The 115,505-nt window shown below is 41.5% G+C and overlaps 2 protein-coding genes and 1 pseudogene across 3 annotated transcripts; 2 read left to right on the top strand and 1 right to left on the bottom strand.

Moving 5' to 3' along the window:
* Positions 1-2,997: 2,997 nt before the first annotated feature.
* On the bottom strand, positions 2,998-10,887 carry LOC117080796 (filamin-binding LIM protein 1-like). The gene is made up of 2 exons (XM_033206091.1): positions 9,713-10,887; positions 2,998-3,132 (listed from the first exon to the last, which is right to left on the bottom strand). The coding sequence occupies exon 1, from the start codon at positions 10,867-10,869 to the stop codon at positions 10,417-10,419; it is 453 nt and encodes a 150-aa protein (XP_033061982.1). The 5' UTR covers positions 10,870-10,887; the 3' UTR covers positions 2,998-3,132; positions 9,713-10,416.
* A 46-nt stretch (positions 10,888-10,933) lies between these two features.
* On the top strand, positions 10,934-93,650 carry CCDC83 (coiled-coil domain containing 83). 2 transcript variants are annotated; one of them, XM_033206088.1, is made up of 11 exons: positions 10,934-11,051; positions 15,740-15,862; positions 23,730-23,814; positions 38,533-38,695; positions 42,198-42,365; positions 49,828-49,919; positions 53,490-53,558; positions 80,049-80,170; positions 84,162-84,241; positions 84,771-84,976; positions 92,985-93,650. In XM_033206088.1, exons 2-11 carry the CDS (start codon positions 15,768-15,770, stop codon positions 93,144-93,146), a joined length of 1,242 nt encoding a protein of 413 aa, XP_033061979.1. In that variant the 5' UTR covers positions 10,934-11,051; positions 15,740-15,767; the 3' UTR covers positions 93,147-93,650. The 2 variants fall into 2 exon arrangements, with proteins under 2 accessions (XP_033061979.1, XP_033061980.1); XM_033206089.1 differs by having other exon boundaries at positions 84,774-84,976.
* An 8,034-nt stretch (positions 93,651-101,684) lies between these two features.
* LOC117079933 lies at positions 101,685-102,754 on the top strand (annotated as a pseudogene).
* The last annotated feature ends 12,751 nt before the right edge of the window (positions 102,755-115,505 follow it).

A 115,505-nucleotide genomic window follows, 5' to 3' on the forward strand; every position in this document is an offset into this window, starting at 1 on the left:
ACATAGAGGGGAACACCACACACTGGGGCCTATCAGAGGATGGAGGGTGGAAGGAGGGAGAGGATGAGGAAAAATAACTAATGGGTATTAGGCTTGGTACCTGGGTGACGGAATAATCTGTACAACAAATCCCCATGACACAAGTTTACCTATATAACAAACCTGCACGTGTACCCCCAAACTTAAAATAAAAGTTAACTTTTTAAAAATCAGTGATTTATGTGAATTCAGATGTCACAATAACATAGAGGTATTATCATGCATGTGTAACTTATTTGTCAGGTACTACTTTCTGGCATTCTCACAGTATGGCATGCCTGGTTTACTTTCTGGAAAGAATAACCATTCATTTATCTAAACATTTGCTAAATATCTCTGAGCGCGTTTTACCTGGCTCTGTGCTAGGCACTGGTGGTATAATGGTGAAGCAGAGAGACATGGTCTACACCCTTACAGAGCTAAGAGATTAGCTTGAAAGATTGACACTGAATGAGTTCATTTCAAGGGCAAAGAGAGCTACAAGGGGGAGGTCAAGTGCATTCTGAAAGCTGTGGTCACTCTAGTGGCTGCCCATATCCCCGCAGCATTCAGCAGGCAAACTAAGGGCTTCCTCCTGCAAGCACCTCAACACTCAGTCCTGAGTGAGTACTTCTCTGACCCGCAGTGGGTAGGGCCATGGTTAGCCCCTGCAGGCTACTGGGACTGGGGAATCAATGCCCTCAGGAGCGTCCTCAACTGACGATAAATGAGAGTTAACCACCCAGCTTCCTCACCCTCTGGGTGGGACAATTCTGAGCATATTCTCTGCTTTCTCTGCTGTCTCCCAGGGTTTCCAGTGAAACCAAGCCCCTGTTACCCATCTCCCAATAACTTGTTTGCTAACATATCCTGAATTGGCTTTTCTTCCTCCCTCATGTCCCCATTTTCCTACCGTAGCTTTCCAAGACTACTTCCCTAATAAACTACTTGCACTCAAACCCCCATATAAAGGTGTTTCTGGGGGAACCCAACTGGAGCATATAACAAGGGGACCTGACCTAGACCTGGGTGGGCCTGGATCTTGGAGGGCCTTATCAGCCATGTCAGAAACCCTTTCCTAAGAGATCTGTGGAAAGCCATTTATGGTCTTAAGGGAATGGGTCTGTGGAAGAACGTGAAGAAAGGACTGAATTCAGGATGGCTAGATAGGAAGCTATTTCATCAGTCAACTCAGGAAAGATTGGGACCTGTACTAGGGAGGAGGTAGTGAAGAGAAAGCCTGACATAGTGCCTAGCTCATAGTAGCTGCCCAACAAATATAATCCAAAATACTTTTGGATGAAAATTAATGACTGGGTTAAATCTACTGTAGAATGTGTTCAATTCCAGCTGTGGCCAGTGGAATCTGTCAATAGACTATTGAAACTTGAAGCTTGATTAGATCTGGAGGTAAGGAAAATTAAAGAGTCTAAAATGGGCCAGGCATGGTGGCTCGTGCCTATAATCCCAGCATTTTGGGAGGCCAAGGCGGGCAGATCACTTGAGGTCTGGAGTTCAAGACCAGCCTGGCCAACATGGTGAAACCCTGTCTATAATAAAAATACAAATTGGGTGTGGTGACACACTCTTGAAATCCCAGTTACTTAGGAGGCTGAGGCAGAAGGATTACTTGAACCCGGGAGGCAGAGCTTGCAGTGAGCCAAGATCATGCCACTGCACTCCAGCCTGGGTGACAGAGCAAGACTCCATCTCAAAAAATGAAATGAAATGAAATGAAATGAAAAAATAAAATAAAATAAAATAAAGTAAATAAAATAAAATAAAAGTCTAGAATGACTCCTAATCTTCAGGCTTGAAAAGCTAAGTGGAGGCTGGTGTCATTTTCTAAATATGAAACATAGCCTCAAGGAGAAGAGGCAAATTGGAGGGGGTGCAAGAAATGAGTCTGGGGCAGGGTGTGACTGTGAGCCATCTAACTGATGCTGAGTGTGTGTGTAGTCTTGGAGCTGGGTCTGAGATGCATATTTGGGTCCCATCAAATTTAGACACTAACTAGGTGGAGAAAGCCCTCTCTGGCTACATGGAAAATATGACACAGAAAAGTTTCACATTCTCCTACTTTCCAGCATTCTCACATAACAGTTAAAAGGCTGCAAGGAAGAATTAACATTTATTGAGGACCTACAGTGTGCCAGGAATTGTACCCAGCAATCTTCAGAGCAGCCCTGAGAAGTATGTAATATTATGTCCATTTTCTAGATCAGGAAACTGAGATACAGAAAGGTAGAGTAACTCGTCCAAGGTCACACAACTAGTAAGCAGTTTCAGAACCCTGAACTGACTCCAAATTTCACGTTCTTAAACAAAATAAGCATCAACAAAGTGTGGTTATGGGAATTATATCTCTCAGTCTCACCAGATGCGTCAGTGGGTACTTCCCAAAGTCAGGGGCATTTGATAGAAGAAGGATTTTTCAATTTCAGGGTCAAAGACTATTCTCTGCAATAACTCTTTCAACTGCTCATGGCTTCACTTGGACAGCTTCCTCTCCAAGCAGTCCCCCTGCTGGTGACTCTATCGTGTAAGCCCTAACTGAAGCCTCTCAATTTCTGTCTCAGTAAATTTGCCTTTTCTAGACATTTCATTTACATAGAATAAGAAAGTGGTCTTCTGGCAATAGATTTTCTTAGCTAGTGTGCTGTATAAAGGGTAAAATAGTATGTCCTCAAAACCATATGAAGTGTGTAGGGAGTAATTCACAAACTTCTTACTCCCTTATTTAAAAATGGAGCACACTACCTTGGGTTTGCTAATATTGGTAGATAGTCCTGAAAATGTCAGTTTATTTTCCTTTCCATAAACAAATACAGTTCTTAAAATTGGAAGTTAGAGTGTATACTGCCTCATTCTCCAGATGTGAGGTAGTGTTACTCTATCTATTCTCTGGTGGTGTGGTGATAGTAGTTTCATAGACTACTTCCCGGTGTGGAGGTGGGCATCTCACCTGAGCCACAGAAGATTCCAGAGATTAGGCAAGCTGACAACTTGAGCCAAAGAGATGAGGTCATTCTTTTTGCCAGTCACTGCAATCTTGCAAAGGGCAGAGCCTGAGACAAGCTCCTTGGACCAGAAACTAGAACCAAGGGAGTGACCCTTAGGCAAAAGAAAGATTGAAACTGTGGTCAGTGGAACTCATTCTAGAACCTGACCCTGTCCTGCCTGTTCCCACCCTCCTCCACACTTGCCAGAGTGAACTTCTATCATCATCACAGAGCCTGTAATCTTCTGTATGGCTCAGAGGACCCACCATGATCTGTCCCTACTTGCTTCTCCAGCCTCCTGTCTCACTTCTCTCCTATCCCTGGGAACCTATTATCCAACCATGGTAATCTCTTCTGCTCCATTAGACACTCATCATTTTCATTTTTACCTCTAGGACTTTGTATTTGCAATGCCCTCTGTCCCAGGCCCTCCCACTCCATGCTCCAAACTTCCTGCTCATTGTCAAGTTCCTGCTTATTGTCAAGTCTTAATTTATATCTCAATTCCTCTGGAAAATTTTCCCTGACTCGCAAGACTGGATTATGTTTTCCATAGCACCTTGCTTTTACCCCTTTTCTGGAAAGTATCCAGCTGTTTTATAATTGCAGAATAACTTGATTGCTCCTCACTTCCCCTAGAATGAGAACTCCTTCAGGCAGAGACAGAATCTGTCCAACATCTGACCTCATGAGTTACAACAAGCTACAACTGCCCAGTGAAGTTGCTCCCGAATTCCTGATCCATAGAAACTGTGGGATAATAAATGATTATTATTGTCTTGAATTGCTACATTTTGGAGGAATTTGTTGTGCAATAATAGACAACAAATACACTAACAAAACTAATTAGTTTAAAACAACCTGGGCTGGGTGCCGTGGCTCACGCCTGTAATCCCAGCACTTTGGGAGACTGAGGCAGGAGGATCACTTGAGCCCAGGAGTTCAAGATGAACCTGGGCAACACAGTGAGACCTGGTCTCTACAAAAAAATTTAAAAATAAATAAAATAAAACAATCACCACTTTATTACAGCTCACAGATCCTGTAGGTTAGTAACTGGTGATCTCTCGCTCCTGTGGTTTCAACTGAGATTAACTCAGCAATACTTAGCTGATGGATGGGCCAGCTGGGACAGTCCAAGATTACTTTGTTCACATGTCTGGCACTTTGTGGGTTATAAGATGGGGTCAGCTAGAATGGTGGACCACAGTACCTATACTTGGCCTCTCCAGCATGGTTGTCTCACAGGAGATGGACTTCTTACATTGCAGCTGGCTTCCTCTAGAGCAAGTATCCCAAAAGAACCAGGAGGAAGCTGCATGACTTTTTAAAAATCTAGCCTCAGAAGGAACACAGAGTTATTTCCATACTCTCTTGCTTACAGTAGTCATAAGACTACTCAGATTCAAGGAGAGGGAACAGAGATGCCACCTCTTGAAGAGAGGAGTGTTAAAGAATATTGTTGGCCGGGCACGGTGGCTCAAGCCTGTAATCCCAGCACTTTGGGAGGCCGAGGCAGGCGGATCACGAGGTCAGGAGATCGAGACCATCCTGGCTAACATGGTGAAACCCCGTCTCTACTAAAAAAATACAAAAAACTAGCCGGGTGAGGTGGCGGGCGCCTGTAGTCCCAGCTACTCGGGAGGCTGAGGCAGGAGAATGGCATAAACCCGGGAGGTGGTGCTTGCAGTGAGCTGAGATCCAGCCACTGCACTCCAGCCTGGGCGACAGAGCGAGACTCCATCTCAAAAAAAAAAAAAAAAAAAAGAATATTGTTGCGGGAAGTCAGGGACCCTGAACGGAGGGACTATCTGAAGCCATGGCAGAAGAATATAAATTGTGAAGATTTCATGGACATTTGTTAGTTCCCCAAATTAATACTTTTATAATTTCTTACGCTTGTCTTTACTGCAGTCTCTGAACATAAATTGTGAAGATTTCATGGACACTTATCACTTCCCCAATCAATACCCTTGTGATTTCCCATGCCTGTCTTCACTTTAATCTCTTAATCCCATCATCTTCGTAAGCTGAGGAGGATGTATGTCACCTCAGGACCCTGTGATGATTGCGTTAACTGCACAAATTGTAGAGCATGTGTGTTTGAACAATATGAAATCTGGGCACCTTGAAAAAAGAACAGGATAACAGCAATGTTCAGGGAAAAGAGAGATAACCTTAAACTCTGACTGCCAGTGAGCTGAGCGGAACACAGTCCTATTTCTCTTCTTTCAAAAGCAAATAGGAGAAATATCACTGAATTCTTTTTCTCAGCAGGAACATCCCTGAGAAAGAGAATGTGCCCCTGAGGGTAGGCCTATGAATGGCCCCCTTGGGGGTGGCTGTCTTTTACAGTCGAAGCCGAAGGGATGAAATAAGTCCCCGTCTCCTGTAGAGCTCCCAGGCTTATTAGGATGAAGAAATCCACGCCTAATAAATTTTGGTCAGACAGGTTGTCTGCTCTCAAACCCTGTCTCCTGATAGGAAGTTATCAATGACAATGCATACCCAAAACTTCATTAGCAATTTTAATTTTGCCCCATCCTGTAAGTCCTGTGATCTCGCCCTGCCTCCATTTACTTTGAGATATTTTATTACCTTGTGAAGCATGTGATCTCTGTGACCCACACTCTATTCGTGCACTCCCTCCTCTTTTGAAAATTGCTAATAAAAACTTGCTGGTTTTACAGCTCAGGGGCATCACAGAACCTGCTGACATGTGATGTCTCTCCCGGACACCCAGCTTTGAAATTTCTCTCTTTTGTACTCTTTCCCTTTATTTCTCAAACCAGCCAACACTTAGGGAAATAGAAAAGAACCCATGTTAACTATTGGGGCGGGTTCCCCCAGTAGAATATGAAACATTTATTTATTTGCTGTTGTTGTTGTTTTGTTATTTTTTTTAGATGGAGTTTTTGCTCTTGTTGCCCAGGCTGGAATACAATGGTGCAATTTCAGCTCACTCTACCCTCTGCCTCCAGGTGCAAGTGATTCTCCTGCCTCAGTCTCCCAAGCAGCTGGAATTACAGGCATGCACCAGCACACCCCGCTAATTTTGAATTTTTAGTAGAGATGGGGCTTCACCATGTTGGTCAGGCTGCTCTCAAACTCCTGACCTCAGGTGATTTACCCGCCTCAGCCTCCCAAAGTGCTGGGATTACAGAGGTGAATCACCACACCCACGCCCAAGCTGAAACCATTTTTTTTTTTTTTGAGACAGAGTCTCACTCTGTCACCCAGGCTGGAGCGTGTAGTGGCGCGATCTCACCTCACTGCAACCTCCGCCTCTCAGGTTCAAGCGATTCTCCTGCCTCAGCCTCCCGAGTAGCTCGGATTACAGGCATGCACCACCACACCCAGCTAATTTTGTATTTTTAGTAGAGACGGGGTGTCACTATGTTAGTCAGGCTGGTCTCGAACTCCTGACCTCAGGTGATCCACCTGCCTCAGCCTCCAAAAGTGCTGGGATTACAGGCGTGAGCCACTATGCCCAGCCTGAAACCACTTTTAAAAAATTAAATTGTTAAAGTACAATTAAATTTTTAAAATTAAATTGTTAGAAACATTGTTAAAGTACAATTCATATACAATAAAATGTACCCATTTTAAATATATAGTTCAATGGGCTTTAACAAATCTGTACATCTTTGTAACCACCACCATAATCAAGATATAGAGCACTTCCTTTATTCCAGAAGTACTCTCCTGCCCCCTTGCAGTCAATCCCACACCCCAGCCCCTCAGCTCAAGGCCACCACTGATCTGCTTCCAGGCTTTTCTAGAATTTCATGATACAGCATATAGTTTTTCACACTTGGCTTCTTCACTTAGCTCAATTCTTTTGAGACCCATCCAGGTTGCTGCATGTATCAATAGCTCATTCCCCACACCCCCGTTTTTTTTCCCATTCATAAGTGCTGGCAACATTCCTTTTTTTTATTAAGTAGTATTATAAATAAAGTGGCTATGAACATTCATTTTCATTTCTCTTTGATAAATAAGAGTGGGGTTGCTGGGTCATACAGTATATGTTTAACCTTATAAGAGACTGCTAAACTGTTTTCCAAAATGGTTGCACCATTTTGTTTTTCCATCAGAAACATATGAAAGTTCCAGTTACTCCACAGCCTTGGCAACACATGGTATTGTCAGTCTGTTAGGGTTAGCCATTCTAGTGGGTATGTAGTAGTTATCTCACTGTAGTTTCAATTTGCATTTGTCTGATAACTAATGATATTGAGCATCTTTTCATGTGCTAACTGGCCATGAATATATCTACTTTTTGGAGTGTCTATTCAAATCTTTTGGCATTTGTAATTAGTTGGTCTTTTTCTTATTATTGAGTTTGAGGAATTATTTATAAATTCTAGATCACAGTCTTATGGCAGGTACATGTATTGCAAATGTTTTCTTCCAGACCATGGCTTGCCTTTTCATCTTCTTAAAACTAAAGATCAGGCTGGGCATGGTGGCTCACGCCTACGATCCCAGCAATTTGGGAGGCCAAGGCGGAAGAATCACCTCAGGCTGGGAGTTTGAAACCAGCCTAGGCAACATGACAAGACCCCCATCTCTACAAAAAATAAAATAAAATACTAAAAAATCAGTTGAGCATGGTGGCACGTGCCTGTGGTCCCAATTACTTGGTAGGCTGAGGCAGGAGGATCACATAAGCTTGAGAGTTCGAGGCTGCAGTGAGCCATTTCCATACTGCTGCATTCCAGCCTGCGTGACAGAGCAAGACCCTGACTCAAATAACAAACCAAAAGAAGAAAAAAAGAAAAAAAAAAAAACCCTCAAAAGCAGATGTTTTAAATTTAAATTTGATGAAGTTCAAGTTCTTTTTTTCTTTTTTGAATCATGCTTTTTGTGTCCTATGTAAGACTTGGCTGATGCAAAGTCAAAAAGATTTTTTGTCTTATTCTAGAAGTTTTATAGTTTTCACCTTTATGATTCATTTTGAGTTAATTTTTTGTATGGTTTTTGGTCAGAGTGAAGCTTCACTTTTTTTTTTTCTCAGCTAGATATCCAATAGTTACAGTAGCATTTGTTCAAAAGATTATGCTTTGCTTATTGAGTTACTTTTACACTTTTGTCTGAAGCAACTGATCATATATGTACAAGTGTATTTCTTGATTTTTTGTTATAGTCTATTGGTCTATATGTTTGTCCTTTTGTGTTCATATTTTAAAACTACAGCAAGCATGCAGCAATTCATTGTTGCTAAATGCTGTTGTGATGTCACATGCTAAAACTCTCAGGCACAATTCAAATAATATAGCCCAGGTTCCTGGGATAAGAAACCCTGGCTCCAGCTTACTGTCCTGAGCTCCTCTTATACCTGAGAAAACAGAGAGATCATAAGAGTAATTTCAAAAATTAATTAGGCAGAGGAAGTAAGAAGGAAAAAAAAGAGATGTGATATCTTTTTGCCGGAATTCTGGTTATTTAAGTTAAACTTGGTTTGGAGAGATAAAGAAAAAAAAGTGAACTGCAGGTATATGCCTCTGGCTTCAAGTGAAAAAATATGACCCTTATAAATAGTGAGACACCATCCCATTTTATAATATAATATTGCAACGTGACAATGGATGTTGGGTTAAAACGATCTCCTTCTTAAAGGTAGCATATACATTTTTCATCTTAAGAGAATATTTTAGTTCATGATTATTTATTTTTGCAAAGCATCTATTTAATTGTTTCAAATTTGTGAGGAACAAAGTTATTGGACAGGAAGTTGTAGCACAGCTTTTCTATTTCTCAAAAGTAACTACTGTAGGTAAAATGTCTGATTTACCAAAAGTTTGAACTGGTTCGCAAAGGCAGTAAGTTCATTTCTAGTTCAGGTCTTTAGAAACTATTGTGAGATTTAATAATAATAAGACCCTGCAGTTGTTTTTGTTTAGCAATTGCTCATATCAAACAGGTTCTTTGCAGTTTAGCCAAAACAGACAGCCTATTTGGCTTTTTCTACCATAGATACTTTCCTACGTCTATTTCTACATCATTCAGTGTGGCAAGGCTAACAGAAAATCAAGGTCAAATGAGGAAACTCGGCAAATGGTTTTTATCTGGCTTCACACTGATCACCAACTGGTAAACACCATAAGAAAAACTGTGCAGGATACAAATGATAGGTAAAAGTACAGTTTTTCACTATAGGCCCAGGCTCTCATAAAAGAAGCAGGCCTAAGATTTATAGGAAATGATGTGGGAATGAATTCAAAGTGCTGAAGAATCACAAATTGCTTTTATATTTGACTAAAAAACTCCATGCTTTAAAAATTTTCCACTGGTAGCTTTTTCTCCTGAGTTTGCATTCTTAATAATTTTATCCTATAATCCCATCTGATGATGTTATTTTAGGGAAAACCAGGTTAACAGAAGAACCTTTATATCAGATGTGTAGATCATAGCAAATTCCTGGCACTTAATAAATACAACACTGATAGACTAAAGGGAGGTTTAAATGAGGTGGAACACATAAATTATCTCTAATAATGGTTAATTTTTGGATATTTTACTGATGAGAAAAACTCCCTTAACCAAAAGTTGCTTAATATTTTCATTAACTGCTTCATTTCCCTTCCTTTAAGTTCTTAATACGTTATTAATATAACACAGCATGAATCAAAAATATTATAATCCATTTTTAAAAAAACAAATTCAAGAATGCCAAACACGTGACTTACGAAGGGAGCAGGGAAGCCTAAAGGAGCCTCATTTCTGTCTTCCTGGGACAAAAGGATAAGTAATTGAACTGTAACTACCTGTAACTACCAGGATATAGACGCTCCTAGGATGTAAAAGAAAATCGTCCATTTAGAGTCAGTGTCAAAGTACAAAAAAAGAAAATTATCTTGAGGCAGATAATGAGAAATAATGCAAGAGAGGAAGGAGAAACTTTAAGGGCTGTTACGTGTAGGATTTTCTTTTTCTCTCTCGGAGGAGAGAACAGCAAAAAGCGAAGAGTGGGAAATACTGGACTTAAATTCCTTTCTCAAGGTTTAGGAACAAAAAAGGAAAGCGAAAAGGAAAACAGAATCAAGGACTTGTACAGCAGGAAGTTGTCCTATAAGCATTTAGTCCAGGGATCTGCCATTCTTATTAAGAGCTAAAACCAAACAATGAGTGCACAAAAGTGGAAAGAAGAGAAGCCGCCACGGTGGAAGAAGCGGAGCGGGGTAGAGGCGCGCAGAACCCTCACAGACCACCCGGCCCGGGCCCGTCCCCGTCCCGGTCCGCGTCCCCCGAACTGTGCGGAAACCACCACCGAGTCCAGGCGTCTCATTTTACAGCGGAACACACAGACTCTGAGACCCAAATGACCTGCTCACGGTAACAGCACAAAGTCCGTGGGTCCTGTGTCTACAGTCACCAACTTCCGGGCTTGCGACTAAAGGGAGCCAAGCAGCTCGTGAGCGTTTGAGACCAGCTGGGTCAGCGGAAAAAGGCTGGAGAGAGCGACGGCAGCTACCACGGCGGCGGTGCAGGCCCTCGGCCGGGACTCTTCCCTGCACCGCCACCAGATGGCGCGCTTGGCCCGCCGTTCGCGGCTAAGCTTGGGCGGGTGGAGAGGGAGTGGGAGGGAGGACGTCGGTTGCCTTGGAAACGCAGGGCGCGGCACCGGCTGCGGTGGAGCCGGTGGGCCTGGTCCGCGGGCTGAACTGTAGTGCGAACTATCGGCCCACGGCGGGGTATCCACCGCTGGAGGCTGTGGAGGGGATGTCAGGAGACTGGCTGGCCTCTTTTCTTGGTCCCCGACTCCTTCCAGTGTGACACTGAAGACTTTATAAGCATCCCCGGCCCACCCTCCACAGACCCCCCCTCCACGGGCCCCCCTGTCCATGGGCCCCCCTGTCCACGGGCCTGGGCTTGCGCCGCTTCGAGATCAGCCTGGGGGTCGCGCCCTCCTGGTCTTGTCCCGAAGCGCCGTTCTTGGGCCGTTAGGAGCTGCTGGGAAGGGCTCTGATAGGCCTACCCCTCTTCTCCATCCAGGAGATGAGAAGGAAGGCAGTCCTTTTTAATCTGGTAAGAATGTCAACCCATCTCTCCACCTTGCGGTAGAATCCCTGGATACATTATTTGCCCTCTCGAAAGGCAGGCTCTGAATTTGGTTCAGGTTTATAACCTTCACGGTGCCCTCACACAGCCCCTAGCACACAGCAGATGCAGAGTAGACTAAGAATGCCTTCCCTTCTTGCGAGGCTTTATCACTTGACAGTTTTCCCAAAGTGTCTGGAGCCTCATAATAGCCCGGACAGCAGCTAGGACAGATGGAGGAGGAAACAGGTCAGAGGTTCAGAGCCTTGGCCGAGGTTATACAACTCCGTGCAGGAACGGGGACCAAGCTCAGTCTTGTTCTCTTAGTGCCCCTCTCACCAAATTCTGAGTCTAGTGAATGCTTTCTAAGTAAGAACCTCACATATTCTTGCATCCTTCTCAATATCAGTGCAATGATCTTCCCCTGTAGGTACTTCATACGTGCTAAGTGTGTTATTGATGTCTTTTACCCTCATATCCCAATTCATAGATTGGTTTCAACTTCTTGCTCTGGATACCACAACATTCTTCTAAAGAGAACTTGGCTTCTTTTATGAATTTGTCACATTTGTACAGTACCGTGTTTGTTTCCTCACTCCCTTATCCCATAATTTTCTGCTGGGCAAGAGAGAGAGTTGAGGAAGTGATTAAGAGATGGGAAAAGGTGCCCTATGTAAGCGACCCCCCCCCAAAAAAAAAGGAAAAGAAAGATTCATGTGATGACAGAGGAGAAAAATAATGACTGGATATTTATCAGTCTGTGTGATAATTGCTCATGGATTGCCTTACAGCCACCTCCAGAAGATCCTCTTTAGACTCACTACTGCTATTTGAAGGTAGAAAGAAACCCTTTTTGTTCTCTACCATCATTATTGCATATATTTCCCTTATCCTAATAATAATATTCTCATAGTTATTTTTCTTTTCTTTGTTGATAATTCTAAAACTGAAGAACAATAAGAATTGGAAAAAATGTAGTTCTGGTTACTAGAGAAGTTAGTGTAATAGACTGCATTTCAAACTATTTGATATTAGCAACTCTGGATCAGAAGACAGAATAATTTTAAAGCTAAGACTCCAATATAATTTGGGTACTGCAGTAGAAAAATGTGCCATGACTAAAGGATTTGCATTGGTGAAGAAAATACATGCTAATGTAATGTACATCATCAATCATCCAAGTGAAACTTGAAAATGTCACTCATCTAGATATTTTTAAATACCTTGATTTTAATATATGATTTTAACATATTTCCAAACAAGACAAATTTTACATTTTAACACTAATGATTTTGGGCCCTATCATATATACATAATCAATACAAAAAGATGTCTCAATTTTTAAAATTAATGCTTAGGTGGTACTATTACCACTGAATGGCTTTAAATTAATTCAGGATTTTTAAAAACATTTACTGGAGACCAATTCTAATGGAGTTAAAAATGTGTTCTGTGCAATCTCATTTGCAGTAGCCACAAAATGAATAAAATACCTAGGAACCCCCGTCCGGTGTCATATCCCCAGTGCCTGTCCCCAGATCGAGGCCTGGGCCCCTTCAGCCGTGTCTATCACAAGCACCACCAGCAGGTCTGACAAACTGCCCTACAAAGTCGCGGACATTGGCCTGGCCTCCTGGGGATGCAAAGCCCTGGATATCGTGGAGAACCAGGTGCCAGGCCTGATGTGCATGTGGGAGCTGTACTTGACCCTCCAAGCCCCTGAAGGGCACCCACATTGCCAGCTGCCTACATGTGACCCATGGATATGGCCATCCTCATTGAGACCTTCATTACCCTGGGTGCCAAGCTGCAGTGGTCCAGCTGCAACATCACCCAGGACCATGTGGCAGCTGCCATTGCCAAGGCTGGCATTCCAGTTGTACGCCTAGAAGGGCGAAACAGAGGAGAAGGAGTACCTGTGGTGCACCAAGCAGACATTACACTTCAAAGACGGGATCCTCAACATGATTCTGGATGTCGCTGGGGCCCCCACCAACCTCATCCACACAAAATACCCACAGCTCTTGTAGGGCATTTTTTTTAAAGTTCTGCTGCAGTGTGCTTCTTTCTTCCTATCTGTCTCAGTAGCATCTTGCCTCATCTATACTTTGTAACTGGGGGCTAGTTAAAGCACCATGCAGAGCAGGCATTGAATAGATGTTTGTAGTTACTGACAGATTCGACGTCTGTTTGTCAGATATTCTAAGTGTAACCTTCCTGGAAGATAACTGCATTTACTTTGTGAATATTTTTCTAGGATTCTCACCCTTTACTGAGAGAAATCTTCTGGGTGGTCAGGAACTGTGAATCCTTGTAAATGTTTATGAAAGGCCCCATGGTTTATAGCACATTATCAAATGCAAAAATAGATGTTGAGGTACTATCATTAGCCCAATGCAAAAATGCAGCTATTAAGCAGGCAGTCCAATTGGCTTACCAATTTTCTTGAAGTGTGTGAAACAGTGAATCTTAATAGAGTTTATGTATAAAGCATTTGTGCTTTAATGGGTCCACATTTTCACTCATATTTTATTAAAATCCTTTGCCATAAGCTGCAGTTAGGTAAGTAATTATACATTAGTCAGAAAATTAAAAACATAAAAGCCAGGTAACTGAGGTAATTGAGCAGGATGAGGTCATTTTTCCTCCAGCACCAGATGGGTACCACAGGTAAAAACCATAACACTTGGTCTCTTCCATATGACTTAGAAAGAGGTAAATGTTGACATTTGTTTTAACTTTTAAATAAAATATTTTATGGTAAAAATTATTACTAAATAGTAAGTTATTGTTTTAAAATGAAACATTTGTCAGTATGCTTTTTGTGCAACAGTAAAGTTTAAAATTCTAATTCTAAAATGGAAAATAATATAAAAATTCAACTCTGCATCTGAAACAAAAGAGTAATCTTTTCTTAACTGATAATTTCTGTGAATTGTGGTGGTATCATGATGACACCTTTTGGTGTGGAGCCTATTAAATTATTATCAACACTTTCATATTTCAGAAGACACTAATGTACTAATGTATTAAATCTTTTTGTTGTGTCATCTGTGTGCTTTTCAGTTGGAAAGTATTGTGGTATATTTGCATTCATGTATATGCTCAAATTAGTTAGCATACACAGTAGTGCAAACCTGGTTTGAAAAGTCGCAGACATTAAGACAGACTTACTGGAAGTCTGAGTGTGCAGGCAGCATGTCTACAGAGAAAAAGCATGTTTTCATTTTAACAAGTTTTTCCACTTTGGAGCTGAATGGTCTACAAAGATTTACATGGATTGCCAATTCAGTGATCCAAATCAATGACGGCTGACAATAGCAAGCCTCATGGGTTAGTCTTCCCACACATCATTGTACTTGCAGCAGGCAGACATTCTATGCTTTAGTTACCCAGAACCTGAAGAAGCTTAACCTGGAGAAACAACTGAAGGGAAAGAGGAAGGGGCACTATACAGAGATAGAGCTAGAGATATATACCTTTCTCTATATCTCAGACACTATGCTAGGTGCTTTAAATATTAGCTTATTTAATCCTTAAAATAGCTCTTAGCGTAGAATTGTTATCCTTCTCCCTTGACAGATGATGAAACTGAAGTTCTTCAAAAAGATTAAGTAACCTATGCAAGGTCACACAGATAATAGTGATGGATCTAGGATTAAAGCCCATGTCTGCCTGATTCGTTCATGCATCCACTCATGTGTTCATTTGACAAGCATTTATTGTGTGTCTATTGTGCTTGGTGAGGAAATACAATAGTGCACAAGAATTACATCATTCCTACTCTCATGAGAGTTTCCAGCCATTTAAACAAATAATTACAAAGATTATATTATATGCTTTCCGCCATACCTAACTACTGATACATTTATTTAAGGCTAGGTACTTATTCTTTTAAGATTAGTGGAAATTAAAAGATATAAATATGTTAAGGAAGACCATAATCTGAAAAGTCTACGTTAGTACCCAAACCAAACCTATGAAAGTACTCCTGCTTACTATAAACATCTGTGAACAGTGGGTCTTGATTTTCCCTTTTAAAATGTATTTTTGATTTATTATCATTAGGTATGAAACCAATTAATAGCTGATGAGCAGTTATTATTAATACATTATTATTTGCATTTGCAAAGATCAACCATTTTAAAAGTACTTCAATGTGTGCTTTTATTTGCTCTTTATATCAACCCTGCCCAAACCTAATTTTTTTTGGATCCTGATTCTAATTCTTAAGTCTTTTGGATCCTAGCTTCTTCGTGCTCATAGAAAATTGTGGTTTTGTTTTCATTTTCTTTGAAAACTTAATAGACATTTAATTAATCTCTCTCTGCCAAACACTGTGGGGAAATAAAATGATTGAAAAAGCTCAGTTCTTTGCTCTCAAAAGAGCTAGATAGGGGCAACAGATATAGATGAATAACATAAGAGAAGGAGTATCTTAGAAAGTTTTGGGTGGAGGGAATGCTACACCTGGGATAAACATGGAATTCACCAGAATCAAGAATCCAATCACTTCATGATGTTCCACCATTGTGGTGAATGTTAGATCTGGGGTCATGGAAGCAATCAGGATAGAAAGCCAGTATTAAGTCCCAGAGGTACCTTATCTAGAGTAAACAAAAGTAGGGAGGCAAAGATGGAATTTTTCACTTTTCCTATGTCTCTTTTCTAAACAGGTATATTTCTTAATAGCTAACCAGCACAATGGAAAACTCAGGGAAAGCAAATAAAAAGGATCCACATGATGGGCCACCAAAAGAAGTTAAATTGCCTACAAGTGAAGCACTTCTAGACTATCAGTAAGTTTTTATTCTGAAATCCAAAAGTTGCCATAGATAAAGGGCAGTCATTGTTAAGGCTCATATAACTCTAATGCAAACAATGCATGCAGCAACTGCCAAAAGAATAGAGGTGGATTTGGAGGCCTAATCGCACTCTTGTGCTATGCACATATTTTTAAAGGTTTTTGAAACCTTGAATATAACATAGTCCAAGTAGTAGCTACAACTACTTGGACTATGTTATGAAATGAAATGAGAGCTGCTATGAAACAGCTTTCATTAATGTAGTATTGGCTCCCTCAGTTGTTTATTGGTTACTCTCACCTATGCATACAACAGCTTGCTAGCTTACCTCTTAAAATACAACACAGAATGGTTAGTTTACATTTATAGAGAGTAGAAGAGGCCGGGCGTGGTGGCTCACACCTGTAATCCCAGCACTTTGGGAGGCCAAAGTGGGTGGATCACCTGAGGTTGGGAGTTCAAGACCAGCCTGACCAACATGGTGAAACCAGGTCTCCACTAAAAATCCAAAAATTAGTCAGGCATTGTGGTGCATGCCTGTAATCCTAGCTACTCGGGAGACTGAGGCAGAAGAATTGCTCAAACCCAGGAGGCAGAGGTTGCAGTGAGCCAAGATCATGCCACTGCACTCTAGCCTGGGCAACAGAGCAAGATTCCATTGAGACTCCATCTCAAAAAAAAAAAAAAGAGAGAGAGAATAGAAGAGAAAATTTCCCTTTATGTGACCTTTTATTTCTTAGACATTCTGACTTACATTATTCCTAAATGGCTACATATCAAATTCAAATGATTTACAGAAAATTCTTTTTAATAATAATAAAATTTTATAATGTCTCCATCCTAGGAGCTGGAGACAAAACCATAGGTAACATTTATTCTATGTTTATGTTTTATTCCAACAAATAGCTCCTTGAGGGTCTTTGAACCTTAGCTTTTGGCACGAGGTAGGCGTTTTAATGTGTAATTCTTAGAGAATTAATAGATAAGTGTTAGTCTTTTCTCACATAAGGCTGAAATGTACTTCATTCATGTACTCATTCAATAAGTGCTTGAGTGTTTACCAAGTGCAAGTCAAGTGCCGGGTACTGGAGTGTAGCAGCAAACAGGACTACATGGTCCCTGCCTTGATGAAGCATGGGAGACAGACAATAAACCACGAATTTGAGCTTTTAAAAAAGTGACAGGATGGTGTGGTGGCTCATGCCTGTAATCCCAGCCCTTTGAGAGGCGAAGTCGGGTGGATGAGCCCAGGAGTTTGAGATCAGCCTGAGTAACATGATGAAAACCCATCTCTACAAAATAAAAATTAGTCCCTGCTATTTAGGAGGTGGAGATAGGAGGATTGCCTGAGCCAAGGCAGGTCAAGGTTACAGTGAGCCATGACTGTGTCACTGCACTCCAGCCTTGGTGACAGAGAGGGGCCCTGTCTCAAAACAAACAAACAAACAAAAAACCCATGGCTATAACAAAGGTACTATGAAAGAAAACTGTAGGTTGCTGTTTAACAGCATAACTAAAGGACTTGACCTAGTCAGAGGAGTTAGGGAAAGCTTGTTTGAGAAAGCTTTGAGCTGATTTCTGGAAAAGGAACAGGCATTATGGAGACACAGAGCAGTGGAGAGCATGACTTATGGAAGACAGGAGGGGGGGAAAGAGATTATCAGACCGGGAACTGAGAGAAGGGAGGCTGAGGGAGGCAGGGCAAGAGCAGACACTGGTGATTTAGGCAAGGGTCAGATCAAGAAGAACACTTAGGTTTTTATTAGAGGAGTATAAGGTTGAAAATGGAGAGCCCATGATGCTAGTGACTAGGTCTTTGTTTAAGAGAGTTGTCATTGTTGTTTAAAGACAGAGTCTCAGTCTCTCACCCAGGCTGGAGTGTAGTAGCCTGATTATAGCTCATTGCAGTATCAAACTCCTGGGCTCAAGTGTTCCTCCTGCCTCAGATTCCTGAGTAGCTGGGATGACAGGCATATACCACCATGCCCAGCTAATTTTTAAATTTTGGGTAGAGCTGGGTCTCAAACTCCTGGCCTCAAGCAATCCACTGCCTCAGCTTCCCAAAGTGCTGGGATTTCAGGCATGAGCCACCTCACCTGGCCAAGAAAGATTTTAGATTTTAAAATCTAAAGGAAGGATTTATTTTAAAATGTACCATAAAAAATGTATGGTGTTCTTAACAGCATTCAGGGAAAATCTATCTCCTTCGGAGACCCCAATATATTCGTGTGTACTTTTTAGGATGCAGTGAGTGAAGGGATCAGAACACCAAGAGAGAAGAGGCTTTCATCTGTTTCCTTTTACTTTCTGCTTGAAGTAACATTAATAACTAGATACTATTCATACTCATTTCTCAACATAACTGAAAACTTCCTTCATCTCATCTTAGGAGAGGTGGACAAAACCTGGTCTCTAATTTGCTCCCATGGTGTAACTGGTGACATCCAGTTAACAGCTGTTTCTCTCTCTTTTGGGTCAACCAGAAACCAGTCTTTCCCCTCTTTAACAAAGGTTTACAAAGAGGCATACATTTAAAAATTCTCATGATCTAGTGCAAGATAGAAACCGAACATCTCATACCCTTGTTCTTTTGTATTTGTTAAAACTAAATAAATAATCTCATGGACTGGAACAGCCACGGTCTTCTGTACCATGCTCTACTGATGACAGTTTATGCATTCCATGTGTTCCTCGGTGACAGAACTGTTGTCACATGACAAATAGCCAACACACTCCCTTTCACCATCAGAGGCAGGATTGTCCAGGAGTTCCCTGGCAGCCTCTTATATCTCTCTCAGCTCCTAACAAAGCAATGAGCACGCAGTAGTTAGTTAATTCATGGTTTTTGAGCAACTGAACTTTTTTCAAATTTATCCCAAGAAAAGAAAGTCATGAACTTCTATGGTTGTTTGTGAAGAGCTGATACTACCAATGTTCAGTCTATAAAATTATCGTCTCTGAATAATGATGGTTTTTATTTTCTCCTTTATACTTGTCTTGCCCCCAGTTTTCTACAATAAGTATGAATATAGATATAGAAATAGGTGACAATATGGTCGTGAGTGAAAAAATGGAGATTATGATATAGATTTTTTGAAAGTCAAGTTTATTTGGATCAGTGATTTGTTTGTTTTTGAGACAAGAGTCTCGCTCTGTCACCCAGGCTGGAGTGCAGCAGCATGATCACGGCTCACTACAACCCCCGCCTCCTGGTTTCAAGCAATTCTCCCACCTCAGCCTCCTCAGTAGCTGGATTACAGGCATGCACCACCACACCCAGCTAATTTTTTGTATTTTTAGTAGAGATGGGGTTTGCCATGTTGGCCAGGCTGGTCTTGAACTCCTGATCTCAGGAAATCCTCCTGCCTCGGCCTCCCAAAGTGCTGGGATTACAGGTGTTAGCCATGTTTGTTTATTTTTATAGAGACAGAGTCTCCCTATGTTGACTAGGCTGGTCTCAAACTTCTGGGGTCAGGTGCTCAGCCCACCTCAACCTCCCAAAATGCTAGGATTACAGGTGTGAGCCACTGTGCCCAGCCCAGATTTGTGTTTTTATATGGATAAGGCAGTTAGAATATTTGAAGTGAAGGAAAAAATATGGTGGGTCATTTGTGTTTGGCTCTCCCTCAACAAACTGTGAGCTCCTTGAAGACTATTCTTTACTCATCTCTGTACCTCTAGTATCTAGCACAGCCTTATAGTATGAGCTCAGAGATTCTTTGTTGAGTAAATGTTGTTGAATCTTGTCTGAAAGCAAAATCACACTCATGAAAACAAATACAATGTTATTTTTGCCAGTAGATACAGGAAACAAATTTTTTAACGTACTAACACTCAGTGATGAAATGTCCACCAATAAACAAGCTCTTTCTTACCCACTCTTGAGTATAAATTGTTCAAATGTTCTGAAAACATCTGTAACAAAGCAATCCTGCCCTTTTATCAGGTAATTTCAGGGATATAGGAAGTCTTTCCCAGAACATAAAGTCATGAACTTCTATGGTTGTTTGTGAAGAACTGATACTGTCAATACTAAATCTATAAAGTGATCATCTCTAAGTAACAGTAGTTTTTATTTTCTCCTTTATACTTGTTGTCTCCCAGTATTCTACAATGAATATGGATAGATATATAAAAACATGTGAGTATGGTTATGGGTTTAAAGAACAAAACACAAAAATATAGGTTTTTTGGAATTCAAATGTATTTATTTTCCTTCCCAGAATTTTCAATGAAATTGCATGGGTGGGGGGAACATTGACACATTACTAACATTTTAACAATATAGAGAGTGGGAGAAAGATGACATATTGTCTTACTAACAATTTAATATCACTGTGCTTTAGAATTGTGCCATATCCTTTTCAAACTGCTTTAATGTATATTGGTTTATTATCACCCCACTTGCTTCAGCACCTAGTGTGACATGTCAGATTCTAGGGTACTGAGTAGATGGGAGAGATATTAAAAAGGAAAAAGTGTATAAGGAATAATGATGCTTGAAGTCCCCATAAAGTGTTGAGTTCTGAAGTTAAGCTTCATCTGCTTCCTGGTAAAACATACCTCTTCGTGAAGCCAGCGAAGGCTGAAGTAGATTTCAAAGAGAGGCTCAGCTAAATTAGACCCACAGCTACCATGAGCTCCACAAGAGGGCCAGTGAAGCTGCCAAAACATTTAGGGCATCTCAGAATTCCCCACTGAGGCCTGCTGCTGCCACTCACATCATCCTGAACTGTTCACTCCACAAATGGACAAGAGACAGAGCCCGAGGCCGTTTGCTCCTAAATGCTCTGAGGGAGGGGTGGTGGGCTTAAGTGTGGGGTTGCCAGATGTAGCAAATAGAAATAAAGCATGCCCAATTAAATATGAGTTTCAGATAAATAGCACATAATTTTTTAGTATAAATATTACCCATGCAATGGGGTTGGGGCTGCGCGTGGTCTCCAGCCCAATCATTGCGTGCCCAGTCATCACCAAGGAAAGCTCTCAGCTGCACCCAGGGAATTGGTCTATTAAAGAGCCCATCTGTAGACTCAGTTTAACCAACGAAGACCACATCTTGAGATTCATTTGCCTGCTCTACCCATGTAAAGAAATAGTATTACTATATTTATAATTGCAGAAATTATATGAGTAATTTAGACATTTGCATAGGTTCTTTTCCGATAATTTTCATTTATAATACTTTTTTTTAATCTCCGGAAAAACGGGAGGTAGAGAAGGCACTCCTTCAAAATTTCTGAACAAATATAAGCTTTAGGTAAGAAGTCAAAGATGAGCCAAGTGTGGTGGTGCACATCTCTAACCCCATCTACTTGGGAGGCTGAGGCTGGAGGATTCCTTGAACCCAGGAGTTCAAGCCCAGCCTGGGCAGGATAGAGCCTTATTTTCTTATTATTTTGTCGAGCCTGCCCTATCTGCTATAGTAGTCCCCTCCATTTATGGTCCTTCTTATATCCTGCTATTTTTCCCCATGGTATTTATCATAATGTGTAAACAATGTGTTTCAATATGTTTATGTGTTTACTTATTATCCAATAAAAGGTACTCCTTGAAGGCAAGGATCATGAAGGATTGTTCAAAATTATCTCTGTAGGCCAGGCACAGTGGCTCACACCTGTAATCCTAGCACTTTGGGAGGCTGAGGCAGGTGGCTCACTTGAGGCCAGGAGTTCAAGACCAGCCTGGCCAACATGGTGAAACCTCATCTCTGCAAAAAATTCAAAAATTAGCTGGGTGTGGTGGCGTGTGCCTGTAATCCCAGTTACTGGGGAGGCTGAGGTGGGACAATCACTTGAACCTAGGAGGGGGAGGTTGCAATGAGCTGAGATCAAGCCACTGCACTCCAGCCTAGGTGACAGAGCGAGACTCCGTCTCAAAAACAAAAACAAAAACAAAAAAAAACTGTCTCTATAATGCCCAAAACAATGCTGAACACCTTTCAGCTCTTTAAATCTACATTGTATGTATGACTGTTTGAAAGGGAATATTGGTCCATTTAAATTGCAGAATTTTGTAACTGAAAAGGAAGCATAGAGTTCATCTCCATCAATCCTCTTATTTCTGGAGGTTAAATATCCTTAGAGAACTGGAAAATCAGCTCTAAAATTCAAGTTTCATAGTATCCAAAGAGAGCGGTTTTTGACCAGTAAAGGATTTTTTTTTTAATGTTGCATTTTCTCATTATTGGGAAAGAAAGAGCCTAGTTTGTCTCTCTACTGAGTATACAATGTTACAAATACAATTGATGTTTGGGGGAAAGGGCTAAGGATATAAGGTTTAATTCAACTGAAATGTGCTAAGCATTTACTTTATGCTAGAAACATTCACATATGATTTCTTATTTTAATCCTTATGATAATATGCAGAGCTAGGTATTGTTATCCCATTTGACAGCTTGGACATTTAGGCCCAGGGAACTGACTTGCCTGAGATCATGTAGACAAGAAGTGGTAAGGGCAAGATTTAAAACCAGAGTTTCTCATTCTTTAACTACTCTTTGCTCTACTACAGAGGTACTATATTTCTGTTTTTGTTTTATTTTGTTTTTAATTGAGCCAAAGGTTTTAGGTAACACATTTCTGTTGCCTTATTTTGGTCTCAGATTTAAAGTTATAAGATTTATTAGATCACAGTGATACAAGATATACTATAAATTTTTTTAAATTATTTTATTTATTTACTTTGAGACTGGATCTCACTCTGTCGCGCAGGCTGGAGTGCAGTGGCATGATCTTGGTTCACTGCAACCTCTGCCTCCTGGGTTCAAGCGATTCTCATGCCTCAGCCTCCTGAGTAGCTGTGACTACAGGCATTCACCTCCACACCTGGCTCATTTTTGTATTTTTAGTAGAGACAGGGTTTTGCCATGTTGGCCAGCCTGGTCTGGAACTCCTGTCCTCAAGAGATCCACCTGCTGGCCAGGTACGGTGGCCCACACCTGTAACCCCAGCACTTTGAGAGCCCAAGGCGGGTAGATCACTCTATTTCTCTACGAAAAATAGAAAAATTAGCCGGGCATGGTGGTGCGCACCTACAATCCCAGTTACTCGGGAGGCTGAGGCAGGAGAATCACTTGAGCCCAGGAGGCAGAGGTTGCAGTGAGCCGAAATCATGGAACTGCACTCCAGTCTGGGCAACAGAGTGAGACTCTGTCTCAAAAACAAACAGACAAACAAAACCAGATCCACCTGCCTCAGCCTCCCAGAGTGCTGGGATTACAGGTCTGAGCTACCATGCCCAGCCCATTTTTAAAGAGATATACTATACTTAACACCTCAAATAGCTATCAAATAGCCTATAAGAAAGTCTTTCTGCACTATTCTATCTCTTTCATACCTTACAGCCACTCAGCAAATACTTGTTGAGTGTTAAAGAAATGTATTTATGCCAGGAAAGAAGTTTTTATTATTTGTAGAAGAGATAGCACACTAATGAACTTGAACCAATAGGCATGCCTAGTTTACCTTAGTATTTCAAGAAGGTGAGCTTTCCCTTATAAATTCTTAGCTTTGTTTGTCATTTTTGTCTGAATGTTTTTAGAATTCTAGAAAGCATGTTTTCTGTTTGCCCTCTCCTAGTTTTCCTTTAGGCTAAATTATTTATAAACAATTAGAAAGTATAAAATTACAAATATAAAACATGAACAGAGATTTTTTTCAAAAAAAAAAAAAAACCTTGAAGTTATCTCTACAATATATATTTTAGTGAGTTAAATAGCTTCAGAACCATTTAGGAGAGGTTTTTATCCCTAAATGTGTTTTCATAATACATTTAATAATTCACTTCAAATACTTTTAAAATTTTTTCTTATTTCCTAAAATAAATGATTCTAACACGTTTTATCTTTGTTGATTCTCAGATGTCAAATAAAGGAAAATGCAGTGGAGCAATTTATGTTTCAAATAAAGACACTTAGGGAAAAAAACCAAAAATACCATGAAAGAGTGAGTATAAAATTTAGAACCTCTATGTAGTCGTTAAACATTTACACTCAGACTTAAAAACTTGTGGATTATGGTGAAATATACTCTAGGAAAGTATCTTCTTCAAAGCTTGGAATTGATTGATTTAAGTTTCTTTGTACAGGTGAGGCAGGTGGGTACTGCTGTTGCCATTATATTAGTTATAATGTCAGTGGAAATTGGGTTGAATTATGTTATTTAGACCCTGAAGACACTGAATCTTACATTCGAAATTTTAAAGCTTTGAAACCACATTTGTCTTTTGACTTTTTATTTAACCAAACTATAAAACATTGGTTCTCCATTTTAAATCTCTTTGTCTTTTTTCTTTTAGATTTTCAGAGAGTAAGCATATGTAAATACCATTTGAAAAGCACAATCTCAGTTGTTAAAATTATTAATTGCATATTTAAGATGATATATTGTTTTTAGAAAATCAGATTAAAATCAATATCAAAAAGGTGCTATATATGACTATCGGGACTAAAGATCAATAGAAATAAAGTTTGGAAGCAATCAATGATAATTAACACAATTTATCCCTCAAGGTATCTTATGAATGAAGAAGTACTGAGGGTGCCCCCTTTTAACACATTTATTTTATATGGGCCCTGAAACTTCCACAGTTAACTGTTTTATTTTGGCTTCTGTCTTAAAAGAATATATCTACAAATTTTAATAGAGTCTGGAGTCAGAGACCTGAGTTTGCAACCTGACTGTACAGCTTACTGCTGATGTCATTTTGGCCAGATTTGGTATGAGCCTCAATCTCACTCTTGTAAAATAGGGATTCCTGTCTCCCCCACAGGGCTAATTAGTTTGTTCATTCAGTAAATATTTAGTGGACAAGACAAGCCAATAATATAACTGTGACTCCGACACTGTCACAATTCTCAAGGTTCATTCACTTGTAATAAGGACTAAAACAGAAGCTCAGTTTGGCCTGGTGCCTGAATGCAGGCTCCACATGAGATCCAGAGCACTAAAAAGAAGTGAGTCCCATCAAGGCACCCATGCACATCCTCCAGTGATCAGCACGGGGACTTGGTGATCAGGACTCGGTTGTGGAAAGTACAACAAATCAGGACTGAGCAATCATTTTCCCCTTAGCCCATCATTTGGAGCCAGAAATAGTTAAAGTTCTTGTTTCCATGAGGATTGTCTCAAGAATGCAGATTAGTGGACCCAGCAGTGAGGAGCAAGGAGAGGCAGATTCTAACTATAACTCTGTATCTGAACATCATCCATTTCTTTCCTTTTATGTTGTTATTGCTGTAATTTAAACCACCATTTCTTACTCATCCTTCCCTCATCCCTTTTGAATATTGTAAACCAGATCCATTCTTTCATTCCTACTATTCCACCACAACTGCTCTAGCAAAAGTTATTAATGACCAATTTATCAGGCCCAATAGACTCTTTTTAGTCCTTACTTTACCTCTCATCTCTTAACATCCTTCAGTGGCTTCCTATTGCACAGAGAATAATACCTATCATCTTTACTAAAGTCTTCAGGGCCCTTCAAAATCTGACCCCTGTTCACCTCTCAAACCTTGTCTCCAGCTGCTGGTGGAGGATTTTTTGCTCCTTAGCTCAGCTAGGTCTGGGTTCTTGACTCACAGCCAGGAAGAAGTAGGCATGCAGAAAGGCAGGAAGTTTTATTGAGTGATGAAACAGCTTTTAGCAGGGAGGGGATGCGGGGTGGTCCCCCTACCCAAAGGCAGGAGGGTTCCCAAGATGGCTGAGCCCAGGGCTTTTTATGGGTTCAGGGTAGAGAGTGTGTGCTTGGTTTCTGAGTATACAAAAAGGTTAAGGTGGGCACAATAGTGTAGAAAACCAATTAGGAAAAGTTAGGTATATGTAAAATAGGTGAAGGATGAAGACCAATCAGAGGAAAGCACGCCAAACAGGAAGGTGTGTTCTCAATCTGGTTGGAGGATTTACCCATGTTTCCAGCTTGAAGGTTGGATTTCACAGGGGACGCGCCCCATCTGCCTAGGCATTTGTCTGCCTCCTGCCTGTATCACTTCTCCACCTTTTGTTTACCACCTCTTACTTGAAATCTTGAAAAACCAATCTATTTACTTATGCCTTTACTCGTGCTGTTTCCTCTTCCTGGAAGGCTTTTTTCTTGGCTAGCTCCTTTTCATTCCACCAACCTAAGTTGGAATATTGTGTAAAATTATATCTCCATTATTAAATTGCAAGCTTTTTAGGCAGCAGCAATTCAGTCTTCTTTGTTTCTCCGGAAGAGTCCAGCTTGAGTAGGTGTTCAATAAATATTTGTTGAGTTAATTCATGCTAACACTAGTGGAAGGAAAAATGTTTTGAGGTCATAGATATTTAACATGACTCATGTTTTCTCTTCATTTATTTCAAAATCAGAAACGCCCCTCTTCTTTTCCACACATCATCTTTTCCTACGTATATTTAGTTCAGTTTGGATTATCACCTCATTTATTATCTTTCTTTCTCTCAGTATGCATTCATTGCTCCACCTACCTCATTAGCTGTTCCATAGTTCACTCTGTCTACTTCCATACTCTCCATTCATTCTTTCATTCCTACTATTCCACCACAACTGCTCTAGCAGAAGTTATTAATGACCAATTTGCCAGATCCAATAGACTCTTTTTAGTCCTTACTTTACCTCTCATCTCTTCAGCAGCCACTCCCTTTATCTTAAAACCCTTTTCTCCTTTGGGTTCCAGGACCTCACTCTACCTTAACTTTTCCCCTACCTCTCTGAACATTTCTTCTCATTTTTGATTTACTGCTCTTTGCCTAGACACATCCCTTAATTATCACATTTACCAGAGTTCTGATCTCAACCCTTTTCTCTCACTCTAATTCCTTTTTGGGGTCATCTCACTTAACACTATGGCTTCAAATAACCATCTATTTGTTAATAATTTTCATATCTATATGTCTCTACAAAAAATTGTAAAAAGTAGTCAGGTGCAGTGGTGTGCACCTGTAGTCCCACCTACTCAGGGGGCTGAGGCAGGAAGATGCTTGAGCCCAGGAGTTTGAGGTTACAGTGAGCTATGACCATGCCACTGCACTCCAGCTTGGGTAACAGACTAAGATCCTGTCTCTAAAAAGGTAAAAATTAAACAAAAACTTTTTTTAATTTTGTAAATGAAAAACATCACATGCTTCAAAAGAATAGTCATTGTGTTAAATATTTGATCTAGGAGAACTGAATTTATTTTAAGAAGTATTGTGCCAAGTATGGAAAGAAAAGCAAAATGTCTTTGTACACTATATACATTTATTTGTCACTTGTGTGTAGTGGTTTTAAAATTATCACTATCTTTGGATTTTTTGCCTGTATATAATGGTAAATATTTTTGAGCCGGGATTGGATTTAGAGGCTATTGTTGTCTTACTAAAATTAACATAAGTAAAATCAGATATCTTTACTTAGGATTCAAAACACACCTGATAAAGGAATTTTCCCCTTCTACAAAAATAAGTGCAAAAGTCCATATTTAGAAAAAGTATTAGCAGTGAAATAGTTTGGCAAGTTATATTTCCATTACTATTATTCAAATTCCTATATTTCATTTTAAAATAACATGTCAAACTAAAATAATTCAATTTATTTATAAGCAAACAAAACATGAATCTATTTCACTCCAGAAAATAGAATATCTGAGAATTGGTTAAAGAGTAGTAAGTTATTTATTTTTCAGTTGTTAATATTCATTGGCCTTCATTTTTTAGTTAAACTTCATTTTGAAATAAGTATAGATTAACTTAGTTATAAAAATGTTATAAAAATGATATAAAAATGAGAGAGAGAAAGGTCCTATGTACCTATTACCTAGCTTCTCATAACATATTACAGAATCACAGTACAATATCATAACAGGATATTGACAAGATTAACATGGAAAGTCAAGATACAGAAGATTTCCATCACCACAAGTATCCCTCATGTGACCCTTTATAGCCACTCACTCCCCTCCCAGTTCTGCCCCCTCATTAGACCCTGGCAATCATTAATCTGTTCTCCATTATTATAATGTTACTTCAGGCATGTTATACAAATGGAATCATACAATAAGTAACCCTTTGGTACTTGGCTTTTTAAAATTCAGCATAATTCTCTGGAGGTATATCCAGGTTGTTGTGTGTGTTATCAGTTAGTTTCTTTGTATTCCTGGCTAGTAACGTGGTATGGATGTACCAGAGTTTGTTTAACCATTCACCTGGAGGACATCTGGGTTGTTTCCAGTTATTGGATATTTTACATAAAGCTAATATAAACATTAATGGACAGGTATTTGTATGAACAAAAGTTTTCATTTCTTTGGAATAAATGCCCAGGAGTTCAATTGCTGGGTAGTATGATAGTGATATGTTAGTTTTTAAAGAAACTGTTGAACTACTTTCCAAACTGGCTGTACCTTTTACATTCCCACCATCATATATGACAGATCCAGTTTCTCCTCATCCTCTCCAGAATTTAGTGATGTCACTATGCACTATTTTATGTTAGCCTTCTGATAGGTGTGTAGTAATATCTCAGTATGGTTTTAATTTGCATTTCCCTAATGGATAATGATGTTGAATATCTTTTCATGTGCTTGTTTGTCTTTTGCTCATTTTATAATTAGACTTTTTGTACTCTTGAGCTTTACATATCTATATAATCTTCTAAAACCAATCCTTCCTTGGATATGTTATTTGCAAATATTTTCTCCTAGTCTGTAGTTTGTCTTTCATCCTCATAAAAGGGTAACAGAGTAAAAGTTTTTAATTTTAATGAAGTCCAGTTTATCTGTCTTTCCTTTTATGGATTATGCTTTCAGTGTCAAGTTTTCAAACTCTTTGCCTAGCCCTAAATCCCAAAGATTTTCTCCTACGTTTTATTCTAAAATTTTTGTAGTTTCACCTTTTACATTTAAATCATGGTCCATTTGGAGTTAGCTTGTGTATAAGGTGTGAGGCTTAGATCAAGATTCTTCTTTTTTTTTTTTTTACCTGCAGATGTCCAGTTGCGTCTGCACTATTAGTTGATAAACCTATCTTTCCTGCATTGAATTGCTTTCACACCTTTGTCAAAAATCAGTTCGACATTGAACAGGCATTTCTCCAAAGAAGACATACAAATGGCTAACAAGCACAAGAAAAGATGCTCAACATAGTTATTTGAGAAATGCAAATAAAAACCACAATGAGGTACCACTTTGCAGATACTAGAATGGCTGTAACCAAAGTGGTGATGAAGATGTGGAAAAACTAGAACCCTCATACATTGCTGGTGGGAACGTAAAATTGTTCAGCTACTTTGGAAAACAATTTGACAGTTCCTCAAAAAGGCATATAGGATTACCATGTGACTCTGTAATTCTACTCCCAAAAGAATGAAAAACAAGTATTCGAGTACATGTTACATGCATGCTGATAGCAGCAGTTATTGGACATTTTACATAAAGCTAATATAAACATTAATGGACAGGTATTTGTATGAACAAAAGTTTCCATTTCTTTGGAATAAATGCCCAGCCAAACTGAAACAGCCCAAAGGTGTTCATTATCAACAGATGAATGGATAAGCCAATTGTGGTATATACATACAATGGTATATTATGTAGCCATAAAAGGCAATGAAGTACTGATACGTGCTACAATGTGGATGAACATCCAAAATATGCTGAGTAAAATATACCAGACACAAAAGGTCAGCATGTTGTATGATTCCATTTATTCCAATATCCAGAATAGATAAATTCATACAGACAGAACAGATTGGTGGTTACCAAGGGCTGGGGGAAAGGGATGAGAAGGAGAGACTGCCTAATGGCTGAGGAGTTTTACTTTGGAATGCTGGAAATGTTTTGGAACTAGATAGAAGTGGCGGTTCTACAACACTATAAATGTACTAAATGCCACTGGATTGTTCAATTTAAAATAAATATTTAAATTTTAGCAGAATTTTTAACAAAACAGTTGGAGATTTCTGTGGACTTTTTTTTATTATTATACTTTAATTTCTAGGGTACATGTGCACAACGTGCAGGTTTGTTACATATGTATACATGTGCCGTGTCCATGTGCTGCACCCATTACATTAGGTATATCTCCTAATGCTATCCCTCCCCCCTCCCTCTACCCCACGACAGGCCCCGGTGTGTGATGTTCCCCATCCTGTGTCCAAGTGTTCTCATTGTTCAATTCCCACCTATGAGTGAGAACATGTGATGTTTGGTTTTCTGTCCCTGCAATAGTTTGCTTAGAATGATTCTTTCCAGTTTCATCCATGTCCCTACAAAGGACATGAGCTCATCCGTTTTTATGGCTGCACAGTATTCCATGGTGTATCTGTGTCACATTTTCTTAATCCAGTCTATCATTGATGGACATTTGGGTTGGTTCCAAGTCTTTGCTATTGGGAATAGTGTCGCAATAAACATACGTGTGCATGTGTCTTTATAGCAGTATGATTTATAATCCTTTGGGTATATACCCAGTCATGGATTGCTGGGTCAAATGGTATTTCTAGTTCTAGGTCCTTGAGGAATCGCCACACTGTCTTCCGCAATGGTCGAACTAATTTACACTCCCACCAACAGTGTAAAAATGTTCCTATTTCTCCACATCCTCTCCAGCACCTGTTGTTTCCTGACTTTTTAATGATCGCCATTCTGACTGGGGTGAGATGGTATCTCATTGTGGTTTTGGTTTGCATTTATCTGAGGGCCAGTGATGATGAGCATTTTTTCATGTGTCTGTTGGCTGCATACATGTCTTCTTTTGAGAAGTGTCTGTTCATATCCTTTGCCCACTTTTTGATGGGGTTGTTTGATTTTTCCTTGTAAATTTGTTTTAGTTCTTTGTAGATTCTGGATATTAGCCCTTTGTCAGGTGGGTAGATTGCAAAAATTTTCTCCCATTGTGTAGGTTGCCTGTTCACTCTGATGGTAGTTTCTTTTGCTGTGCAGAAGCTCTTTAGTTTAATTAGATCCCATTTGTCAATTTTGGCTTTTGTTGCCATTGCTTGTGGTGTTTTAGACATGAAGTCTTTGCCCATGCCTATGTCCTGAGTGGTACTGCCTAGGTTGTCTTCTAGGGTTTCTACGGTTTTAGGTCTAACATTTAAGCCTTTAATCCATCTTCAATTAATTTTTGTGTAAGGTGTAAGGAAGGGATCCAGTTTCAGTTTTCTACATATGGCTAGCCAGTTTTCCCAGAATCATTTATTAAATAGGGAATCCTTTCCTCATTTCTTGTTGTTATCAGGTTTATCAAAGATCAGATGATTGTAGATGTATGGTATTATTTCTGAGGGCTCTGTTCTATTCCATTGGACTACATCTCTGTTTTGGTACCAGTACCATTCTGTTTTGGTTACTGTAGCCTTGTAGTATAGTTTGAAGTCAGGTAGCGTGATGCCTCCAGCTTTGTTCTTTTCCTTAGGATTGTCTTGGCAATGTGGGCTCTTTTTTGATTCCATATGAGCTTTAAAGTAGTTTTTTCCAATTCTGTGAAGAAAGTCATTGGTAGCTTGATGGAGATGGCATTGTATCTATAAATTACCTTGGGTAGTATGGCCATTTTCACAATATTGATTCTTCCTATCCATGAGCATGGAATGTTCTTCCATTTGTTGTGTCCTCTTTTATTTCATTGAGCAGTGGTTTGTAGTTCTCCTTGAAGAGGTCCTTCACATCCCTTGTAGGTTGGATTCCTAGGTATTTCATTCTCTTTGAAGCAATTGTGAATGGGAGTTCACTCATGATTTGGCTCTCTGTTTGTCTGTTATTGGTGTATAGGAATGCCTGTGATTTTTGCACATTGGTTTCGTATCCTGAGACTTTGCTGAAGTTGCTTATGAGCTTAAGGAGATTTTGGGCTGAGAAAATGGGGTTTTCTAAATATACAATCGTGTCATCTGCAAACAGGGACAGTTTGACTTCCTCTTTTCCTAATTGAATACCCTTTATTTCTATCTCCTGCCTGATTGCCCTAGCCAGAACTTCCAACACTATGTTGATAGGAGTGGTGAAAGAGGGCATCCTTGTCTTGTGCCAGTTTTCAAAGGGAATGCTTCCAGTTTTTGCCCCTTCAGTATGACATTGGCTGTGGGTCTGTCATAAATAGCTCTTATTATTTGGAGATACATCCCATGAACACCTAATTTATTGAGAGTTTTTAGCATGAAGGGTTGTGAAAGTTTGTCAAAGGCCTTTTCTGCATCTATTGAGATATACATGTTGTTTTTGTCTTTGGTTCTGTTTATATGATGGATTACATTGATTGATTTGTGTATGTTGAACCAGCCTTGCATCCCAAGGATGAAGCCAACTTGATCGTGGTGGATAAGCTTTTTGATGTGCTGCTGGATTCGGTTTGTCAGTATTTTATTGAGGATTTTTGCATCGATGTTCATCAGGGATATTAGTCTAAAATTCTCTTTTTTTGTTGTGTCTCTGCCAGACTTTGGTATCAGGATGATGCTGGTCTCATAAAATGAGTTAGGGAGGATTCCCTCTTGTTCTATTGATTGGGATACTTTCAGAAGGAATGGTACCAGCTTCTCTTTGAACCTCTGGTAGAATTCGGCTGTGAATCTGTCTGGTCCTGGACTTTTATTGGTGGGTAGGCTATTAATTATTTGCCTCTATTTCAGAGCCTGTTATTAGTCTATTCAGGGATTCAGCTTCTTCCTGGCTTAGTCTTGGGAGAGTGTGTCCAGGAATTTATCCATTGCTTCTAGATTTTCTAGTTTATTTGCATAGAGGTGTTTATAGTATTCTCTGATTGTAGTTTCTATTTCTGTGGGATCGGTGGTGATATCCCCTTTATCATATTTTATTGTGTCAATTTGATTCTTCTCTCTTTTCTTCTTTATTACTCTTGCTAGTGGTTTATCTATTTTGTTGATCTTTTCAAAATCTAGCTCCTGGATTCATTGATGTTTTGAAGGGTTTTTTGTGTCTCTATCTCCTTCAGTTCTGCTCTGATCTTGGTTATTTCTTGCCTTCTGCTAGCTTTAATGTGTTTGCTCTTGCTTCTCTAGTTCTTTTAATTGTGATATTAGGGTGTCGGTTTTAGATCTTTCCTGTTTTCTCTTGTGGGCATTGAGTAAATGTCTCTCTACACACTGCTTTAAATGTGTCCCAGAGATTCTGGTATGTTGTATCTTTGTTCTCATTGGTTTCAAAGAACATCTTTATTTCAGCCTTCATTTTATTATGTACCCAATAGTCATTCAGGAGCAAGTTGTTCAGGTTCCATGTTGTTGAGCAGTTTTGAGTGAGTTTCTTAATCCTGAGTTCTAGTTTAATTGCACTGTGGTCTGAGAGACAGTTTGTTATAATTTCTGTTCTTTTACATTTGCTGAGGAGTGCTTTACTTCCAAGTATGTGATCAATTTTGGAATAAGTGTGACGTGGTGCTGCGAAGAATGTATATTCTGTTGATTTGGGGTGGAGAGTTCTGTAGATGTCTGTTAGGTCCACTTGGTGCAGAGGTGAGTTCAATTCCTGTATATCCTTGTTAACTTTCTGTCTCGTTGATCTGTCTAATGTTAACAGTGGGGTGTTAAAGTCTCCCATTGTTATTGTGTGGGAGTCTAAGTCTCTTTGTAGGTCTCTAAGGACTTGCTTTATGAATCTCGGTGCTCCTGTATTGGGTGCATATATACTTAGAATAGTTAGCTCTTCTTGTTGAATTTATTCCTTCACCATTATGTAATTGCCTTCTTTGTCTCTTCTGATCTTTAGTGGTTTAAAGTCTGTTTTATCAGAGACTAGGATTGCGACCCCTGGGTTTTTTTTGTTTTCCATTTGCTTGGTAGATCTTCCTCCATCCCTTTATTTTGAGCCTATGTGTGTCTCTGCACGTGAGATGGGTCTCCTGAATACAGCACACTGATGGGTCTTGAATCTTTATCCAATTTGCCAGTCTGTGTCTTTTAATTGGAGCATTTAGCCCATTTACATTTAAGGTTAACATTGTTATGGGTGAGTTTGATCCTGTCATTATGATGTTAGCTGATTATTTTGCTCATTAGTTGCTGCAGTTTCTTCCTAGCATCAATGGCCTTTACAATTTGGCATATTTTTGCAGTGGCTGGTACCGGTTGTTCCTTTCCATGTTTAGTGCTTCCTTCAGGAGCTCTTGTAAGACAGACCTGGTGGTGACAAAATCTCTCAGCATTTGCTTGTCTGTAAAGGATTTTATTTCTCCTTCACTTATGAAGCTTAGTTTGGCTGGATATGAAATTCTGGGTTGAAAATTCTTTTCTTTAAGAATGTTGAATATTGGCCCCCACTCTCTCTGGCTTATAGAGTTTCTGCCAAGAGATCTGCTATTATCTGATGGGCTTCCCTTTGTGGGTAATCCGACCTTTCTCTCTGGCTGTCCTTTACATTTTTTCCTTCATTTCAACTTTGGTGAATCTGACAATTATGTGTCTTGTAGTTGCTCTTCTCGAGGAGTATCTTTGTGGCGTTCTCTGTATTTCCTGAATTTGAATGTTGGCCTGCCTTGCTAGGTTAGGGAAGTTCTCCTGGATAATATCCTGCAGAGTGTTTTCCAACTTGGTTCCATTCTCCCCGTCACTTTCAGGTATACCAATCAGACGTAGATTTGGTCTTTTCACATAGTCCCATATTTCTTGGAGGCTTTGTTTGTTTCTTTTTACTCTTTTTTTTCTCTAAACTTCTCTTCTTGCTTCAATTCATTCATTTGATCTTCAATCACCAATACCCTTTCTTCCAGTTGATCGAATCAGCTACTGAATCTTGTGCATGCATCACGTAGTTCTCATGCCATGGTTTTCAGTTCCATCAGGTCATTTAAGGTCTTTTTTACGCTCTTTGTTCTAGTTAGCCATTTGTTTATTCTTTTTTCAAGGTTTTTAGCTTTTTTGCGATGGTTTCGAACTTCCTCCTTTAGCTCAGAGAATTTTGATCGTCTAAAGCCTTCTTCTCTCAACTCATCAAAGTCATTTTCCTTGCAGCTTTGTTCCATTGCTGGCGAGGAACTGCGTTCCTTTGGAGGGGGAGAGGTGCTCTGATTTTTAGAATTTCCAGCTTTTCTGCTCTGTTTTTTCCCCATCTTTGTGGTTTCATCTACCTTTGGTCTTTGATGATGGTGATGTACAGATGGGGTTTTGGTGTGGATGTCCTTTCTGTTTGTTAGTTTTCCTTCTAACAAACCCTCAGCTGCAGGTCTGTTGGAGTTTGCTGGAGGTCCACTCCAGACCCTGTTTGCCTGGGTATCAGCAGCAGAGGCTGCAGAACAGCGAATACTGCTGAACAGCAACTGTTGCTGCCTGATTGTTCCTCTGGAAGCTTCGTCTCAGAGGGGTACCCACCTGTGTGGGGTGTCAGTCTGCCCCTACTGGGGGGTATCTCCCAGTTAGGCTACTCGGGGTTCGGGGACCCACTTGAGGAGGCAGTCTGTCCATTCTCAGATCTCAAACTCTGAGCTGGGAGAACCACTACCCTCTTCAAAGCTGTCAGACAGGGACATTTAAGTCTGCAGAGATTTCTGCTGCCTTTTGTTTGGCTATTCCCTGCCCCCAGAGGTGGAGTCTACAGAGGCAGGCAGGCCTCCTTGAGCTGTAGTGGGCTCCACCCAGTTCGAGCTTCCTGGCTGCTTTGTTTACCTACTCAAGCCTCAGCAATCGCGAGCGCCCCTCCCCCAGCCTGGTTGCCACTTTGCAGTTCAATCTCAGACTGCTGTGCTAGTAGGGAGTGAGGGTCCGTGGGCGTGGGACCCTCCCAGCCAGGTGCAGCATATAATCTCCTGGTGTGCCATTTGCTAAGACCGTTGGAAAAGTGCAGTATTATTAGGGCGGGAGTGACCCGATTTTCTAGGTGCCATCTTTCACAGCTTCCCTTGGCTAGGAAAGGGAATTCCCTGACCCCTTGCACTTCCTGGGTGAGGCAATGCCTTGCCCAGCTTCAGCTCATGCTTGGTGGGCTGCACTCACTGTCTGTCCTGCACCCACTATCTGACAAGCCCCAGTGAGATGAATCCAGTACCTCAGTTGGAAATGCAGAAAGCACCCCTCTTCTGCAACACTCACGCTGGGAGCTGTAGACTGGAGCTGTTCCTATTTGGCCACCATGCCCAGCTAATTTTATAATTTTAGTAGACTTAAGCTGACGTCAAGTGATCCGCTGGCCTCAGCCTCCCAAAGTGTTGGAATTACAGGCGTGAACCACCACGCCCCGCCTTGTGTGGGTCTGTTTCTGAGTTCTCTGTTCTCTTCAGTTGATCTCTATGCCTATCCCTCTGTCTATATCATATAGTCTTGATTACTATAGCTATATAATACATCTTGAAATAAGGTAAATTATTTCCTCTTACTTTATTCTTGTTTTTCAAAATCATCTTAGCTATACTGGTTCCTTTGTCTTCCCATATAAATTTTAGAATTATCTTGTATATATTTGCCCCCCCACCCAAAGAAAATTTACTAAGTTTTACATAGGGATTATATTAAAGCTGTATATCAAAATTGGGATATCTTTACTATGCTATCTTCCAATCCATGAACATGGTATGTTTCTCCATTTATTTAGATCTTGTTTTATTTTTATTTAATTAATTTATTTATTGAGACAGGATCTCCTTCAGTCACCCAGGCTTGAGTGCAGTGGCACAATTACAGCTCACTGCAGCCTCAACCTTCTGGGGTCCCACCTCAGCCTTCCACGTAGCTGGGACTACAGTCGTGGACCACCACACCTGGCTAATTTTTAAATTTTTTGTAGAGACAGGGTTTCACCATGTTGCCCAGGCTAGTCTTGAACTCCTAAGCTCAAGCAACTCACCTGCCTTGGCCTCCCAAAGTGCAGGGATTACAGGCAGGAGCCACTGTGCCAGGCCCAGATCTTGATTTTTTTTTTTTAAACAGCATTTTCTAGCTTTCACTATGCAAGTCCTATACATGTTTTGTTAGATATTTTCACTGGGTCTAGCATTCTAGATTGACAGTTCTTTACTTTCATCACACAAAAAATAATGTGCCACTTCCTATTACCTTTCTCCTAGCTAGCATGGTTTCTGGTGAAACGTGCTGACATAGTTTGAGTACCCCTTAACTGAAATGCTTGGGACCAGAAGTGTTTCCAGTTTCAGATTCTTTTAGATTTTGGAATATTTGCATATACAGAATGATATATCTTGGGGTGGGACTCAAGTCTAAACATGAAATTCATTTATGTTGCATATACACCTTATATACATACCCTGAAGTTAACTTTATTTTTCCCTTGGGGATGTTGAATAAACTGTGTTTGGCGTGCCTGCATTTTGACTGCAACCTGTCACATGACAACAGGTGTGTTATTTTCCATCTGTGGCATCATGTTAGTACTCAAGAAGTTTCAGAATTTAGGCTGGACATGGTGGCTCATGCCTGTAATTCCAGCACTTTGGGAGGCCAAGGCGGATGGATCACCTGGGGTCAGGAGTTCGAGACCAGCCTGGCCAACATGGTGAAATCCCATCTCTACCAAAAATACAAAAAAAAAAAAAAAAAAAAAAAAAAAATTAGCCGGGTGTGGTGGTGGGCGCCTATAATCCCAGCTACTTGGAAGGCTGAGGCAGGAGAATCGCTTGAACTGGGGAGGCAGAGGTTTCAGTGAGGAAGATCACACCACTGCACTTCAGCCTGGGTGACAGAGCAAGACTCCATCTCAAAAAAAAAAAAAAGTTTCAGATTTTAGAGCATTTCAGATTTTGAATTTTCTTATTTTTATTTTTTGAAACTGGGTCTTTCTCTGTTACCCAACCTGGAGTGCAGTGGTGCAATCATAGCTCACTGTAACCTCAAACTCCTGGGCTAAAGCAATGCCTCCCTCAGCCTGTAGCTGAGACTACAGGCACCACCATGCCTGACTAAATTTTAAATTTTTTGTAGAGACAGAGTCTCACTATGTTGTCCAGGCTTGTCTTGGACTCCTGGCCTCAAGTAATCCCTCCACCTCTGCCTCCCAAAGCACTGGAATTACAGACATGAACCACTACATGCTGCCCAGATTTTGGATATTCTAATTAGGTATGCCCTGTACGCTAATTTTTTTTCCCCTATAGGTAAGGTGTGGCTTTTCTCTGACTGCTTTTAAGACTTTTCCCTTGTATTTAGTTTTCAGAAGTTTGATTATGATGTGTCTTAACATGAATTTCTTTCTGCTTATCTTGTTTGGGGTATGCTCAGCTTCTTGAATTCATAGGCTTATGTCTCTTGGAAATTTGGGAAGTTTCCAGCCATTATTTATTTGAGTACTTTTGCAGTCCTGCCCTCTTTCTCTCCCTCTAATACTCCAATAACATGAATCTTTTGTTATAGGCCAGGCTTGCTGGCTCATACCTGTAATTCCAGCACTTTGAGAAGCCAAGGAAGTTTCAGAGCAGCATAGCAACATAGCAAGAACTCATCTCTAAAAAAAAAAAAAAAGATGTCAGCCACCTTAGTAGGACATTTTTGTATAATGTCATAAGACTCTAGATCTTACTTGTAATCTTCTGTTTTACCTAGCTTTTATTGGCATTGCTCTGCCAGCGGAAGTAGGGATACCACCTCATCATGCCTGGTGCAAGGAGAAGTCCAGGCTTCCTAGTTGGCTTCCCATGACACCCAAAGGCGGGGAGCTTCTTGACTCTATTTTGAGGAAAAACAGTGTACATAGTTGATCAAACATGAATTACTGTTGATTTTCATGATAGAATAGCCGCTTAAAAGAAGAACAGATTTGGCACATACGGCATCTACTAAAGGAACTGCGTGAAGAGAAGGCAGAGGGATTGCCAGTTGTAACAAGAGAGGATGTTGAAGAAGCCATGAAGGAAAAATGGAAGTTTGAAAGAGACCAGGAAAAAAACTTGAGAGGTGATTTAGGAACATAGAAAACTACCATAGAATTGTGCCAAGTTATTTCTTGAATATATTAATGCTTTATTCTTCCAATATGTTCAAAGTGCTGTGAGTGTATTTTAAATGGCATTATTACCACCACAACCACAAACACATGTAGGTAAATGGGCAGGAGAGGGAAATAATAAAGTGGGTAGAGGTAATTAAGCCAAACAAGGAGGTGGAAGAAGGGTAGTGATCAAAAACTGATGAAATTTATCTGACTGTTTTTTGAGATAGGGTATACTTCAGTCACCCAGGGCTGGAGCGCAGTGGTGCAATCAGCTTACTGCAGTCTTAACCTCCCGGGCTCATGCAGTCCTCCCACCTCAGCCTCCCAAGTAGCTGGGACTCCAGGTGCACACCACCATGCCTGGGAATTTTGTTCCTTTTTTGTAGAGATGAGGTCTTGCTATGTTGCCCAGGCTGGTCTTGAACTCCTGGGCTCAAGGGATAGTCCCACCTTAGTCTCCCAAAGTTCTGGGATTACAGGCATGAGCCACCATGCCTGGCCTCATCTGACTCTTACAACAGGACAGTATCCTGTTAAACACCATTACTCTTAGTAGGATTTTATTCTTTTTCTTTTTCTTTTTTAATTCTGTTGTTTGGTGGTTTCATTGGCTTCAGCTTCAGTTTAGATTTGGGAATGATAAGGCGAATATAACCATGAAAAGTGTTTCCCCCAATATCTCTAAGGGAGCCAAGCACCCCATTAGGGGGAAATAGGGATTAGAGTTGGGAAAGGGGAAGTTTGGAGAACATGGGTAGTAATGACACTAGGTGCAGGCAATGAAAGACCCAGGGTATACTCTTGTTGTAGGCTTAGGAAATACCGTGGTACTGAGGGTAAATCATGCAGTTCTGACATACTCATTTTGAAATTCCTATTCCTTCATTCTAAACTTACTGCTAAGATTTCTAGGACCACTTTTTCCAAAACCTCCATAAATAACATCCCTGCTAGGAAGCTGGAAAACACAAGAAAGAGACCTAAGTGCTATCATTTGTTAGCCCTTAGGAAATCCACATATTTCTGGATTTCTCCAAGTGCCTACTTAGCTGAGCACTTTGCACAAAGCAGACTCTCCACTCAATAGATATTTGTTGTTTTCAGTGAAATCATTTCCAAGACCAAACATCAACAGGCAAGTTTCATTTTTAGGGGAGTCCAAAACTGTTCCCATAGACCTCCTCCTACCCAAGTCTCTTCATTGGCAATAGGGATGTCATGACATGGTAGATAGTATATTTTGCACGACTTCTTTCCTAGAGAGTTCTGCTTACGTTTGGAAGGAATACTTTAGTAAGTCCCTTGAGATGGGAGTGAGACCCCAAAGGATGCTCAGGCATACTCGTTAAACTGCCTTCTAAAGGAATGGGCCCAGTTAGTTGAGATGTGCCTGTTTATGGTTTGGGCTGAGCATGGGGATGTGTCATACAAGACTGGGCCACATTGCATGGCTAAGCACAGTAGAGGAGGACTGGACATGTATGGGAAGAAAGGAAGCTCACAGACATGGAGGAAGAAAGGGAAAGTAAGAGAACAGAAGTGTCTGGAAAACATTTCCAAGGTAGTCACTTTATGTCCCAGGTAGTCCCTTGCAACTCATTTTGGTGTGAAGCAGCAGCAGGTGCTTCACCTGTCAGCTTGTTAGAATGCCAATTCCCAGGCCCCACCCAGCCCTACTGAATCAGAATCTGCATTCTGACAAGATCCTGGAGGATTCCTATGCACAGTAAGGTTTGAAGACTACTGCTGCAACCCTTTTCATCCAACTTTTAGTAAGGACTCTTTCAGTTGCAAGGATAAAAAATCCAACTCAAACTAGCCTAAGCATAAAGGAGATGTTAGTCTTTTCACATCACTTAACACAGAAAGACAGAGTGCTTCTCACCTGGATGCAAGGCCTCATATGCTGTCAGATCTCAGCTTAAACAAACAAAAATCTCTGGGGCGTGTGTGTTACTAGAGGGGAAGGGAAAAGGTTCTAAGTAGAAAAACAGCCACTACATCCATCTCCCTTTTACAATCTTCAGTGACATCTACCAACCCTCCCCTCAAAGGCCAAATGGGGCACAGGCCTTAGACAGTAGCAGTCTGCTCGAATGAGAGAACAACTACCCATCTAGGTTATAGTAGTAGTAATAATTGTTTAATGAAAATAACAAGCACCATTTGTTAAGAGATTTTAAATATAGTCTCTTGTGGCCAGGCACGGTGGCTCACGCCTGTAATCCCAGGACTTTGGGAGGTCAAGGCGGGCAGATTGCCTGAGGTCAGGAGTTCGAGACCAGCCTGGCCAACATAGTGAAACGCTGTCTCTACTAAAAATACAAAAATTAGCTGGGAGTGTTGGTGGGTGCCTGTGATCTCAGCTACTTGGGAGGCTGGGCAGGAGAATCACTTGAACCTGGGAGGAGGTTGCAGTGAGCCGAGATCATGCCACTGCACTCCAGTCTGGGCAACAGAGTGAAACTACATCTCAAAAAAAAAAAAAAAAAAAAATTAGTATCTCGTGTACATCTTTGGAAAAAGATGAGTCCTGAGTCCTTCTGGACCTCTGAACTGAAAAATATCACCCTGGCCTGATTGAAATGCTTCAGTCATTCAACAGACATTTATTGAGCACCAACTAATTGCCAGGCTCTGTGCTAAGTGCTGGATTTACAGAGATGAATATAATGTAGTCTTGCCTTCAAAGAACTCTCAAACAAGGTGATATATGGTGATGAGACAAACAGCCATTAAGTTCGTTGTACTTGACTCTTTTGTAATGCTTCTTTTTCAAAAATATTCAGCAACATGATATTTGTCCTAAAGATTGAATAGAATATCATGTTTAGCAAATAAAGTTTATATCCTTGAAATAGTTCAATATTTGTATATTTAACTTGGGAACTTACCTATTACTCTGGTTTTACCAAAGGGTGGGGGAGAAGACATGTTAGTATGACCATCAGAGGCTATTATTTCATACAAGAGAAATCTAAACAAATGAAGTTTAGATGACTGCATCAAACAATTTACTTACAAAAATGGTTGCCAAGGATCTGGGAAGGACACAAGTTGAAATCACTTTTGCTCAGAGGGTATAATGGCCAGAAAAATGACAATTTACTAATAAAGAATACATATCATATGATACACTATACAAAATAGGACCTTTATTAAGCTATCACAGGAATGATGTAAACTTGCAGCTTCCTAGGCATATGGGTTGTCTATTATGTATTTCAATCAACCCTCAAACCACACATCTACTTTATAATCAGAAGTTTAATTTTACTTAGATTTTGAATCAGGAGAGATAGATAACAATAGTTTGAATAGTTTAGAATTCCCTAAATTTTAGATATCAAATAGTATTTATGAGTTAACAGTATTTTAATATCAGATCTTAACTTCTTAAAACCAGATTGCAACATATAATGGTTACAAGGAAAACAGAAATGACACAGTGTCTTTTTTCAACAGATATGCGCATGCAAATAAGTAATGCTGAGAAACTATTTCTTGAGAAACTCAGTGAAAAGGAATATTGGGAGGAGTACAAGAATGTAGGGAGTGAACGACATGCTAAACTCATTACCTCCTTACAAAATGACATCAACACAGTTAAAGAGAATGCAGAGAAAATGTCAGGTCAGTTGCAACAAAACTAGTTCAAGTTTAATAAAAAACGTATTTAGTAGGGCATACGTTGGTGGAAGAAAAAAGTGCGTACTCCCTGAACCATTCATTACTCTGCTGTCAGCACAAGCAGCTGTGAGCCTAAGGGTAAAGGTGGAGGGAGGAAGCAGAAAAATGATCCCAGGACCACCTGTGAAACTGAGAAGGGGAAATAAAGAAATGGGCGGGTGGGGCATGGTGTGGAGAAGCCCTGTGACCAACTGACTTTAAGAAAGAAGTTTCTGGCTGGATGCGGTGGCTCATGCCTGTAATCTCAACACTTTAGGAGCCTGAGGCTGGAGAATTGCTTGAGCCCAGAAGTTTGAGACCAGCCTGGGCAACATAATGAGACCATATCTCTACAAAAAAAATTAAAAATCAGTTGGGCGTGGTGGCTCGTGCCTGTAGCCCCAGTTACTTGAGAGGCTGAGATGGGAGGATCACTTGAGCCCCAGGGTCAAGGCTGTAGGGAGTCGTGATTGTGCCACTGCACTCCAGCCTGGGTGACAGAGCAGACTTTGTCTCAAAAAAAGAAGAAAGAAGCTTCATTCAATGGATGGGGTCTGTATGTTTCCACACTGGGGGCAGGGGCAATTCCACCAAGATAGAAGTGTCCTGAGGCCAGGTTATATTAGAAAGAGAATTCACGTGGGGCAAGCTAAGTCAGCTTAGCCACACTGGATAGCCAGAATCATCATGGAGAAATGTCAAAGTCAATTAAGTTGTAACCAGGGAAAAACTGGGGAACAAACATGAGATGAGAAGTGGAGAGGCTATAGAGTAGGATGCCATCAGGAGCAATGAAGCTTACCAGGACTGGATCTGGACACGATGAGGGCCAGCTGTCTGTTACTGAGGCAAGCATAGTGGCTTCAAAGAACACCAGAGACCCAGACACAGAAGAGTCATAGGACAGAATTAATGGGGGAAATATGGCCCAAAAGAGTTGTTGTGGGTGGATGATAGTCCAGGACCCAGCTGGAAATAGTGCCCTGCATTGTGGAGGGGTTCCTGTGGGTGGTTCTCACGTTCCCCTGTCAGGGCTTTCTGCTTGTGGACCAATTTGTATGTAAGTTTCTCAGCTTAGGGCCTCTGCACCACAGTGGTCATGTAAACTTGGCCCCATATCAGTCTGGGCTTAGAGTTCCAATTTGTCAAAAGGTTCTTCTTCTGAAAAGAGAATGAGAGTGCCAGCCTGCTACTCCCTCTGTCCCCACTCAAATCCTCTCCCACTATTACCAGTTTCTTATGTAGCAGTCAGAAATATTCTATGCATATACATATATATATGTATATATCAGAAATAGCATGCTATATATATGATGGCTCACTTGCTTTTCATGTAACAATATGAACATCCTTCTAAATCAGTATATCTTAATACTGCCTCATTCTTCCAGTGGTTGCATTGTTTTATTGTACCTTTTTTTTTTCGAGACAGGGTCTCACTCTGTTACTCAAGCTGAAGTGCAGTTGCGTGAACACAGCTCACTGCAGCCTCAACTTCCCAGGCTCAAACGATCCTCCCAACTCAGCCTCCTGAGTAGCTGGGAGAGCAGGCATGTGCCACCATATCTAGCTAATTTTATTTATTTTTGTAGAGGTCTCACTGTGTTTCCCAGTCTGGTAACCATAATTTTTTTGACCAGTTTCTTACACATAAGCATTAAGGTTGTTTCTAGTCTTTTACTATTACAAATAATGCTGCAATAACTATCCTTACGCATACCTTGTTGTCCTGTGACAAATATTCTTGCATTTATGTCATTTCATTTATGTGCGTCTCTGAAAGAAATGGTTGTGTGAAACAGACTGTTTATTTTACTGTGATAAATGTGGCCCTCCATAAAGGTTGTACCAAGTAGTACTTCTACCAGTATGCATGAGGATACCTATTTTCCCACATCTTCAACAACAGGGGGTGGTATCCAAATTTTTGTTCTTTGTCAGTCTTATGGGTAGAAAATGGTATCTCATTGTAGTTTTAATTTCCATTTCTTTTATTAAAAGTGACACTGAATGTGTCTTTTCATAACTTCAAGAGCCATATGAATTTCCTTTTCCATGAACTTTCACATGTCACCCATTTTTCTATTGTGTTTTGGCACTTTTTATATTTTAAAGAAATTAGCTGTTTAACTGTGATATAAATTGCAAATATTTTTCCCATTTGTCATTAGTTTTTTTGTTTGTGGGTTTTTTTAATGAAGAAATATTGTGCTTTTAAAGTGCCCAACTTACCAGTCTTTGATTTTATGTTTATGAGATTACGAATGAATTATCCAATATTTTATTCTAAAATTTTTATGGTTTTGTTTTCATATTTAAGTCATTGTTTTTGTGTGAGAGCACAATCCAACTTCATTTTTTTACCAAATGGTTTTCCAGGTGTTCCAACATCATTTATCATCAGTTTTTATCGTGCTGATTTGAAGTGCTAACTTTATTATACTTTAATTCCTCATATATATCTGAATCTTTTTCTCTACTCTCTATTCTGATTCACTGATCTGCCTACGCATTTGTTAACCAGCAGAATACTTTTTAAAAGTTATTGTTCTGGTAGTTTCCAAATTTTTAAATATTTTAGCCAGTATTTATTTTACATTTTTAAAGTAGGAAAAGTGATCTTCTCATATAAACTTAACCCATTATCTTGATCAGAAGTTTGGATGATTGGGCCAGGCATGGTGTCTCACGCCTGTAATCACAGCATTTTGGGGAGTCCACGGTGGGTGGGTCACCTGAGCTCAGGGTTAGAGACAAGCCTGGGCAACAGGGTGAAACTCCATCTCTACCAAAAATACAAAAGTTTGCTGGGTGTGGTGCCGCACACCTGCAGTTCCAGCTACTTGGGAGGCTTAGGTGGGAGGATCACCTGAGCCCAGTAGGCAGAGGTTGCAGTGAGCCAAGATTGCACCACTGCACTCCAGTCTGGGCGACAGAGACCTTGTCTTAAATTAATGAATTAATTATTAACTAGGATGATTTCTTTGACTTTAAATTTTCATGTGGTTGTATTCAACTTTGGGGTGGTAAAAACATTTATATATTGAATTACTTGCTGGTCAAGCCATGGGGCGCAGCCATAAGAAAATGGTTGTTATGGGCTTGTATTATTTTCCATTAGTTTTACCTGGATGGTTATTCTTAACCATCTACTTAACCATCGCCAACTACTTACTATACCACTTCACATCAAACCACCATTTTGGCTTTGAAGCCGCCGCCTGATATTGACACTTTGTAGATGTCGTCTGACTCTTCCTCTATATCTCCATTTACTGATGAGGTTCCTATTCTTTTAGTATAAATAGTACAGCTGACTTCCAATTAGCTAGCTTCGATAATATTCGAAAAATTAGCGCATAGTTTGAATTTGATGCTCAGCCTGATCATAGAATAGAATAACCATCCAGGTAGCAGCAGCCACTCCGTCAGGGGAACTATTAAAACATGTTGGGAACCACTAACTGGACACAATGAATATGAACAAGACTCTTAAATCAATCTATCTGAAGGCTTACTACCATCATCCCCTCTTTTTCTCCTACCTTCTATACAGGCTTCCTTCTTTCATGATTTTCCTGGAATTCTCCTCCAATGATTATGGGGTTTGTGTTAGTTAGGCTGCTTTATATGCAAAGAACAGAGATAGACTCGGGCTATTGTTGGGCGCTGGGAGGTTGCTGTAAGTGAAACAGGATATTAAAACTTTTTAAAGTCTCAGTTTACAATGAAGTGGCAAAATGAAATGAGATACCGCCACATAGATTTGCAATTTGATGAAGAAGAAAACCAGTTTCACACCTTTGACCATCGAATTCCAGTCTATACAAGAAGTTAGAGAGGAAAAGGTTGTTAGAAATTAGGGGACAACTTTTGGAAAGAGCTCTTGGTGTGCTATCAGTCCTACTCTTTCTCCCACCAAGGAGTAGGTAAAAGGTAATTCATCCTCCATCTCAAATCTGGGTGAAAGGTCTTCAGAGAGATTTCTCAGATGGTTCAGTATGTGTCCCCTGTAGTTTGGGCATTCAGGTCTAGTTTATGACTCATCCCTGAGAAATCTAGGGAATACATGGCTGAGGAGCTAACCGCGCTGACAGCAGAACACAAAAGAGATGGCTGCTGCCCTGGGCTGGGCCTGCACTCCCGAGTTTGTCAGGGCAAAGAATGGAGGAGTGTCTCTTGTCGACTTGTTATGAGAGAGTGTTGGGGAACAGTCATGTGAAATCTTGCCTGAGACAGCTGACTAGGGTGTTGGGGGCTGGTGATAGGTCCCCAACAGAAAAATAGGGATTTTGTTTGTGTGGGAGGGGAGTGCAGAATTGAAAACCAGGGACCAACAGAAAAGTTGTTACCAAATTCTAAGGACAGTACTTGCCCTGGATCAAGGGAATGCAGATGAAATAGCATTTGAAATGGGAAGCTTGTCCTCCAAAGAACCTACTAAAACACTCCCATGAGACAATGCATCAGCCTTAAATGCCATCTAGGTCCCGAAAGTGGACATGAGCTTGAGACAGTATCAGTCAAGTGAGAGCTTTCTTACCGTTTTCCATACTCCCCTCTTTCCTTCAGCACTGAGAGAGGAATCACAGAAGCTTAAGGCAGAGGAAATGGCAGCAGGCCCAAGTTAGGAAGGGGGATTGGCATAACTTTGAAAGAAGTTTAAATTGTTCCAATATTCTGGACATATCAATTACTTGTTGGAGGACCTTTTGTTACCACAAAGAAACCAGAAGTCATAGGATTTACCATATATTTTATTGAGCAGAAGTCAATAGTCTCACAGTATGAGTTTTAAAGGAAAGAGACAAAAATTAAGTTGCTTGACTTCCCAACAGTAATGCTTGTTGGCTGTAACACAAATAGGAAAGGGAATACTGAAGACAGAATATCAGCAGTGGTTCTAGGCATGGCTCCTCCCGACATTTCTCTCCCTTGATCTGTGACTGTCCCTCTCATTGATGCCTCTGCTTTGCTCTGCATACCTGTCCCCCTTCTCTTCTACTTCCCACAAAACAGTTCTTGCAGTATTCTCCAGCCCAGTTCTAAAGACAGCTGGTGCCATCATCCACCTCATCAAAGATGACCAACAGCCTTTGTCCATGCCACCTCATGGGTCACCAGTCAGCCCCGGCACAAACTGTTCCTCAGTCACCTGCCTTATTCAGCAGCCCCCCCTGAAACCCAGGGGTGGGAGCAGAAAACACTTAGATCTGCTTCCCTGAACTTTAGCTAGAATGGGATATTGGGATACCAGTATAGAAAACAGTCACTAACACATCCAGGCCAAGACTACTTCTCCTCAATAAAAGGAAAAGGAACCTTAGATTAAGCCCAGGAATACAGAAGGTGAGAGGTTATTACAAGTCATTAGATAACTACAGTCACACAGCATTTTTATTTTTGTCCTTTACTGGGGCACAGGACAGGGATTCTTAAGAGTTCTTTGTACACTAACAGTGAAATTTTTAAAATTAGTTTCAAGACTCCTTACAAAAAAGTAACATTGCTTCTTTGAATGTTACTTTTCTTGCCTATAAAATCAGAGTCCCTAGGTGATCTCCAAGAGGACTCACATTTCTAGCATCTGCTTATCCACAGACCAATATTAGTCTGTGGCCTGTCAGGAACCGGGTCACACAGCAGGAGGTGAACAGTGGACAAGCAAGTGAAGCTTCATCTGTATTTACAGCCACTCTGCATCACTTGCATAACTGCCTGAGCTCCGCCTCCTGTCAGAGCAGCAGCAACATTAGATTCTTTTAGGAGCGTGAACCCTATTGTGAACTGCACATGTGAGGGATCTAGGTTGCATGCTCCTTATGAGAATCTAATGTCTAATGATTTGTCACTGTCTCCCATCACCCCCAGATGGGACCATCTAGGTACAAGAAAACAAGCTCAGGGCGCCCACTGATTCTACATTATGGTGAGTTGTATAATTATTTCATTATATATTACAATATAATAATAATAGAAATAAAGTGCATATGTAATGCACTTGAATCATCCCAAAACCATCCCCCTTTCCCACCCAATGTGGGGAAAAATTGTCTCCCACGAAAACAGTTCCTCATGCAGAAAAGGTTGGGGACTGCTGTCCTAAATGGAAATAAGTTCTATAGTACTGTTAGTACAATACTGTTGTTTAGCTGTAGAATAAGTTTAGTGAGCCTCTGAACCTGTCCAGAAATCTAGCAGCCATGATTTTCAACATCATTTGTATGGGAAAATACTTTCTGAATTCCAAATAATTGTCCACCTATGTTATATAAATAAAGCACAACTAATGGGAACATATAACACAGAACTAATAAAACACAACTAACCTTGATTATTCTCAGATTAACTCGTTTGGAGTAGTACAGTTTCCTCATTTTTCACATTGCTGACTACCTAACTCAGTCCCTGATTACCTCCTCAAAAAAAGCTTTCTCTGATCACCCGATCTAAAATTGAGAATTTTAGTTTTTCTTCCTCACACACATCACCACCTGAAATATTATTTATTTACCTGTTTACTTATTTATGATCTGGCTTCCCCATTAGAATGTACATATCACAAGGACAGGGTTTTTTTCTGTCTTAACCAGTAATATTTGCAGTGTCTTACATACTGTTTGGCATACAGAAAGAACTTGATAGTTATTTGTTGAAAAAAGGAATGAACAAATTGGACTCATCTGTCCAGCTTTCTTATTCTCCATTCTTTAAAGCAGCCTTGCTGTCACAGTGTCTCATAGTCCTTAAGAAGGAATATTGATTACATGATCTCCAAGCATCTTTCAAGGCCTAAAATTTTATGATTCTTTGCTCTCTCAATAATGACATTTGTGAGCATACAAAAATCTTGAGAGGACAGAGAATCCTGTGCTTCATTTTCTGTCTGTCTTTCTCACCTGAGCCTAACTTATGACCAGGTCTATCAACTTTCTCAGCCCCCTTACTCCCTCCCTATTCTCCTCTCCTCGTACTGTCTTTCCTGCCCCAGGAAACACATGCCAAGAATAGTGGAAATCTAGTTAGATGGAGTCAGACAGAATGCTACTCGAATAGATAATAAAGTCTTCATATTTCTGTTGTGGAGTAGTAAGTTGTGTGTATGAAGGGTAGACTGCCACACAAATGCTAACTTGTTTGAAATTCTGCCTTTGGAGAGAGAGTCCTTTGAAAATACAAATGTTCTTGTGTAAGAGATCTTAAACTAATTCACATTAACGTATTAGTAAATTCTTAGAGTCTATCTTCCAACTGGAGGAACTAGATTCTTCAGTAAAAATGTACCCTGAAAATTCAGGAAAAAAAAAAAATGTGTAGAAAGGAGAACTGAGGATGATGGAAAATAAAATTTACTGACATCATCGTTTTACCTAGAATCAGCCTTGATAAGGCTTTTAATTTTCTTTTCTGTTTTTTTTTTTTTAAGAACACTATAAAATCACTCTGGAAGATGCTAGAAAGAAAATAACCAAAGAAACTTTGTTGCAGCTGGACCAAAAGAAGGAATGGGCCACACAGGTATAATTCAATTTTCTTAAAAATAGAACAAAACAAACATTTTCCCACTATTTTTTCTTTGGGTATATTATAGTGGTTAAGAACTTTGGATAGATTCTCAGATTTGGGATGCTCAACCTGTAGTAATGGCCATAACACAATATTAAAATAAAAGTTTTGAATGATTTATAAAATGAAATATAATTTTTCTAAAAAATACTTTCTTTTATATCTAAACCTAGGAATGTGGATTCTGAAGGTAGATAGTTTGAGTTCAAATCACAGTTCTACACTTAGTGGTTGTATAATGAATTTGTTACTTAGCTTTTCTGGGCTTCTGTTTCCTAACCTATAAGATGAAGGATAATACTAGTATTTACCTTAAAGAAATAGTGTGAGGATTAAATGAGATGATTTAAGTACTATAATCTCTCACAAGAAACAAGAGCTCAGTGAATTTTTTCTTTTTTTTTTATCTTTTTTTTTTTTTTTTGAGGCAGGATCTTGCTCTGTTGCCCAGGCTGAAGTGCAGTGACACAATCACAGCTCACTGCAGTCTTCACCTCTTGGGCTCAAGCAATCCTCTCGCATCAGCCTCCTGAGTAGCTGGGACTACAGGTGTGTGCCACCACTCTTGGCTAATCAGTGAATTATTAATCAGTTATTTTTTTAAGTATAAGAAATATAGGTTGAATATCCCTTATCTGACACATGTTTCAGATTTTGAATTTTTTCAGATTCTGGAATATTTGTATTATACCAGTTGAGCATCTCAAATCCCCAAATCCAAAATCCAAAGAAGTCTGGGCTGGGTGCAGTGGCACTCTCCTGCAATCCCAGCACTTTGGGAGGCCAAGGCGGGTGGATTGCTTGAACTCAGGAATTTGAACCAAGCTTGGGCAACAGGGCAAAACCCTGTCTCAGCTAGTCCCAGCTCAGTAGTGCCAGCTACTTGGGACACTGAGGAGGGAGGATTGCTTGAGCCCAGGAGGTCAAGGCTGCAGTGAGCCGTATCTGCACCACTGCACTCCAGCATGGGAAACAAAGTGAGACCTTGTCTCAAACAAACAAAACAAAACTGAAAAAGTGAAATTCTCCACAATCTGAAATTTTTTGAGTGCCAACATGATGCTCAAAGGAAATGTTCATTGGAGCATTTTAGATTTCAGATTCTCAGATTTTGCATGCTCAACCTGTAATAATGGTTGTAACAAAATATTAAAATAAAAGTTTTGAAAGAATTATAAAATGAAATATAATTTGTCTAAAAAGTACTTTCTTATATATCTAAACCTAGAAGAGTGTACTTTACATTGCTGGCACTTTAAAAATTTGGGACATAATATATTTTTGAGGCATAATTGTCAATCTTATATGTTCTCTAATTCCTTTGTTTTTACACAAAATACCTGAATTTTTTTTTTTTAACAGTCTTGACCTCTTTTCAAACTATCCTCACCTCAGTGAGGTCCCCCACTGAGATTGTCTGTTCATCTGGGACATTCTTTTCTCAGAATCATAAACATCTGGTCTTTTTTCAAAAAGGTTCCTTACTGAATTTCAGTTGCTGTTATTTGTTGCATCCCTGTTGGTTTAGTTGTTCTTTTAGTCTTACTCTCTTATTGCATTATTTTTACTAATTTACACAAATACAGAAGGTTTTGGAAAACTGATCAGCAATCTGTTTGCTCATGCAATTCAGTCACTTTATAAGTGAATCTGACTCACTCACATGGTGAAATCAACCATTAAGTAATCTGACCATAGTTAAGATGATTCAAAGTAGATATATAGGCCAAATAAGCATATAGCTTCAAGCATATATCATGAGGACTGTTCTAAATATTCTTTCAAGCATTTCACATTTAACTCCCTCAGCAATCCAGTAAGCTATAGAGACTTGCTAATGAGGAGACTGGAGCACAGAGAAGTTTTATGACTTGCCCAGAGCAAGTGGGAGAATCCAGATTCATTTCAGGAGGGCTCCTTCAGATCACTGCTCCTAATCACTAAGCTATACATTTTCTTTTCTCCACATAATGTCAAACACTCACATGCTTGAATGAATTTTCCTCATTTTAGCTGGCTATTTTATCATACAGTTCAACATCCTATAATCACAATGCTGTGCAACCTCAGATGCACATTAGAGTCACCTGAGAAATTTTTTTTAACTCAGGTGATGCCTGTATCTCACCCATGGAGAAGGCTGATATATTGCCCTGGGATGTTGTGTGGACTTCTGGATTTTTCAGTGCTTCTAGGAGATTCAAATGTGTAACTAAGGTTGAAATCGCCGATCCACTGTTAGTGAATTCAGCCATTAGCCAATTAACTTCAGTTAGGAGCAGCTTCTTGCTTTTGTCCAAAGGAAATTCTATGTTGGAGGAAACTAGAATTATTAGTTGTAGCTGGAGTATAAAAATTCCTGGCTCCTAAGAAATATAGGTCCACTTGTAATTTAATAAGCATGACCTAAAGACAAATTTTTATGGCAAATCTTTCAACTCTTAAAGACTTTAATAGGGCTGGGCATGGTGGCTCACACCTGTAATCCCAGCATTTTGTGAGGCCAAGGCAGGTGGATCACTTGAGGCTAGGAGATCAAGACCAGCCTGGCCAACATGGTAAAACCCCATCTCTACTAAAAATACAAAACTTGGCCAGGCATGGTGGCAGGCACCTGTAATCCCAGCTACTTAGGAGGCTGAGGCAGAAGAATCTCTTGAACCCAGGAGCAGAGGTTGCAGTGAGCCAAGATCACACCACCATACTCCAGCCTGGGTGACAGAGCAAGAGTCCATCTCAAAAAAAAAAAAAGACTTTAACATAAATTTACCCTTAACACACTTTTCAATCATTTCTGTCCATGTTTATGATCTAGATTATTTTTCTTAATTTTTCTTCTTTTGGTTGTGCCCTTCAGTTACTAAATATTGAACTTGTACTATGGTATCCATATAAAAGCATCTTGCAGAGAAATATAGTTGGTTATTCAGTATAAAATTCTTTTCAATATCCATGTAATTGAAAATAAATTTAAATTTCATGAACCTACTGACAAAGTAAGACTATTTTGTCTTCTTTGTCTAAAATGCCTTTCTTCAGGAGATTATCCAGCTACAGCCTATCCTGAAACTACTTGCTGTTAGATTTACAAATATGTATGTTGTTATTAGTGACATGCAAAATCTTTTCAAATTAAAAAGATAGTAATCTGTTCATGTTTTTGCTATATGTTGGATTATGTCTGTGACTATAAACTTAAAGAATGTTTGATCAATGCAGTTTAACCATCTGAATTGTGAAACATGATTTCACCATAGCAGTCAGATTTGGTCACAATGCAGGTCAATTGAATGGTCAGTTACACATTGTTCAGTTCTCCAAATCACCTATAATAGACAGTGTAAATCAGAAAAAGCAATATAATAGGATAGTAAAGAATGAACAACCAAACCAAAAGTTCTTAAGTATGTTCCTAAAGTAATTGCAGACACAATCTAAATGCAGGTTAACTGCACATCACTGTTGCTAAAATTGTGAATCAGCATGTGGCAACTCTTCCTTAACCCGGAAACTTTCTTTTAGAATGCTGTAAAGCTCATTGACAAGGGCAGCTATCTAGAGATCTGGGAGAATGACTGGCTCAAAAAAGAGGTAAGTGGAATTTATCAAAAACAATTTCTTCGTTCTCACTTTTTTTTAACTAGAAATGACTTTTAATTATGAACTGAAGTCATGAGAAAAGCATGGTACCTTGACTGACTGAGACAAAATAAAATTCAAGTGGAGTCCTCATCTCACTATAAGCTGTTACTCAACAAATAACATAAATAATCTCAATAATAACCAAAAAAAAGCTGGGGTTTATAATTCACACAGTAAACTCAAATGTGCAAAGTTTCTTTATGTCCTAAAACTTGATTTGGTCTTCCTCATGAGCCTACTTCCTCCTGGGTGATGGGGCAAGTCTAAAGGACCATTCTAAGCTGATTCTCTGCTGGGTTAAATTGCCTCTTTTGGATGACATGGTCTCCTTTGGTCTGTACCACTGATATTTGAACCAGATAATTCTTTGTTATGAAGTACTGTACTGTTTTCCCTAGACTGTACATGCCGGTCGTCTCCTCTTCCTTCCATATCTCCTTACCCTCATCTGTCTAGAAAACTCCAACTCATCCTCAGGCTTGGACTTTAATTATCAATTTCCTTGTGAATCATTTTGTAATCCCTCCAGGAAATTTTGGGTGCTCCTTCCCCAGTGTTTCCTTGCTTTATTGTAGCTCTTGCTAAAATATGTTGAAATTGTCTGTTTATGCATCTGTCTCATTAATACACAGAGCAGGCTATAGCTTTTCAACTATATGTCCATGGCACCTGATAAATAATCTGTGCTCATTAGTTATTGAATGAATGAATGTCAATGAATATAGATATACTCATTAAAGGCATTAATCAAATAAACAGCTTAGATCATAGGTGAAGGAAGCAGCTAGGTTAAAACCTTTGTGAACTGTTTATTGTAGTTCAAGATGGTAGGCTGCATCCTACCTCTCCTGAGGGCCCACTGAAATAAAATTATAAAAATTATAAAAATACAAAAAGAACTCATCCACAAAGAGAAGAAGAGGAGTTAACTAGCAGGTGAGATTTCAGAAATCTTCTGAAAGACAAAAAGCAGATGTGAGAGTACGTTGTTGGATGAAACGGGAAGCTATTACTTGGGCCAGATGTTACAAGAGAACTACAGAGGATGTGCAAAATTCAATGTTTTTGGAAACCTGGGAGAGTCTCTGCTCAGAGTCTGTGTGAGCTATAGATGGTGGGAATGGGAACTGGAGCAGAAAACAAGAGGGTTACTTGATGGTCTGAATAGGGAATATCTGTATCAGTAAGCATCCACCATCACCCTCTACAATTTCCCTCACATACCACCAAAGTGTTTACTTTTGAACTAAGAACCTGATGACTGTCCTCTGAGAACACTAAACAAATTATCAAATAAAGGCAAAGGTTTCTAGTGTAGACATTAGATGTTTCTGTGCCCCACAGAAAATCCTTCCTATGTTGGCATTTAGGAAGCCACAACCTAATATCCCACTCCTGCCTTCTCATCCTTTGGGATTTGCCAGTTCATACCACCTGCCATACCACATACAGTCTCCAGTCCACATTCCCATTCAGAGGAAAAATCTGGTATGAAAACAGACCTGTGGGGGGTGGGGGGTGGAGCAAGATGGCCGAATAGGAACAGCTCCAGTCTCCAACTCCCAGCGCGAGCGACACAGAAGACCAGTGATTTCTGCATTTTCAACTGAGGTACTGGGGTCATCTCACTAGGGAGTGCCGGACAATCGGTGCTGGTCAGCTGCTGCAGCCTGACCAGCGTGAGCTGAAGCAGGGCGAGGCATCGCCTCATCTGGAAGCGCAAGGGGGAGGGGAATCCGTTTTCCTAGCCAGGGGAACTGAGACACACAACACCTGGAAAATCGGGTAACTCCCACCCCAATACGCGCTTTAAGCAAACAGGCACACCAGGAGAATATATCCCACACCTGGCCGGGAGGGTCCCACGCCCACGGAGCCTCCCTCACTGCTAACACAGCAGTCTGCGGCGATCTATCCGCAAGGCAGCAGCGAGGCTGGGGGAGGGGCGCCCGCCATTGCTGAGGCTTAAGTAGGTAAACAAAGCCGCTGGGAAGCTCGAACTGGGTGGAGCTCACAGCAGCTCAAGGAAGCCTGCCTGTCTCTGTAGTCTCCACCTCTGGGGACAGTGCACAGCTGAAGTCCAAGAGGGGAAGCAGCGGGGGCCGGTGCAGACGCGAATGACTCTGTCTGACAGCTTTGGGGAGAGCCGTGGATCTCCCAGCGCGGAGGTTGAGATCTGAGAACGGACAGACTGCCTGCCTGAGTTAACTTCCTGCCTGAGTAGCCTAGCTGGGAGACATCCCCCACTAGGGGCAGTCTGACACCCCACACCTCACAGGGTGGAGTACACCCATGAGAGGAAACTTCCAAAGGAAGAATCAGACAGGTACACTCGCTGTTCAGCAATATTCTATCTTCTGCAAACTCTGCTGCTGATACCCAGGCAAACAGGGTCTGGAGTGGACCTCAAGCAATCTCCAACAGATGAACAGACACTCCTTCTGACTATCAGAAGGAAAACTATCAAACAGGAAGGACACCTATATCAAAACCCCATCAGTACGTCACCATCATCAAAGACCAGAGACAGATAAAACCACAAAGTTGGGGAAGAAGCAGGGCAGAAAAGCTGGAAATTCAAAAAATAAGAGCACATCTCCCCCTGCAAAGGAGCGCAGCCCATCGCCAGCAATGGATCAAAGCTGGTCAGAGAATGACTTTGACAAGATGAGAGAAGAAGGCTTCAGTCCATCAAAATTCTCAGAGCTAAAGGAGGAATTACGTACCCAGCGCAAATAAACTAAAAATCTTGAAAAAAAAGTGGAAGAATTGACAGCTAGACTAATTAATGCAGCGAAGATCATAAATGAAATGACAGAGATGAAAACCATGACACGAGAAATACGTGACAAATGCACAAGCTTCAGTAACCAACTCGATCAACTGGAAGAAAGAGTATCAGCGATTGAGGATCAAATGAATGAAATGAAGCAAGAAGAGAAACCAAAAGAAAAAAGAAGAAAAAAAATGAACAAAGCCTGCAAGAAGTATGGGATTATGTAAAAAGACCAAATCTACGTCTGAATGGGGTGCCTGAAAGTGAGGGGGAAAATGGAACCAAGTTGGAAAACACTCTTCAGGATATCATCCAGGACAACTTCCCCACCTAGTAGGGCAGGCCAACATTCAAATACAGGAAATACAGAGAACGCCACAAAGATACTCCTCCAGAAGAGCAACTCCAAGACACATAATTGCCAGATTCACCAAAGTTGAAATGAAGGAAAAAATCTTAAGGGCAGCCAGAGAGAAAGGTCGGGTTACCCACAAAGGAAGCCCATCAGACTAACAGCGGATCTCTCGGCAGAAACTCTACAAGCCAGAAGAGAGTGGGGGCCAATATTCAACGTTCTTAAGAAAACAATTTTAAACCCAGAATCTCATATCCAGCCAAACTAAATTTCATAAGTGAAGGAGAAATAAAATCCTTTACAGATAAGCAAATGCTGAGAGATTTTGTCACCACCAAGCCTGCCTTACAAGAGACCCTGAAGGAAGCCCTAAACATGGAAAGGAATAACCGGTACCAGCCATTGCAAAAACATGCCAAAATGTACAGACCATCGAGGCTAGGAAGAAACTGCATCAACTAACGAGCAAAATAACCAGTTAATATCATAATGACAGGATCAAGTTCACACATAACAATAATTAACCTTAAATGTCAATGGACTAAATGCTCCAATTAAAAGACACAGACTGGCAAACTGGATAAAGAGTCAAGACCCATCAGTCTGCTGTATTCAGGAGACCCATCTCACATGCAGAGACATACATAGGCTCAAAATAAAGGGATGGAGGAAGATCTACCAAAGAATGGAGAACAAAAAAAAGCAGGGGTTGCAATCCGAGTCTCTGATAAAACAGACTTTAAACCATCAAAGATCAAAAGAGACAAAGAAGGCCATTACATAATGGTAAAGGGATCAATTCAACAGGAAGAGTTAACTCTCCTAAATATATATGCACCCAATACAGGAGCACCCAGATTCATAAAGCAAGTCCTTAGAGACCTACAAAGAGACTTAGACTCCCATACAATAATAATGGGAGACTTCAACACTCCACTGTCAACATTAGACAGATCAACGAGACAGAAAGTTAACAAGGATATACAGGAATTGAACTCATCTCTGCACCAAGCGGACCTAATAGACATCTATAGAACTCTCCACCCCAAATCAACAGAATATACATTCTTCTCAGCACCACATCGCACTTATTCCAAAATTGACCAATAATTGGAAGCAAAGCACTCCTCAGCAAATGTACAAGAACAGAAATTATAACAAACTGTCTCTCAGACCACAGTGCAATCAAACTAGAACTCAGGACTAAGAAACTCAATCAAAACTGCTCAACTACATGGAAACTGAACAACCTGCTCCTGAATGACTACTGGGTACATAACGAAATGAAAGCAGAAATAAAGATGTTCTTTGAAACCAATGAGAACAAAGATACAACAAACCAGAATCTCTGAGACACATTTAAAGCAGTGTGTAGAGGGAAATTTATAGCACTAAATGCCCACAAGAGAAAGCAGGAAAGATCTAAAATTGACACTCTAACATCACAATTAAAAGAACTAGAGACGGGCGGATCACGAGGTCAGGAAATCGAGACCATCCTGGCTAACACAGTGAAACCCCGTCTCTACTAAAAATACAAAAAAAAAAAACTAGCCGGGTGAGGTGGTGGGCGTCTGTAGTCCCAGCTACTCGGGAGGCTGAGGCAGGAGAATGGCGTAAAAACCCGGGAGGCGGAGCTTGCAGTGAGCTGAGATCCGGCCACTGCACTCCAGTCCGGGCGACAGAGCGAGACTCCGCCTCAAAAAAAAAAAAAAAAAAAAAAAAAAGAACTAGAGAGGCAAGAGCAAACACATTCAAAAGCTAGCAGAAGGCAAGAAATAACTAAGATCAGAGCAGAACTGAAGGAGATAGAGACACAAAAAAGCCTCCAAAAATCAATGAATCCAGGAGTTGGTTTTTTGAAAAGATCAACAAATTGACAGACCGCTAGCAAGACTAATAAAGAAGAAAAGAGAGAGGAATCAAATAGACGCAATAAAAAATGATAAGGGGATATCACCACTGACCCCACAGAAATACAAACAACCATCAGAGAATACTATAACGCCTCTATGCAAATCAACTAGAAAATCTAGAAGAAATGGATAATTTCCTGGACACTTACACTCTTCCAAGACTAAACCAGGAAGAAGTTGAATCCCTGAATAGACCAATAGCAGGCTCTGAAATTGAGGCAACAATTAATAGCCTATCCACCAAAAAAAGTCCAGGACCAGATGGATTCACAGCTGAATTCTACCAGAGGTACAAGGAGGAGCTGGTACCATTCCTTCTGAAACTATTCCAATCAATAGAAAAAGAGGGAATCCTCCCTAACTCATTTTATGAGGCCAACATCATCCTGATACCAAAGCCTGGCAGAGACACAACAAAAAAGAGAATTTTAGACCAATATCCCTGATGAACATCGATGCAAAAATTCTCAATAAAATACTGGCAAACCGGATCCAGCAGCACATCAAAAAGCTTTTCCACCATGATCAAGTGGGCTTCATCCCTGGGATGCAAGGCTGGTTCAACATTCGCAAATCAATAAACGTAATCCAGCATATAAACAGAACCAAAGACAAGAACCACATGATTATCTCAATAGATGCAGAAAAGGCTTTTGACAAAATTCAACAGCCCTTCATGCTAAAAACACTCAATAAATTCGGTATTGATGGAACGTACCTCAAAATAATAAGAGCTATTTATGACAAACCCACAGCCAATATCATTCTGAATGGGCAAAAAATGGAAAAATTCCCTTTGAAAACTGGCACAAGACAGGGATGCCCTCTCTCACCACTCCTATTCAACATAGTGTTGGAAGTTCTGGCTAGGGCAATCAGGCAAGAGAAAGAAATCAAGGGTATCCAGTTGGGAAAAGAAGAAGTCAAATTGTCCCTGTTTGCAGATGACATGATTGTATATTTAGAAAACCCCATCGTCTCAGCCCAAAATCTCCTTAAGCTGATAAGCAACTTCAGCAAAGTCTCAGGATACAAAATTAATGTGCAAAAATCCCAAGCATTCTTATACACCAGTAACAGACAAGCAGAGAGCCAAATCAGGAATGAACTTCCATTCACAATTGCTTCAAAGAGAATAAAATACCTAGGAATCCAGCTTACAAGGGATGTAAAGGACCTCTTCAAGGAGAACTACAAACCACTGCTCAACAAAATAAAAGAGGACACAAACAAATGGAAGAACATACCATGCTCATGGATAGGAAGAATCAATATCGTGAAAATGGCCATACTGCCCAAGGTTATTTATAGATTCAATGCCATCCCCATCAAGCTACCAATGACTTTCTTCACAGAATTGGAAAAAACTGCTTTAAAGTTCATATGGAACCAAAAAAGAGCCCGCATTGCCAAGACAATCCTAAGTCAAAAGGACAAAGCTGGAGGCGTCACGCTACCTGACTTCAAACTATACTACAAGGCTACAGTAACCAAAACAGCATGGTACTGGTACCAAAACAGAGATATAGACCAATGGAACAGAACAGAGTCCTCAGAAATAATACCACACATCTACAGCCATCTGATCTTTGACAAACCTGAGAGAAACAAGAAATGGGGAAAGGATTCCCTATTTAATAAATGGTGCTGGGAAAATTGGCTAGCCGTAAGTAGAAAGCTGAAACTGGATCCTTTCCTTACCCCTTATACGAAGATTAATTCAAGATGGATTAGAGACTTAATGTTAGACCTAATACCATAAAAACCCTAGAAGAAAATCTAGGTAGTAACATTCAGGACATAGGCATGGGCAAGGACTTCATGTCTAAAACACCAAAAGCAACGGCAGCAAAAGCCAAAATTGACACATGGGATCTAATTAAACTAAAGAGCTTTGCACAGCAAAAGAAACTACCATCAGAGTGAACAGGCAACCTACAGAATGGGAGAAAATTTTTGCAACCTACTCATCTGACAAAGGGCTAATATCCAGAATCTACAAAGAACTCAAACAAATATACAAGAAAAAAACAAACAACCCTATCAAAAAGTGGGGAAAGGATATGAACAGACATTTCTCTAAAGAAGACATTCATACAGCCAACAGACACATGAAAAAATGCTCATCATCACTCACCATCAGAGAAATGCAAATCAAAACCACAATGAGATACCATCTCACACCAGTTAGAATGGCAATCATTAAGAAGTCAGGAAACAACAGATGTTGGAGAGGATGTGGAGAAATAGGAACACTTTTACACTGTTGGTGGGATTGTAAACTAGTTCAACCATTATGGAAGACAGTATGGCAATTCCTCAAGGATCTAGAACTAGATGTACCATATGACCCAGCCATCCCACTACTGGGTATATACCCAAAGGATTATAAATTATTCTACTACAAAGACACATGCACATGTATGTTTATTGCGGCACTATTCACAATAGCAAAGACTTGGAATCAACCCAAATGTCCATCTGTGACAGACTGGATTAAGAAAATGTGGCACATATACACCATGGAATACTATGCAGCCATAAAAAAGGATGAGTTTGCGTCCTTTGTAGGGACATGGATGCAGCTGGAAACCATCATTCTTAGCAAACTATCACAAGAACAGAAAACCAAACACCGCATGTTCTCACTCATAGGTGGGAACTGAACAATGAGATCACTTGGACTCGGGAAGGGGAACATCACACACTGGGGCCTATCATGGGGAGGGGGGAGGAGGGAGGGATTGCATTGGGGAGTTATACATGATATAAATGATGAATTGATGGGTGCTGACGAGTTGATGGGTGCAGCACACCAACATGGCATAAGTATACATATGTAACAAACCTGCATGTTATGCACATGTACCCTAGAACTTAAAGTATAATAAAAAAATACATAAATAAATAAATAAATTAAATAAAGAATAAAAAAAGTTTATTCTAAAAAAAAAAAAAAGAAAACAGACCTGTTTACACAGTGGTGGGGAAAATCCATGCCATTCCCCAGACTTTTCTTTAATATAAATAGACATCCAAGGACCACCAGGCATTTGAGTATATTTAGCACAACAGAAGAGAAAGACCAAGTGAATTAACAACAAAATAAAAAGTAAACAATAACAACCAAAACAGCCTGTGGAAGAAATAGAAAAAATTTAGGGAACTGTAAAGGTCTTTTATTAGTATAATCAAAAAAATCTGGCCAGACATAGTGGCTCACAATTCTAATCCCAGCACTTTGGGAGGCCAAGGAGGGCAGATCACTTGAGGCCAGGAGTTCAAGACCAGCCTGGCCAACATAGTGAAACCCCATCTCTACTAAAATTACAAAAGTTACCAGGGCAAGGTGGCGCATGCCACCTTGGGAGGCTACTTGGGAGGCTAAAGTATGAGAATCGCTTGAGCCCGGGAGGAAGAGGTTGCAGTGAGCCAACATCCCGTCAATGCACTCCAGCCTGGGCGACAGAGTGGAAAAACAAAACAAAACCAAAAATCTGGCCAGGTGCAGTGGCTCACACCTATAATCCCAGCACTTTGGGAGACCAATGTAGGCAGATCACTTGAGTGCAGGAGTTTGAGACCAGCCTAGGCAACATGGTGAAACTCCATCTCAATATATATATATATACTTTTTAAATCTGAGAAGGTATTTTATTTATAGAACAAGATGTTTTAAGAACAAAAATAAAATATAAAACAAAAAATAGACCAGGCATGGTGGCCCACACATGTAATTCCAGCACTTTGGGAAGTCAGTGCAGGAGGATCGCGTTAGCCCAGGAGTTTGAGACCAGCCTGGGCAACATAGTGAAACCTCATCTATACAAAAACTAGAAAAGTTAACCAGGCATGGTGGTGAGCACCTGTAGTCCCAAATACCCCGGAGGCTGAGGTGGGAGGACTGCTTGAGCTCAGCAGGTCGAGGCTGCAGTCACCTGTGATTAAGCCACTGCACTACAGCCTGGGCAACAGATTGAGACTCTGTCTCAAAAATAAAATAAAATAAAATAGGGAACAGAGAACAACTCTCAAAACTCTTTTGATTGTATTGTCAAAATACAATACAAAAAAAAAAGGGAAGAAGAAAAATAAGAGACATAGAGTACTAATGTAAGATGTACAATATCCAACTAATACATAGTAATTTCAGAAAGAAAGAATAAGAACCAGAGCAGTGGCTCACTCCTGTAATCCCAACACTTTGGGAAGCTGAGGTGAGAGGACTGCTTGAGCCCAGGCATTCAAGACCAGACTAGGCAACATAGCAAGATCCTGGCTCTACAAAAAATAAAAAAAAATTAGCCAGGCATGGTGGTGCATGCCTGTGGTCCCAGCTACTCAGCGGGGCTGAAGTGAGAGAATCACTTGAGTCCAGGAGGTCAAGGCTGCAGTGAGCTATGATCACATCATTGCACTCCTGCTTGGGTGACAGACTGTCTCAAAGAAAGAAAAAAGGGTAAATAGAGGGAAGGAAATCATCAATGAAATAATAGAAGAAAATATCAGGGTTCTGAAAAGGACATGAATTTTCAGAACACCAAGAACAAAAAGAAAATCCTAAAAGTTTCTGGCAGAAGCAGGTGGGGGTGGGGGTGAAGTTAACTACAAAAGGAATAAGACCCAAACTGACATTCAATTTTTTCAATAGCAAAGTTCAGATGAAAAATTATTTTTAACTTGGAGTTCTATACTCAGCTAAACTAGATTAAGGACAAATAAAGCTATTTTCAGAAATGCAAGGGCTCACAATACTTCTCATGCTTTCTCAAGAATTTACTTAACCATGTATGTCAGCAAAACAAGAAAGTAAACTGATGAAGAGAAAAACAGGAAACAGTATACTTCCCAGTATACTAGGGAAGAAGTGTCTAAGGATGATAATTATGTTGCAGGCCTAAAAAGCATGCCGTCCAAGTTGAAACTGATCTCAATCCCAGGCTCTAAACCTACATATTCAACAGCCAGCTGTGCAACTCCACCTAAATGCACCGCAGACATCTCAAACTCCTAAACTGACTGCATCTTCCCTTTTTCCCAGAACTGCCTTCTCTCCTACTCTATCTGTCCCACTTAAGGATCCCACCATTATCCAGTCACCCAAGCCAGAAACTTGTGAGTTAAGTCACCGCCTGTATATACTCAGGAGATTTGTTCCAGGACCCCCACCCCCACCCCGCCACTTATACCAAAATCCAAGCACACTCAAATCTGGCAGTCAGCCCAGCAGAGCCCATGTTTATAACATGGGTTATAGCGTGTTTATAGTATATACCTCTGTATAGGCAGGTTTTGCATCCCAGGAATACTGCATTTTTTTTTTTTTTTTTTTTTGAGATGGAGTCTCACTCTGTCGCCCAGGCTGGAGTACAGTGGCCGGATCTCAGCTCACTGCAAGCTCCGCCTCCCGGGTTTATGCCATTCTCCTGCCTCAGCCTCCCGAGTAGCTGGGACTACAGGCGCTCGCCACCTTACCTGGCTAGTTTTTTTGTATTTTTTAGTAGAGACGGGGTTTCACCGTGTTAGCCAGGATGGTCTCGATCTCCTGACCTCGTGATCCGCCCGTCTCGGCCTCCCAAAGTGCTGAGATTACAGGCTTGAGCCACCGCGCCCGGCCAGAATACTGCATTTTTTATCTGTGTTTGGTTGAAAAAAATTGGCATGTTGGCCAGGTACAATGGCTCATGCCTGTAATCCCAACACTTTGGGAGGCTGAGGCAGGTGGATCCTGGCCAACATGGTGAAACCCCATCTCCACTAAAAATACAAAAATTAGTCATACGTAGTGGTGGGCACCTATAATCCCAGCTATATAGGAGGCTGAGGCAGGAGAATCACTTGAACCCAGGCAGCAGAGGTTGCAGTGAGTTGAGATTGCACCACCGCACTCCAGCCTGGGTGGCAGAGCAAGACCCCATCTAAAACAAACAAACAACAAATCTGCATGTGTTGTTCAAGCACTAAATATTTTATTTTTATTTTATTTATTTATTTATTTACTTTTGAGACAGAGTCTCACTCTGTCGCCCAGGCTGGAATGCAGTGGCATGATCTCGACCCACTGCAACCTCTGCCTCCCAGGTTCAAGTGATTCTTGTGCCTCAGCCTCCCGAGAAGCTGGGATTACAGGCACATGCCACCATGCTCCGTCTAATTTTTTTTTTTTTTTTTTTGTATTTTTAGTACAGACAGGGTTTTACCGTGTTGACCAGGCTGGTCTGGAAATCCTGACCTCAAGTGATCCACCAGCCTCGGCCTCCAAAAGTGCTGGTATTACAGGTGTGAGCCACCACCCCTGGCCAAAGAGCCAACTATTTTAGAAATGTTCTTTTCACTCACCACATTCAGAAGGCCTCCAAGTCCCATCAGTTCTACTTTGACTACCTCTCCTTCTCTGCTATCGTCCTATTTCAGGCCTCGTTATCTCTCACCCAGATCTTTCAATTGTGTCTTACCTGGTTTTGTTTCCTGCCTAGACTGGAATCTTCCCCTTTCTCCTTCACACTGCCTCAGAGTTATCTTTCTAAAACATAAACCTGCCTGTAGTCCCAGTTACTTGGGAGGATGAGGCAGGAGGATTGCTTGAGCCCAGGAGGCGGAGGTTGTAGTGAGCCAAGATTGTGTCATTGCACTCCAGCCTGGGCAACACAGTGAGACTCTGTCTCAAAACATTAAATTAAATTTTAAAAACATTTAAAAATTAAATAAAATAAATGATTAAATAATTAAATAAATAAATGAAACATAAACCTGGTCTTGTCAATCTTCTGCATAAAACCGTTCAATGAATGACTCTCCAGTAAGTTCAGAGATTCCAGGAAGCATGAAAGGGGTTTTGCTCTTGACTGCTTTTTTAAAAAATAAACTTTTAAAATCAGTTTTAAACTTACAGAATTATTGCAAGGATACTACGAGAGTTCTCATATATGCCACAGCCAGTTTCCTCTATTATTGACATCTTACATTGTATGGCACATCTATCATAATAAATGGAGAAGTACGTCTGGCCCACATTGTGTGCCATGCAGAGAAGTTTGAACTCTAGCAGTCAAATAGAGTCATTGAATTCTATTTCTTAGTAGCCTGTTTCCGGTTTATGAGGACAGCGGTACCTTAAGCTTATCTAGCCCAATCTACCCTACTACTTGAAATTCTCTTTAGATACAAAGTAGCCACCCAACCTGTGCTTCAATGCCATCTATGAAACAAAGTTCATTGCCTTTTGAGGGGATGCACTTCAGCTACACGCAGTTCTTGTTAACGAGTTATTCTTATGTGATTCACAAACATACATCTTCAGCACTAACTGGTGTGTGTCCTCATCTCCGAAACTACATTTTTTTCCCTGCCAAATATTTTCATGTGGATATCCCAAAGATGCTTCAAACTCAATGTACCTAAAGCAGAACTCATTAAGTTTCTCCTCAAATATTCTCTCCTCCTTACATTTCCTTTTTCACCATCTGCCCAGACACTCAAGATAAAAATGTCACTGTCAGCTTCTACTCTTTCCTTTTTCTTGCTCTCTATTTGACTGAGTATAGTGAGTCTAGGAAACAAGGAATTTAAACATTCATATGCTTTCTATGATAATTGACAATTATCTTTAAATTGTCATTATTAAGTCATGGTGAATAGGAGTTCATACTATCTCCCCAAACTAACTAGGATGAATTCACAATTTTTAAAAAGGTATTAACAATTAGGCTGGGCATTTTGTTGGCTCATGCCTATAATCCCAGCACTTTAGGAAGCTGAGGCAGGCAAATCACCTGAGGTCAAGAATTCAAGACCAGCCTGGCCAACATGATAAAACCTCATGTCTACAAGAAATACAAAAATTAGCTTGGGCATGGGCCAGGCGCAGTGGCTTACGCCTGTAATCCCAGCACTTTGGGAGGCTGAGGCAGGAGGATCACCTGAGTTCGGGAGTTAGAGACCAGCCTGATCAACATAGAGAAACCCTGTCTCTACTAAAACTACAAAATTAGCCGGGCGTGATGGTGCATGCCTGCAATCCCAGCTACTTGGGAGGCTGGGACAGGAGAATTGCTTGAACCCGGGAGGCAGAGGTTGCAGTGAGCCGAGATCGTGCCATTGCATTCCAGCCTGGGCAACAAGAATGAAACTTCGTCTCAAAAAAAAAAAAAAAATTTGCTGGGCATGGTGGAGTGCACCTGTAATCCCAGGTACATGGGAGGCTGAGGCAGGAGAATCGCTTGAACCCAGGAGGTGGAGGTTGCACTGAGCAGAGATTGTGCCACTTTACCCCAGCCTGGGCAACAAGAGCGAGACTCAGTCTCAAAAAAAAAAAAAAAATTTTTTTTAAAGGTAATAATTTTAAAACCTCAAGGTGAGCTCAACAGTTAAAGAATATTAGGGAAGGCCGGGCACAGTGGCTCATACCTGTAATCCCAGCACTTTGGGAGGCCGAGGCGGGCGGATCACGAGGTCAGGAGATCCAGACCATCCTGGCTAACACGGTGAATTCCCGTCTCTACTAAAAATACAAAAAATTACCCGGGCGCGGTGGCGGGCACCTGTAGTCCCAGCTACTCGGGAGGCTGAGGCAGGAGAATGGCGTGAACCCGGGAGGCGGAGCTTGCAGTGAGCCGAGATCGCACGGCTGCACTCCAGCCTGTGCAACCAGAACGAGACTCCGTCTCAAAAAAAGAAAAAGAGTATTAGAGAGAAATTTACTTCTTATACATTTATTTATTTATTTATTTATTTTTATTTTTTTATTTTTTTTTTGAGACGGAGTCTCCCTGTGTCTCCCAGACTGGAGTGCAGTGGCACAATCTCGGCTCACTGCAAGCTCCACCTCCCAGTTTCACGCCATTCTCCTGCCTCAGCCTCCCGAGTAGCTGGGACTACAGGCGCCCGCCACCACGCCCGGCTAATTTTTTTTGTATTTTTAATAGAGACGAGGTTTCACCTTGTTAGCCAGGATGATCTCGATCTCCTGACCTCGTGATGCACCCGCCTCGGCCTCGCAAAGTGCTGGGATTACAGGCGTGAGCCACCACGCCCGCCTATACATTTATTAAATACAAAGTATGATCCTAATCAAATAATTTAACAATCCTTTTTTTTTTTTTTTTTTTTTTGAGACGGAGCCTCACTCTGTTGCCCAGGCTTGAGTGCAATGGCACAACCTCGGCTCACTGCAACCTCCGCCTCCCAGGCTCAAGCGATTCTCCTGCCTCAGCCTCCCAATTAGTTGGGATTACAGGCGCCCACCACCACACCTGGCTAATTTTTCTATTTTTTAGTAGAGGCGAGGTTTCACAATGTTGGTCAGGCTGGTCTCAAAGTCCCGACCTCGTTGGTCAGGCTGGTCTCAAAAGTCCCGACCTCAGGTGATCCACCAGTCTCGGCCTCCCAAAATGGTGGGATTATAGGTGTGAACCACCTCTCCCAGCCTCAATTCACTTAATCTCATGAGAAGTTATAAATCTTAGGTTTAGGTAAAATGGCTACAAAAAAATTTGCATTTGACTAATAAGGGCTGTTTTCATGACTTGACTCTTCCTACTAAAGCCAGAAATTATGTTTCTGCTTCTCACAGTTCAATGGAAATAAATGACAGGAAAAAAAGTCTAAGTTTAATGGCATCAGGAACAAAAAGAACTTTATAATAAAGAACAAATTTATTTTATCACTGGGGCATGGCGGCTCCCACCTGTAATACCAGCACTTCAGGAGCCCAAGGCAGGAGGATTGCTTGAGCCTAGGAGTTTGAGACAAACCTAGGCAATATAGTGAGACCCCATCTCTAGAAAAAAAATTTTTTTTTTAAGTAGCCAGGCATGGTGGCACACATCTGTGGTCGCAGCTACTCATGAGGCTGAGATGGGAGGATCACTTGAGCCTGGAAGGTTGAGGCTGTACTGAGCCATGTTCAGGCCACTATACTCCAGCCTGGGTGACAGAATGAGATCCTGTCTCAAAAAATAAAATAAAATAAAATAACAAATCATTTTATGGAAATTTAATAGATTTAATTTGTCTTTGTTTTAATAAATATTCATTTTTAACATTATTAAATTTACTTGCAAAAGTAATTAAAACTATTTCTGGTACCATCACAAGAACTGAAAATTGCCTGGAAACAGAACAATATATGTTAATTAATTTCTTTGGGGAAAGTTTAGAATGAGTAACAAAGGATATTTAATAATGGAACTAATGAAAATATTTCTCCATTTATATCTCAGCAATAAAGAAATATTTAGATCACTGGGAAGGATACAGAGCTGTTTTGTTACATGATTGTCTTTCTTGTTGTTTTAATTTATAATTATTTTCTTTTTTTCATGTATTAGTTGTAATAAGTAACACTACATGATTTTAATTATCTGGTTTTATTTAGCATGCTTATTAGAAAATGAAGGAAACTGGAATTTCCAAATGATTGAGATTAACAAATGGAAAGCTGGAGAAACTAGACAAAGGGAATCAAGGAAGTTACCATCAGGATTTCAAGTATGAGGAGACATAAGGCTAACTTGTATCTTTCAGGAGAAAATTTCAAGAACATATATTTTAATCAGGATCCTAGGTCCCCAACTTAATGTTTTAACTACATTATCTCTCCCAGTTTCTATGTACATTTCTTGGGCATTTTGCTGGGGGGTGGCTGAGGCAGGGAGGGAAATATGGTCTTCCGCTTCTTCCTCCTTTTTACTTTCTGACCCCAGAAATCCAAAGGTGTTTGTAGGGTTATGAAAAAGAACTAGTTTTTATTCCCTAACATTTCAAAAGACTAAGGGGGATAGCTATTGAGGAGCACATTACTATTCTAAAGGGATACGTGATGTCAGAGGAGAGCCTTAGCCTGAAAGAGTGGATGCAACATCTCAAAAGGGCCCCCATTTCCAGCTTTGGAAAGAGACCAAGAACTGTGTGTGCTACCTCCCAAGCATGCCGGCCCTTAGGTCAAACATCTCCCAAATATTGTATTAATTCCTTCTGTTTACAGTGCCTAACTATAATATTTTTTCTCATCCTTTGACATCTGAAAAATCATAAATTTTCCTTAAGGCATTCAAGCTTGTAATCAACATAATTATCTCTCAACATATGAGATCCTAAAACACCAAACCCTAGCTTTGTAATTTAGTATTATGGACTTAAATGGTTTTACTAAATTGTTTGAGGCAGATTAATAATATATGCCTTTCTTTCTAACTTCAAGCCACCAGCAATATTTAAGCCTTTTCCATGGGACTGGTATTGCTTTATAATTATTGGTGGTTTTTATCACTGGATTATAAACTCTCTTGAGGGAAGGAGCCAAGGCTTATTCACCCTTGCATCCTTCTATATCTAGCTCTGAACCTTGCCCATAATAAGAATTTATGGCCGGGCGTGGTGGCTCACGCCTATAATCCCAGGTGTGATGATGAAACCCCGTCTCTACTAAAAAAAAAAAAAAAAATAGCTGGGCGTGACGGCCGGTGCCCGTGGAAGGCATCCATGGAGGCTGAGGCAGGAAATCGCCTGAACCCAGGAGGCAGAGGCTGTGGTGAGCCAAGATCGTGCCACTGCATTCCAGTCTGGGTGACACAGCATAAATAAATAAATAAATAAATAAAAGAATTATTGACCGGGTGGCTCACGTCTGTAATCCCAGCACTTTGGGAGGCCAAAGCAAGCAGCTTGCTTGAAGCCCGGGAGTTTGAGACCAACCTAGGCAACATGATGAAACCCTGTCTCCATCTCTACAAAAAATACCAAAAAAAAAAAAAATTAGCCAGGTGTGGTGGCACACCTGCAGTTTTGCTACTCAGGAGGCTGAGGTGGGAGGATCACCTGAGCCCCAGGAGGTTGAAGCTGAAGTAAGCTGAGATGATACCACTTCACTCCAGCCTGGGTGTCAGAGCAAGCCCTATCTCATGTTTTTAGGTCTTTTTTGTTTTTTTTTTTTTTCTGGAGATAGGGTCTTTCTCTGTCACCCAGGCTGAAGTGTCATGGTGCAATCAAGCTCACTATAACATTGAATTTGTGGGCTCAAGCAATCCTCCTGCCTCAGTCTCCCAAGTAGTGGGGACTACAGGTGCACACCACTATACCCGGCTAATTTTTTATTTTTATTTTTGGTTTCTGTGTTATTTGCTAAGAATTCATGCATTTAATAAATGATCATGTGATAGAGATATGCATGTGGTAACATACTGAATGTTTTAAGATACCAAAATACAGTTAAATCTCAGTGACAAAGCAGAAAATGTTATCATCTCCTTCTAAGTACCCATCTCAGTTACACTCTTGGCAGCTCTTGACAAGAGATACTGAATCTAAACCCCTGTGCTTTTTTTCTTTCATCATATTCCCTCAAGACTTTTATTACTTCCTCCAGTTTATATCACCACTATTCTCACCAGCATACCTCTTTCTATTATATGCTCTTGCTTCTAATTCTCCTGTTGCTCTGTTCTGTCACCATGAGCACCTCCTAACCCAGCACCTGTGTAGCTCATGCTGCTTTGGATGGTGGAGGGGTGAGTTTGGAGGTTCTATCTAGTAACATTCTTCTATATACTCTTCCCACTATCAAGCCCTCTTTGGACAAAAGTTATCAAAATACACTTTTTTCTTTTTTTTTTTATGAGACAGAGTCTCACTCTGTTACCCAGGCTGGAGTGCAGTGGCGTGATCTCAGCTCACTGAGACCTCCACTTACCGGGTTCAAGTGATTCTCCTGCCTCAGCCTCCCAACAAAATACACTTCTTAAAAACAGATAAAAACTGGGATTCCCCCTCAAGATGGCCGATTAGGAACAGCTCCAGTCTACAGCTCCCAGCATGAGTGACCCAGAAGATGGGTGATTTCTGCATTTCCTTTTTTTTTTTTTTTTTTGAGACGGAGTCTTGCTGTGTCGCCCAGGCTGGAGTGCAGTGGCCGGATCTCAGCTCACTGCAAGCTCCGCCTCCCAGGTTTACGCCATTCTCCTGCCTCAGCCTCCCGAGTAGCTGGGACTACAGGCGCCCGCCACCTCACCCGGCTAGTTTTTTGTATTTTTTTAGTAGAGACGGGGTTTCACTGTGTTAGCCAGGATGGTCTCGATCTCCTGACCTCGTGATCCGCCCGTCTCGGCCTCCCAAAGTGCTGGGATTACAGGCTTGAGCCACCGTGCCCGGCGATTTCTGCATTTCCAACTGAGGTACCACGTTCATCTCACTGGGACTTGTCACACAGTGGATGCAGGACAGTGGGTGCAGCACATGGAGCATAAACCAAAGCAGGGAGAAGCTTTGCCTCACCGGGGAAACACAACGGGGAAGGGAATTCCCTTTCCTAGCCAAGAGAAGCTGTGAAAGATGGCACCTGGAAAATCAGGTCACTCCCACCCTAATACTGCACATTTCCAACAGTCTTAGCAAACCACACACCAGCAGATTATATCCCACACTTGGCTTAGAGGGTCCCGCACCCACAGAGTCTCACTCCCTACTAGCACAGCAGTCTGAGATTGAACTGCAAGGCAGCAGCGAGGCTGGGGGAGGGGCACCCACCTTTGCTGAGGCTTGAGTAGGTAAACAAAGCAGCCAGGAAGTTTGAAGTGGGTAAAGCCCACTACAGCTCAAGGAGGCCCGCCTGCGTCTGTAGACTCCACCTCTGGGGGCAGGGAATAGTGGAACAAAAGGCAGCAGAAACTTGTACAGACTTAAATGTCCCTGTCTGACAGCTTTGAAGAGAGTAGTGCTTCTCCCAGCATGGAGTCTGAGATCTGAGAACAGACAGACTGCCTCCCCAAGTAGGTCTCTGACCCTGGAGTAGCCTAACTGGGAGGCACCTCCCAGTAGGGGTCGACTGACACCTCATATGGCCGGGTGGCCCTCTGAGATGAAGCTTCCAGAGGAATGATCAAGCAGCAACATTTGCTGTTCTGCAATATTTGATGTTCTGCAGCCTCCACTGGTAATACCCAGGCAAACAGGTCTGGAGTGGACCTTCAGCAAACTCCAACAGACCTGCAACTGAGGGTCCTGACTGTTAGAAGGAAAACTAACAAACAGAAAGGACATCCACACCAAAACCCCATCTGTACATCACCATCATCAAAGACCAAAGGTACATAAAAACACAAAGATGGGGAGAAACTAGAGCAGAAAAGTTGAAAATTCTAAAATTCAGAGCACCTCTTCTCCTCCAAAGGAATGTGGCTTCTCGCCAGCAACGGAACAAAGCTGCAAGGAAAATGACTTTGATGAGTTGAGAGAAGAAGGCTTCAGATGACTGGTAATAACACACTTCTCCAAGCTAAAGGATGATGTTCAAACCCATCGCAAAGAAGCTAAAAACCTTGAGAAAAGAAAAGACAAATGGTTACCTAGAATAAACAGCATAGAGAAGACCTTAAATGAGCTGATGGAGCTGAAAACCATGGCACGAGAACTACATGACACATGCACAAGCTTCAGTAGCCAATTCAATCAACTGGAAGAAAGGGTATCAGTGATTGAAGATCAAATGAATGAAATGAAGCAAGAAGAGAAGTTTAGAGAAAAACAGTAAAAAGAAACATACAAAGCCTCCAAGAAATATGGGACTATGTGAAAAGACCAAATCTACATCTGATTGGTGTACCTGAAAGTGACAGGGAAAATGGAACCGAGTTGGAAAACACTCTTCAGGATATTATCCAGGAGAACCTCCCCAACCTAGCAAGGCAGGCCAACATTCAAATTCAGGAAATACAGAGAACGCCACAAAGATACTCCTCGAGAAGAGCAACTACAAGACACATAATTGTCAGATTCACCAAAGTTGAAATGAAGGAAAAAATGTAAAGGGCAGCCAGAGAGAAAGGTCGGATTACCCACAAAGGGAAGCCCATCAGATAATAGTGGATCTCTTGGCAGAAACTCTATAAGCCAGAGAGAGTGGGGGCCAATATTCAACATTCTTTTTTTTTTTTTTTTTTTTTTTTTTTTTTATTTTATTTTATTTTATTTTTTTATTATACTTTAAGTTCTAGGGTACATGTGCATGACGTTTATATCATGTATAACTCCCCCATGCAATCCCTCCCTCCTCCCCCCTCCCCATGATAGGCCCCAGTGTGTGATGTTCCCCTTCCCGAGTCCAAGTGATCTCATTGTTCAGTTCCCACCTATGAGTGAGAACATGCGGTGTTTGGTTTTCTCTTCTTGTGATAGTTTGCTAAGAATGATGGTTTCCAGCTGCATCCATGTCCCTACAAAGGATGCAACCTCATCCTTTTTTATGGCTGCATAGTATTCCATGGTGTATATGTGCCACATTTTCTTAATCCAGTCTGTCACATCAACATTCTTAAAGAAAAGAATTTTCAACCCAGAATTTCATATCCAGCCAAACTAAGCTTCATCAGTGAAGGAGAAATAAAATCCTTTACAGACAAGCAAATGCTGAGAGATTTTGTCACCACCAGGTCTGTCTTACAAGAGCTCCTGAAGGAAGCACTAAACATGGAAAGGAACAACCGGTACCAGCCACTGCAAAAATATGCCAAATTGTAAAGGCCATTGATGCTAGGAAGAAACTGCAGCAACTAACAAGTAAAATAATCAGCTAACATCATAATGACAGGATCAAACTCACATATAACAATATTAGCCTTAAATGTAAATGGGCTAAATGCTGCAATCAAAAGACACAGACTGGCAAATTGGATAAAGAGTCAAGACCCATCAGTGTGCTTTATATAGGAGACCCATCTCACGTGCAGAGACACACATAGGCTCAAAATAAAGGGATGAAGGAAGATCTACCAACAAATGGAAAACAAAACAAAACAAAAAAGCAGGGGTTGCAATCCTAGTCTCTGATAAAACAGACTTTAAACCAACAAAGATCAGAAGAGACAAAGAAGGCCATTACATAATGGTAAATGGATCAATTCAACAAGAAGAGCTAACTATCCTAAATATATACGTACCCAATACAGGAGCACCCAGATTCATAAAGCAAGTCCTTAGAGACCTACAAAGAGACTTAGATTCCCACACAATAATAATGGGAGACTTTAACACCCCACTGTTAACATTAGACAGATCAATGAGACAGAAAGTTAACAAGGATATCCAGGAATTGAACTCACTCTGCACCAAGTGGACCTAACAGACATCTACATAACTCTCCACCCCAAATCAACAGAATATACTTTCTTCGCAGCACCACATCGCACTTACTCCAAAATTGACCACCTAGTTGGAAGTAAAGCATTCCTCAGCAAATGTAAAAGAATAGAAATTATAACAAACTGTCTCTCAGACCACAGTGCAATCAAACTAGAATTCAGGACTAAGAAACATTCAAAACCACTCAATGACATAGAAACTGAACAATCTGCTCCTGAATGACTGCTGGGTAAATAACAAAATGAAGGCAGAAATAAAGATGTTCTTTGAAACCAATGAGAACAAAGACACAACATACCAGAATCTCTGGGACACATTTAAAGCAGTGTGTAGAGGGAAATTTATAGCACTAAATACCCACAAAAGAAAGCAGGAAAGATCTAAAACCGACACCCTAATATCACAATTAAAATAACTAGAGAAGCAAGAGCAAACACATTTAAAAGCTAGCAGAAGGCAAGAAATAACTACGATCAGAGCAGAACTGCAGGAGATAGAGACACAAAAAAACCCTTCAAAAAAATCAGTGAATTCAGGAGCTGGTTTTTTGAAAAGATCAACAAAATTGATAGACTGCTAGCAAGACTAGTAAAGAAGAAAAGAGAGAAGAATCAAATAGATGCAACAAAAAATGATAAAGTGGATATCACCACTGATCCCACAGAAATAGAAACTACCATCAGAGAATACTATAAACACCTCTATGCAAATAAACCAGAAAATCTAGAAGAAATGGATAAATTCCTGGACACATACATCCTCCCAAGACTAAACCAGAAAGAAGTTGAATCCCTGAATAGACAATAACAGGCTCTAAAATTGAGGCAAATAATTAATAACCTACCAACCAAAAAAAGTCCAGGATGAGACGGATTCACAGCCAAATTCTACCAGAGGTTCAAAGAGGAGTTGGTGCCATTCCTTCTGAAACGATTTCAATCAATAGAAAAAGAGGGAATCCTCCCTAACTCATTTTATGAGACCAGCATCATCCTGATACCAAAGCCTGGCAAAGACACAACAAAAAAAGAGAATTTTAGACCAATATCCCTGATGAACACCGATGCAATAATCCTTAACAAAATACTGGCAAACCAAATCCAACAGTACATCAAAAAGCTTATCCACCACGATCAAGTTGGCATCATCCTTGGGATGCAAGGCTGGTTCAACATACACAAATCAATCAATGTAATCCATCATATAAACAGAACCAAAGACAAAAACCACATGATTATCTCAATAGATGCAGAAAAGGCCTTCGACAAAATTCAACAGCCCTTCACGCTAAAAACTCTCAATAAATTAGGTATTGATGGGACATATCCCAAAATAATAAGAGCTATTTATGACAAACCCACAGCCAATATCATACTGAAGGGGCAAAAACTGGAAGCATTCCCTTTGAAAACTGGCACAAGACAAGGATGCCCTCTTTTACCACTCCTATTCAACACAGTGTTGGAAGTTCTGGCCAGGGCAATCAGGCAGGAGATAGAAATAAAGGGAGGGATTGCATTGGGGAGTTATACATGATATAAACGTCATGCACATGTACCCTAGAACTTAAAGTATAAAAAAAAAAAAAAAAGAAATAAAGGGTATTCAATTAGGAAAAGAGGAAGTCAAATTGTCCCTGTTTGCAGATGACATGATTGTATATTTAGAAAACCCATTATCTCAGCCCAAAATCTCCTTAAGCTCATAAGCAACTTCGGCAGTCTCAGGATACAAAATCAATGTGCAAAAATCACAAGCATTCCTATACACTAATTAACAGACAAACAGAGAGCCAAATCATGAGTGAACTCCCATTCACAATTGCTTCAAAAAGAATAAAATACCTAGGAATACAACTTACAAGGGATGCTAAGGACCTCTTCGAGGAGAACTACAAACCACTGCTCAACACAATAAAAGAGGACACAAACAAATGGAAGAACATTCCATGTTCATGGATAGGAAGAATCAGTATCGTGAAAATGGCCATACTGCCCAAGGTAATTTATAGATTCAATGCCATCCCCATCAAGCTACCAATGACTTTCTTCACAGAATTGGAAAAAACTACTTTAAAGTTCATATGGAACCAAAAAAGAGCCCATATTACCAAGACAATCCTAAGGAAAAGAACAAAGCTGGAGGCAATATGCTACCTGACTTCAAACTATACTACAAGGCTACAGTAACCAAAACAGCATGGTACTGGTACCAAAACAGAGATGTCCAATGGAACAGAACAGAGCCCTCAGAAATAATACCACACATCTACAATCATCTGATCTTTGACAAACCTGACAACAACAAGAAATGGGGAAAGGATTCCCTATTTAATAAATGGTGCTGGGAAAACTGGCTAGCCATATGTAGAAAACTGAAACTGGATCCCTTCCTTACACCTTATACAAAAATTAATTCAAGATGGATTAAAGGCTTAAATGTTAGACCTAAAACCATAGAAACCCTAGAAGACAACCTAGGCAGTACCATTCAGGACATAGGCATGGGCAAAGACTTCATGTCTAAAACACCAAAAGCAATGGCAACAAAAGCCAAAATTGACAAATGGGATCTAATTAAACTAAAGAGCCTCTGCACAGCAAAAGAAGCTATTGTCAGAGTGAAAAGGCAACCTACAGAATGGGAGAAAATTTTTGCAATCTACTCATCTGACAAAGGGCTAATATCCAGAATCTACAAAGAACTTAAACAAATTTACAAGGAAAAATCAAACGACCCCATCAAAAAGTGGGCAAAGGATATGAACAGACACTTCTCAAAAGAAGACATGTATGCAGCCAACAGACACATGAAAAAATGCTCATCATCACTGACCCTCAGAGAAATGCAAATCAAAACCACAATGAGATACCATCTCATACCTGTCAGAATGGTGATCATTAAAAAGTCAGGAAAAAAAAAAAAAAACCCCATCAAAAAGTGGGCAAAGGATATGAACAGACATTTCTCAAAAGAAGACATTCATACAGCCAACAGACACATGAAAAAATGCTCATCATCACTGGCCATCAGAGAGATGCAAATCAAAACCACAATGAGATACCATCTCACACCAGTTAGAATGGCAATCATTAAAAAGTCAGGAAACAACAGGTGCTGGAGAGGATGTGGAGAAATAGGAACACTTTTACACTGTTGGTGGGATTGTAAACTAGTTCAACCATTATGGAAAACAGTATGGCGGTTCCTCAAGGATCTAGAACTAGATGTACCATATTACCCAGCCATCCCACTACTGGGTATATACCCAAAGGATTATAAATCATGCTGCTATAAAGACACATGCACACGTATGTTTATTGCGGCACTATTCACAATAGCAAAGACTTGGAATCAACCCAAATGTCCATCAGTGACAGACTGGATTAAGAAAATGTGGCAATATACACCATGGAATACTATGCAGCCATAAAAAAGGATGAGTTTGCGTCCTTTGTAGGGACATGGATGCAGCTGGAAACCCATTCTTAGCAAACTATCACAAGAACAGAAAACAAACATCGCATGTTCTCACATAGGTGGGAACTGAACAATGAGATCACTTGGACTCAGGAAGGGGAACATCACACATCGGGGCCTATCATGGGGAGGGGAGAGTGGGGAGGGATTGCATTGGGAGTTATACCTGATATAAATGACGAATCGATGGGTGCTGACGAGTTGATGGGTGCAGCACACCAACATGGCACAAGTATACATATGTAACAAACCTGCACGTTATGCACATGTACCCTAGAACTTAAAGTATAATAAAAAAAAATAAAAAATAAAAAAAAAGTCAGGAAACAACAGGTGCTGGAGAGGATGTGGAGAAATACGAACACTTTTACACTGTTGGTGGGACTGTAAACTGGTTCAACCATTGTGGAAGACAGTGTGGCGATTCCTCAAGGATCTAGAACTAGAAATACCATTTGACCCAGCAACCCTATGACTGGGTATATACCAAAAGGATTATAAATCATGCTGCCGTAAAGACACATGCACACGTGCGTTTATTGCGGCACTATTCCCAATAGCAAAGACTTGGAACCAACTGAAATGTCCATCAGTGATAGACTGGATTAAGAAAATGTGGCACATATACACCATGGAATACTACGCAGCCATAAAAACAGATGAGTTCATGTCCTTTGTAGGGACATGGATGAAACTGGAAACCATCATTCTAAGCAAACTATCGCAGGGACAGAAAACCAAACACCACATGTTCTCACTCATAGGTAGGAATTGAACAATGAGAATACTTGGACACAGGATGGGGAACATCACACACCGGGGCCTGTCATGGAGTGTGGGGAGGAGGGAAGGATAGTATAAGGAGATATACCTAATGTAAATGACAAGTTAATAGGTGCAGCACATGGACATGGCACATGTATACATATGTAACAAACCTGCACGTTGTGCACATGTACCCTAGAACTTAAAGTATAATAAAAAATAAATAAATAAATAAAAAGAAAAATAAAAAATAAAAACAGATGAAAACTCTGGCAACAGAACCAGGACATTTTTTCCTATTTGAATTAGCCACATTATTTTTCTTCTCCTTTTTTACAGGCCCAATTAATGTACCAAAGTTAGTCCATTTCTTCAGTAAACATTAAGCCATGTTTTCTTAGTTATCTCTGCCTCTGGCTCATATCTAAGTTCAGCAGTGTTTTGAAGAGTAGAAAAGGACAATTCCTGCTATTCTATAATAACTGCCTAACTATTCAGACAGGTTCTACTGATGATCTAAAAATGATTTCCACCTATTCCTTTTTAGGGAGGAAGGACAAAGCAAGCCTGGTAATAAATGATACACAATAGGTCTTTCCCTCAGGCAAATGCTCTTTTAGAAGTTGAGTTTACTATAGAAAACTTAATAGAACTTGGCGGGGCATGGTGGCTCACACCTCTAATCCCAGCACTTTGGGAGGCCGAGGCGGGCAGATCTCCTGAAGTCAGGAGTTCCAGACCAGCCTGACCAACGTGGAGGAACCCTGTTTCTAATAAAAATACAAAATTAGCTGGGCATGGTGGCACATGCCTGTAATCCCAGCTACTCAGGAGGCTGAAGCAGGAGAACTGCTTGAATCCGGGAGGTGGAGGTTGCAGTGAGCCAAGATTGCACCACTGCACTCCAGCGTGGCGACAAAAGTGAAACTCTGTCTTAAAAAAAAAAAGAAAGAAAAGAAAACTTAATAGAACTGAATCAATAAGTACCGACATTCATTCCCTCCTTCTGAGAACAGGTTGCAATTCACAGGAAGGAAGTTGAAGAATTAGAAAATGCTATTCATGAACTGGAAGCAGAAAATTTGGTGCTTATTGATCAACTATTCAACTGTAGACTTGTGGATCTCAAGATACCCAGGTGAAAACTGTTAATATATATAGAGTATTTTGTAAACATTTGTATCTACTGTAAAAAGTTGCTTTAAAAAAAAAAAAAGATGATTTAATTCTTCAGTGCTCCAGCAGTAGTCAAAAAGAAAGTGACACACAAAATGGATGAAGGTATAGGATTATTACTATTGACCATTGGTACAATGTAAAGTTTGGCTTGGTTTTTCTTGCAATGCACTGGAGTCCCAATAGCCAGCACATAACATGAACATCATAACTGCCAACATTCTGGAGCCTCCAGACCAGCAGGGGTAATGGTCATGAAAGTAAGTACATAACAGTACAGCAGAAGATGGAGGAGGTAGAGAGTTAGCACAGAGGAAGAGGTGATCCACTTACTGGAAGTTTCATGGAGGTGATCTGGGCTCCTATGTATTGTAGAATTATTTCTTTTGGTTGAAAGAGTCAAAACTACTCTGGAGGCCGAGAAAAGAGTTTGGCATTTCAAGTCACATTTGTTCTTGCACACAAGAAACCAAGTGGTGCATACACCTTATAAAGGTATGTATGTTTCATTAGCTGTTTTCCTTATCTGACAAAAAAAGTCTTAATATATTAATCCTGACAGAAACCTAGGGCCCTTGAATATAAAATTAAAATTCAAAATGGCACTCATAATTTAGACAAGTAGTCAAAACCAAAAAATAATCTAATAGCATGTTTAGAAAGAGAGGGTAAGTCACACAAATGTAGGGTGCATGTGTGCAAGTATGGGAGAGAAATGTCTAGGTCTAGGAATTAAAGCAGATGTTAAGTTGAACCTGGGGGAATAGCCAAGAAAAATTTTCTACACAAGTAGTTCCTATTGTTTGTGTGTCATGGAAAACTACTATTTGAGACATGATCATGTATTATTTTTAAACTTTCTATTGTTTTCCAAGAAAGGTGGATACAGGTAAATTATGGGTTCCTTGTTTGTCAGGCTAAATGATGGGTGTCAGGATACAAGATTAGAGAAATTGGGAGATAAGCTGGGTGGGGCAGGATAGAGGAATGAGGCCATCTGCCCTTTTTGCATGAGTACTTGTGTGCTTCAGAGAGGGTAGATACCAATATAGATGAGGTGAGGCTGAATGAGGACTGATTACTGAACTCCTGTATGTCCAGTCTCTTCAGCTGATGCCCTAGAGGGCCCCTCAGGGGTAGGTGCTCACTGTTGCCCAGTAGGCAATGCTCGCTTTTGCCAGCCCTCCTCTCTGTGATCAGGTCTCCAGTGCTACATTCCTGTCCCACCTCTAATCCTTGTCATCTGCTGCTGCTGCCTTTGGAATCATGTTTAAACTCTGCCAGGCATTCCTGGAATGTGGTTTCTAACTACTGCTATACCTGCTGTCCACTGCCTTCTTTTCTGAACTGGCTAAACTTTAGGAAAGAGCTACCCTCTAAACTGCCAGACTTGTATCTCTACCTGGATCAACTCAGTCTGGTATATTTGATTTTGTTCTGACACGGTTGTAAAGTGCTAATAATTCTTAAAAAAGGGAATTATTTCATAGGCCAGAGGGGACTTGGCAAGAACAGAATGGGAGATTGAGAAACTTTTAATGGGGATTTTTCATTGAGTTGTTTACTGTGCAGTATCTAATTTAACCTCATCCTCGCTCTTCCCCGTAAAAATCTTCTGTAAAATCCACATTGTTCATCAGTGCTTTAGGGGCTGGCTTTCCTTACTGAGAGGAATGGAATGCTTAGTCTAGCTTCAGAGTTGGAAGAAATGAAGTCAAAATATTTCCAAGGGAAAAAAAACAGCATGGGTGACATTTATAGGAACTGATATATGTGTCCTTGCTATATGCTTCCACAACACCCTGAACTTTTCCTTTGTAACCAACCTTTATCACACTTTTGATTACTTATTTAATGTCTGCTGCTTTACTAGATTGTAAACTCCCTGAGGCAACTGTTTTTGGACACTTTAGAAAGACCCGCATAAAGAAACCGGAAAATGTGAAAGCCCTCAGTTATCTACTAGACTTCTTATGCAGAAAGACAACCTGAGGGCGTTCAGGAGCTTTTACTGTACCCATTTCCAAGCCAAAGGAATATTACACATATTATATTTTATGGTAACTTCCCCCTCCATCTCTTTGTTGAGGATTAAGTTTTGTAAAATACTAGTAGGGTGGTAAGAAATAGACATGAACTGTCTCCAGTGGACACAGAAGAAGTTCTATTTTCCTATTTGGATGAGGAATGGGATACTGTGGTTAATAGAATTACCACATTTCCTATGTAGAGCTACTCAAACTTTTTCCCATCACAACTCACATAGAATGTCATAGGATTTGTTTGACACACTGGGACAAACAGATGAGGAAACTGTCAGCCAGAGGTGACTGCCCGGGACTCCAGTGCCACAGGGCTGAGGCTAAGTGGGCCAATACCTACAAATCTAACACTAACTTACGATAAGAACATCTTTTGAACTATTTTCCATATCATTAAGTATCAAGTGTTGTTACCCTGTAGTAGTACAGAAGTGACAGTAAACTAGTGATTAATAGAAAAAGCTAGATTCCTGAAGGTTATGGCATTTAGAAAGATCTTAATTGTTCACAATGGTAAAACTAGGAAAGAAAAGAATTCTATAGCCTCAGACATGTCTCCCTGCAGACCACAGCTACATGTGAAACGTATCTTTACTAAGAAGGTACCTTTACTAAACTTGCCTTAACTAAAGTTAAGTTTTTAGAAGGTTTCATAGGTGTAAATATTTTATGTAGTTACAGTATTTGCTGGAGCCATTAGCATCTGGATAACACTTTATTCACGTTCTTAAATAACTGACAGCCTCTAATTTAAGGGACTCACTTTGGTTGCTTAGCTGCTAAGCATGAAGGGTTGTTTGCACATTTGCAAGTGTTCAATTACTTCCTGCTGTCTTCAGGTAAACCTCATGGAAATGCCATACAGAGTTTTCAAAGCATCATATTTTCTGATTAAAAATTCAGCGGACACTCTAAAAAGGAGAGCACAGAATTAAACAATGTAGAGAGAGCTACAACAGCATATGGACATCAATTCACTGCTTGTAGGTGAAGCATACCACTAAATGAAAGCCAGGACCTAGATGGCATCTTGGATTCCTACTGCTCGCTTTCTCTTTCTTCATTTCAAAACCATGTCTTTCAGGCCACTATCATTCCACACCGGAAATACTACAACAGTGACCTGACTAGTGCCATGCTCACTCTCATTTTTTTTGAACTTTAAGTGTGTTATTCCCTTATTTGGAATGCTCTTCTTTCACCCCTAGCTCTTCCCTGGCAAGCACCTCCAGGTTCAAGACTGTATTAGTCCATTCTCATGCTGCTATAAAAAAACTGCATGAGACTGAGTAATTTAGAAAGGAAAGAGGTTTAATTGAGTCACAGTTCCATCAGGCTGGGGAGGACTCAGGAAACAGATTTATGGCAGAAGGAGAAGCAAATATGACCTTCTTCACATGGCAGCAGGAAGAAGTGCAGAGCGAAGGCTGGGGAAAAGCCCCTTATAAATTATCAGATCTCATGAGAACTCACTAACATGAGAACAGCATGAAGGTAACTGCCCCCATAATTCACTTACCTCCCACTGGGTCCCTCTCCCACAACACATGCAGATTATGCAAACTACAGTTCATGATGGGATTTGGGTGGGCCTAGCTAAACCATATCAAAGACTAAGCTCAGGTTTCATCCAGGAAAACTTTGCTTCCTCCTAAAGCTGACTCAGGTGCTGCTTCTTTCTGCATCCCAGCATTCTCACACTATGCTAATTACCCATCATGGTACACATCATGACTTTAAAATACTGTAAGGCTGTCTGTCACCCCATTGGACTTTATGCTCCTCAGGGTAGAAATTATGTATCATTTTCCGTCTATGCATTTCTAGCACCTAGTAGAGAGATAGACCCTAGTAAGCATGCAATACAATATTTATTGACTGATAGACTGTTTTTCTTATTTGTTCTTTTAGGCGACTATATCTTACCCAAGCTGCTGGACTAGAAGTGCCACCTGAAGAAATGCATTTGGAATTGCCAGAAACACATATAGGTATTATTTTATTGCAATAATGATGGTGATTTTTTTCAAACTCTTGTTTTTCTATTTAAAATACACTTAACTATTGTGAGCAGGTGCCCCACATACAAAAGTTATTCAGAGACTAGTTACCTGCCAGCTTCTCTCAGTTTCTCCTCTTGCAGTGCTTGTCCTAATCTATCTCCTCTCTGCAGTACCACTTTCAAATGAAGGTCACTATGTTTCACAGTAAATTAAATAAATACTGGCGGAGAGGGATGAGGCTGCTATCTACACTGGCAAGGTTTAGGGCCCTATTTAGCCAACCAAAATGACAACATATACATAGGCACCAATATAATTACTTTAACTTATTAGCTAACAGAAAGAAATACAACTTGGAGTTTCTACAAATGGGACTCCCTCTTACTATAATACATAAATTCTACATTTGCAGTTCTCAAAGTTCTATCCAATTAAAAATGTGACAAAGTATGAATTGCATTTTTATTTTTATATGTTCAAAATGTATACATAATTAATTCCTTTGTATTCATCCAAGAAGAGAAGTCAGAATTGCAACCCATAGAAGTAGAAAGTAGAGACTTGATGTCCTCATCAGATGAAAGCAGTACCTTACATCTTAGTCATGAAAATAGCATCGAAGATCTCCAGTATGTAAAGACAGATAAAGAGGAAAACTCATGCACAGAGTTTGGGGACACTGATATGAAGTACTTACTATATGAGGATGAGAAGGATTTCAAGGTAAGATTCATAAGAACGTAACTTTGACTACCAAGAAAACGCTGTTTTATTAATTGAGAAAATTAACCTAAAATATGGATATTGAAAATTCCATTTGCAATTATTAGTAAAATTGGCCCACCATTCATATCTCTCATTTGGATACCATTTTCACTCCTACTCTTGCCCAATTTGCTTCCATTATTCCTTTATAGGCCTTCATTAATAGTATACAAAGTAAGTTATCTAATGCTACATAACAATCCCAAAAACCTAGTAGCTTATAACAATAACTATTCTCCCTTAGGGCTCTGTTGGTTAGAAATTTAGGAGGGGCTCCACTAGACAGTTCTCACTTGGTGGACTCTCAGTCAGTTGCAACCATGTGTTGGCTAGGGCTGCACCCATCTGAAGGCTTGGTTTAGGCAGAAGTCTTTACTTCCAAGGTGGTTTGTTCATATGGCTAGCATGTTGATGCTAGCTAAACTGAAGGCCTCACTTCTTCTTCACATGTGCCTCCCCACAGGGTGTTTTGAATTTCCTTTGTTTGTTTTTTTTTTTTTTCTTTCTTTCTTTATTTTTTTTATTATACTTTAAGTTCTAGGGTACATGTGCATGACGTTTATATCATGTATAACTCCCCAATGCAATCCCTCCCTCCTCCCCCCTCCCCATGATAGGCCCCAGTGTGTGATGTTCCCCTTTCCTGAGACTTTGCTGAAGTTGCTTATCAGCTTAAGGAGATTTTGGGCTGAGACAATGGGGTTTTCTAAATATACAATCATGTCATCTGCAAACAGGGACAATTTGACTTCTTCTTTTCCTAACTGGATACCCTTGATTTCTTTCTCTTGCCTGATTGTCCTAGCCAGAACTTCCAACACTATGTTGAATAGGAGTGGTGAGAGAGGGCATCCCTGTCTTGTGCCAGTTTTCAAAGGGAATTTTTCCAGTTTTTGCCCATTCAGTATGATATTAGCTGTGGGTTTGTCATAAATAGCTCTTATTATTTTGAGGTACGTTCCATCAATACCGAATTTATTGAGCGTTTTTAGCATAAAGGGCTGTTGAATTTTGTCAAAAGCCTTTTCTGCATCTATTGAGATAATCATGTGGTTCTTGTCTTTGGTTCTGTTTATATGCTGGATTACGTTTATTGATTTGTGAATGTTGAACCAGCCTTGCATCCCAGGGATGAAGCCCACTTGATCATGGTGGAAAAGCTTTTTGATGTGCTGCTGAATCCGGTTTGCCAGTATTTTATTGAGGATTTTTGCATCGATGTTCATCAGGGATATTGGTCTAAAATTCTCTTTTTTTGTTGTGTCTCTGCCAGGCTTTGGTATCAGGATGATGTTGGCCTCATAAAAAGAGTTAGGGAGGATTCCCTCTTTTTCTATTGATTGAAATAGTTTCAGAAGGAATGGTACCAGCTCCTCCTTGTACCTCTGGTAGAATTCAGCTGTGAATCCATCTGGTCCTGGACTTTTTTTGGTGGGTAGGCTATTAATTATTGCCTCAATTTCAGAGCCTGCTATTGGTCTATTCAGGATTCAACTTCTTCCTGGTTTAGTCTTGGGAGAGTGTAAGTGTCCAGGAAATTATCCATTTCTTCTAGATTTTCTAGTTGATTTGCGTAGAGGCATTTATAGTATTCTCTGATGGTTGTTTGTATTTCTGTGGGGTCAGTGGTGATATCCCCTTTATCATTTTTTATTGCGACTATTTGATTCCTCTCTCTTTTCTTCTTTATTAGTCTTGCTAGCGGTCTGTCAATTTTGTTGAACTTTTCAAAAAACCAACTCCTGGATTCATTGATTTTTTGGAGGGTTTTTTGTGTCTCTATCTCCTTCAGTTCTGCTCTGATCTTAGTTATTTCTTGCCTTCTGCTAGCTTTTGAATGTGTTTGCTCTTGCCTCTCTAGTTCTTTTAATTGTGATGTTAAAGTGTCAATTTTAGATCTCTCCTGCTTTCTCTTGTGGGCATTTAGTGCTATAAATTTCCCTCTACACACTGCTTTGAATGTGTCCCAGAGATTCTGGTATGTTGTATCTTTGTTTTCATTGGTTTCGAAGAACATCTTTATTTCTGCTTTCATTTCGTTATGTACCCAGTAGTCATTCAGGAGCAGGTTGTTCAGTTTCCATGTAGTTGAGCGGTTTGGATTGAGTTTCTTAGTCCTGAGTTCTAGTTTGATTGCACTGTGGTCTGAGAGACAGTTTGTTATAATTTCTGTTCTTGTACATTTGCTGAGGAGTGCTTTACTTCCAATTATGTGGTCAATTTTGGAATAAGTGCGATGTGGTGCTGAGAAGAGTGTATATTCTGTTGATTTGGGGTGGAGAGTTCTATAGATGTCTATTAGGTCCGCTTGGTGCAGAGATGAGTTCAATTCCTGGATATCCTTGTTAACTTTCTGTCTCGTTGATCTGTCTAATGTTGACAGTGGAGTGTTGAAGTCTCCCATTATTATTGTATGGGAGTCTAAGTCTCTTTGTAGGTCTCTAAGGACTTGCTTTATGAATCTGGGTGCTCCTGTATTGGGTGCATATATATTTAGGAGAGTTAGCTCTTCCTCTTGAATTGATCCCTTTACCATTATGTAATGGCCTTCTTTGTCTCTTTTGATCTTTGATGGTTTAAAGTCTGTTTTATCAGAGACTAGGATTGCAACCCCTGCTTTTTTTTGTTCTCCATTTGCTTGGTAGATCTTCCTCCATCCCTTTATTTTGAGCCTATGTATGTCTCTGCATGTGAGATGGGTCTCCTGAATACAGCAGACTGATGGGTCTTGACTCTTTATCCAGTTTGCCAGTCTGTGTCTTTTAATTGGAGCATTTAGTCCATTGACATTTAAGGTTAATATTGTTATGTGTGAACTTGATCCTGTCATTATGATATTAACTGGTTATTTTGCTCGTTAGTTGATGCAATTTCTTCCTAGCCTCGATGTTCTTTACATTTTGGCATGTTTTTGCAACGGCTGGTACCGGTTGTTCCTTTCCATGTTTAGGGCTTCCTTCAGGGTCTCTTGTAAGGCAGCCTGGTGGTGACAAAATCTCTAAGCATTTGCTTATCTGTAAAGGATTTTATTTCTCCTTCACTGATGAAGCTTAGTTTGGCTGGATATGAAATTCTGGGTTGAAAATTCTTTTCTTTAAGAACGTTGAATATTGGCCCCCACTCTCTTCTGGCTCGTAGAGTTTCTGCCGAGAGGTCTGCTGTTATTCTGATGGGCTTCCCTTTGTGGGTAACCCGACCTTTCTCTCTGGCTGCCCTTAAGATTTTTTCCTTCATTTCAACTTTGGTGAATCTGGCAATTATGTGTCTTGGAGTTGCTCTTCTGGAGGAGTATCTTTGTGGCGTTCTCTGTATTTCCTGAATTTGAATGTTGGCCTGCCCTACTAGGTTGGGGAAGTTCTCCTGGATGATATCCTGAAGAGTGTTTTCCAACTTGGTTCCATTTTCCCCCTCACTTTCAGGCACCCCAATCAGACGTAGATTTGGTCTTTTTACATAATCCCATACTTCTTGCAGGCTTTGTTCATTTCTTTTTCTTCTTTTTTCTTTTGGTTTCTCTTCTCGCTTCATTTCATTCATTTGATCCTCAGTCGCTGATACTCTTTCTTCCGTTGATCGAGTCGGTTACTGAAGCTTGTGCATTTGTCACGTATTTCTCGTGTCATGGTTTTCATCTCTGTCATTTCGTTTATGATCTTCTCTGCATTAATTAGTCTAGCTGTCAATTCTTCCACTTTTTTTTCAAGATTTTTAGTTTCTTTGCGCTGGGTACGTAATTCCTCCTTTAGCTCTGAGAGGTTTGATGGACTGAAGCCTTCTTCTCTCATCTCGTCAAAGTCATTCTCTGACCAGCTTTGATCCGTTGCTGGCAATGGGCTGTGCTCCTTTGCAGGGGGAGATGCGCTCTTATTTTTTGAATTTCCAGCTTTTCTGCCCTGCTTCTTCCCCATCTTTGTGGTTTTATCTGTCTCTGGTCTTTGATGATGGTGACATACTGATGGGGTTTTGGTATAGGTGTCCTTCCTGTTTGATAGTTTTCCGTCTGACAGTCAGAAGGACTGTCTGTTGGTCTGTTGGAGATTGCTTGAGGTCCACTCCAGACCCTGTTTTCCTGGGTGTCAGCAGCAGAGGTTGCCGAAGATAGAATATTGCTGAACAGCGAGTGTACCTGTCTGATTCTTTCTTTGGAAGTTTCCTCTCAGGGGTGACTCCACCCTGTGAGGTGTGGGGTGTCAGACTGCCCCTAGTGGGGGATGTCTCCCAGCTAGGCTACTCAGGGGTCAGGGACCCACCTGAGCAGCAGTCTGTCCGTTCTCAGATCTCAACCTCCGCGTTAGGAGATCCACGGCTCTCCCCAAAGCTGTCAGACAGAGTCATTCGCGTCTGCAACGGCCCCGCTCTTCCCCTATTGGACTGCAGCTGTGCGCTGTCCGCAGAGGTAGAGTCTACAGAGACAGGCAGGCTTCCTTGAGCTGCTGTGAGCTCCACCCAGTTCGAGCTTCCCAGCGGCTTTGTTTACCTACTTAAGCCTCAGCAATGGCGGGCGCCCCTCCCCCAGCCTCGCTGCTGCCTTGCGTATAGATCGCCGCAGACGGCTATGTTAGCAGTGAGGGAGGCTCTGTGGGCGTGGGACCCTCCCGGCCAGGTATGGGATATATTCTCCTGGTGTGCCTGTTTGCTTAAAGCGCAGTATTGGGGTGGGAGTTACCCGATTTTCCAGGTGTTGTGTGTCTCAGTTCCCCTGGCTAGGAAAAGGGATTCCCTTCCCCCTTGCGCTTCCAGATGAGGCGATGCCTCGCCCTGCTTCAGCTCACGCTGGTCAGGCTGCAGCAGCTGACCAGCACCGATTGTCCGGCACTCCCTAGAGAGATGACCCCAGTACCTCAGTTGAAAATGCAGAAATCACCGGTCTTCTGTGTCGCTCGCGCTGGGAGTTGGAGACTGGAGCTGTTCCTATTCGGCCATCTTGCTCCGGCCCCTGAATTTCCTTTGTTATAGTGTCTGTCTTCTCCCAAAACAAGCAATCCTAGAGACCAAGATAAAAGTAGCAGTTTGGCTGTGGTGGCTCATGTCTGTAATCCCAGCACTTTGGGAGGCTGAGGCGGGCGGATCACCTGCGGTCGGGAATTTGAGACCAGCCTGGCCAACATGGTGAAACCCCCTCTCTACTAAAAATATAAAAATTAGGCTGGGCACGGTGGCTCATGCCTGTAATCCCAGCACTTTGGGAGGCCGAGGAGGGTGGATCACGAGGTCGGGAGATGGAGACCATCCTGGCTAACACAGTGAAACCCCGTCTCTGCTAAAAATACAAAAAAATTAGCTGGGCATTGTGACAGGAGCCTGTAGTCCCAGCCACTTGGGAGGCTGAGGCAGGAAAATGGCGTGAACCTGGGAGGCAGAGCTTGCAGTGAGCCGAGATCGCGCCACTGCACTCCAGCCTGGGCGACAGAGCAAGACTCCGTCACAAAAAAAAAAAAAAAGAAAAAATTAGCTGGGCATGGTGGTGCGTGCCTGTAATCCCAGGTAGTTGGCAGGCTGAGGCAGGAAAATCGCTTGAACCTGGGAAGCAGAGGTTGCAATGAGCAGAGATAGCACCATTGTACTCCAGCCTGGGTGACAGAGTGAAACTCTGTCTCAAAAGAAAGAAAGAGAGAGAGAGAGAGAGAGAGAGAAGAGAGAGAGAGACAGAGAGAGAGAGAAAGAGGAAGGAAGGAAGTAGAGAGAGAGAAAGAAAGAAAGAAAGAAAGAAAGAAAGAAAGAAAAGAAAAGAAAGAAAGAAAGGAGAAAAAGAAAAGGAAAGAAAAAGAAAAGAAAGGGAAAGAAGGAAGGAAGGAGGGAAAGAAAGAAAGAGAAAGAAAGAAAGAGAAAGAAAAAGAAAGAAAGAGAAAAGAAAGAAAGGAAGGAAGGAAGGAAAGAAAGAGGGAAAGAAAGAAAGAAAGAAAGAAAGAAAGAGTTAGTTTTATATGGCTTAGCCTTGGAAATCATACACTGTCACTTCCATCATATTCTACTGGTTGATGTAGTTACAAAGTTCCATCCAAGAGGAAGGAACATAGCTCCTACATCTTGATGGAGGAAGGTCAGTATCACATTGTAAGAGAAGCACATGGTATAGGATATGAATTAGGCTATCTTTGGAAAGTACAGATTGCATATATACCATTCATTAAAACCTGGAATATTAAGCCTTTTAATTTTAAAACTTCTTTCTAGTACATTCCAGTTACTCCCATAGCCATCCCTTGTTATTTTCCCTCTTGGTACCTTAAAAGCTCTCCTAGAACTTAAAGTCTGGTAGTGGAAAAAATGATGTAAGAAAGCAGAAGAAACTGAATAAACCAACACAAACCATTTTAACTAACTACAATTCAATCCTGCTGCCATCAAGTGATGATTTAAAAACTAAAGTTCTAGTTCCTCTAGCACTGAAACGCCTCCATGAGTATCTTGGAATCATGACTCCTGGGATGTTGTGATGATCTCAGGCTAGTGGACAGTTGTCTACAAAATCCCCAAATTGCATACCATTTGGTTGAATGAAAGACCTTACTTTCCATGAAAGTTTTTGATGTAGTCAAACTGCCATAGCCATGGTGTATTACTTGAGAATCCTCTTCCCAGTGATTCTGAAATATGTGGTAGGTCTCCATCAACTTGCTTTTTTCCTATCTTTCATTTATCACAACTACATATTTTGAAAGCTAAATAGAATTATATGTATTTTGAGAAATAAGACATCACCTTCCTTTTTCATTATTTGATTCTTCTAAACTCAAATAAATATTTATTGAGAACCCCACAACATGCCAGGTCCTTGTTAAATGCTTGTGCATTTAAGGGAGAGAACAACAAGAAATGAAATCTTGAATATGCCTATACAGCAGGCCTTGCCCCCAAATCACTTATAGACTTGTAGAGGACAGGTAAGAAAATCAACAATTACCATATAAGAGTAAACAGACCACCTGTACCTGTGTCCCTGGTAAGTCTGTGCTTATCATTGCACCCCAGCACTTGATACAGGGCCTGGCATATAGTGAACACCTGGGAAAGGTTTGCTAAAGTGATGTGTCCAAGGAATTAAAAAGCAAGAGTTATGGCATGGGAGACTTCCTGGAGGAAGGGACATTGGGTAGGGCGTGAGCTCTGTCCACCCAGTTTTGGGTTGGCTATGGATTTCATGTCAGTTAGACTTCTAATTCTGTTTGTTGATACCTTAGACTTGTAAACCAAAAGGTAGCTGAGACAGGTCTCAATCAATTTAGAAGTTGATTTTGCCAATGTTAAGGATAATACCTGGGAGGAAAAAAAAAAAAAAAAAACCTCGAAATCACAGAAACAGTGTGTGGTCTGTGCCTGTCTCCAAAGATGACTTGGAGGCCTTCAATATTTAAAGGAGAAAAGTGGGCTGGAGGGGAAGGCAGGAAGTTACAGTCATCCACATGTTGCAAGAGAAAAGGAGCACGTAGGGGAACAGTCAATTATGTATTCACCTCGCACTTTACAAAAGATCAGGTGAACATAGAGCTACCTGTGGAGACAGCTAACCTTTTATCTGGACGTATCTGCTTAGGAACAAAAGGAAAGGTAGTAGCTTACATGACTCAGCTTTCAGCTTAATTTTTTCCTTTTGGCAAAGTGAATTGGGGTCCCATGTTTTTATTTTCCTTTCACATACTGTAGATAGTTTTGCACTAACTATAGCCAGCATCCCTCCCCCATTAACCCACTATGAGACAAGCCTTCCAGCCTTGCTGCAAGCCTGCTTTTTAGGAGATCTTTCCTACTGTGTATGCTCTACTGGGTATATAAGTTTACTGAGTGTTTTGTTTTTTTCTCATTTATAGTGGCTCTCATATTTCATGTTTTACACAGCATCAGGCAATTAGGGGGCAATGAACTCTGTCAGATAAAGGCCAACTGTAATAAAGCAAGCCTAATCTATCAAAGCTGGTAATTTGCTGAATCACCTCTCCTATTCTTTTTTTGTGTCTGTTCCCCATAGGATTATGTAAACTTGGGCCCCCTGGGAGTGAAGCTTATGAGTGTGAAGAGCAAGAAAATGCCCATTCATTTTCAAGAGAAGGAAATTCCAGTCAAACTCTATAAAGATGTCAGGAGCCCAGAAAGTCGCATCACATATAAGATGATGAAGTCTTTTCTCTAAGACTGAAAGCTGCAAAGGAAACACGACTTTTTCTTATAAATGTTCTTTGGGAACTAAAGTATATCCGTTGCCCATTTTACTTACGCTTTGGCTCATTTTTAAACCAGCTGTTATTTCTAAAGGTCATAATTACATTTAAAATCAAAGGTATTCAGCTATTCATTTACTTGCATGGTATGAGTGACCAAAATGGAAGCACACTTTGTATTTCTACATTGAAGTATTCAGAAACATGACAGTAGTTTCAAGGTAGTCTCTGAGGTTCCTTTTCACACACAAAACATTCACTGATTAATCTGTGATTCCAATATGATATAGTCCCATTAGAAATGTTTCTAAGAAAATCTTTGCATAGCATTGTCTACACATCTTTCCCTCTGAGGATGCTCAATGTGATAGATAGCCAGTCTGTAATTCAAGTCAATTCTTCTTAGTTTAACCCTGTGTATTAGTCTGTTCTCATGCTGCTAATAAAGACATAATTGAGACTGGGTAATTTATAAAGGAGGTTTAATTGATTTACAGTTCCACATGGCTGGGGAGGCCTCACCATCATGGCAGAAGGTGAATGAGGAGCAAAGTCACATCATACGTGGTGTCAGGCAAGAGAGGGCTTGTGTAGGGGAACTCCCATTTATAAAACTATCAGATCTTGTGAGACTTATTCACTACTTCAAGAACAGTATGGGAAAAACCTGCCCCCATGATTCAATTACCCCCTACCAGGTCCCTCCCATGACACATGGGGATTATGGGAACTATAATTCAAGATGAGATTTGGGTGGGCACGTAGCCAAACCATATCACCCTGTTTATAATGAATATAAAAAATGAATGTTAACAAACTTGAGAGTGTTAATTTGTCATATAAAAATATCCACTGATAGGGAGCACTCCCTCCCTCCAGCTATATCTAGCCTAAACTACCATGTTCCTATCCTAAGAAAATACCACTTCTTTCAGGGCTACCACAAGCCAAGGACACTGTGACTACCTGGATGTGACATCACCATTCCATTTGGATCCTCGAGACCAGATAATACCATCATATGTCATATTTCTGTAATTTTTAGTGATATAAGGATTAATTAATCTTCAGTGGGGGATGTTATTGGCATTTAAAGTAAGGACAATTGCGTGGCACTGTCTTGAGCCTGCAGGATGTTAGCACTCCTGCTCCCTCAATCTCAAATGCTGCTACCTTAACATTCTTCATTGTAGAAGTCAAAAACACTGGTCATGTTACGTGGTAGTACCATCACCAATTGAACACCTTTGAGTTTCTCCTGTACTTAATTTTTGGAGACAAGGACTCACTCTGTCACCCAGACTGGAGTGCAATGGCACTATCATAGCTCACAGCATCCTGAAACTCCTGGGCTCAAGCAGTCCTCCTGCCTCAACCTCCCGAGTAGCTGGGACTGCAGGTCTGTATCATCATGCCTCAACCTCCGAAAGTGCTGGGAATACAGGCATGAGCCACCGCTCGGCCTCTCCTGTACTTTAATCTCCATTGTGTTAAGTGCTTTCCTGGACTCTTCCCATTCTCTCCCAAACTTTCCAACCATAACCTCTAAAAAAATCAATAAACAAGACAAACGCCACTGTTGAAGGTGTAAATGTCCAAGGGGTTCACCTTGCCTGCTGCCTAGACAGAACCGATTCATCAAGACAGGGGAATTGCAATAGACAAAGAGTAATTCACACAGAGCCAGCTGTGCGGGAGCCCAGAGTTTTATTATTACTAAAATCAGTCTCCCTGAGCATTCGGGTAGCAGAATTTTTAAAGACAACATGGTAGGTGTGGGAAAGCCACTGAGCCGGGAGTGCTGATTGGTCAGAGATGAAATCATAGGGAGTCAAAGCTGTCCTCCTGCACCGAATCAGTTTCTAGGTGGGGGGGCCACAAGACGAGATGAGCCAGTTTATCAATCTAGGTAGTGCCAGCTGATTCATCATGTGCAGGGTCTGCAAAATATCTCAAGCACTGATCTTAGGAGCAGTTTAGAGACAGTCAGAATCTTGTAACCTCCAGCTGCATGACTCCTAAGCCATAAGTTCTAATCTTATGGTTAATGTTAGTCCTACAAATGCAATCTACTCTGTAGGCAAGAAGGAGGTCTGCTTTGGGAAAGGGCTGTTATCATGTTTGTTCTAAACTATAAACTAAGTGTTTCCCAAAGTTAGTTGAGCCTCTGCCAAGAATGAAAAGGACAGCTTGGAGATTAGAAGCAAGATGGAGTCGATTAAATTAGATCTCTTTTGCTGTCTTGGTCATAATTTTGCAAAGGCGGTTTCAAAGGTGTCTTTTCTTTTTGAGACAGGGTCTCGCTGTCATCTAGGCTGGAGTGCAGTAGCATGATCATGGCTTACTGCAGCCTTAGCCTCCCAGGGATCCTCTCACCTCACCCTCCCAAATAGCTGAGACCACAGAAGCTCACCACCATGTCCAGCTAATTTTTTATTTTTTGTAGAGATGGTGTTGGGGGGAGGGTGGGAGGGTCTTACGATGTGACTAGGCTGGTCTTAAACTCCTGAGCTCAAGTGATCTTCTTGGCCCAACTTCTCAAAGTGCTAGGATTATAGATGTGAACCACCATGCCCAGCCTGTTGAAGATTTCTTTTACTCTCTGGTTTTGACTGGCACCTGGCTTTCCCCAGAAAGACCTCACTTCCCCGTAGCCCTCTCTAGTGGATGGTATTGATTCTTCTCTGCCCCCACATTCTGTGGGGCTTACATGCTTTCGCCAATGCAATGCCTCTTCTAGACCACAATTCCACCAGTCTTATGTAAAAACACGCCTTTTGAAGCTCAGTATATATGTCACCCTCTACTACTATTCTTTGCTATAATTTTCTAACTCTTCTCATCACTCTTCTCCATAATCTTTAGTTTGGCACCTGGTTCACAGGCCTCTTTTCCACTCTACTCCATTCTCTAATATATCCATCTATTGAGATACCTATTAGTCATTCATGAGTATAAAATTGTTGCATGTATGTGTGCTTCCATTTGACCATTCCAGATCCACTTTCTACCCTTATCTCTGTGTCCCAAAGGGTGACCTTTATGGACTGCATCAATGTCCTTTGCTTCTAACCTCCAACTGAGTTTGTTTAATGGGAGTTTTTAGCAGGAGATCAAAGAAAGTGAGAAGGGTGAGATTTCTTCCCCCAGCTCTTTTTCTACCAGGTCATGTATATTAGCAGGGTCCCTCTATCAAAGGCCACTATTCCTGTTGGAAGGCTCACCTAACAAAGGTTGAGCATCTCTAATGTGAAAATCCAAAATCCAAAATGTTTCAAAATCTGAAACATTTTAAGCACTGACACAATGCTAGAAGTGGAAAATTCCACACCTGACCTCATGTGATGATAGGTTGCAGTAAAAACTTTGTTTCATGCACAAAAAAATAATTTAAAATAGTATATAAAATTACCTTCAGGTTATGTGTATATGGTGTATCTGAAACACAAATGAAGTTTGCGTTTGGACTTGGGTCCTACTGCCAAGATATCTTATGTATATGCAAATATTCCAAAATCCTAAAAAATCTTAAACCTGAAACACTTCTGGTCCCAATCATCTCAGACAAGAAATAATCAGTATAGCTACTCTCTAGGTCTGGTAAGTGCTTCCCTCCCTCTGTCCCTTTAGACCCAGAAGTGGAACAGTTCCCATCTGTTGATAGCCCCAGGGAATGTTACCATTCCTGTTGGTTTTCCTTGATCCTGCCCACACCTTTTAATATATTGCCTTTGTTAAATTTTCTCCAGGTATCCTGTTTGAATGAGTCCTTTGTTTCCTGCTAGGAAAGGTCAAGGCTGGAGATTCAGATCTGGGAATCAACAGCCCAGAACTAAATTTAAAGCCATGAAAACCTAAATGACATAACCTAGGGACTGAGTGTCAATAGAGAAAAGAGACATGGATACACCTGGAATACTTCATTCTGTACGTGTGGGCCCTGAAACTAAAAGGTATCACTCTCAAGAGATTTCAGAGCAGAGGTAGACTGAATCTAAGTAAAACGGCAAACTAGCCCTGACCCAGCTCAATTCTTTTTTTTTTCTTCGCTCTCCTCTCTTTCCCTCCCTTCTCCCTCCTCACTCACCACCTACACATGGCACCCACTCCTCACCAGAGCCTCTCGATTCCCCCACTCAATTCTTGATTGGTTTGAAGTGATTTTCCCCTCACCTAATATAACTTACAGAGGATAGATTCTTTTTCTCTGGGGAATAAAGAATACCAACCCAGACACTATGCACCTTGTATACACAATGTTCAGCACACCAAACTTTATACCTGTGTGTGTGTGTGTGTGCATGTACAGTTCAAAGAAGCAGGAAAATAAGACTAAGAATCAGGAGGAAAAGCAAACAAAGCATGCCCACAGATGATCCAGCTATTTGTCAGTAGGCTAGGACTTTAAGAATAATATTACATGGTGGCTGGCAAGATGGCCAAACAGGAACAGCCCTGGTCTGCAGCTCCCAGTGAGATCAACACAGAAGGTAGGTGATTTCTGCATTTCCACCTGAGGTACCCAGCTCATCTCACTAGAACTGGTTAGACAGTGGGTGCAGCCCACAGAGGAGGAGCTGAAACAAGGTGGGGCTGAAGCACAAGGGGCCAGGGAAGCCATGAGGGACTGTGCTGTGAGGAATGGTGCATTCTGGCACAGATACTCTGCTTTTCCCATGGTCTTCGCAACCTGCAGACCAGGAGATTCTCTCAGGTGACTACCCACCAGGGCCCTGGTTTCAAGCACAAAACTGGGTGGCTGTTTGGGCAGACACTGAGCTAGCTGCAGGAGTTTTTTTTGATACCCCAGTGGTGCCTGGAATGCCAGCAAGACAGAACCTTTCACTCCCCTGGAAATGGGGCTGAAGCCAGGGAGATAAGTTGTCTAGCTCAGCAGATCTCATCCCCACAGAGCCCAGCAAGCTAAGATCGACTGGCTTGAAATTCTCGCTGCCAGCACAGCAGTCTGAAGTCAACCTGGGATGCTCGAGCTTGGTGAGGGGAGGAGCATCCGCCATTCCTGAGGCTTGAGTAGGCAGTTTTCCCCTCACAGTGTAAACAAAGCCTCTGGGAAGCTTGAAGTAGGCAGAGCCCACCACAGCTCGGCAAAGCCGCTGTAGCCAGACTGCCACTTCTCTCTGGGCAGGGCATCTCTGAAAGAAAGGCAGCAGCCCCAGTCAGGGGCTTATAGAAAAAAGTCCCATCTCCCTGTAACAGAGCACCTGGGAGAAGGGGCGACTGTGGGCACAGCTTCAGAAATCAACAGACACCTCATAGAGAAGAGCTCCAACTGGCATCTGGCAGATGCCTTTCTGGGATGAAGCTTCCAGAGGAAGAAAGAGGCAGCAATCTTTGCTGTTCTTCAGCCTCCACTGGTGATACCCAGGCAAACAGGGTCTGGAGTGGACCTCCAGCAAACTCCAGCAGACCTGCAGCAGAGGGGCCTGACTGGTAGAAGGAAAACTAACAAACAGAAAGGAATAGCATCAGCATCAACAAAAAGGACATCCACACAAAAACCCCATCCGAAGGTCACCTACATCAAAGACCAAAGGTAGATAAATCCACGAAGATGAGGAAAATCAGCATGAAAAGGCTGAAAATTCCAAAAATTGGAATGCCTCTTCTCTTCCAAAGGATCACAACTCATCGCCAGCAAGGGAACAAAACTGGACAGAGAATGAGTTTGATGAATTGACAGAAGTAGGCTTCAGAAGGTGGGTAATAAACTCCTTTGAGCTAAAGGAGCACGTTCTAACCCAATGCAAGGAAGCCAAGAACCTTGAAAAAAGGTTAGAAGAATTGCTAACTAGAATCATCAGTTTAGAGAAGGACATAAATGACCCGATGGAGCTGAAAACCACAGCACGAGAACTTTGTGAAACATGCACAAGTATCAATAGCAGAATCAATCAAGCAGAAAAAATATCAGAGATTGAAGATCAACTTAATGAAATAAAGCAAGAAGACAAGATTAGAGAAAAAAGAATGAAAAGGAATGAACAAAGGCTCCAAGAAATATGGAACTATATGAAAGTGACGCTCACCAAGTTGGAAAACTCTCCTCAGGAGAACTTCCCCAACCTAACAAGACAGGCCAACATTCAAATTCAGGAAATACAGAGAACAGCACAAAGATACTCCTCGAGAAAAGCAACCCCAAGACACATAATCGTCAGATTCACCAAGGTTGAAATGAAGAAAAAATTGTTACTGGCAGCCAGAGAGAAAGGTCAGGTTGCCCACAAAAGAAAGCTCATCAGACTAACAGCAGATCTCTTTGCAGAAACCCTACAAAGCCAGAAGAGAGTGGGGGCCAATATTTGACATTCTTAAAGAAAAGAATTTTCAACCCAGAATTCCATATCCAGGCAAACTAAGCTTCATAAGCAAAGGCGAAATAAAACCCTTTACAGACAAGCAAATGCTGAGAGATTCTGTCACTACCAGGCCTGCCTTACAGGAGCTCCTGAAGGAAGTACTAAATATGGAAAGGAAAAACCGGTACCAGCCACTGCAAAAACATACGAAATTATAAAGACCATCGACACTATGAAGAAACTGCATCAACTAATGGGCAAAATAACCAGCTAGCATCATAATGACAGGATTAAACATAACAATATTAACCTTAATGTAAATGGGCTAAATGACCTAATTAAAAGACACAGACTGGCAAATTGGATAAAAAGGCAAGATCCATTAGTGTGCTGTATTCAGGAAACCTATGTCATGTGCAAAGATACACATAGGCTCAAAATAAAGGGATAGAGGAATATTTACCAAGAAAAAAAAAAAAAAAAAAAAAACAGGGGTTGCAATCGTAGTCTCTGATAAAATAGGCTTTAAACCTACAAAGATCAAAAAAGACAAAGAAGGACATTACATAATGGTAAAGGTATCAATGCAACAAGAGCTAACTATTCTAAATATATATGCACCCAATACAGAAATACCCAGATTCATAAAGCAAGTTCTTAGAGACCTATGAAGAGACTTAGACTATCACACAACAACAGTGGGAGACTTTAACATCCCACTGTCAATATTAGACAGATCAACGAGACAGAAAATTAAGAAGGATATTCAGGACTTGAACTCAACTCTGGACAAAGTGGACCTAATGGACAGCTATGGAACTCTCCACCCCAAATCAACAGAATACACATTCTTCTCAGCGCCACATCGCACTTATTCTAAAGTTGACCACATAATTGGAAGTAAAACACTCCTCAGCAAATGCAAAAGAATGGAAATCATAACAAGCAGTCTTTCAGACCACAGTGCAATCAAATTAGAACTCAGGATTAAGAAACTCACTCAAAATCACACAACTACATGGAAACTGAACAACCTGCTCCTGATTGACTACTGATAACGAAATTAAGCCAGAAATAAATAAGGTACTTGAAACCAGTGAGAACAAAGACACAATGTGCCAGAAGCTCTGAGACACAGCTACAGCAGTGTTTAGAGGGAAATTTATAGCACCAGATGCCCACAGGAGAAAGTGGGAAAGATCTAAAATCGACAACATAACATCACAATTAAAAGAACTAGAGAAGAGGCCGGGCGCGGTGGCTCAAGCCTGTAATCCCAGCACTTTGGGAGGCCGAGACGGGTGGATCACGAGGTCAGGAGATCGAGACCATCCTGGCTAACACGGTGAAACCCCGTCTCTACTAAAAAATACAAAAAACTAGCCGGGCGAGTTGGTGGGCGCCTGTAGTTCCAGCTACTCGGGAGGCTGAGGCAGGAGAATGGCGTGAACCCAGGAGGCGGAGCTTGCAGTGAGCTGAGATCCGGCCACTGCACTCCAGCCTGGGCGACAGAGCGAGACTCCGTCTCCAAAAAAAAAAAAAAGAACTAGAGAAGCAAGAACAAACACATTCAAAAGCTAACAGAAGACAAGAAACAACTAAGATCAGAGCAGAACTGATGGAGATAGAGACACGAAAAACCCTTCAAAATATAAAAATTAGCTGGGCGTGGTGGCATGTGCCTGTAGTCCCAGCTACTCAAGATGCTGAGGCAGGAGAATGGCTTGAACCAGGGAGGCGGGGGTTGCAGTGAGCTGAGATCGCACCACTGCACTCCAGCCTTGCCACAAAGCAAGACTCCATCGCAAAAAAAAAGAAAAAAGAAAAAAAGAAAAAAAAGTAATGAATCCAGGAGCCAGTTTTTTGAAAAGATTAACAAAATAGACTGCTAGCCAGACTAATAAAAAACAAAAGACAGAAGAATCAAATAGACACAATAAAAAAGATAGAGCGGATATCACCTCTGAGCCCACAGAAATACAAACTACCATCAGAAAATACTATAAACACCTCTGTGCAAATAGACTAGAAAATCTAGAAGAAATGGATAAATTCCTGGATACATACACTCTCCCAAGACTAAGCCAGGAAGAAGTTGAATCCCTGAATAGGGATTTAAAGATAAATATGTAACTTTAAATTCATGTATTAAAAGAGAAAGGCTGAAAAATCTTAAGCTGTTACCTTAAGGATTGTGAACCCCGAAAATTTCAGGCAGGTCTCAGTTAATTTAGAAAGTTCATTTGGAGGGCGGAGTTCAAAAGGCTCGAACCCGAGGCCGCCACTGCGCGCAGCCTCCTGCCCGCCATGGCTGCGCCTCGAACCCCACGCGCTCTGGCGGCCGCCGCGCCGGCGTCTGGCAAGGTTAAGCTGACGCACCTGGGGAAGACGATCCTGGCAGGCGGCCTGGCGGGCGGCATGGAGATCTACATCACCTTCCCCACCCAATACGTGAAGACGCAGGGCAGCTGGACTAGTGCTCGCACCCGCTGCGGTACCAGAGCATCGGGGACCGGTGTGGCAGAGGGTCTGCAACCATGGCGTCCTGGGCCTGTACCGCAGCCTCAGCTCCCTGCTCTACGGCTCCCTCCCCAAGGCGGCCGCCTGGGTCGGAATGTTCTGGTTCCTCAGCAACCACATGCGGGTTTCCCAGGGACGCTGGACAGCACGCGCAGGCTGCTGTGCTGCCTGGGCGCTGGAGTGGCTGAGGCCGTGGTGATCATGTGCCCCATGAAGACCATCAAGGTGAAGTTCAGCCACCACACCTCCCCAAACCCCAAGTACAGAGGATTCTTCCGCGGGTTAGGAAGATTGTGCAGTAACAAGGGCTGAAGGGGATGTATCAGGGCCTCACAGTCACGGTGCTGAAGCAGGGCTGGAATCAGGCCATCTGCCTCTTCGTCATGACATTCCCTGCACAATTGGTACGGAGGGGACAACCCCAACAAGCCCATGAACCTGCTGATCACTGGGGTCTTCAGAGCCATGGTGTGCACAGCCAGCGTCTTTGGAAACACTCCTCTGGACGTGATTAAGACCCGCAGGTAGGGCCTGGAGGCGCACAAATACCGGAACTCGAGGGACTGGTCTGGCAGATCCTGAGGAAGGAGGAGCTCAAGGCTTTCTACAAAGGCATTGTCCCGCGCTGGGCTGGGTCAGCCTGGTTGTGGCCATAGTGTTTATTATCTATGATGAGGTGGTGAAGCTGCTCAACAAAGTGTGGAAGACGGACTAAGCCCAGTGGGGCCACAGGGGACCGCCCCAGGCACCTCCAGAGGCCCCACCACCCTTGTCTCATATGATTCCAGTGCAGTAGTGCCAAAAGGCTCCTTCCTACATCCCTCGAGCTCTGTGACCTGGTCTGTGCATTGTGGCCATCAAGTCCATGTGTCCCACAGTGCCGTGTCTCCCCTGTGGTCTGTGTGTAACACCACCACTGTAAACCAGTGTCTGGCCCAGCCATGCTTGGTATGCATCTGGCCTGTGAACCTGTGCCTACTTGTCCATGTGCTTACTGTGAGCCTGTGCCTGTGTTTCAGGTTCTGTGTCATGTGACCCGGTGCCCCGCCTCCCGGGGTGCCCTGTGGCCTAGGTCCTTGGCCCTGTAGCCCTGGCCCGGTCCCAGTCCGGTGCTTTTCACCCTCCACAGGCCTATCACTGCTGCCTCTGGGCCTCCCCCATGCTGGCTTCTCCACATTTCAGGGTCTGCTACACCCCCCCTCTCCCGCCTTTGGCCTTAACTGGCCCTTAGGCCCTCCCTCCACCCAGGACAGGGTGGCACCCACCACTCTCAGGACCACCGTGCCAAGGCAGAATTAAAAAAAAAAGATATTTTGCTGAGGTTGAGTACGCACACCCATGACATAGCCTCAGGAAGTCCTGAGGACATGTGCCCAAGGTGGTCAGGGCAGTTTGGTTTCATATATTTTAGGGAGACATGAGACATCAATCAACATATGTAAGATGAACAATGGTTCCGTCTGGAAAGGTGGGACAACTGGAAGCAGGGAGGGGGCTTCCAGATCATAGGTAGATAAGAGACAAATGGTTGCATTCTTTTGAGTTTCTGATTAGCCTCTCTGAAGGAGGCAATCAGATACCCATTTATCTCAGTGAGTAGAGGGATGACTGAATAGAATGGGAGGCAGGTTTGCCCTAAGCAGTTCACAGCTTGACTTTCCCCTTTAGGTTTGTGATTTTGGGGGCCTAAGATATTTTCCTTTCGCAGGATCAAGGGAAAAAATAAATTCAAAGTAAAGGTAAGAAAATACAGATGAAAACACTGTTTCAGGAAAAACCGTCTCAAACTGTGCTTTTCCTTTACTTCCCCACCACAACAATCAACACAGAGGAACTTGCTTTAAAATTTTTATATTTTTTACCCAAAACAAAAATAGTCAATAATACAGAAGACTTCTGTGACTAAATGTGGGGTGTTTTTGCCACATGCCAAGCAGTAGACACCAGCTGGGTGTTCTCCAATTCAGTTCCAACATGATCAACCTGGAGATGGTGTCAGAACCCACAGGGTGAGGGGACTCTGAGCCCACAGAAATACAATCAGTCCCCAAGACTGCCCCCCTTAAGCCCCAAAATCAGAGTGGCGGGGAAACATTAGAGTCCTGCCTTGGGGCAAGTGAAAGGAAGACAGGAGAGAGATTCTGTTTACTGAGGCCTGCTGGTTGGGTCTAACACATCTAACATTATAACAACAAAAGATTGTAACAAAGTGTTCATAGAACAGGTAATTTTAAAAAAAGAAAAAAGGCCGCAACAATGGATATGGGAATGATGAACCAGGAATTACAGATGGAAACTATATATCATAACACCACAAGCAGAAACCAATTAAAGAGAAAGCTGACATATACAGGAGAAAATCAACAAACCCAAAAGTTGGTTCTGATAAACCCTAGTGTAGTACCTGATGGGTTCATCTTACCTGCTGCCCAGAAAGCCCAACACACTGAGAACAGCAGGGTTTTTTTGCAGCAAAGAAAGAGTTTAATTAGGCCGGGCATGGTGGCTCACGCCTGTAATCCCAGCACTTTGGGAGGCCAAGGTGGGCGGATCACCTGAGGTCAGGAGTTTGAGACCAGCCAGGCCAACATTGTAAAACCCTGTCTTTACTAAAAATACAAAAACTAACCAGGCATGGTGGCACATGCGTGTAGTCCCAGCTACATGGGAGGCTGAGGCAGGAGAATCTCTTGAATCTGGGAGGCAGAGGTTGTGGTGAGCTGAGATCACACCATTACACTACAACCTGGGCAACAGAGCAAGACTTCGTCTTAAAAAAAAAAAAAAGAAAGAAAGAAAAGAGTTTAATTAATGCAGGGCTAGCCAAGCAGAAGATGGACTTTATTACTCAAATCAGCTTCCCATAACTCAGAGGCTAGGGTTTTTTTTAGATAATTTGGTGGGCAGGGGGCTAGGGTATGAGTGCTGCTGACTGGTTAGAGATTAAATTGTAGAAATGTAGAAACCAGCCCTTGTGTGCTGTGTCAGCCTCTGCGTGGGGGCCACAAGAGTCATGAGCCACAGGTCCATGTGGAGTCAGTCAGTAGCCAGAGTGCAAAAGTCTGAAAACATCTCAAAAGACCAATGTTAGGTTCTACAATGGTGATGTTATCTATAGGAGCAATTGGAGAAGTCACAAATCTTGTGACCTCTGGCCACATGACTCCTGAGCAGTAAGGGATTATAGAAAAGCAATCTAGGGAACAATGGTTAGTTATCTTTACACCTACTTTTTAGTAGAATTCAGTCTCCTCTCATAATCCTAATCTTGTGACTTTTCATTAGTCTTTTTTTTTTTTTTTGAGACGGAGTCTCGCTCTGTCGCCCGGACTGGAGTGCAGTGGCCAGATCTCAGCTCACTGCAAGCTCTGCCTCCTGGGTTTACGCCATTCTCCTGCCTCAGCCTCCCGAGTAGCTGGGACTACAGGCGCCAGCCACCTCGCCCGGCTAGTTTTTTTGTATTTTTAGTAGAGACGGGGTTTCAGCGTATTAGCCAGGATGGTCTCGATCTCCTGACCTCGTGATCCGCCCGTCTCGGCCTCCCAAAGTGCTGGGATTACAGGCTTGAGCCACCGCGCCCGGCCTCATTAGTCTTACAAAGCTGGTTTCGTCCCAGAACAAAGAGGGTATGAGTTTTACAGAGGACTGTTATTATTTTTGCTTCAATGCTAAACTATAAACTAAATTTCTCCCATTGTTAGCTTGGCCTATGCCGAGGAATAAGCAAGGCCAGCCTGCCTGTGAGTCTAGAAGCAGGATGAAGTCAACCATGATAGACTTCTCTCAACGTCATAATCTTTGCAAAGGCAGTTTCAGTTCAAAACCAGCCTGGGCAACGTAGTGAAACACCATCTCTACAAAAATTTAAACATTAGCTGGGTGTGTTGGTGCATACCTGTCGTTTGTTTTAGCTACTTAGGAGGCTGAGGCAGAAGATAGCTTGAGCCCAGGAGTTTGAGGTTACAGTAACTTATGATCATGCAACTATACCCCAGCCTAGGTGACAGAGGGGGACCCTGTCTCTAAAAAAGTAAAAATAGACCAGGAGCAGTGGCTCACACCTGTAATCCCAACACTTTAGGGGGCTGAGGTGGGACGATTGCTTGAGCCTAGGAGTTTGAGACCATCCTGGGAAACACAGTGAGACCCCATCTCTACAAAAATAAAAATTAAAAAGTTAGCCAGGCCTTGATGGCATGTGCCTGTGGTTCCAGCCACTTGGGAGGCTGAGGTGAGAGGACTGCTTGAGTCCTGGAGGTTGAGGCTGCAGTGAGCTGTGATCATGACATTGCACTCCAGCCTGGGTGACAGAGCAAGACTTTGTCCCAAAAAAAAGTAAAAATTAAAAAAGAAAGGAAAATTTTGAAGAAACTAAACATCAACAAGAATACAGAGCACCTCAAACTTTCATATAATTGGTGGCAAAAGTGTAACTGGGAATGAACACTGAAATATGTTTTGCCAGTATGTATTAAACCTGAACATGTATATACACATATATACATATACTACATGATACAGCAATTCCACTTTGGGCTTTATATCCAACTGAAATGAATGCTTATGTTCACCAGAAGACATGTATAAGACTGTTCCCAGCAGCTGTAATGATAATAGCTAAAAACTGGAAACGACCCCAATGACTATCAGTAATAGAATCTGTAAGTCAATTGTGCTATTCCCACTACTAAGCACTCAACAACAACAAAAAAAGTAAATTGTGCTTAATCACACTATGGAATATAACACCATATAAAGAAGAATAAACTACTGACACATGTAGCTATAATATATAAGTGAATCTTACAGATGTAATATTGAAAGAAGGCAGACATACAGTATGATTCAATTTAATAAAGCTCAAAAAGAAGACAAGCAACAAATCTATGATGACAGAAGTCAAAACAGTGGCTATCTTTGTGGCGGGTAATGACTAGGATGAGACATGAAGGGCTTTTCTGGTTATCTTGATCTCAGTGGTAATTAACCTGGGTGTGCTCACTTTGTAAACATTCATCAAGCAGGACTCTTAAGGTTTGTATATTTGACAGGTGTATCTTACACTTCAAGATGGAGTGAAGTTGCCATTTTTTAAAGAATGGTAAACTTGTTATAGATAAAATTTATCTCTATTTTTCTCAGAAAAAAAAAATTACTTTCCACTGGGACAAATCAAACTGGGGCAAATCAAACAGCTTCTAGCAACCAACAAAAACAGCGTATGTGGCAACTCACTGATTTCAGCAGGTCAACAGAAATTGATTTTTTCTCTCACACTTGGAGAGTTTGGATCATGAGATTAAAGCAAGTCAGTCATAACATGGTAAGAATCCCACCTAATTTGTTGGTTGTGGCCGTTTTTCAGTCCACAATCTGAGTCAGAAGAAAATATCAAGTGACTATATAAGGAAAACGCCTGTGCTTCCAAGACAAGGATACCCTCTCTCACCACTCCTATTCAACATAATATTGAAGTTCTGCAAGGGCAATTAGGCAAGAGAAAGAAAGAAAGTGTATTCAAATAGGAAGAGAGGAAGTCAAATTGTCTCTGTTTGCAGATGACATGATTGTATATTTAGAAACTCCATTGTCTCAGCCCAAAATCTCCTTAAGCTGATAAGCAACTTCAGCAAACTCTCAGGATACAAAATCAGTGTGCAAAAATCACAAGCATTCTTGTACACCAATAATAGACAGAGAGCCAAATAATGAGTGAATTCCCATTCACAATTGCTACAAAGAGAATAAAATACCTAGGAATACAACTTACAAGGGATGTGAAGGATTTTTCAAGGGGAACTACAAACCACTGCTCAAGGAATTAAGAGAGGACACAAAAAAATGGAAAACCGTTCCATGTTCATGGATAGGAAGAACCAATATCATGAAAATGGCCATACTGCCCAAAGTAATTCATAGATTCAGTGTTATCCCCATCAAGCCACCATTGACTTTCTTCACAGAATTAGAAAAAACTACTTTAAATTTCATATGGAACTAAAAAAGAGCCCGTATAGCCAAGACAATCCTGAGCAAAAAGAACAAAGCTGGAGGCATCACGCTACCTGATCTCTAACTATACTGCAAGGCTACACTAACCAAAACAACATGGTACTGGTACCAAAACAGATATACAGACGAATAGAACAGAACAGAGACTTCAGAAATAACGTCACACATCTACAATCACTTGATCTTTGACAAACCTGACAAAAACAAGCAAAGTGGGAAAGGATTCCCTATTTAATAAATGGTGTTGGGAAAACTGTCTAGCCATATGCAGGAAACTGAAACTGAATCCTTTCCTTACAACTTATACAAAAATTTATTCAAGATGGATTAAGGATTTAAATGTAAGACCTAAAATCATAAAAACCCTAGAAGGAAACACAGACAATACCATTCAGGACATAGGCATGGGCAAAGACTTCATGACTAAAAACACCAAAAGCAATGGCAACAAAAGCCAAAATTGACAAATGGCATTTAATTAAAGAGCTTCTGCACAGCAAAAGAAACTATCATCAGAGTGAACAGGCAACCTACAGAATGGGAGAAAATTTTTGCAATCTATCCATCTGACAAAAGGCTAATATCCAGAATCTACAAGGAACTTAAACAAATTTACAAGAAAAAAGCAAAGAACCCCATCAAAAAGTGGGTGAAAGATATGAACAGACACTTCTCAAAAGAAGACATTTCTCCAGCCAACAAACATGAAAAAAGGCTCATCATCACTGGTCATTAGAGAAATGCAAATCAAAACCACAATTAGGTACCATTTCTTGGTAGTTAGAATGGCAATCATTAAAAAGTCAGGAAACAACAGATGCTGGAGAGGATGTGGAGAAATAGGAACCCTTTCACTTTTACACTGTTGGTGGGAGTGTAAATTAGTTCGACCATTGTGGAAGACAGTGTGGTGATTCCTCAAGGATCTAGAACCAGAAATACCATTTGACCCAGCAATCCCATTACTGGGTATATACCCAAAGGATTATAAATCATTCTACTATAAAGACATATGCACATGTATGTTCATTGCAGCACTATTCACAACAGCAAAGACTTGGAACCAATCCAAATGCCCATCAATGATAGACTGGATAAAGAAAATGTGGCACATACACACCATAGAATACTATGCAGGCATAAGAAAGGATGAGTACATGTCCTTTGCAGGGACATGGATGAAGCTGAAAACCATCATTCTCAGCAAACTAACACAGGAACAGAAAACCAAACACTGCATGTTCTCACTCATAAGTGGAAACTGAACAATGAGAACACATGGACATAGGGAGGGGAGCATCACTCACCGGGGCCTGTCGGGGGTTGGGGTAAGGGGAGGGATAGCATTAGGAGAAATACCTAATGTAGATGATGGGTTGATGGGTGCAGCAAACCACCATGGCACGTGTATACCTATGTAAGAAACCTGCATGTTCTGCACATGTATCCCAGAACTTAAAGTATAATAACACAAAAAAGATAAATAAAGTAGGAACTACTACATGCTAATTTTAATATTGGAAATAAAAAGCCCATTGGTTTATTATTAAGTTGTCATTTAATAGTGTCAATAAATTCTAAAACTGGGAAAAAAAAAAAAAAAAAGAAAAAGAAAATGGCTGTGCTTTCACAGTAGTAGGCCAAGGCAGACATCTGGTACAGCATGACACAGCAGGTTTGGAGCATAGGCACACAATCCCATGCCCTATGTAATCACATTTATGTAGCCATTTAATGTAACCTGTTTGTGTGAGCTTATATCTGGCTTTAAGCCACGGTTCCCTGTGACAAATATAACTGCACTGCTGACTCTGTAGTAGAGGGGGAGAAAATAAAGTCATGTCCTGACTGCCTGTGGTCCCTCAAGTGTTCTTTCAGCTACCTGCCGCCCATCCACCAGCTCCCTTCAGACCCCAGCCTGAGTTGGAACCTGATAATTGGCATAGTCGGCAGGATTCTGTGGAGAATGAGCCCTCAGCCTCTGATGATCCAGGGTAAGGAGTCATGTGGCCCCAATATGTTATGGTACCCAGTGACAGCAGTGCTGCTGAGATGGGCCCTGGTGGAAACATGGGGAGCAGTGGACAGGTCCTCTGTGAGCGTGGAGAAGGTGCTGAAACACCTGGTAGCAGAGAGCACCAAGGAAGGAGCACGCCTTTGCTGGCAGAATTGGATGGGCGCTTTTGACTGCGCTATGGGAAGTGTGCACTCGGCCCTGTGGGATACAACACAGGTCAGGGACCTCCAGGGGCAAGCAGAGTACCTGGTGTCCCAGATACACAGCTTGGAATGAGAATTAGGGGCTGTTGTTAGTGTGGGCTTGAGACTATCATCCCAGTCAAAGACCCCAACTCAGTCTGATACTGAGAAGGAAGAACCTCTATTATGGGCTCACCCAGTGGTCCATTAGGAAATAGAGCATGAACAGCCATTGGGATCCCAGGGGTGGGCTCACAAACCCCCTACCATGACGGAGTACATGTCATACACTGACTATATCCCAACTGAGTTGCAGGAATTAGGTAAACAGTGTTGACAGCACTTAGGGGAACCCCTACCCACCTGGATGCTTTGCTTTTGGAATGAGGGAACCAAAGGTATCGTCTCCCCTGCCTCTGAAATGGAAAAGTTGGACTCCATTATGACCCATCCCTCCCTCCATCAGCAGTTGCAGGTGAGCAGGTAGTTAGCACAGGGACAAGGTGAGCACACCCTAATTGAATGGCTGATGGTGGCCATACAAATGGTATGGAATGACACCAGAGAAATACCAGAAACTATGAGTAAATGGCAGTCGTATACAGATTTGGTGCAAAGTAAAATTTGGGAGATGGGCATACAGCAGGCTATGTTTAATCTGAATACCCAAGGGCCAGATGATGAACGCTTTACCTCCCACATGAGGGACCTTGTATTGGGCTCTGCCCCGCCGAGTGCCTTCAGCTCCCTGACTGCTCTCCTCCCTCCATATATGGGGTGCCACATACATGAAGTGACTGCTGCTATGGCGGCCCTCGGGGAAGCAAAGGGCCATTAGTGGGACCTAGGAATCTACACCACGCAAAAAGGAATGGTATCCCTTCTGCGGGGGGCCACCTCACGGGACAAAAAGGGGCCCCAGTGGATGACCCGCAAGCCACCAGATATGGATTGATTTGATTTTGGATAGGGTTGACCAAGAGAAAAATTGATAGGCAACCCAATGGAGTGCCGTTACATTTGTGGAGGCAACTGTCCCTAGAGCAGCAGTTCTGGAAAATGCCCAAGAGGTGGCAGAATGTTGCTGCTCAACTCAGTCCCCCTGGACACTCCAACTCAAGCACTACTTGAAGACGAATGGAGGTACAGAACTTTTTGTGTTTGATTAGGGAACTGGCAGAGGTACCTGGCTTGGGGGGACACTGGACAACCAGTGGCCACATGTGGAATTGACAATCCACTGGTCCCCCACCAACATACAGCGGGTGCTGGTGCTGGTAGACACTGGCACAGATTGTAGTCTTGTCTATGGGGACTTTGATACATTTCCAGTCAAGGTTGCATATATAGATGGCTATGGATGCCAGTCAGTGAAAGTGAAACCTGTATCTTTGCACCTTGGCACTGGCTGCTTGGCTCCCCACTTGTAAACTATGATGTTTCTCCCATACCTGAATACATTTTGGGGGTGGATATTTTACATGGCTTGGCTTTACAAACCACGGCCAGAGAATTCAGACTCTGAGTATGTGTGGTTAAGCTGGTACTCCACAGACATACTCATCACTAGCTCCATGTCCTGCCACAACCCTTACGGATTACTTCCACCTCTCAATACCACTTGCCAGGTGGGCATATAAAGATAACTGAGACTATTAAGAAGTTAGAAAAGGTGCAGATAGTGTGTAACACCATGGACCCTACAATTTTCCAGTATGGCCAGTCAAGAAGCCTGATGGAACTTGGCAGATGACGGTGGATGATTGAGAACTAAATAAAGTAACACCCCTTTTACATGCAGCTGTACCCTCTATCATGGATTTGAGGGACCCTTTGACGATGAAATTGGGAGAGTACCACTATGTGGTGGACTTGGTCAATGCATTCTTCTCAATTGACATTGCTCCAGAGAGCCAGGAACAGTTTGCCTTCCCGTGGGAAGGGCAACAATGGACTTTCACAGTGCTGCCGCAGGCCTATGTGCAGAGACCCATCATATGTCATAGTCTCCTTGCCACGGATTTAGCTGCCTGGAAATGTCCAAAGGGAATCCACCCATTCCATTATACTGATGATATTATGTTAACCTCCGATTCTCTTGCAGGTTTAGAAGTGGCGGCACCCCTCTTACAACAACATTTGGCAGCATGCGGTTGGGCAGTCAACAAATCCTAGGTCCAAGGGCCTGGATTGTCTGCCAAATTCTTGATAGTTATCTCCTTGGGTACAACAAAGGCCATACCAGAGGCCATCACTGATAAAATTCAGGCATATCCCCAGCCCACAACGAGGAGGCAACTACAGACTTTTGTGGGCCTCTTGGGATATTGGCAGGCATTTATAACCCATTTGGCTCTGATGGTAAAACCATTGTATCAGTTGACAAAAATGGGAACTACTTGGGATTGGGACAATGAGGCTGAGATGGCTTTTCTGGCAGCCAAGTGGGCCATACAGCAAGCACAGGCCCTACAAGTAATTGACCAGGGGCACCCATTTGAACTTGATGTGCATGTGACCACAGATGCTTTTGGCAGGGCCTATGGCAGCACACAGAGGGCTTTAGAACACTGGCAGGCTTTTTGTCCCAACTTTGGAAGGGAGCTGGGCTCTGGTATTCATTGATAGGGAAGCAGTTAATAGCTGCATATGCCACCCTTCAGGCTTATGAGAGTGTGACAGGACAAGCAACACTAATCATGCCTGTAGATGACTTACCCAATAGTGGGGTGGGTACCTTCATGGGTAATGACCCTCCAGACTGGGACGGCACAGACATCTACCTTAGCAAAGTGAGGCGCCTAGTCAGAACAGCAGAGTACCCTGAGTATAAGCCCCTTAGCAGCAGAATTACAAGAAGTCTTGGGACCTGTAGTGCTGATGCAAGATAAGGCCATGGGTCAGCCTGAGGCACCCTTAAACCCTGAGCCACCACCATTTAAAGAGGGGCACCTCCTCCATTCCCAATGGAGCATGGTATACAGATGGGTCCAGCCAGGGTGTTACTGCTGCCTGGACCGCTGTTGCAGTCCAGCCTAGTACTGATACCATATGGTTTGATACTAGGGGTGGAAAAAGTAGTCAATGAGCTGAACTCAGGGCAGTATGGATGGTGATCACCAAGGAGGAGACACGTATGATAATCTGCCCCAGTAGCTGGGCAGTTTACTGAGGCCCGACCTTGTGGTTAACTATCTGGAAGGTACACAATTGGCTAGTTGCTCACTGGCCCATTTGGGGCCAGGCCATGTGGCAAGTCCTATGGAAAGAAGGATGACCTTCTCTGACCAGGTATGGGGACCAACAGTAACCTGTGGTTGCCTGCCCTAATGCCCCTAAAGGCAGGGGAACAAAAAACCTGGCTTTGAACATGGACCCTCCAAGCCCCCATTGCCAACAGTTGGCCATCATAGCCCTCTGGGGGGAGGACCTACAGTATGATTTACATGCCACTCCTTGGGTATTCAATACACGGCTTCCACGATTGACTGCTTGTAGGGGAGTGCTCAGGGAAGGAACCCCCCCTCCTTGTATTGTCTGTATGGCCTATTGTGGGCCCCCCAGTGACTTTGGCACGAATACAGGACCCAAAGAAACCATGGGGAGCTGAGAAGCTGTGGTACCATTGCCCAGGGCAGAAGCCCTTGGCGGCTGCATTGTTATCCAGAAATAAAAGGTTGGCTTGTGTTTTGCCTGAGAAGAGTGATTTACCTGTGAGTGCCTGTTTTGTCGTTTCGACCACAAGTTGACATGCTCTAACAGCATTGTGGAATGGGCTATGCTGAGGTGACCAATGTGTCCAACTGTTGGATCTGCACTGCCCTTCCAGTAGCAGCTGCAGATGACTTGCCCTGGCACATACATCCAGCTTCTGTGGAAAACCGAATGTGGTTAGAGACTTGGAGTCCCATGGCCAACGTTTGGAACATGACACGGCAAGCTTTGGATAGGGAGTGCCGCAAACCCATGGCATGCCTACCCCCTGGCTGACCCATAGCATCTATGATGGATAGGTCTGGTTAGTGGGGGGTTAGCCCCCAATACAGGTACCATGATGTATAGAGCAGCATTGGGGTAATGCCACCATGGGGTGGTTACCCACCATAGCCTGCACAAATATAACATATGTCACCACACCAAAGGTGTGGTGGAATAGGCAGCTTCATCACGGCCAGGCCCCAGTAGACTTTGTGCCCCCTGGGAGTTTACGGATCTATGGAGACACGGGATGGTTTTTTGCCAGTGAACTGTACTGGCTGCTGTACCTGGGAGTGGACTTATGTGCCTGCCGCTATTATTCTCACATTGCCTAGACACCCACATAACTGAGAGGAGCTACGTTCCTGGTTTTTGCGAGTGCAAAACCAGATGGCTCTACCCCTTAGCATTAGCCATCCCTGGAGCAGGTGTCATAACTGTAGAAATACAAGTTGCAGCCCTTGCTGAGCACACTGCTCAAGCCTTGAATTACACCCAAGTTGCCCTCCTTCTGTTGACAGATGAGGTTGATCAAACCAGGAAGGTAGTACTGCAGAACCAGATGGCCCTAGACATATTAACTGCTCCCCAAGGTGGCACCTGTGCTCTTTTGGGAACACAATGTTGTACCTTCATCCCTAACATCTTTTGGGAATACAATGTTGTATTTTTATCCCTGACAATCAACAAAATGTAACAGCAGCTTTGCAAGGAGTTTCCCAGGAAATCAAGGCAGTTGAAAGTCTTACCGATGACCCCCTACAAACATGGTGCACATCTCTGGGCTCTGGCCTATGCTGGACTCTAATAATTATGGGCAGCATAGCGAGAATATTAATAGTGAGTTGTTGCTCCCTGTATTGCTGCTGTGGCCTCTGGGTCCAGGGTTCCGCCCTGTGGGCACATCTCCCCACTAGGAGAACTCCCTTGGCCTAGGGGGTGGAGTATAAAGAAAATGGCTATGCTTCAGTCAGGAGTAGGCCAAGGCAGACATCCAGTGCAGTATGACACAGCGGGTTTGGAGTGCAGGCACAAAATCTTGTGCACTATGTAATTACATTTACGTAGTCATTTAATGTAACCTGTTTGTGTGAGCCCATATCTGGCTTTAAGCCACTGTTGTCTGTGAGGAATATAATGGCACTGCTGACTCTGTAGGAGAGAGGGAGAGAATAAAGCCATGTCCCAACTGCCTGTGGTTCCTCCAGTGTTCTTTCAGCTACCCACCACCCGTCCACCAGCTCCCCTCAGACCTCAGCTCAGGTTGGAACCTGACAGACTAAAAAAGTCTTGTTTGCTGCC

Source organism: Trachypithecus francoisi, unplaced genomic scaffold, assembly GCF_009764315.1.
Source record: "Trachypithecus francoisi isolate TF-2019V2 unplaced genomic scaffold, Tfra_2.0 Lachesis_group8, whole genome shotgun sequence".
Classification (NCBI taxonomy): Eukaryota; Metazoa; Chordata; class Mammalia; order Primates; family Cercopithecidae; genus Trachypithecus; species Trachypithecus francoisi.

Bases quoted from the DNA above. Each gene is read 5' to 3' on its own strand.
- CCDC83 (XM_033206088.1), top strand. From the start codon at position 15,768: ATGGAAAACTCAGGGAAAGCAAATAAAAAGGATCCACATGATGGGCCA. The intron at 15,863-23,729 runs GTAAGTTTTTAT...GTTGATTCTCAG, and splicing joins GAAGCACTTCTAGACTATCA to ATGTCAAATAAAGGAAAATG. The intron at 80,171-84,161 runs GTGAAAACTGTT...TTGTTCTTTTAG, and splicing joins GTGGATCTCAAGATACCCAG to GCGACTATATCTTACCCAAG.
- LOC117080796 (XM_033206091.1), bottom strand. From the start codon at position 10,869: ATGGACAGGGGGGCCCGTGGAGGGGGGGTCTGTGGAGGGTGGGCCGGG.